At 46.5% G+C, this 136,218-nt stretch overlaps 8 protein-coding genes across 8 annotated transcripts; 4 read left to right on the top strand and 4 right to left on the bottom strand.

Moving 5' to 3' along the window:
* Window positions 1-13,910: 13,910 nt before the first annotated feature.
* SAMD13 (sterile alpha motif domain containing 13) lies at window positions 13,911-24,142 on the top strand. Its single transcript, XM_009961221.2, has 5 exons — window positions 13,911-14,019; window positions 14,218-14,250; window positions 14,716-14,800; window positions 18,967-19,078; window positions 23,999-24,142. Exons 1-5 carry the CDS (start codon window positions 13,911-13,913, stop codon window positions 24,140-24,142), a joined length of 483 nt encoding a protein of 160 aa, XP_009959523.2.
* Window positions 24,143-34,287: 10,145 nt separating this feature from the next.
* LOC104341663 (uricase) lies at window positions 34,288-41,079 on the bottom strand. Its single transcript, XM_009954814.2, is given in 8 exon segments — window positions 34,288-34,425; window positions 35,381-35,464; window positions 35,884-36,007; window positions 36,440-36,626; window positions 39,650-39,728; window positions 39,854-39,967; window positions 40,737-41,000; window positions 41,002-41,079. Coding segments are annotated over 8 exon segments (1,068 nt in total).
* Window positions 41,080-42,937: 1,858 nt separating this feature from the next.
* Window positions 42,938-51,989, top strand: DNASE2B (deoxyribonuclease 2 beta). The gene is made up of 6 exons (XM_086463148.1): window positions 42,938-43,074; window positions 46,602-46,779; window positions 48,062-48,143; window positions 49,127-49,288; window positions 50,778-50,975; window positions 51,541-51,989. The coding sequence occupies exons 1-6, from the start codon at window positions 42,959-42,961 to the stop codon at window positions 51,894-51,896; spliced, it is 1,092 nt and encodes a 363-aa protein (XP_086319274.1). The 5' UTR covers window positions 42,938-42,958; the 3' UTR covers window positions 51,897-51,989.
* Window positions 51,990-73,152: 21,163 nt separating this feature from the next.
* Window positions 73,153-78,915, top strand: RPF1 (ribosome production factor 1 homolog). Its single transcript, XM_086462876.1, has 9 exons — window positions 73,153-73,314; window positions 73,414-73,470; window positions 74,383-74,463; window positions 74,828-74,923; window positions 75,614-75,767; window positions 76,338-76,420; window positions 77,298-77,479; window positions 77,601-77,727; window positions 78,483-78,915. The coding sequence occupies exons 1-9, from the start codon at window positions 73,153-73,155 to the stop codon at window positions 78,522-78,524; spliced, it is 984 nt and encodes a 327-aa protein (XP_086319002.1). The 3' UTR covers window positions 78,525-78,915.
* A 920-nt stretch (window positions 78,916-79,835) lies between these two features.
* Window positions 79,836-83,609, bottom strand: GNG5 (G protein subunit gamma 5). Its single transcript, XM_086462875.1, has 3 exons — window positions 83,506-83,609; window positions 82,267-82,422; window positions 79,836-80,079 (listed from the first exon to the last, which is right to left on the bottom strand). Exons 1-2 carry the CDS (start codon window positions 83,584-83,586, stop codon window positions 82,297-82,299), a joined length of 207 nt encoding a protein of 68 aa, XP_086319001.1. The 5' UTR covers window positions 83,587-83,609; the 3' UTR covers window positions 79,836-80,079; window positions 82,267-82,296.
* A 1,531-nt stretch (window positions 83,610-85,140) lies between these two features.
* On the top strand, window positions 85,141-101,117 carry SPATA1 (spermatogenesis associated 1). The gene is made up of 13 exons (XM_086463067.1): window positions 85,141-85,176; window positions 86,041-86,147; window positions 89,779-89,896; window positions 91,921-91,974; window positions 92,073-92,403; window positions 92,515-92,763; window positions 94,094-94,220; window positions 94,371-94,431; window positions 95,407-95,524; window positions 96,321-96,446; window positions 98,234-98,403; window positions 100,099-100,197; window positions 101,013-101,117. The coding sequence occupies exons 1-13, from the start codon at window positions 85,141-85,143 to the stop codon at window positions 101,115-101,117; spliced, it is 1,701 nt and encodes a 566-aa protein (XP_086319193.1).
* Window positions 101,118-103,859: 2,742 nt separating this feature from the next.
* Window positions 103,860-109,336, bottom strand: CTBS (chitobiase). Its single transcript, XM_086463033.1, has 7 exons — window positions 109,187-109,336; window positions 108,590-108,728; window positions 107,430-107,638; window positions 106,640-106,811; window positions 105,995-106,092; window positions 105,132-105,293; window positions 103,860-104,161 (listed from the first exon to the last, which is right to left on the bottom strand). Exons 1-7 carry the CDS (start codon window positions 109,334-109,336, stop codon window positions 103,976-103,978), a joined length of 1,116 nt encoding a protein of 371 aa, XP_086319159.1. The 3' UTR covers window positions 103,860-103,975.
* Window positions 109,337-109,772: 436 nt separating this feature from the next.
* On the bottom strand, window positions 109,773-132,324 carry LOC104351227 (vitellogenin-2-like). Its single transcript, XM_009957282.2, has 35 exons — window positions 132,285-132,324; window positions 131,900-131,920; window positions 131,572-131,723; window positions 129,580-129,831; window positions 129,266-129,427; window positions 128,998-129,146; window positions 128,442-128,592; window positions 128,195-128,352; window positions 127,947-128,112; window positions 127,321-127,446; window positions 126,061-126,279; window positions 125,423-125,640; window positions 125,203-125,300; window positions 124,666-124,790; window positions 123,939-124,040; window positions 123,230-123,349; window positions 122,912-123,101; window positions 122,490-122,583; window positions 121,539-121,724; window positions 121,189-121,333; window positions 120,178-120,406; window positions 119,916-120,091; window positions 119,343-119,654; window positions 118,929-118,976; window positions 118,681-118,767; window positions 116,990-117,202; window positions 116,745-116,887; window positions 115,686-115,824; window positions 114,834-114,969; window positions 113,492-113,678; window positions 112,114-112,205; window positions 111,531-111,628; window positions 111,289-111,448; window positions 110,031-110,192; window positions 109,773-109,888 (listed from the first exon to the last, which is right to left on the bottom strand). The coding sequence occupies exons 1-35, from the start codon at window positions 132,322-132,324 to the stop codon at window positions 109,773-109,775; spliced, it is 5,172 nt and encodes a 1,723-aa protein (XP_009955584.2).
* Window positions 132,325-136,218: the final 3,894 nt, after the last annotated feature.

The following is a 136,218-nucleotide window of genomic DNA, read 5'->3' as shown; positions in this document are numbered from 1 at the left end:
CTATTTATTAATTTTATGAAAATCCTGTTAGAAAGTAAAATACTTTTCCAATATGGCATAATAGACTTCAGTATGGAAATGAGATTCTCTTTTGGAAAAGGAGGGGAAGTGTGCAATTGCCAAGGCGTTAGTGAGTACATTTGACAATGTGAGTATTCTACAACCCTCTCATTTAAACACAGTCATAAAATATAACTGCAGAATATTATGTTACCTGTATTTAATTTGAAAAATCCTTTTCACGATATGGAAAAATTGTATATCTATGACAGTAGAAGCTTGTTAATTTTACACATTTGAGGAATTAAGTGTTGAACTATATGGTATATTTTAATTGTACTCTAGTTGTATGTAACTTTCATTTCCAACATAAAGGATTGTATCTCATTAAGTAAATTGCTTTTTTATTATCTTGTCAGTTGCATTAAAACCCTTATTTTTAAATCCTTTAAAGTATTTTACTAATTTTTGCAAATAATTAGATGTTTTTAAGTGCTGCAATAGTGTGCAATATAGTAAACATTTATATACAGAAGTGCAAATTAAATTATGTACAACACTCGTGCTGCTTCTTTGTGAATCAGAATGTTGTCTGGCGAGAGAGAGTCGTTGCATCGCCCCACGCACGGCACGCGGGGTTCGAAAGCAGGACGAAAGGTTCCGAAACGCTGCGGGTAGCGGCTGGGAGCCGTTAGCTTTGCACGAAGTAGGGTGTTGGGAGAGGATGGCGTGGAGAGCGCGGGAGGCGCTGTGAGAAGGCAGTGCGCTGGGCTGCTCGGACCCCCGAAGGCGAGCAAGGCGAGGGCTCGCCGCACTATCCTTTGTCTCCGGCTTTTCGTTCAGACTCGACGCTTTTTATGCAAGATAATTGCCCGGTTTTAAACCGCCCGCAGGTCCCGCTGTACGACCGTTGTGCTGGGTGTCGTTGTGCTGTGGAACAACCGGTGGAAGTCAAGACTGTTCATGGTCTTGGCGTTGTCTGTCGTGAGGCTTTTTTCCGCCAGCGGCGTTCGGAGAGGCCCTGGGACCTGCTCGCTGTAACGCGGCTCCTCCTCTCCCCTCAGCGGGGGCTTCGGCCTCTTGCCTTCTGCTGCTACGCCTGCTGACTGTGGGTTTGTGGTCTTGCTTTTTCTAAAGGTGAGCTAAGAAGCTGCAAAAAGATGGTCTTCTGCTTTTGCGACGGCTCCCGTGCGAACTCGGCGTGTCGAGCAGCAGACCTGAAGGTGTCACTCAAATCTGGGGTCCTTCCAGCTTGCCGCGCGTAAGGAGTCACCCCAGAGCAGAATTTGAGAACCGGTCCACAAGAAACTGGGAAAGAGACAGTCGCGTTTGTCCATCTGGGGTGCGTATGGCTGGTCTGGATGTCTTTGACCAAAAAAAAACCCCACTTGTGTGACCACCATCCTTTTACAAGTGTGGGTCTTGCACACATTTGAAACGTGTTTTTGATTGAGAGCTTGAGGAATCAGCTGATTGAAGGCCTCTGGCAGAAGGGGTAAAATACGGGCATCTACTGTCTGGCTGGGCAGCGATCGCCTCCAGTAAAAGGGTTAGAGCTCCGCAGGGATGTTCAGAGGTCTTAGAGAGAGGAAATATTTGTCATCTTGCATCGGAATTCTGTAAAGCGTTGGGTTTTTCAGCAGGGTAAGACCGGGATCTCAGGGTAAGATAGGATCTCGAGATCGCTTCCCTTCCTAACTTTGAGTTTCATGAGGGGATAAAGGTTTGAATTCCATCTGAGGTCTAGTCACGTTCTGGCCTTTTGTTTTTGTGGGTTTCTTTGTGTCCTACAAAAAGGGATGCCTGCCTGAAGGAAACTCGCGTATATTGAAAATGTAGTTTGTTCTTAGAGTTCACTATTACAGAAAGTTCCTGCCTCGGTGGGATAACAGCAGCTTGAGGTTTCCATTAAATCACTGGGCCGAGTTCCCAAGATTTCAAAGCCAGTAAAATTTCCTTCAGAACCCTTACAGCCTGCTTGTCCTGTTCCCTCCCTCAGAAGGTCAAATACAAATGTCTTTTTGTGAAAAATGTGTTTCTGAAACTTGTGTTTACGTGGCGCTCTGCTGTAAGTTTGAAAAGCAACGTGTTTGTGGTGTTCCTTTGCGTCAGCTCCCGGTCGGCGAGGCGTGTAGGAAAGACCCTGCGACAAACTTGCGCGTTCCTTACGAGTGCTGGGCTCGCTCCGCTCGGGCTTTGAGAGACGACCCGGGGGCAGCGGAGTAGCTGAGCGCAAGTTTGCTCGTTGGGCTGCCGAGCAGGCTGCCTGAGGATGGGCCGCCTTTGCTCAGGGCAAGACGGAGAAAACAACTTTGCCCCCACACACGGACGTGGTCGCAGCACAAAAGCTCTGCCGGACGAAGGGGTTGTTTGTAGTTGGAAGGAGTTTGAGGACGGAGGTCAGGGATCTGTTCCCGTACACATGCAACCACAGGAACAGATGTTTTCCTTTGCTGGGACGTAGAGAATTCTTTGCCTTTGCTTCCAAGATGCGGTGGAAGATGGGAAAGGACGCAGCTGTAGGTATTGCGGCTCGAACGGAGCAAGGTCTCAGCAGCCTGACACGTAGCGCTGTGCGTTCTGAGGGCATCCCGTCGGTTACAGGAAGAAATACTGGTCATTGGGGCAATAAAGGGAAAACTGGGGTGTGGGAAAGGCTTGATTAACTTCCTGAAAAAGCACAAAAATCACTTGATTCAATTTAAAAAATAATAATAATCCAACACCACCTCATTTACGTGTAGTGCATCAGTGCTGTGGTCTGCACAGCAGTATCACAGGAGCCGCCTTCTACTAGAAGTGGTGTTCTCTGCTGTGAACCTGCGTTGCTGCTTTGAATGTATATAATAGCTCGACAAATGAGTGCTTGATGGGGATGTCCTTTCCATTTCTTCCATCTTTACCATCCTCTTTGTACTTGATGTTTGCATAAAGTGGGGATCTGGCCTCAGGACCCCATTAATGATAAGTGACACCTTGGGTGAGTGAAACAGTGTAATTCACGTGTCTCATGGGTGTGTTAATTGAGGTTGAGCAATCCATATTTGGCTGTTTCATAAATGCCCAGAGTTTATAAAATAATCTCATTTTCAACTGTCCCCAGTAAATACTTTCTCCTTATTTCCTTTTATCCTCTTCCCGTGCGCGTTGGGAAGTATGGATCTGGCAAGCTTCCTTACCCGTGGGAAATCCAGAGAGGAGCTGAGCAGGTGGCCTTGGTAAGGACACGGTGGCGTAGCAGGAACAGGATCGTGCTGGCAGAATCTAAGGGCTACATGACATGACGTGTGGAATGTCGTGGTACGGTTTGTCACCGGTAGCGCGTTCGTTCGTGCCAGGAGCGCGGTTCTCCTGTAGAAGTGTCTGCTCTGTGGTTTAGGACGTAACCCAGGGACTTGGCTCCGGGAGGACATCCTCGTCCGAGAGCCACCTCCGTGGCCGAAGCGCTCGTGGCTCATTCAATCTGGAAGAGAATTTCATAACGGGACTGGGTTGGCTGGAAGGTACGTTTCCTGCCAAGAGAAATATTGCTGTGGATGCTGGGGGAGAAAATATCTCACTAGTGGCTCATAAATTAGTTGGTCTTTTTGAAAGCCGCTCCAGGAAATTTGGAATAGCATCACAAACGCCTTTTTGCTTGGGATTTGTACAACCCAAAGCTATGCTTTAGGGCATTCCTAGCGTTATGGCTGAAGTTAGTCAACTGGTCTGAATTCTGCAACTACTTACTGCCTGACAGAACTCAACTCTGACTTTCCTTGAGCCTTTTTTTTCCTGTTCCAGGAAAAAAAAAAAAAAAACAACCCTGTAAACTAAAAGGAGCCTTGATCCCACCTTCACCCAGCTTCTCTATAGCAAAGTGCTCCAGTTGCACGCATTTGCCAGGAGATGGCACGTCAGTACGGTGTGGAACAGTGTGTGTGAGAAACGTCAGCCGCAGAGCGTAGTAAGAACAAGAGACTTGGAAAATATTTAAGAGCAGTTGAGAATGAGAAATGTGGACTGTACCAGTCACATGATATGTCAGATAATACATGCAATACCAACCAGGAGTATTTGTTGTTTATGTGTCGGTAATTTTTGCCTTCAAATCCTTTTCATTATTAAGACTCGCAATATTTTTTAACTGACTTTCATATCAGCATCAGCAAAAAAAGAGGTTTTGATGCTAATTTAAACAAAAGCATTTTTTCCATGTGTTCCTGCACAAGCTGTATGAAAATTCCACTGAAAATCCCTGACTGATAAATCCTATTTTTATTAGAGGTTGGAATCGGGGGGGGGGGGAGTGTGGTCTGCTTTAATAGCACACCATCACATCTCTGTGTTATGTGCACTTGAAAGCGCAGAAATACACTGCTTTTAACCCAAGATTGTCACCAACAAAAAGAATTTGAAAAGTGCTTCTAAGCTGGTTCATTAAATATATCGTATTTATAGTAGAGAGGATATACATTTTTTTAGAGTTGGATGCTGATCAAATTTAGATGTATCCCTACTAATTGTAGTTATAATGTTTACAGGAAAAGAAAAAAAAAGATACTTTTCTGAATTATGTGACCACCAGAGCAGTTGGAGAGAAAGTAAAGTTACAGCCAACGTGTTCTTGAGAGTGTCTCTGGTCAGAGCCTCACCAACCCGTGTAGAGCAGAGCAGACCTTCAAAAGGTCCGTTTAACTGTTAAAGCCTTAATGCAGAACGTCTGAAGGTCGTGCCTGGTGAATACCCGTTTGGTTTTGGTCCCCGTCAAAGGAGAGAGCAGAGAGGGGAAGCAGGGTCATCCCCCGCGCGCCTGGAACACTCGCCCCGCCGTGGCAGCGGCTCCTTGCTCGCAGTCAGCGGTGCCCTTTGCCACCACGGTCCACCCGCCAACCCGCACGTCCTTTGGTCTTCCATATTTGCACGTAGGATTCTCGGGATTTCTTTCCGTTTCCTCGCAGTTCAGCGCCTCTGAGGGGACAGAGAACCCATAAGCCCCCACCCTGCTGACCGAGCGCTGCGGAAAACGCCCTTCCCCGGGTCCGTGGTGCTCGTGGTGGGCTTGAGGAGCAGCACCCTCCATGGGTGGGCAACGGAGGAGATGCCGTATTCTGGTCTTCTGTGCCTGATCAGCTCTGGCAGTTCCACCAGAACTGTGACGTGTAAAGACGACGCCAGTATTCAGCAGGACACGGTTGCTTTACCAATCTTCAAAGCCTGGATGTTTCTAAAGCTGCCTGCTGCCGCCCGGCTCTGCCTGCCTCCCGGGTGCCTGGTGGGAAGACTTCACCGCCCCAGGAACTCACTGAATGAGCCGCCCGAACGCCTCTGAAAGATGGTGGTTCCCCAGAACGGCTACGGTTAGCAAAGGTGGGCACCCTTCAAGAGCTTGCCGCTACCCAAGCGTTGCGTAGATCTCTGTGCACGCTCAGAATATTTCTTTAGAAGAAAACCATGAAGGAACAGAGTGGGTCAGCTGGACTCCTGGGACTAAGGTGGGTTTGCGACTCAGCCTCTGCTCCTCTTTGCTTTATTGAGTGTATTCAGTGGACCTGAATCTTGATGACCTTGGCTGCTAAGAAACCCTCTTGATGGGAAGGTGATGTAAGAATGTTAGAAGGGTGCTTTTAAGGGGAAATCCGCAACACCCCAGAAAGTCTGTGTAGGATCGAGCAGAAACCTTCATGGGCAGGTGTGGAGAAAGCTCTCAATGCCCCCCCCCGCTGAAAAGAGAGCTCAGCACAACTGCGGTGGAATGTTTCGATTGCCGCCGTCAGGCGGCTACTGAGGAAACCAGACGTTGGTCTCATCTGCTGTAAAAATAGCGCAGGTTAGGATTGTACAAACGCAGGAGATATTTGGGGTTATCCCTGGAGAAAACATTTTCCAGCTTGTGGACTAGGTGTCTAGGACAGATGTTCCCTCAGTTTGGGTGCGGGTCTTCTCTGTCTCTTGAAAAGGTGTTGAGTGAGAGCTGTGCGGGCTTGTAGGGGCGCTGGCCTCCGCAGGGGTCTGCACTGGGCCCAGTTCCAGGGAAATATGAGCTCCTACGGGAGGCTGGCGAGGTATCGGAAGTCAACACTGGAGCCGGGGCTGCCTTGGTGTCAAGAAGATGGCAGCCTCCCCCCATAAATGCTGTCTGGAGAACGAGGAGGAGGAGGAGCAGAAGTGTACAGCGCCGACCCCGAAACCACTGCAGGGGAAAGGTGCCGGGCAGGAGCCGGGCTCCTGCCTCCCCTGCAGCAAAAGCCCCTGGGAATCGCACTGTCACCTCTGGTCACCACGGGGGTCGCTGGGCCACCAAGGAATCAGCCTTTCGATGGTTTTTCAGTAACAGGCAGGTTCTTCACTCCAGGGGGGAGGGGAGAAACCTTCCCAGCAAAGTGGGAAAACACCTTGCACTGATTTCTTAAGGTAGTGTTTGAAATATAGTTGAGATTTCTGCTTATGTCTTACATATTTCTGCCTACAACTGTATTTTTCCATTCTTTTGTGCATCAGCCTTTGTTGTGCTTTTTCATTTGCCTCACTTCATAGCACCAAATTCAGATTTCCCATAGATTTAACAGCTATTGCAGGCAGATGCCTGAGCCATGTTTCTATAAAGTATTTTTATTAGGCTGGATTCTGTTTTACGACGTTGGTATTTCATATGAATGCTTTTTATAAGCTTCTTGCTGCGTTACCACAAGCTAAGCTAATACGTGGCAGGTACTACTGCTAGTATGGGCAGAATGAGCTGTGTTTTATACAATGATTTCTTTGATATAAAGAATAAGCTTTAAAGTAACGAGCGTTTACGTCTGGAAGTAGCTTTGTTAAATATGAGCAACTACAGGATCAGAAGGAGCACAACAAAATAAGTAGGGCAGGAAATTCTCAGTGAAGTGGATATAATTCACGTGCAGGAAAATTTATTGAAGCAATTCGGTCTTGGAAACGCGAGGAAGGCAAAGCAGAAAGGTACCGCTGGCCCTGCATGGTGGTCAGCTGCTGTGCACGCGCATTTTTAGCCTGATGGGAGGAGGCGGCAACTCTGCTCCTCTTCCTGGGGATTCATACGATTACAAAAAAAAGGTTGGATAATGCTTGTTGCGCAAAAAGGACCTTAGCATGCTGAAGCAAAGATTTAAGGGACAAAACAGAGGGGCTTTGCCATCCCGTTAATTACTGCTGCCTTGTCAGGAGCGCTGAGCAGTCCTCCTCCCTGCCGGGCTCGCAGCGAGGGAGCGCTGTCGCTGATTTGGCACCGTGCACCTGCAGAGCTCTTAACCCGTGAGCTGATCCCGAAACCCAGAGGTTTTACCGAAATTTTTGCACACCTACGGACCCTGGGTTTTACCTTGTAAGAGTGTGCCCAGGAACATACATCGAGGCTGAGCAGCTCTTGTGCTCTGACCTAGTACTTAAACACACACTTAAGTTAACCGCCTTAGAAACGAATGCCAGGTTGGTGCGAAGCCACTCTGCTGTGCTCTCGCCACGGGCTTTCTGCCTTCCTTCCCTCCACGCCTGCTTTACACCAATGCTGTCTTTGGCTTGTCGTCTAGGCTTTATGCAGAACTTCAGAGCAACCTGACAACGCTCAGCCATGCAGAAAACCCTGGCAGGTCAGACTGTGAGGAAGACACACAGCAGGGCTTTTGGATGACCTTCCCGGCCAAGGCAGGGATCGAATAGAGAGGCTTCACTGCTGGACTCCGTGGGCAGACTGGAGTATCTCGTTGGGAACTGTCGCTCGCTCCTCTATGCAGCGCCCAAGCAGGGAAGGGAGAGCAGGACGATGGGTATTGGGCTGTCGATGCTGTGGAGCAAGGTAAGGGGCAAAATTCCATTCAAGCAAACTAGAAAGAACATGGAGCGGGGTGGAAAAGACCTTAACTGAGGAAAGAGAGTTTTCTGCGAGTAGAAAAAAGTGTTGGAAAGGCGCAACCTGTACCAGTAACAGGGATTTCATCTCTTTGTGGGTGTACAGTAATTGCCGGAGACTGTGGAAAAGACCCTGAGGTACCCAGCAATCCTAGGATGAGTAAAATCGTTAGTGCCATGTGGGTGTGATAAAAAAAACCTCCGTAAGCGTAGCAGGGAGCTAGGGGCTATTCAGAGCAAGCGGGGAAGGCAGAAGGTGCTGCTGAGACCCCACTGCACCCCACAGCACAGCTCCAAATGGCTGCTCCTGGAAGACAAAGGTACACGAAGAGTAAAGGGGAACGAGCTCAGGCAACGCAGAGCGAGAGTCTAAAAGGGCTACGGTGATTTGGACGGCTGAGTCTGTAGAAGCAAGTAAATAGCTGAGAGACGGAGAAGTCAACTATTAACGGTATTACTACAGGAACAAATAGGTATAAGCTGCAGAGGCATTTTTCAAGTTGCAAATTAAAAGTTCTTAACCACCAGCGAAGGGGAGCTTGACGCAGGCTTTCTGGCTGGCGGAGTGGGGTGCTCAGAACCAGCGCCGGGTGCGGATGCAAGGGCTCGCCTGGGATGGCTGGAGATCAAGCTCCGTGGCCCGCACGGTCCCTTTTTAGTCCTGTATTGCTGGGAGGGAAGCGATGCAAAAGGGATTTTTAGACTGCTGTTATTAATGGGCTGAAAATAGCTATAAATTAATTCGGTTTGGGCGGCAAGCAGTCATCCTAAACCCGTGTCGCTTCCCCATCTGTGACAAGAATTACCATGAAACAGCCTGTGCCCCTTGTTCGTTTCCCCTGCCCCCAACGCCGCACATTAAGAGGAGTTTGATGGGTTTTGGCCCCTAATCAGGTTTGGGTGAAATCTCTCAGCATTTTTGGCTGACTCTGGTTCACTTTCTTCCTCGCGGGGAGCCGCGTTTCCTATCGGGAGCCCGCAATGTCTCCCTCAACGCCCCGAGGAGAGGCTCAGCACCTTCCAGCCCTTAGCCCGCGCTACGGGTCACCGAGCCACGGCAACCGGCAGCTCTGAAAGCCGCATTCCCGCCTCTTCCCCGAAGGGGAGGCCGGGCCCCTGCGGCGGCCTGAGGGAGCCGCTTTCCCGCCGGGACTCCGGCTCCCAGCAGGCCCCGCGGCTGGCGGCCATGGGCGGGCGGGGCGCGGGCGGCAGCGGGTCCGGGGCGGCCTCTCCCTCCCTCCCCGGAGCCTGTCCCCCCTCCCGGGGCCGGCCCGCCTTTGTGCCCGGGGGTGACCCTGAAACGTTCAGCCGTTGTTGACAAAGAAATATGTATTTTATACACGGCTCCAGTCCATTCTCCTCTGCGGGAGGCTGGTTTACGTAGAGGAGCTTCCCTCGCTTCCCTCAACGTGAAAGCGCAAAAGTCCTTCATTGTTTTCAAAGTCCCCCTCGACTCTGCTCTGGTGAGACCCCCCCCCTGCAGTGCTGCGTCTGCCTCTGGGGCCCCCAGAGCAAGAAAGACATTGACCTCCATGAGGAGGGCCACGAAGGTGCTCAGGGGGCTGGAGCAGCTCCCCTGTGAGGACAGGCTGAGGGAGCTGGGGGTGTTCAGCCTGGAGAAGAGAAGGCTGCGGGGAGACCTTACAGCGGCTTCCAGTGCTGAAAGGGGGCTGCAGGGAAGGTGAGGAGGGACTCCTGATCAGGGGCTGTGGTGATGGGATGAGGGGAAACGGTTTCAAACTGAAAAAGGGGAGATTTAGACGAGATATTAAGAGAAATTCTTCACAGTGAGGGTGGTGAGGCACTGGCAGGGGTTGTCCGGAGCAGCCGTGGCTGCCCCCTCCCTGGCAGTGCTCAAGGCCAGGCTGGATGGGGCTGGGAGCGACCTGGTCTGGTGGGAGGTGTCCCTGCCCATGGCAGGGGGTTGGAACCAAATGATCTTTTAAAGTCCCTTCTGACCCAAACCATTCTGTGACACTACGATTTTTCTCACTTAACTTTCCCCATTAACATGTATAATCACGTTTTCACCCACGATGCTGGACCAAGAAAGGTTTAAAGGGCTTTATTTCGCTCTTGGGGAGCTGAAACTCAGCACCCGCTGCACAGCTCCCAGGGTGGTACGCTCTCCTCTGCCACGCGCCTGATGCGTTTTGCCTTCACGTGCTGCTGTCGCTTCCAAGGACAAAAAAAAATAACAGCTTTTCAGTAGAAAAATGGCATTTTCCAATATCCAGAAAACACGGACAATTGGTGTCAGGTACCTATCCCGACCTCTGTGCATTTCTCCTTGTGTAGCGGCAGCAGTTCAGAATACACAGGGCTGACTCCTTAACCTGGATCTACCCACCCTGGTCTCACTGTCCCCTACGTGGCCTGAAAGTATTTTTTTGCCAGAAGCGGGATGCAAATAGTAAAAAAAAAAAAAAAAAAAAAGCCTAATTCACTTTCCTGCTTTGCCTCCAGACATAATCTTGTTTTAATTAAATTACCTTACCCCGATGAATGAAAACACAAACCACAGATCGTATTCCACATTGAATTTTTCCACAGCCCATTCTCTTAAAATTCCTCTCTCTGCTGTTCAAGGTCTTTTGGACGGAACGCACGCACTGCGTGAGCCTCACTTCGAATGCTCTAAGGATTAATTGAAGAACACGATGGAAGGAAGGGGAGAGTGTGAGTAAAATAGCTGGTTTATATTTGTATCCTCAAATGTCAGTTCATTACCAAAGTTAGAAACCAGCTGATGCAGAAAACTCATTATGGCCTCATTTAGAATGCTTATTTCTTGAGAGACAAAAAAGAACTGCCTTACGTGGCTTGCTTGTCCAACACAAATATGCCACGTTCTACAGTGCGCTTTGGGATGCGAAGTAAGGAGGGTTTTCTTTAGGGTGCGGTATGTTTAATACTCTATTTAACTTGTTTATCTGCGTTTATTTAAAATCCAAAGCGGTGAGGACTCCCACTGCTCTCCGTTCTCAACGCTCCCATCGATACGATGAGGCAGGGTATGTTGGTCGGTTGGTGTTGCTTGCTTGATTTCCCTCGCGCTGGCCGCGTGTCATCCATGTAACGCTTCTATGCCATTAGAAAACATCCCAAACCAATGGAAATTTGGAAGAAGAAATTAAAAATCAGTGTAATAAAGAAAAAAAAAAAAGTGCGGTTGCTGAAGAAAGTTGCCAACATTTGTATTAATCTCTGCGGGTGAGATTTTATTGCCCATGGGCCGGGCTTTGTCACTTGTAGGCACTCTGAGTTGTACCTTACTGAACAGCAAATCCCGTGGGCCTCCTTCTGAAATGAGGTATGGCGCTTACCCAGGTAAGAGGCGTAGCAGTCCCCGGGAACAGCTGCCTCCGTCTCTTCTCTCCCCTGGTCCCGGCGGTGTCACGGTGGTGGTGGTGGCACAGCTGTGCTGTCCTCAGTTGCTCCTCTTTCCCCACGATGCTCCAGTTCCAGAGAAAGCCAAGCGTCCTTCAAGTTCCTGAGGACTCAGGGAAAGCAAATGTCATTCCAGTCTTCAACAAAGGCAAGAAGGAGGACCCAGGTAACTACAGACCAGTCAGCCTCACCTCCATCCCTGGAAAGGTGGTGGAACAACTTATCCTCGCTGCTGTCTCTAGGCATATCAAGGATAAGAGGGTCATTAGGAGCAGTCAGCATGGCTTCACCAAGGGGAAGTCACGTTTGACCAACCTGATAGCCTTTTATGAAGGCATAACCAGGTGGACAGATGATGGTAGTGTAGTGGATGTGGTTTATCTTGATTTCGGTAAAGCATTTGACACTGTCTCCCAGCTAAACTGAGGAAGTGTGGTCTGGATGATGGGGGAACGAGGTGGATTGTGAATTGGTTGAAGGAAAGAAGTCAGAGAGTTGTGGTCAATGGGACAGAGTCTAGTTGGAGGCCTGTATCTAGTGGTGTGTCCCTCAGGGGTCGGTACTGGGACCAGCACTATTCAATATGTTCGTCAGTGACCTGGACGAGGGAACAGAGTGCCCTGTCAGCAAGTTTGCTGGTGACACAAAACTGGGAGGAGTGGCTGACACCCCAGCAGGCTGTGCTGCCATTCAGAGAGACCTGGACAGGCTGGAGAGCTGGGCGGGGAGAAATGTAATGAACTACAACAAAAGCGAGTGTAGAGCCTTGCATCTGGGAAAGAATAACCCCATGTACCAGTATAGATTGGGGACTGAGCTGTTAGAGAGTAGCGTAGGGGAAAGGGACTTGGGGGTCCTGGTGGGCAGCAGGATGACCATGAGCCAGCAATGTGCCCTCATGGCCAAGAAGGCCAATGGCACCCTGGGGTGTATCAGAAGGGGGTGGTCAGTAGGTCGAGAGAGGTTCTCCTGCCCCTCTGCTCTGCCCTGGTGAGACCCCATCTGGAATAGTGTGTCCAGTTCTGGGCATCCCAGTTCAAGATGGACAGGGAGCTGTTGGAAAGAGTCCAGCGCAGAGCCACAAAGGTGATGGACGGGGTGGAACATCTCCCTCATGATGAAAGGCTGAGGGAGCTGGGGCTCTTGAGCCTGGAGAAGAGGAGACTGAGGGGTGACCTCATCGATGGTTATAAATACGTAAAGGGCGAGTGTCAGGAGGATGGAGCCGGGCTCTTCTCGGTGATGGGCAATGACAGGACAAGGGGCAACGGGTGCAAACTGGAGCACAGGAGGTTCCACAGGAACGTAAGGAAAAACTTTTTCACTGTGAGGGTGACAGAGCCCTGGAACAGGCTGCCCAGAGAGGTGGTGGGGTCTCCTTCCCTGGAGACATTCAGAACCCTCCTGGACGCGTTCCTGTGTGACCTGCTCTGGGTGGTCCTGCTCTGGCAGGAGGGTTGGACGAGATGATCTTTTGAGGTCCCTTCCCAACCCGTGATGTTCTGTGAAGTTGACGAACTCATTCGAGAAACGAATTTTCTGTCTCTCTATGTGGCTGTGCCTTGTATCAAACTTCCGCGGGTTGGTACTGCCTCCTTCAAGAAATACCTGCGGATTCTCCCCCCCCCCTTACCCTTACTCCATACACCCCACGGGCTAGGAGGAGTGGAAACCTTTACAAGGAGGTCCCGAAAAACTTGGGTCACCCGTTCAGCACCGAGCACTCCTCCCGGGCCCTCCGCCGCCCGGGGCAGCCGCTCTCCACGCCGACCCGTCCCTGCTCCCGCCGGACCTCCCGGGCTGTGCGGTGGCGGCGATGGGGTTGGGGGTGTCGGGGGGGGGTGAGCGGTGCTGCGGGGCGGCTGCGCCTTTAAAACGTCCGCCATGACGCGGGCGGCGTGTGGCGGCGGCGGCGCCGGGCGGGCCGGGAGCCGGGCGGGGCCGCGGGCCGGTGTGGAGCGGAGCCGCCTCCCAGCGCCCCGCTGCCGGCGGGGGCGGGGGGGGGGGCGGGCGGGCGGGAGGGAGCGAGCCGGGGGGGCTCCGCCGCTCCGCAGCAGCCTGTAGCAATGCTTTGGGTTAGTTGCTCGTAGGTAGGTTTTTATGGCTTACTCCCCCCCCCCCCCTCCTCCCGCGTCCCCCCCGCGCCCCCAGCCGCCAACGTGGTGCCGCGCTGCCCGGGGAACGGCTTTCGGGAACGGCGAACGTGTGTCACACCGTCCTGGGGGGGCAGGGGGGAGCAGTGCGGGGGGGGGGGGGGGGGGGCGTTTTGCGGTGGGCTCCGCGCGGGAGGTGGCCTGTCGCCCAGCCCCGCGGGGTGGCTGCGCGGCCGGGGCGAAGGGGACCCACACCCCACACCCCCTCCCCGTCCCCGGCAGGTGCGGTGGTGGTTGATGCGGTCACCTCGGGTGAACCGCCGAGGGGATGCGTTGAGTTGTCTGGTCAGCGGTGCGGGCATCAGCAGCTCTTCGGGCAGTTTGTCACTGTTTTCTTGGCGCTTTGCGTGCTGCTAGCTGTTAATCAAGGGTCTTTTTTTTTCCTATTTTTTTTTTCCCCAATTTTTGCAACAGCAGCGTTAATTGCTACCCTCTGTTTTCGCAAAGTTTTAGCCGAAGAGCCTGATATCCCTATGCTGTACTTCCCAGAGCTCTGTGACATTTCACTGGCATCCATTAATGCTACAGCAAGAACATCCTGAGTCCGCGGTCGGTTCTTTGGTGCTTTCTGAAATAGGAACGGCTTACTGGAGGACAGAAAGAAAAGGCTCGGGTCGTTTCTGCATGTGCCGTGGAGCGGTGGAAAAAGCTGTGTGGTGAAAGTACTTCCAGCATGCTGCGAGGAGGGAAACAAAGTGGATTTTCTCCTGTGTCCTTCGTATGCTCCTTTCCTTTCCGGAGTTCCGTGTGCCGTACCTGTAGAAGAAGCCGTGCTAGTGCGGGAGGGATGGTCTGACGGATAAGGTGCTGATTTAGGCCTCAGGAGTTTGGTGCTCAGTTATGTGCGAGATGGGTGTAAGTCACTTTGTGGCTCATCTGTTTCCCAGATTCCCTATTTGTAGACCAAGGCTATGGATTTCAAAACCTCCCTCGGGATAAGGTCATACGTTTGGATCCTCTGCGTAGCAGGGTGACTGAAGGCACAGTCAGCTCTCTTGATATCTAGCTATGTATTGCAGGTCACTATGTGTACGAATATATAGTCTGATCACAATTTTATTAGTTTCAAAAAGGATCAGGTGTAACATTACCCTCCTTGATTTTCAGGCATGAAATATTTCTTGTGTTTGAAGGAGAGGTCAACTTTTCCTAGTTCATTAGCTGTTACCAGCTTTGCTTCTGAGGAAAGCAGTCTTTGTCAGCACCTTTGCTCGCAGGTGGAAGCACGGTTGTGTCCCTGTAGAATGCTTGTTTCTGTTACGTTGTGTTGGTCTTCTTGTACTACCAATAATTAAACACAGCTTTTTTCCCCCCTATTGATCAGTTGCTGAAGTAAAAGAAACCTCTATCCTCCCCATGCTAACTGTTGACATGGAAAACAAGGAAAATGGCTCTCTGGATGTCAAAAAGTAAGTGAATCCATAGTGTTCCGTTTATGTAAACAGCACATGGATTTTGGTTGTCGTTTTCCTTTGCCTTACTGCGGTTGGCGATGGTGGGCACCCCCGTCTTTGCTCCTTTCAAACCTTCCTGTTCTTCCTTATTTTTACTGCATTTCAACTTTGAAATAGAAGAGTCTCGGGCACTGAATCGATTAAGAGCAGTACGTGGGAGGACTGTATAGCAATGGAGAGATGTAGAAGGTAGTTACTTAAGTCAGGGGCGCACCTTTCTCCATTGATTTCTCCTCTCAGCCAGAGACTACAGCCAGCGGTAGCGCTGTACCCGCCTCTCTGCCTCTGCTCACCTGTCTGCTAGCGGCCTGTGCAGAACCGGCGCCTGATGGAGAGAAGGGCCCTGTGTGGAGGTCTCCCCTCTGACTGATTCAGAGAGACGTACGCCCTTCTCTGCTGACTGCCGAGCCGCCGAGAGCTGAGAAGCAGCAGCATACGTCTCTGGTGTCCGGTCTCTTCTGGAACAGATGTTTTAAGCTGTTTGCTGGAGAAGCCCTGAACTGCTGGGTTTTTACTTTGGCCCTAGGGTGGGAATAAGGCGGAGACGTGGTGTGCACTGCTCTATAGTTTTTCTTTAGCGTGATAAGACTGCGGGCTGAGGGGTAGGAACTGTTTGGAAGGCATTTCCGTATCCTCAAAGGTCAGCAATTCTTAGATTTGGACTAGCAATTCTGAATGAAGAAGAAGTGAAGTTCTGTGTGGAAAAATTTGGCCTTGCTGCTTTAAGGTTAGAGAAGCTGTGCTGAGATATACAGATCTACAGATATATTAAAAAAAACCCAAAGCACCACAAAGAAAGATACTGGAGAGAGTTCTTAGTCTGTCCTCTCAAACAGCAACACTTTTGCAAAGCTGCACCTCATTCTTCTCCTTCAGGGCTCTTTTCAATAAGCCTTCCAAGAAAACTTGACAATGCTTAGGCTCCCAGGCACTAGAGCAATATTATTATTGTTATTACTAATAACAATTGTAATAGTGATCACTTCAGGATGCTGATAAAATGCCTGATTATGACACAGCATCGAAAGATCCGATGGCAGCCATTAAAATCAGCGCGCTCCCCCTTCCCTGGAGACGCTGGTTACACCACACCGACATCAAACGCGTTCTCCTCTTCAGTCCCCCCGACCAGATGCTGACGGGTATGTCCCTCGGAAGCCACCTTTGGCTGGCAGCCGTGCTTCTGCAGTGAGGGCTCTGTGGTGGGAGGAGAAGGGAGGCAGCCAAAACAAGGACAGTTTACATTTAATCCTTTTCCCCTGAGGCTTAGGCGGTAAAGGCTTGACAACTCGTTGGGAAAGCGGCTTTTTAGAACTGGTGGGGATCGTCATGAAGCCGATGATGATCGGGAGCCGTGGTTTCTAAATGACTGCGTACGGCGTGCACATCGGCAGAGGAAGTGTTTGGCACTTTCTTGAAGTGGTTATAAATAGCTTGGGTAAAATCTGTTCGCAGCTGTATCCTTTCAGGCCTTGCTGCTTCTGCCACATGATGGCAATAAAGGCACGGGGACAGCGGTGAAAAGCAGGCGAGCCTGATCTTTATTCATTAGCGGTGCATCTAGTATCTTGTTACAAAGGCTAAAACACCAGTCCTCTCAAGATTTTACAGCATCCAGGATGTCTGGCATCAGCCTGCATACGGCTAAGCCGTGGCTGCTGTGTATTCCCTGTTCTCATCTAAAGAACAGAGCTGGGAGGAGGCTGTTCAAGTCTAGAAGCCAAATGAGCGTCTGTGTGGGTAGATGGGTTAAAATCCAGCCAGCCTCCAACAGCCTGCCACATGCCTTGGAGTCTTCTGCAGCTGGAGCTGTGGAAATTGGCTCCACTTGACGTCCAGCATGATGCAGTTCCTTGAGGCAGGAACTTGCAATTATTTCCTGTGATTAGTTAATGACTCGGGTAGAGCCCCTGAAGTCATTGCAGTTGAGCCTGGGATGGGGCTGGACCGAGCTGTAGCGGTGAAAGAACTAACACACCTGGGCTGCAAGAGAAAGTTGTTGGAAGGAGGGTTTGGGACCGTATTGACCTTAAAAAAGTGGTTTGAGAAGTCAGCAAAAAATACATTTAGGAGATGTTTTTACAGACTGAATCTTTTATTTCCTCTTTAGGAAGAATTAAATTCGGTATCTTTTAGGATTTGTTATGATTTTTTAAAATATTGAGTTGTTGAGGGTTTTGTTTGTTTGTTTTTAATTTTAAGTAAAAGATGAGTCATTGAAAGTGATAGTCTATGTCTTGGGTGAAATGCAAAGATTTAATGATAATTCTTCAAAAGCTGCTGTTACAAATAGGTGTAGGTTTTGTGTGGTGCTTTTCACTTTTCCTTCTTAAGCCTCAGAATGTGCACAACGCCAAAAATCTTAACTGAAAGGCGTTCTTTGATTAAAAAAAAAAAAAAAAGGAAAGAAAAATAAAACCAGTACAACTCTGGTAAGGCCAGATAGTCTTATTTTCAGTTTTGCTGAGCGTTGCCTTTCTGTGTAATGACAGTCAGTGAAGCGATTCATGAAGTTAAGTCATTCCTTGATGGGCAAAAGTAAGAAACTCTGGCCCTTTGCTCATTGCACCGAGATACGTGCGTATTCCATATGGGAAGTGAAAAAACCCCAGCCCTGCTTTTAGAAGGCCAAGTGCAGCGTGATGCTGAGGTTGCAGTGTCAGTCCCCAGGGCCAGAATTCTGTTGCCGTATTGACAGGTACGTTCCAGGAGTTAAGGGAGAAGCAGAAATCGTTGTGTTCACGAGTCCTCCTGCCCAGGGCTCAGCGAGTTGGAGAGACTGGGAAGCTGTAGAATCGGTGGTGGGAGGCGCTATATGTTTCGCCTCTCTTCACAGCGGGTAGGAAAAACGGTTGGCCCTTGATTCATGCAGTTGTTTTGCTGAACGACGTACAAGTCTAGGCAAGACGGAGGTGGGAACAGCTGGAAAAGAAAAAGTTGAAGGACAGAACAAAAATGCTGTCAGGAGAGTTTAATCCGTGTTTCTTTTCCGGCTGGTGCTGTTGAAAATCAAAGTCCTGCCTCTAAGCTTTGGGGCCTGAGATGGCCAGGATTCTGACATCTGCCCCAATCTGTACATTTTTGATTATTTCTACTTTAGCATTATGGTTAAGCATGAAGAGCAGTGGAAAATGTTTGACGTGAACTTTGGGGCTTCTAGTTGGAGAAACATGTTAAAGAAGTTATTTCTTTTGGTGTCTTGCTCTTCATCCTCCTGAATTGCTGTAGGAAAAGCAATCGAGTTCACAGTGTGTCTTTTTTTACCAAGAACTTGCAGCTACATGAAGGTTATCGGAGATAGGGTGATGGCAGGTTGAGTTTGAGAAATGCAGGGTAAGGATAGTAGTAGGAAAGATTGGTTGGGTTTGCTACTGTAGAAAGCAATTGCCTGAGGTCAGTCACAGAAGGAATTCATTCTAATGGTGTTTGACAAATGCTTTCTCAGATTCATAGCTATGGAAAGAGTCCATAGATTTGTCCAAAGATGAGTCCAAAACCACTTTGGGGAAATTTTCTCTATTGAGTAATCAGTGCACTCATTCGTGCCTCTCTCTTTTTTTTCTGTTTCTTTGTTTTTTCTTGGTTTTTTTTTGTGGGTTTTGTTTTGGGTTTTTTTGGTGTGTGTGTGTTTGTTTGTTTTACAAAGCAGAGGTGGCTTCCAGTAGTTTCTACCCATGTTACAAGGAAGCCCAGTCTCACCTGGGAAAAGAATAATCGACATGCTGCAGTTCTTTTTAAGTACTTGGTAGCTGAAAACAAGCTGCAGTCTTGAAAGACAGGGAGTTGTTACCTGAGTCATGGTAGTCTTTGTTCTCCGAGTGCAAAGGCAGCACACTTGCAGGGAAAGATCCTGACTGATTACCTTGGGCTGACGTGAAGATTCACGTACTTTCTTCTTTTCTGAAGGGAGAGGGACCTCAGGTGTTCTCCAGCGTCAGGTCTTTGAAACGGAGGGGAACAGGAGCGACTGTTGTGGATCAAGGCGGGGGGGGAGGTGTGTCGAAGGAGACTCTTCCCGGAGGAACACGGCAGGAGGGGATGTGTACCTGGGGTGTGCACAAAGCAGGAGCACATGCTCTGCACACGTGTGGTGATTACTTGTCTGGATTTGCACTTTGCAGTTCAGTAGAGAACGGGAGACCTCCGGATCCTGCTGACTGGGCTGTTATCGATGTTGTGAATTATTTCAGGACAGCCGGATTTGAAGAACAAGCCAATGCTTTTCAAGAACAGGTAAATCCGTTAGGAAGCGCCTTTTGGCTGCCACCAGTTTCTCACATTGCACGTTTTTGCCATGGACCTGTTAAATGGGAGTGAAAATCCCATGTTGATCGGGGGGATTTCAGTCTGTTAGTGGGTGAAAATCCATGAGACTGTGATAATACTGTTCAACAAGATGTGGATAATGACTTGGACTTTGTTTAAAACAGTCGTCTGAGAGGTGAGGAATCTAAACAGATATTCCGGCTTGGACTGTACAACCCCCTCAGTTGCACTGTCTTGTAATTTAATATGTAAATGCTAATTCCCTTCTTCCATAGTGTATTGTGCGAATGCAGTCATGAGTATTTATAAAATCCAGGGCTCCTAAGCAGCAGGTTGTTTTGAAGACCTGGGGAGAAGAGGGGGCTGCTGTGTCACACTGAACTTGGCAGTGCAAGTGAACAGGGAAAGGACAAGTTGGTAATAAAGGGGAAGAATCTCTTCAGGCAGAGGAGCAGCATGTTTGTAGGCCTCAGTCTGAGAAAGAGGTTGGGTCTTCATTTTGGGGCCTCGTAACTGCTGATGGTGATGGGTGGCTTCTTTTGGTAGGTTTGATCAGCACAGAGCTTGACAGGCGCGTGGCCCCTCGTGGCTCACCTGCCCGCACGCTGGTAGGGTGTGTTAGTGGGGCAGGACAGGGCAGTTGACTTCCACAGGGAAGGAACTTGCACCTCCAGATCATCAGTTCGGCACCTTCCCTGATCAGTCTCTAGGTTTGCGTGAGACTCCCGGGAAGTTAGTCACCAACGCTTGTGTTTAGTGATCAAAATGGATGGCGTGACCTTCCCCGGCGCTGAGCGAGCGCAAGTTATTGGCAGCTTTGCAGGGAAACTGCATTTGAGGTGAAAGAGCGTTACTGCTGGTCAGGCTGGTCTTGCTGACCTTCAGTGAAATCCTGTCTGGTGGTAAGTGAGGAGTAGAACACAGCATCTAAATTTAGCTCTTTGTTCTCGGGGGGTGAAAAGCCTGATGTTGGGTAGTTCTCCGGCGGGGTGCAGAAGAGGCTCTTTCTGCAGCTGCTGCTCATTTTTCAGAAATTGAAAATGGGTAGAGAGGCAAAAAAATTGTTCAAGTGTATCCATTCCTTAATACTAGCATCCGTGTCTCCTCAACAGCCCTGGAGATGTGGCTTAAGAAACCACACAGGCAAAGTAATTGCGGCCTCTGGGGTTTGTTCCTTATACTGACGGATACCTCTGACTTTCGTCAAATATCTTAACCTCTCTCCCCCTCAGCTGACTTGTCAATAATACTGCAGTAATCACTGCTGATCTTGCAGCAGCAAGGTGACGCTAACCCACGAGTTTTGGCAAAGCGACTTGCAACAGCCTGGTGGCAAACGGCGTAGAAGTCGAGCGTAAAGGTTTTATTACTATTCTGCAGCGAGGGCAAGTGGCTTCAGGAGGATAGCTGAAGTAAGCTGCTTTTTTAGCAGTGTCTTGCCAGGGCTCTGCTAGCATAGCTGTGGGCAGAAGCGTGGCTGTGATTCCGCTGCCAGCTTCGCTTTATGCCGAAGCCTCGGAGAGAGAGGCTGACACCTGCCACCAGGATGTGGCCAGGAGCTGTGGGACGGACGCTCGCAGCCCAAGTCATTGCCGCTTCCTTCCCCGTCCGTTCCCTCAGCAGCACGAGGAGCAGCAAGTGCCTGGTTCTCCGTGCCAGCCCATTCCCTGCCTGCCCCAGGAACAACCCTGTCCCTAACCTCTTACCAGCGGTAGCGTTCTGCTTCCTCTGCAGAGGAGCCGTGGCTTTGCTCGCCACTGACTCTGTGCAGTTGTGGTATTTGTTATCAGCAACTCCCAGGTACGGCAGCGCAGCCAGGTTCACTTTGAACCCGGAGCCATCCTCTGTCTCTGGAGGCACCCGGCATGCTCTGGCCATCTCCGTTGTCTCTGTCATTCGTACTGCAGCAACCTAAATTAATTCCATCTGCTGCTGCCCTGAGTATGTACTGGAAGGGGAATGAGGTTGTAAATGGTAAAGGGAAGTGTTCTGGTTTCACCTACAACACTGGGAAATGGTTTTCCGCTGCACTGCTTCGGTAGGGCTAGCCCAACCGTTTCCTTACCAAACCTCCATTGCCCAGAACGTAATCATGAGATCTATTATTACGTTCAGCTTTTACCCAACAGTCACTGAATCCACGCTTTGAGGCGTCTGAATGCATCTGGACTTACCCAAAGCAAGTGACTCAAGGAATTTTTCAGACCTGAATTTTTCTTACAACAGTTTAAGGAAAACCAGAAGACATTTTAAGGACTGCAGAATGTTTTATTTTAAAACTGTATTGTAAGTGCTGGTAAGCAGTGGTGATTATACATTATTCCTTCTTGGAGTTTCACTGATGTCAGCAAGTCAAAAGAGCTCACTGATGAAAGCAGATTCAACTGAAAGAGGTTGCCCGATAACAAAAACCCGTCAGCGAGCAAATCAGACAGGCCAAGGAGCTGGGGGCGCAGGATAACTAAAGAGAGGGGCAGACCAGATGCAGGATGAGGGTGTGAACACCTGAAGAGCTGCTGCCTGCCGGTGCGTGGCCGAGCTTTCTCTAGGAGCACAGCGGGCTGGGGCTCACTCAAAGACCGAAGCCGTGTCTGGAGACGTGCTAGCCCTGTGCCTGACCTCCGCTATTGCCCGTGTGGTCCTCTGGTTATTTGCCGAAGACAATACGCTATTGCTGCTGAGGTCATCCCGGCACGGGGCGGGGGGATTGCTGTTGGCTGTAGTTGTGCAGAGGGGTGGCCCTGCAGGTGGCACTACAAAGGCATACCGAAAGCTGGCCTTGAACTTGCATCCTGAAAAAAAAAAATCCAGAAAATAGAGACGTAGCAGAGAAGAAGTTCAGAGAAGTCGCCAAAGCATTCAAAGCCTTACCTGGTGCCAAAAAGTGGAATGACTGTGCCAAATCTGCAGAAGCAGGTTTAAGTGGAAAACTGAGAAGTGGAAGAGGTAAAGCTTACAGTACACACAAAGATGTTAAACCGCTTGAATTTTGAATACATAACCACTCCTTTCAACCCAGATATCTTTAGAGAATGAGTTTTCAATGAAAGCCTTAGTACTTACCAACATTTCTAGAATCCACAGGGAACCCTATGGAAGAAGAAGGGGAAGGAATAGATGCTTTCTTCCTATTCTTGGAGTTTCTTCTGTTCCAGGTACGGGATTTGCTTCATTTGGACCCTACCAAGCTGGAGGCTGTTCTTCCTCCATAGCATCACTGAACAGCAGCAGCAAAGGCCACTTCAGATCGGTCATAGCCATGAGCAAAACACTCACTGGTGTCAAAATTCCCATCCGAAAGAATTGTGACGAATGGAAAAGAGGGGGTAGAAACTGGTTTTAACCATTAATGTTCTCCACAGTAATTGACAAGAGGGACCTGCTATATTTGGGTAAAAAGTTAGTGGAAACTTTTTCTTTTAGAAATGCTGTTACATTGTGTTCCTCTGAGGAATTAGCAGCCATATCTGTTGGGGAGATTTTTAAAGAAATTCCACTTTCAGCTCATCTTTGACTATGCTGTGGTTTGTCCATGTATTTTATATTTATAAACTTTATCCAATCAGAAGAGAGATCAGTCGGGACGAATTCATGCTGAACTCTAACACAAGTCTTCCTTTTTTCCACGTTGAGTTGTCATCAAGCATGGGATCTCTGACATTTCCAGGACAACATTTAGTATTTGTAAGGAAGATGCTGCAGTGGGATAAATTGATGGGTGATGTTTATAATATTTATAAAAATGTAACATTTGAGCAATATATTATCGCGAACAACAATAATCTATGCAAGCATTTGAACTGTTTGTTGGCTATTGATACCAAATTCAACATTCAATAGTGGTTTTTTATTAAAAATCAAAAAGAATGCAGCAGCAGAGCCAAGTCCAGTGCAGGAGAATGCCGGGAGGCTGTATTCTCCTTTGGGCTATGATGACCTTGGGAGGTCTGGCTGTGTTGTGAGACACCAGCCAGTGCATCGGCATGGAGCTGTAGCTCCTGTTTCCTGAGGAGTGCAGTGTGGTTGGACTGTAGGGATGTGTAAAGGAAAGGATGGTCCCATGTCTAAAACAGAGGTGGGAGCTGAGTGATGTGGATTCTTTCTCTTCCATTTTGACCTTTGAAAAATCATTTACAGGTCATTTTCAAAAGTACAAGGTTTTGAGGTGGTAAAAACCCCAAAGCCTACGGGATTTCTAATCTAAATAGGTCAGAAAGCCAAGGGTTGAGAAGAAAAAATCCCAACATATCTGTGATTTAACAGTGGACATTTTAAGCAGCAACAAGTAGGGGGTTTTGAGACCGAAGCTAGGGAGTTGCCGCTTTTATCCTCTTCCGTTATAAGTGGAGGAAGAGAAGTTCCCTCCGAGTGTTGAGCTCGACAGTTGGGCCCTTCTAAAATTTCTGATTCCAGGAGTCTTCCCCCACTCCCAGGACGCCTGGGAAGGTTGGCCTTTCCAAAAAGGCACCTGAAGTTATTAGCAGATACTGACTAGTCCAAACTTGCATGTTGCTGTCAAAGGTAATTCTTCTGAAACGCACTTTATAAGCCGCCTTCTGAAGAGCATCCTTCCCTTTGTGGCTGCTAATTAGGCCATCGCACACGTACCTGTTCGTTTGAAGCAGATTTACAAGGAGGGAATTTTGAAATGAGGCTCATTTGGGTTTTGTGCTTGCCTAAGTGGTTATTTATGCCTTAGTCAGCGCGGGCGAGCGCTTGACAAGCAGACGGCAGGCTGTAGCAGCTATAAACATCGTTTCAGGAGAAGAAAGGCTACCATTTCTTTTCTCCTTGGTCCTCTGTAGTAGTCTTCCGTTTGTTGCATGACTGTTCTCATCTGTTAGATTTGTACGTTTGTCTTTATCAACTCTTTAATTCTTCTTATAGGAAATTGATGGCAAATCATTACTGTTGATGACAAGAAATGATGTACTGACTGGACTTTCATTAAAACTGGGGCCTGCGCTGAAAATCTATGAATATCACGTAAAACCTCTACAGACACAACATCTAAAGAACAACTCTTTATAGCGAATTGTCTAATTGGGGTCGTGTTGTGCCTCAAACAGTAAATAAGCAATTTGGTTTCATGTGATGGAACTTTGTAAAGAGAGAATATATCTATTAAGAATTTAAACCAAATTCCGATATATATCCTATTGGATAGAGTTGGCAATATACTACATACTGAGTCTGAGCTGGGAGAGGTGGCGTGTATTTTTTAGGTAGTACATAATGATTTTCTCTTTTAGGAACTGTCAATGAGCATGTTGAGATAGCTACAACACTGTGTCCAGAACAAAAGGGAGGTATGTCGTTCTCATTTTTGAGCCAGACATGTTCTTCATTTCATGAATTTAAATACCAAACGCCCCCCACCCCCCCCCACACACCCCCCCCCCCAAATAAAGTTTACATGCACCTTTGGGAGAGAGGAACCAAGTAAAGTAGGTTTTGGGTTACACTGAAGACCTACTAAAATTATTACTGATAATTTTAGGATGGGGCTGACACTTGCCAACTCACCCTTTTTTGCAGAGGGTCCTATTTTGACCTTATTAAGGTTTACTTGTGGTATGCTGCAATGTTTAAAGCTGTACATACAACTAACATAACCCCTTCGATAGCAGAAGGCGTTGCTGACAGGTGAAACTGGGTTGTGTATTTTTTGCTGTCCTTTAAATTTTCAGCTTGTTTTCACCTGTTTTTAATAGTAGTTCTATGTAAAGTAGAGTTGGTTTTTAAAAGTTTGTGTTGCTTTGCAAAATGAAAAAAAAAGCTTCGTTTTGTTCCTTTTTTAATTTATGATAACTTGTTTTCTAACATTATGCAGAAATTTGTAAAAAGAGTAAAATTCTGCACATTTTTAATATTGTCTGTCATTGGTGTTGTAATGGTTGATTTTATTTTTTTTTTTAACGCTTAACAGTTTGAATACTTGTTTTAAAAACTGAAAGAGGCTGTCTCGTCACCATACATCTCTGTTAAAAGAGAGTCTTGTTCAATCTGTTTGTACCAGTTCCCGATTTGATAGGTTGCTTGCTATTTCCCAATAAAGCATTGCTTATGTTTGGATTCAGTTTACTTTACAGATCCTTTACTTTCTCTGTTTCTTTGTTGTGGTATATCGGAGCTCTTGTTTTTCTTCACTTTCCCATTAAAAAGGTACCAAAACCTACTTAATATTCTATGTTCTTGTGATTACTTTTAACGCTACTTACCAAGATATTGAAAAATGTCCTTATTCTTGCTTTTTCTTATCTAGTGTGGTGTACTGCTGAAGGAGAAGCCCTGATGGCAGCTCACCAGTCACATCTGTGCTTCTCTTGTGCCTTTCTAGAGCTGTCGGTGGTGCAGAGGCGCTGTGCTGGCCCTGGTACAGCAAGAGGGTGATTTACCCCAAAACGCCTGGGCGACAGCCCACGGGTGGTGCTGAGCACTGTCTGGGCTCGCCGTCTTCTCTGGCCCAGAGAGCTTTGTGATGACCCCCGAAATGGGGACGTGGAGTTGGGTCAGTGAGGCCGAGCGAAGGAACCGGGGAGTAGGAAAGGAGCAGGAGAGCGTGGTGAAAGGGGAAGCGGTGCGGGAGGAAACGGCGAGGGGTGCAGCTGAGACGGGAGAAGGTGAGAGAGAGCGGTGCTGTCTGCCAGGTGGGGACAGGATTCGGGGAGAGGAAGGAGAAGCTCCTGTAACCGCCTGCCGAGGTGGTGGCCTTGCCTTTGCTTCTGACTTGGCCAAGGAGAATCTGAATTGGAGAAAACTCAGTAACAACTCGGTGTTATCCAGCAGGGATTCTTTATTGCGGCGCCGGGCAGCATGGGGGATGGCTCCTTCCAGACGTGCGCGCGCAGACGTTAGGATTCTTGCCTTATATTTACAGCTTTCGTGTGTATTCATGACATTTCTAAGGAAAGATTGGGTTATTCTAATCATTTCCAGGAATTCATTAACATAAGTTCCTCCCATAGTCCCGCCTCAGTCCGCCCAAGTTCCGCCTCTGTTGGGGGTCCTTGGTGGTCGTTGGGGATGAAGGTCCGAGTCTTCCTCATGGTTGAACTTTTGAACTTGTCCTGTGGCACATGCCCTGTACCAGCCTGGGGCTTTTCCAGTTCGCAGAACCAGCTCTTGCTCTCTGCCCTCCCTGTCTCCTCTGCTCAGTCCTTTGTGTTCCTTGAGCCCCACGGTTGGATCAGAGGATTCCGCCTGGTGTCCTTCGCTTGGCGGATTCTGCTTCATTCTTATCTTTACAGTGTTAGTCAGCAATGGATCTATGCGTAAGGGTCAGTACAAATCGGCCTCCCTTCCTCTCTCTAAAGGCTGCCCAGCAGCTCTTTTCTAAAAGCCAGTTTCCTAAAGGCTCGTTTTGTAAAGGCTCGTTAGCCGTTCTTTATTACAAACCATAACCAAGCTTATGGTTTCTGGTGTTGAGATTTGAGAAGGAATAAAGCCACGTTAATAGCTATGCTGTAGGGAAAGCTCACAGTATATGGTACAGTCCATAAACTATGTACAGCAGCGTGCTTTCTTGTACACTTTCTAACCTTTACACTGTACAGCGTATTTATTTGGGATTCAAGACACGAGATAGGAGACGGGGAAGCATTCACCATTTCCATCCCTGGTACTGTGCTCACTTCAGGTACCCGTCTGTTAGCGGCAGGTTTGTCAGTCACAGTCTGAATTCTGCTTATGCTTAGTTTGGTAGCATCCAGAGATACTGCTGGGAGTCGGGATCTTCTGGAAGACCAGGTTCAAATCAAGAGCATCGTCCCTGCCCTGGGGAATTTTCAGGTACAGTCTCTATCAGGCTAATTACAGGCTGCAATTGAACAATTATACATGAAACTCCGAAATATTTTAATACAGAGTTAGGTATGTTTATGAAAAGGATTGCGTGAAGCAGCTGCATATGGCACTCTGGAGATGCCTGCCAGCCCTGTAGGTGTGGAATTATTGTTGGAGGAGAATACGTAGCGCTACGTTTCTGAAGGATGCAGTGAACAGTCTCTCTTTCTCCGTTTGCATGTTTGGTGTGGGATTGACACATTTTGTAGCTCTGTGGATGACACAGACCCAACAGTGAAACATACTTATTCCATGGGGGAGTAAAAATCTCACTGCGCAGCCGTGAGGGTGCATTAGGTGATTACCGAGCACTGTTCTTCCTTTCCGTGTGCTTTAATGAGCAGATGAATGGCATTCACAAACATCCAGGTCAGATTCCCCTTTTGACCAGTGCTGCTAACTGGTGGAGACAAGTCGAGGCACAACAGAAAGCTCGCTGCAAGCGTGCAAGGGAATTTGGAGGATGTTGCTTAGAACCGTAACTGATTTTTTTTTTACCCTCCCTGATCTTTTTTGTCGTTTCCTGCTGTTTTCTGAGCTTTCTGATGCTGCTGTTCCCTGAGTGCAGGTGACCGCTCTGGTTTTGTCTGTTAGGTTCTTCTTGCTGTTTCTGGGAGAACAAAAAAACCCCCAATCTTTTAAAAAGAGCTTGGAGGGTTTGAAAGGGGAAGTCAAAGGCAGATTATTTTTAGCTACCATTCCTCTTGCAGAAAACACAGCTGCTGTTGAGATGAGGAAGCGGCCGACGGGCGTTGCTGGACACCGCGGCAATCCTGCAGTTCTGAGAGCCGCAGCGCTGTGCAGGAATCCAGCCTGGAACACGCAGCTGGAAGGATCCCTCTTCCCTGAACTCCCTCCCCGTGCTTTGGGGGTGGTTGAGCTGCCGCGTGTCCGCTACGCTGATACTGGGTGTGAGAATGACGACGATGGTCTCAGTGCTGCAGGTCTCCTTGCTTTCACCAGTAATTTAGAGGGTGGCTTCCTTCTCCTAGAGGCAGCTTTAAGGAGCAGTCAGCTCCCCTGCCCTGCTGCCAGACAGCATAAAAGCGGAGAGACGTGCTGCAGCCAGCGTCCCCCTCTTCGCTCTTCTTCTGTCGGAATCTTTCATAGCACTTTAAACAATCATTTGAAAGATTACAGTAAGCCTTTTTTGGTGTGATGGTTGTGAAATGTATATTGGTGGTGGTGTTCAGCTCTGGTGTTCGCTCTCCTCTCAAGCTGTAGCTCCACGTGCAGAGCATGTTCTCTTTGCGTCCAAATGCAGTGCCAGGTACCGCACGTAAAGCGCATCGAAGGCAACTGTCAGCAAAGTGCGGAGGCTGTGGCTGTGCCCGTCCACCAAGGTCGCTTTCTCAGCCCAGAGGAAGTGGTTCTGTCTGCTTGCTGGCATCTCCCGTCCCTGTGTGTTATTGTTCCCTTTAAAACAGTTTGCTGTAGCGTGCTGCTCTTCATCAAGTCGTAGAAAATTCTTTGCTCTTCTAGGACGGGACTCGGCAGCTGTAGCCAAGGGAGTAGCCGCCCATGCATCACGCCTGGTTAGAAGTGGCCCAGGCAAAACGTCACATTAGGCCCTCTCTGTCAGTGATTATTTGCTAATGAACTCTTTTCTCACTGCTTTTTTCAACGTGTCCCTATTCTACCTAGTCCTTTACCTCTTCCTCTCTTCAAAAATCAGCATTTAATTGGTCTGTTATCTTCAGCAATCCTCTTTCCACTGTCAAGTTACAACCAGTTATTTGAAAAGCAGAGGGTCTGTCTTTCTGTGAGTCTGGGGGGAAGCTGCAAATGTTATTTATTTATTTACTTATTGAGTATGGCAATATCATCTAAAATGTGAAGACTGAGTCTGAGCAGGGCCACAAAAACACTCTCTCACTTTGTCTCCGTTCTGGTTCTTTACTTCCAAGTCAGAACAGCAGCTCCTTCCCTTCCAGGAACAGGGTTTGCCCCAAGAGCTGTGTGGGAAATGAATTGGCTGTCAATGTGCCTGTGAACAGTGCGACTGCCACTGGCTCAGCGGGGCGACTGGAGCGGTGTAGAGAAGGGCCTGCTCTGCCCCCTTGCCTTCACTTCGGGGACCGTTTACACAGGCAATGGATTGGCTCCTGCTTCACCTGACAGAACGAGAGGGCTCGGGGCTTGGGGATGTCAGCCGGCAGGGCCCGTCCGTGTCCTGTTCCAGCACGCCGGAGGCTGCCATCCCCCCGCGTTGCTCAGTTCTGGCAGCAGCTCCCCCCGGGGGCGGTGCAGAGGGCCGGGGCCGTCCTTAGCCCCCCGGCAGCCTGCAAGGGCCGTCTCCACTGGAACGATGGGCAGACTGGTTTCATGAGTAGCTTTCATTCCTGTTGGGAGAGGCTGCGTTCTTTTTAATATGGGAGTGTAACAAGGTCATTCAATTCCTTTTTGCTTAGCCCATATGATGTGGGAATTGTTTGATTTAGTGATGTTCCTTTGGATCCCAGGTGTGTATCCAACTTACTCCCAGAATAACATTAGCTGGTAGATGCTGTCAGTTGCGGGAAGGGAACTGTAACCTCAAACACCGGGAGAGCCCAAGGGGAGCACCGTGAAGACTGTCAGTGTCCCTTGGTCTCCATGTGAGGGTTTCCTTGCTACTGGAGGCGGCTGGTGAGTACTGGAGGCCGCTGTTGTATTTATATGCCGCACTCCTGAGCATCGTTGTTAGAGTCAGCAGTTACAGCTGCCGTATCATCAGCTGATCTGCTGATAAGGCAACAACGAAAGCCTTGGCATCGGCGGGCTTGCAGTCATCTCCAGATGTTCTCTTCCCCTTTTCAGATGATTGCTGTAAGCCAGCTGCCCGGCTCTACACACTGCGGAACTTGCCATGTTGAGGGTGCCCCTGACTTTGGAGCAGCTAAATCTGTTCCCCAAAAAAGAAAAAGGGAGGGAAGGCTCATCGTTTGCACCGATCTCTGATCCAAGAGTAACTTTGCTTTGTCTTGTACTGGCAGATTGTGGCAGGAGGAAGGAAGTAAAGAGTAAGGAACTTGTAGCTGAGTTTGTTTCCCAGCCAAACCACAGGGAGAGGTGTGGAAGCGGCTGTGTGCCTGGGTGTAGCGACCCTGTTTCGCAAGGATACTCCTCTTCTCCTCCTCCTCCTCCTCCCTTCTGTATAAATACCACATGCCAGTTTGCCTGGGCTTCTCTACCTGGAAATACGTGTAATCCAGAAGATTTGGAAACATGGCAGGAGTACAAGGCCATTAAAACTTGAGCTCTTGTCTTTCGCAGTCAGTTGTAGGTGTTAATGTGGGAATTGGTGCCTAATGCCGCTCTCGAGAGGTGGCAGAAGCCCCCCTCAGTACTCAAGCGCTCTGGTTTCTGCTCTTCTGCTTCCCTCAGCACCAAAGGTTTCTCTGCCCCCTTGTTTTTCTAGTTTTGAGTGCCTCCAGTATTGTTTGGGTTGGGTTTTTGTTTTCAGCTCTGAAGTAGCCAAGATAGGAGAGATACTTGTCCTCACTGATTTTTTTTTTTTAATTTATTTTCTGTTCTCTCCCTTCTTTGATTCATCAAGTATTTTTTTACTATCACTGTCTTTCCTCCTCCTCTTCCCTCCCCCCCATCTTTCCTGCTTCTCTCTTGCCTCTGTTACCTTACGTTCCCATTCTAGGCTGGCTCCCCCATGCACCTCCATCTGTCAGGGCCTGGGCTACACATGCCTGTCCCCCAGGGAAGCATCCCCTTGCAGCAATACCTGACCTGCTGTGGTCACCTAACGGGACTGAATGAATCCTAGAATCGTTAGGTTGGAGTAGACCTCTGAGGTCATCAAGCCCAGCCGTTGACGTGCCACCACCATGCCCACCAAACCGTGTCTGCAAGTGAAGTGCTCCTCCAGCTCTCTCTGGCAGGCGGCGGTAGGGTACGTGCCCCTTCCCTGGTTCTCTCCAGGGCTTGTTCTCTTGTGAGCCTGGCAGAGGTGAACGGCTCTCCTGGTGTGTCATCGGGGATGGATCTTCCTGGCAGGCTTCAGCTCGGTGCAGCTGAGAGTCTGCAATAAACCTGTGCCACAGCTGACCCCTGCTCGTGTTGGTTCTCATTCGATTTTCAGAGATCAGTCATACACCAGCTGATTTACTAAGTGCCACTTATGCATGTTTTTTTTAATAGGTATATATATACACTTACGGGAGCGGGTGTGTGCGCCTGCGCTCAGGTACGTGTGTGTCTTGTCTGTCTCAGCCTGCTATGAACGGTAAGGTTCCTTCTCAGAATCAGAAAGTGGTTTATATCCTAATCACAGCTGAGATGGGAGTTGACATTTTTCGATCCTATAACTGGCGACGTTTAATAGGTTTCCTTTCTAGATACAGCTGTGTCCTTCCCAGGAAGGTGGTTGGTTGGCTGTTGTCTGTACACAGCTAGCGGGATTCTGACTTTAAAAGTATTTATATTGAGATTTCTAGCCAGAAAGCGGTTTTTTGGTCACTTTAAGTCAGCTCAGTTCGATTTAGAATCAGGGTTCTGTACTCCTGATAAAAGCAGGATTAAAAAAAAAGAAAGAAAGAAAGAAAAAGACAACTTTAAAGAAGAAAAAAAAAGTAGCTGTAATAATCAAAACTGACAGGTTGAAATGTGTGCTGGAAAGCAGGTAGCCTGAATAGATGTAGACTAACACAGCCGGAGAAGATGGATCGCTTTGTGCTGGCCTGACGGTGACATTCCATCTCTGTTTTAGCTGCTGGCTGATGAGTTCAGCTCGTGCGTTCTGTGAACGTGACGCTGGTTGCGCACGGAGCACGATCAGCAGCCGAGGAGGATTGCGGCTGGCCTGTCCCGGGCAGCTCTCAGGGTCGAACAGAAACAGGGTGCGAAAGACTTGGACGCTAGAACGGCAGGAAGGTGTTTGTGGGCTTGAAATACCCCGTTTCTTGGTGGGAGGCTCCAGGGATATAGCCCAGGGCCGATGTTGCCAGCAAGAAGATGTGTTTTAAATGGCAATTCCCCGCTTTGCTAGCTGCTGCTCGTTTTCATCGAGGGTGATTTCATCAGCAAAGCATCACAGCTGCTTCTGAGTAAAACAGTGAGCTGCCTAAAGAGCTCCTCAGGCCAGGAACTGAAAACCAAAATAAAATCTCTCAATTAAAATAACGCGAGTCCATTGTGGAGACTGAATCTAACGAAGCCAAGGGGAATTTGGTCACGTTTCAGGCCCAAGTCAGTCTGGCTGAGTCCCATTTTCAAGAATGATTTATGCCATTGTTATCTGAATCTAATTGCCATATGGCAAATTTGGGCTTCTTCCAGTCGCCGGAGTACTTTCTCGAGAAGCCGTCTGCCCGCCTGCCTGACTCGGGTTTGCAGGGCTGGACGGAGCTGTGCCCAGAGGCCTTTAAAGACTTGCCGAATGTCTGCCTGCCTGCGGAGGTTTCTAGAAATCACACTGCGTGAGTGTGTGTGTGTGTGTGTGTGTGCGTGCTTGTTGCCACAGGAAAGCCCCGATAAACCACTGCTTGCTGCTTTGTGTCCTCGTTCTGCCGTGAAGGCAGGCCCCTACTACCTTACAAGCCTAAAAATGAAGCACAAATAGGGACGAAGGAAACCTTCCGCCTGATGCAATGAATTTCTCATGAGGTAGAAGGGAAGTGGGTTGTGAAGAGCTGCCTGGTTTAGAAAGAGGAAAACGCTGAAATGTTCAATAAGATCCTTTTTAATCTACTTTTCCACCTATTGGTGGTGACCTGTCATTCGGACCAAGGCTGCTCAGTTCGTGAGGTTAAAATTGGCTGAACTAAAGTGTATTTCTTTCACTTACAATGTTTGCCTTTATAGATAAGTAGTAAATGGTTTCATTTCTTATTTGGTAAATAGTCACATACTAGTTTGGTTTTTGATGTTGCTCTTTATTTGCCCTTAAAAGATACGTTAATAAATTACAAGCACCTAAAAATAGCAGAGATAGCAAGACCTGAGCCCCCAAGCGCAGTACAACACAGTCTAACGAGGTAAAAAAAGAACATCCCCGGCAAAAGCTAAGAGTGTTGTAAATAAAACTTTGGGAATTGGCTCGTGGCCAGAGAACAGTCCGCCTGGGACAGCGTCACTCTGCGGTGTCACTCGTCCTGTTGTTGTTCAGGAGGTATCTCAGGCTTGGCAACAGTGTCTTCCCTTCGCCTCTGCTCCGTCCTGCTCACCGAGGCCAGCTCCTGTCTCGCGGAGCACCTCAGCGTGTCACGCGGTGCAGGACGTGTCCCTCCGTTTGGGTGCCCGTGACTTTAACGGTCAGAGGGATGCTGCAGGTCTGCCAGACCGAGAAGGCACAAAGGCAACAGAACTGCGGTTTTCCGAAGGAACCCTGGGCAGTTCCCGCTGGATTTGCACGCTGTCGCGTGGAGTCTGTGCCCGCGACGCTCGGAGAACACGAGGGGAGCGGTTAGAAGCTGGCAGAAGCTGAGCGGGGTGTTTCCGTTGCAAACATGGCAGCCGCAGTTGGCGAGAGGAGGTTTGTTGGCTGTGTCGTTTTATCGCCGCGTTCAAAGCTATCACCTGGGGTAACTAAAGCAAGATCCGCAGCGTCTGGCTGGCTAGCTTTCCCCCTCCCCCTCCCCAAAGTAACGGGGTCACTTAGGTTGACTCCTGCCTGCTCAGAAGTCATGAGGAGATTATTAGACTAAAGAAAAGTGTTTAATTAAACTTACAGAGTGCGCCCCAAACCTCCAACACCTCAGTGATTAACCTAAAAGTAAGTCTATAGTAACCGTAGTCTGGTGAGTAGCAGCAGCCATGCGGTCAGGATACACGCGGAGGAATGAGTCACACTGCAAAGGAGAGATGAGAGAGACTTTTTTTTCCCCTTTTCTTTTTTCATCTTCTTCACAGAGAAATCAGTGTCTGACTGACTCCCTGTTCAGTTACTGGGTCGGACCTCAGCTCTGTCGATCGCTGTGGCATCCAGGGGTCATGGCAGGTTACATCCGTGAAACCTTTGGTCTCGTGCCTGTATATTCATTTTACTGAAGGAACGTTAATAAACAGAATATAGGGAGCTGCTGATTTTACAAGTCAAAATCATGTTACAGACATGATCAAATTAATTGTTTCGTTAAGAGGTCTGGGAATAGCTGGTTGAAGATTAATTGACTCTAATGTTTCCAGCTGGGATTTTCAAAAGAGCGTAGGGGATTTCAATCTGCAAATCACACTGAGACTCAGGGACAGGCTTTGATTTCTCTGTTCCTGAGGGTCCTTCAGAAATCCCAACCTCAGGAGTTCGTAGAGGGAAAAGCAGTCAGCGATGGAAGAGGCCGGTAAGGACTACATGCTGATAGGAAAGCCGAACTGTTACGTGTATCAGGTAGCCAAGAGGTTCAGTTTTCCTGGGCAGCTGCCAGTCCAAACTGACATTGCCTCTCGTCTTTTAGCACGTGGCTTTGTGCTTCTAGGAACTTCTTCCTGCCGAGCGTGCAGGCGCAGGAGCCGTAGGGAGTTTCCACTGGCACCAGAACCTGAGGGGGACGAGCACAAACATAGAGGTCATTTCTGAGACAGGGATGGGCCGGCACCACCACGGCAGAAACGGCAGCTATTCACCTCCTCGGAAAACCACGCCCGGGCCCTTCCTTCCTCGTGAACATCAGTGGTAGATGTTGCTGTTACCTCAAGTGGAAGTGGAACTATAGTGTCCACCTGGCAGAGGGCAAGGGTGGGATAGGATGGCAGCAGAATCACAAGACTTGAGGAGGGAGACTAAAGTGTAAACAGACTGCAGAGCGTTGGTGCAAAACGGCAATAACCCGTTTGTCACGTGAGGACAACGCAACAGACTTCCAGCTGGACCTGGCTGTCAGCTGGAGCAGCTGTGGAGGGAGCAGCAAGTATATCTCCTCCCCTACATCCCTCACCCTCTGCCTGAGCCCAGGTTTAACACCTTGCCCGCTGTTGGACCAGTCTGCTTTGGCTCCTGATGGCTGCAGAAACATCCCTCCACCTCCCTTAGAGCGCTGGTCTCCCGTCACCGGGGGGTTAGCCGACCGCCCGGCGCGCCTGCGTGCAACCGCGCTGCACCACGGTGCTCCCTGGCCTCGGTGGTGCTGCTGGCGGAGCAGAAAGAAGAGCCGCGGCGGGCTGGCCTCTCGCGCTCCCGGGCTGTGTGGAAGGATGCCGTGACGCCTTCTGCTTGGGTGAAACGGCACGGGTCGGTGTTCGGGAATGATTTGTTGGGGTAGCCTCTGCTACAGACCCCTTTGATCCTCCGAGCGCTCCCTTTAGCTGTTACCAGAGAAGGTGATTATCCTTCTTCTGTAACCAGTGTAAATCTCCTTCAGAGCTAAGGTGGAGCTTTCACTGGGGCTGGGGGAGGTTTGTTCCCTCCCGCTCTGTTCTGTGCAGAACTGCTGCTGCGCTTTAAGGCTGAGGATTTTTAAAGAGCCCAGGCACGTCGTGTTTGGAGCATTTACTTACTTCTTTGTCGTTGGTCAAGCCTAGATTCTTCATGTCTACGACATTATAAAAAGTGTTGTTCAGGACGACTTCTATGACCTGTACCTGAAACCACGACAAGGGATGAGACAGTGAGTTCGGGCACCTTACCAGCCAACAGCCCGGCAGTCTTTTCACTCGCCGTAAAGAAAAGCAATGCCACCCCCCCGTACCCATAGGTGCAGTTGATCAAATGCAACCTATTGGACACAGGGACAACGTTGTAGCCCCCCCTTTCACTTCTACCGGTGTCCTGCCAAGCTCTGGGTGATGTTCTCCCCCACTGCGTTCGCAGCTGGGGAGCAGCATACGACCTTCTCGGTGTGTTCGTGCTGTTCTCAGACCGCCTCGCTGGACCACCGAACAGTTTCCAGCCTTACTTAGTAACGCCCAGAGGAAATAATCGGCTCATTTTGATCTCCTCAGGGGTCCGATTAACATTCACTATGGTTGAAGTAAAACAGCAGCAGGAGGAAAGAAGGTACCTGTGACACTTTGGAAAGGACGAACATCTGGATATTGTTGACAGTTTTCTGGTAAGAGGGCGAATACTCCCCGCAGTCGGGTGGCCCAGAAAAGGCTTCAAGGATACATTCGCGGATTTTGTTCCTAGAAGTAACACAGGTTCTTACAAAACCTTGTATCAGCTGTCTCTGTCTAGATCTGTGCTATTTTACCGTGGGGTTTATGTTTGCATTTTCTGTCTTTTCCCACAAATACAGAGCACATGGGACTTTATGGAAGAGCAATTTATAATATACACATGTTAAATAAGTATTTAACAAACTGGTTGTTAGTTTCTTTTCCTACAGTGTTCTGTACCCAACACTGAACTGGCCACTTAAATACCGTCTGGGGGTGCACCGTCAGAGAGAGGAGCACCCTGCGGCGTGCCCCCCGCCCCCCAACCCAGCAAGGGCTTAGCTGTGAGAGCGGCTGGTGCTCAGCAACTGCAGATCTGGCCCTTACACCCCCTGCATTGTACAGAGGGACTTTGGGATCATCGATTAGGTGATAAATATCATTTGATTTGATGTGTACCATATGCAGTCAAAGTCCAAATCCTTGCACTCGCCGTATGACCACTTGCAGAAGAGCTCTCCGCATAAAATCCTGTCGTGCCTTTCGGGAAGCGTGGTGTATTCGTTCTTAAAGAAGCCTTCAAATCCAGACTGCGTCGTCTTCATAAGTTTCAGATCTTTAATTCCAGCAAAAACAACCAGAGGACCTGCGATCCAAAAACAGGGGACAATATGAGCTCCTCCTCAGGCAGAGAGGAGGAAACCTGTGGGGGTGTACTTGCAGTGACCGCTCCAGAGCCGTGACGTGGTCTCTCCGGGACTCGCTCGTGTGCCTCTGTTGCAGGCCTAGCTACTTTCAAAAACTATCTTCTGTGCGCTGCAGAAAGGCGGGAAATGCGACAGGAAGTACCGAAATCTGAGCTTCATCTAGAAAACAGAGGATCCCATCACGGGGAGCCGAGGACACCCTTTGTCTCGTCTCCCTGGAGCTAGGACGCGCGTGGGGTTGGCCCTCACGGATGTCAGTTCAGGGACTACTCCAGAGGGAAGGGTGCGGAGGAGAGGTGTGGGGAGCCTTTCGGAACAACACAGGCGAGTGTAGAAACTCTCTGTACAAAGACTTGGAGCCTGAGTCAGAAATTTGCTTTACATACCCGGCCTGTTGGGAGTTCTGAGAAGGAAAGGGCGAGGAGCCAACGCAAATCCCCGCAGTTCAGCTAATTAGCAGGAACTGGCACTGCTACAGATGCCGCCCACGGGTTCCAACTGACACTGGTTTTGCTCTTGGCCACTATTTATAAAACGTGCTGTCGTAGATCACGGCTGCATGGGTGGATTCCCATCTCCTAAAGACCAAACAGCTGCATCCTGAACTGTCGTCTTCTGACAAAACCTTTTGGCTAACCGATTTCAAGCGCTCAGTCACTTAGAGCACTCTGAAAACGGAAAATTTCACGGACCAGAGCTGCCGAAAAAGCAGATTCAGAAAAGAGAAATGTTATGGCACGCGGGCTCGCTCAGAGCCCGTACAGACAGCCCATGGCTGAAGCCCCAGCTGCTGTTTCTGTGCTGCTCTCGGGGCTCACACCAGCTAGTTCAAAGTGAATCCTTGACTACATCTGGCGCGTAGCAATCCTGCCTTGGACTGGGAAGACTGACAGACTTTGTCTTTAAACCGTGTCTTTGCAGGAATTTATACTGGAAGTAATTCCACTGCGATGGGTATTTCAAACTGAGATGATTGTTTAGAGGTTTGGCTTTTTTAAAGTGGTGTGTCACTGGAAATGATCAAAACTGCATATTTCTTCTCTTGTTTACATTCACTATTGTTTTTGAATGAGTCCAAGGAGGTGTATCTATAATTTTGGCTACATCCACCCGTTATTTACTAAAGCTTTAAAAAAATAATCTAAAGAAGAGACTGTCCTTAGAGAGGATATTCTGGATTTTGTTCAGGTCTTGAATTCCTCGCTCGGGTATAAGATAACCCACCTGAAACTGGCCCTGAGGAGCAGAATGCCTGGGCACGGTTTTCGAGGTGAACAGCCCATGCTGTGCATTCAGTACGTTTTGTGCTCGTGCTGGCTTCAGTTGTCAGATGTTGACTCTGTTCAGTTACGTACAATGTTTTCAGTTTCCAAAAAAACTCTGAGCCTTTTATCGGCCGATATAATAGCAAAAAGTAAGCCTATAATTCTATTAAGCCTCGCTAGCTTTCTTTTAATGATGAGAAAAGTGTTAAAAAGATAGGATTAACTGAGAAATAAATTTCTGTGTGTGGCTGCTAGGTGCATAGGAAGATGCTAAAGATAGAGAAGGTTCTCTTACAAGAAAAGTAAAAGGGATTTGAAAATCTTCTCTTTGGTTATTGTTCGGCTAGGCAGGGAATCCTAAAGAAACAGCTGAAGGGCTGCAAGGGAGGATGAAGGAGGAAAGGAAGTTTCTTCTGTAACCCTTAAAGCTTTGTGTTTGTGTAGAACCTGAAATTGCCGCATTTCATGCTGAATTTTCAAGGTGATGAAAAATTCAATTCAGTCTGTACATTAACAGCAGCAGCTTTTCAAGACAGCATAACCTCTTGTTCTCTGTTTTTTTGTATTTAGGTTTCTTTCTTACCACTTTCCAGAAACCAAAGTCAATACTATTGAGGCTGCCAAAAATACAGCAGGAGCGACCGTTCCTAGGAACACTAAAAGAGATTAGGCCGAGGGGCGCTGGAGACTTGCGTGGGCTCCCTCTTGTCTTTCGGCGGGGACACGGGGACGATGCTCAAAGGCGCCTGTCGGAACTTGTGTCCTGTCCGCAAGTGACAGTGGTCTTGTCACTGGTCCTAACCCCGACCCGTTAGGAAAACAGGGAGAGAGGGCAGGATGGGAAATAGTTCTCAGCTGCATTAGGGCAGTAACAGATACCAAACTGACGCCTAAAACCCGCTGCGTGAAACGCTGTGGTGGTCTCAGCTCAGCTCCCAGCAGTCTGAGAGGGGTTAAATGAAACACCAACACAGGGAGCTTGAACTCTCCCTCTTGCTGTGAGTCAGGGCAAGAAGAGCTTCACACTCCCTTTGGAATGCCAATTTACACACAGATGTTGAAAGCCTTTGTCTTTTAAGTATCACAGATCTCTTAGTAAAGGCAAAAGAAAAGGTGTTTTGTTTACGCACCGGTGTGCAAAAATAGTAAGCCCACTCTGAGGCATTTCCATGTGAAAAATGGTTTGCACATAGACCCGGAGTGCTCACAACATTCAAGCCAGCCTGGCTTGGAGCAATGAAATTGCATCTTTCTTAGAAATAAGACCAAGGCACGTCGATGGGGTTTTGAAAACGACTGCAAACTAGGAACCGGCCTACAGCAGCGTGGTTTCACGGTACGTTCTCCATAGGGTAATGGTAGTGGTGAGACTGCAGGATATAGCACAGTGTGAAAAAGCAAGCAGACCGTTCCCGGGCGGCTGTTGAACCCCGTGACAACATCCAGCGGTTCTGCTGTTGTAGCCGTTCTGTGTTTAGGATATACCTAACGAACGGGAGCTACGTTAGTTCTCCAGCCATGCCTCAGAGATCAAGGACTGCCAAATCGGACTCTAAAAGTATCCTGGTAGACCTCTGGAGCGGTTTGGCTGCGCTGTAAGCCCCGTAGCACCTTTAGCTGTGTCTAAAGCCATCTTCATCCCTCACCGGCGGAAATATTTACGGAGAAGTAGGGGGAGTTGCAAGTTCTTTGCTCACCGTTTCGGCACTGCTCAGCTTCGCAAAAGCGGATCCCATCAGGAACGCAAATGAATGCGTGGACGTGGGGAACGCCGTTCTGCAACGGAGAGCGGGCATGTAAGTAAAAGCGCAGCAACCACTGTCCGGACTTGAAAAGGGGAGCTGAGAGAGTGACAAACGGCCCCAGCATACCCAAACTGAATGTGTTCGTGTCATACGTACCTCGTGTAGACGTTGCCATGGTACTTCTTGAACGTAGGTTTTGACGTACGCCACTTGGCAAAATGTCATGAAGTATTTGCAGATGTCTATAGCAAATTGTTCTAAAGTTGGGATCTAAGATGGCAAAGAGTATTATTAGAAAGAAGCAATTACCTCACGTACAGAAGTAGATCGTTCTGGTTGCTGTGACTATTTGGGAAGGATCAGCGTGGTTAAAAATACGGATTTCTCTCATTTCTGGTTTTGCACACCGTGCCCACTCGTTTGACCAGCTTTGCAGCACGCGCTGCAAATAGCAGCTACAGAGCCACGTCAGAAATCTCCCATGCGGCGGTGCAGCGAGCTGCAGTCCTTGGTCTGAGGGAGGCTGCTACAGAAGCCTCACGCTCCGAGGATGTAATGCTGAAATAATCATAGTGATATTCTGATTAAGCTTTAGAGGCTAAAAATGGGATTTCATTACCGAGACAGACAATTTACGCTACAGATTGTCATTATGATAGATACAGTTGGGGGAGGTAGGAGCACCGCTAACAGAATTAAGAGGAGCCTCACGTACTTGGAGACCTTCTGTTTAAAAATGCTGTGTAGGAATAATGCAGTATTATGTGCTATTAAAAGCGGAAAAAGATGGATCTTGTATGACAGATCTACAAAAAATACTGCTAGCTCTGTGAGAAAAAAAGGCTCCGGAAAACTAAGGAGGAGTCCGCAGGATAAGCACTGGAGGAGGAAAAATTCTCTCCCGAGTCACCGAAGGTGACTTTAGTGCCAACAGGGGCAGAGATTGTTTTGATGCATTTTAAAAATAAAAAGTCAGCGTAACAAACGCTTCCCAGTGAGGTCACAAGGAACAGCAAGGCTAGGACAAAATCACAAATACCCCATGTTTTTTGGCCAAGGCAAGGACAGTATTCTTTATGGTGTCTGTAGGTATCACAAGAGAGTTGTTTCCATCCAGGTACTCCTGAGCAGAGGTCAGCCGGAGATGCGTGCACACTTCCACTTCTTTCACGAAGTGCTTCTTCCCCTCTCTGTGAAGGCGAAGGAACTTAATGGTGTTCTTGCCGTATTCGCAGTTGAGGACCTCCACGTCCTTGATCTGCAGAGAAAATAGGTGGTCGTTGTAAAGGAACTCAGTGGCACAAAGCCTGAGTCGATGAAATGTGAACAACAGTTATGGCCTTTTTGTCTGTGGTGACCCGTGATAATGGAAACATTTCCATTTTAAATTGCAAAGTCCTGAGGGGAAGGAAAAGCACTTCAGGAAGCCCTTGTTACTAGAAGGATTAGAATTGTAAAATTTGGTGGGGGGCAGATCATACAACATGAGTAACAGTGAACAAGTCTCTCTTGTTTGTCGTCTTTGGAGTAGTCCTGGCTCTTCACCGAGCCTCCCCTCCACCACCCCCTTGTGAACCCAGAGCGCCCCGGTGCATTCGGTCAGGGCAGTGCCTGGTGCAGAGGGCCGGCAGCGCTCCTCCCCACAGCCACCCCACCGGGGCTGGCTCTGCCAGGCTGGGCTGCACCTCTCTCCACACGGCTCCCCATCTGCCCCGGGACCAAGAGCAGACTCTCCCCACCTCCTGCTCCTCCGGCTCCGCGCGTGTGACGCACCGAGCCCTCTCCGTTTCCACGCAGAAGCTGGCAAAGCGCGGTCAGCGTCCTGCACGGCAGAGCCCCCCGCTCAGCAAGCACCCCGTGTTCCCAGGGCTGCCCCCCGTCACGCACGCAGGGGGACTCGCTGCTCCAAGGCGGTGAGTATGGAAGCGGGAAGGGGCGGGAAGGTTGCTCTGTAAGCAGGCAGAAGCCCCAAACAGAAAATGGAAAACGCTGGCACGTTCTCAGCGTGGCGCGTGTTTTATTACCCCCGCTACGCGCATCGCGACTCCCGCGAGCAAGAGGAGAAGACAGACCGAGCTGGGCTGGTTGGAAGTGTTTCCTCACACCTCTGCTACGGTTCTGATCTCCCCCAAAAGGGATCAGAAGCAAGCCTGAGCAGCAAAATTCAGGTCTCGATCCACACCTCCAAAATCCTGTCTTTTGGGGATCGTTGGGCTTGTTTGCGCTGAGCCCCGTTCATTTTATCCTGCTTCTGTCTGCCAGCAGAAGAGGCAGCACAGCACAGCGGCGGAGAGGCTGTGTTAGAAAGGAGGCAAAGTGCTGCGAAGGTTGTGAGGGTTTCCGTTACGCTAAAATATCCAGAGCTCACTGCACTAGACTCTCCCTGAGGCTGGAATATCCCACGCTTGGTGTCAACGTCTTGTAACATAAAGCAGCACCTTTTAGCGTAAGCGTGGTGAGGAGGGAGAAAGGCCAGTTTTACACACCGAAACGCAAATCGAAGCTTTTTACGTGCGAGTTGCTAAAAGATTATCAGATGTGAAGTCGCTGGATTCAGACGTGTTCGTTCCGAAGAGAAATGCTCACGCGCTTAGAAGCTAATTAAAAAACATAGGCACTAATTGTCAGTAAATCACCGTGGCTCAGCGATCAGAGCGTTTGCTCTGACTGACAGTCCCCGCGGGCTCAGCGCCCAGCGCCAGCGCCAGGACCGGGCAGGGCTCAGCGCTTCGCCAGCACCCGCGCTTCGCAAGAGCGGTGCGAAGGTTCTGCGCTCGCTGCCAGGGCCGGGTGGAGAAGTAGCGAGGTGGAAATGATTTCGTTTTGCATGTCTGAACGCTGAGGTTTGGGGGTTTTTTTTCAGACAGTTGTAAAAAAATTCGTGCTTCAGTCATGCAGCACTAAAAACAAAACAAAAAGGGTTTCGGTATCTGCAGCTTTTTTTTTTCCTTAAAGCTGAATACCTTGAATATTCTAAATAATCAAAATATTACCTCCTAGAATGCGAAGGTAGGTTTTCTCAAAAACGTGTGTCATTTTGCCGTTTGCCCAAAGAAACAACGAGCAGTTTCCAGCGGCTCCCGAGAGCCCTGGCCCTGCTGCCGACGGCTGTCCCTGCGGTGGGAACCCGCCGTCCCAGGGTGGCTCTGCCGGCCCGGGCTGTGCTTACTGCGCCCTACAGCAGGAGCTGACACTTAACGCGACACCACTTCTCCTTTTAGAGCCGGCTCGGCGCTCGCCCTGCGCGGCCAGGAAACCAAAATGCCCGCGGGATCTGCGTGGTGTCACCCGGCTTTGGTGCTGCTGCTGCTCTCCTCCGCGCCCCTGCGGGCAGCCGAGATTTCCTGCAGGAATGAAGACGGGGAGGCAGTCGATTGGTAAGTGAATTCCGTGCAGGGGAGAAACGCTGGGGGAGTAGATAACACTCGAGGTTAAACCGCCTGAAGTAGGTGGATGACGGCGAAGTCACGCGTAGCAATCACCGGCCGGATCCTGCTGGCCGGTGAGCGGCAGCTGAATTTTGCATTCGGAAAACCTCGGATGAGTGACCGAAATGCGATTGCGTTTCGCTGAACCACCCGCCCTGCTGCGTTATGACTAACTGCAAAGCAATCACCGCCTTCCGCAGCGCTCGCGTCTCACCATCAAAGGGAGCTCCACCTCTGTTCGGGTGCCAAGGCTGCGCTGGCCGGCGGCAGCCCCGGGGGCGCGCGGCTCGTTGGGCTGAGGGAACCGAGCCGAGCGGGGAAAACGGCCGTATCTCACCCTTGGCCTCGTCGCTCGTACCCTCGGACTTGTCCCCTCGCTGCTGTGGCTGAGGGGGAGCGGAGGCTGAGCCGCCCCCGGGGTGGGAAAGCGCCGTCTGGCTGAGGAGCAGAGGTCGCGTTACTGCTGGTACCATCCCGCTGCCAACAGCGAGCCCGAGTTCGGGTATTAAATGATTAATTGGATTAATGTGCTTTGAAGATGAAAGAGGCAAAGTATAATTACACAATATCCCGCCCGGGCTTAAAAAGTGAAACGAGGGCTCTTAAAAAAGAAGACGGAAGCCTCCCAAAGATAAATATCAACCCATTTCAAAAGAAAAGTGTCTTTCTGGTGGAACAGTGATCAGTTTGGGTACAAGCGATAAAGCAGTAGGTGCTATTCTTGCACACCCCGTCCCTTGCACGCGGAGCTGACTGCAGGGAAGGCGGGAGCTCCGCACGCCACAGGCAGGATGCTCAAGCAGGAGCATAAAGCCGGCTTTGCCCTGGATTGGAGGAACGTCAGCTGTCTGAGGGGCCGGGCCATCCCTGTGACTTGTCACCTTTGCCAAAGCCCTTCTGGGTAGTGTGATTTTTTTTTTCCAGGAATCAGACTCTTAGCTGGTGCAGCTACCCACCAACTTAAAGGTACGAGAACTTGTATTTCTCCGCAAACTGCAATTATTCCTTGCAGAATGAGCCTGTTTGTGCTAAAGCTAAAAAAACCCCAAAAACCCAGAACAAAACCCAACCAATCAAACAAAAAAAACCCCCACAAACCTAAAAGAAAGCAATTACCATCTGTTTCTTAAATGAACACAATTTTTGTATCCAAATTCTCTGAGAAATTCTTTGGAAGCTGTGGCCTGCAGTAATTCACCTGTGCCTTCGTGGGAATGCCAGCGACGTGGGACCCGTTCCCGATGGGACCTGGGGGGTCTGCACAGGCAACACCGTGTTCCCTTGGGCAAATTCAGCAGGAAGGACAGGGGGGATTTCCTTTCCGATGTGCCATGATCAAATGAAAGAGAAACTTGCCTGTCTGCAGGGGTCATTCTGGTGTATTGCCATGAAATAGCTTTTGCCTGGTTCTGGATTTGGCCGCTATGAGGCTGGTAGGAGAAGCAGAACTGAAACCGCTGAGAAAAGCTTCCTCTTAAGCAAAGGATGTCGATGCCCTTTAAACAAACGCAGCGCTGCAGGTTCGATACTCAGTTTAGCAAGAGCTTTATGCGAGTTCCTGCCATGCAGTGGTTTCATCTGGCAGCGTTCCGTAATTACTCGTTATTAGCATTCATGCACCCTTTCGTTTGCCACTAAACCGGAGGAATCGCTCGCCTTACCTGACCTGATCCCCAGCTGAGCCGGCAGCTCCCACCCACCCGCCGTGCCGGCGCTGGCCAAAGCCCCCCCCCGTGTTTTCATTCCGCTCCATCTCATCCCGCCATCTTCTCTGCACCTCGCCCGGGGGCTCCCGGAGCGAATGTCCGGAGGATCAGCTCGCTAAGGAGGGCAGAGAGGCTTTCCTTTCTTCTTCCAAAGTCACGGTATTCCGTGGGAAGCTTTTCATGCAAATGAAAGCCAAAACTCTGCTTTCTGAGAAGTGCTGAGGCAAGGACTGAAGCCATGGGCGCATGTTGTTTGGATTTGGTTTTGTTTTATCAGGGACCCGGGGAGGAGAAGTGAAGATGTGATTAAGAAGCAAAGATTATTTGCAGTAAGTCAGCGTTCGGTCACAAGCAAACAACGTGATGGGGCGAAGCGGGTAGAAGCGGATTTGCTTTTCCTTGGGTCTCAGGAAAGCAACTTCCACTCTGCTCCCACAAATGTCCAAGCTCTTGAGAAACTTCCTGTGCACCGTGAAGACTTTTATACAACTTTAACTGCTAAGACACTCAGCTGGCTTTCCGGAAAGGGCCAGAACATGTATCCACTGGGAGCTGGCAGGCAGTTCCCCGATAGCTCCACTACTGGCGTTTCCGTAAGCATACCTGTGGATGTATGGGCTGCAAGGCTGTGAATGCCCCGGGAGCAGAAATCTTCCACTGCGCTTCCAAGCAGTTTGGAAAGGTTCCGTATACTAATTCCTGGATCAGCTCGTACTACTGCAACCACTGCTGTTCCTCTCCTTTCCGAATCTTCCTTTCAAATAAGGGGACTGTTGTGACTCCTCGCGCAAGGACGGCTCTGCCCACCCTTGCTACGTAGCTCACTTTCTTCTCTTCTCTGGGATCTACCAGCAGCAACAATTTCTCCGGAGGTATTTAAGGAACGTCACTCAGTCAGTCAGCAAGTGGATTACCAGGATCACCAGTGGTGTGGGTTTCTCTTCAGCCTGTACATCTGTTTCCCATGGATTAAATGTTCTGCTAGCAAAATGCTTTCCCAACACTTCTTACCTGCGTTTGGAGATGCCTTTTTTGGACCAACTTGAGCCTGTAAATCACCTGGGCAAGGCTTGCTCCTCCTGGTGTGCTCGAAGGGCTAAGCACAGTCAGGCGGCGTTTTTGGTAAATAGCACAGGATTGAAAATAACACCCCTCGGTCCTTCTGTTGACACAAATAACGAATCACTCCAGTACGGCGCTCAAAGAAAGTGGCTCAATTCATTGTATTGCAATGAATCCCTTGGACTTGTGCTCTGGGAAAACCTGTTTACTTCATCAGGGACGTTAATATGAGCTGAGCCATTTACTGACAATATCGAGTACTCTACAATTTTGAAAAGATTGTTGCTTCTGGCTAATGGTTTGCAAATACCCTGTCGGCAACAGTTCAGCAGAGTGCGAGTCTGTTATGAAAAGTAGGATTGGAACCACCTTATCACATGGCTTTATACTTGTTTTGTGGTTTTAATGTGCATAAATATAACATGCATTTTTGTAACTTTACTATGTAACTTTATTTCACATGAAGTTATATTTAGATGGCATAGAAATGTATCGGTAAGAGGTGTCCAGGTTTACCATGAGAATGTCAGGCTGAGTCTGGGACCTGAGGTTCTCCACCAGAACCAGGAGCAAAGGGCTCTGGTGGCTAAACGGGACTCCAAACCAGGGCTACCTCAAATTCTTTGGGGCTACCAAGAGCAGGAGATTCTGATTTACATGTTCAAAGAGGGCGGCTGTAAAAAAGACAACTGCTCTTCCCCCTTGCAGGTTTGCTCTTTACAAGCTGCCGAAACATGCCAAAGGCGAGATTCCCATGCTGGGGCTGGAATATATGTACATGGATGCCCTGGCTCCGCAGTGGCAGCTCGGTAAATACCTCATCAACACGACACAGAGTGCTCTGGGACAGACACTGAAGCAGCTGTACGAGACGTACGAATCCGAGGTAAGTGAGGTTTAATTATCCTTTCGTTAGTGCCCTCACTTGATATTACATGCCAATGAGATGAAACCAGCCCAAATCGGCACGTAGGGGTATGGCCGGACCTGACCGACTAGATCCACCAAAGCACATCAAGGGGAGCGTCTTGACAGCCGGGCTGATTATTTGCAGTTTTGGCTACAATTAGAAATTATCCTCCAACTTCTGATTTCTAGTCACGCCTTTCATACGCTTAAAGTATTGCCCGTCTCAAAGTCCCTACGTCTGCACGCAGTCCCTTTGGCTTCCCCTCTGCAATCCGCGGTGAGCGACGCCTGAAGCGGTGAACTGGCTGTGGACTCGCACCAGGGCCAGTGGCGACTGTTAGGGACACTTGTCCTAAGCCCTCCCGTGTGCGTGGGTTCCACGCTCTGGCTCAAATCAAATCTGGGCTTTGCTCTGTCCCCTGAAATTGCCGAGATTGCTTCAGCAGTGATATGCTGCTTGTTAGGCCTTCCCCCCCCGCCCACCCCCCAGTCAGGCACCTCATTTATATTTGTGTGAAGCGACGACAAAATACCACCAGACCTTCCTATGGTTATTTTTTTACCATCCAGATAGTATTCTCGGGAGTCTGGGTGTGTCTTTGCCTTTCTGCGCTGGGTTAGGGATAGGCTGGCAGTAATTGCTCCGTAGAAAAGGTTCCCAGAAGTCAGTCAGATATTGGCATTTTGGCCCCCTGTCCTCTTCCAGGTCTTGCTGTAATTGTATTTACAAACACGAGGTGCCTCAGGAGGGCAAGCATGTCCCAGCTCCTTTGAAGTTCTCTATTCAGGGGGAATAAGGTGCAGCCATAGGCAAATATTTTGACCAAAAAAAAAAAGCATGAATTGCTTCTCCTTCACAAGAACACTTGGCATGCCTGTTTTTCCTCAGCAAACATTTTCACTGGATCTGGTTGCTAAATCAGAGAGAGGCACAAAAAAAAAGAGGAGGAAGCTTCTTTGCAAGCGAGTCCCCAACAAACCCATGTAAATCGTCTCAGGGAGCACGGTTGGCCTCCTGAGGAAGGGCTGCTGCAAGGACTGACAGAACTCCCACTTCATATTAACCGGGACCCTCGTGCAGAGCCTTCAGGTTTATTTTACTGTAACTTCTGTGGAGGCTGAACTGGGAGAAGGATCAGGCTCGTGATGCTCACACAGAGCGGTCCTGAATTCTCTCTTCTGCCCCCAGCAGAAGGCGTTAGCTTAAACGCCTGCCTCTTACTGAACGTCGTGTTTCAGAAATGTGTGTTTTCCTGCAGAAGAACAACGTTGCGTACGCGATATACAACGATGAGGTCCCTGAATCAGACTCCGACGGGTGGAAAAGAGGACACACCAAAGGTAGGGGGAAGAGGCCCAAGCTGCTCTTTTCTCCTTTCTGGAGCTGTGGATGGCATCTGCTCATCTGTGTGTCTATCTGCATACCTAGAATTCCTGCCCAAAGCAAAACTGGACCATGATTTGCCTGATGTGAGGTTTGTTGTATAGTTATAGATGCTGCAGCTTCTGGTTTGGTTTTGCTACGCCTGTGCTGGGTTGAAGAACTTCTTGGAGCTTATGGACCCTCTGTTTCCCAGAGTTGAAACTCCTGTAGCTCCCTTCAGCGAGCACAGACCACATCGTCCTGAGCCTCATGGCCACAGCAGGACAAGAGGTGAAGGGAAAGGCACCCCCTAAACACAAACCCCTCCAAACTCTCTCTCTCTGGGGCAAGAAACAGCTGCTAAGATCATGGAAGCGCTAACGTATGCCGTTAAAGTAAAGCGAGACTTTAAATAGGCGGAAACCTCAGCGGAGGTCTGAGTGTTCCCTTGGGGGAGCAGGTGGGGTTCGCCCGGCCACTGCTGGGCACTGCTCCCCGGAGCACCCTGCTGCGGGGGGAGACGTGGCCCCGCTCTGCTGCTTCCCCGGGGAGGAGAGCTTGCTCTGGGGAGAAGACATGGCATTGATGGAGCCCGTTTCCCCTCACGCAGTGACTATATGAAGGGAAGGACAATGAGCAGTAGAGAGAGGGTCTCAGCCACTAAATCACGAGGCTTTTTGAAGACAAGATTTGAGCAGAGAAAGGTTTAGAAAAGATAATTTTTTCAAAAGAAACACAGTGACAGTTTGAGGTAGGCTACTCAGGAGAGAATTACTGCCATTTTAATACAACATTGGTGTCTCCCATAATCCATGAATCCACTCCAGAGCCAGTTTGCTGTCGACACTAACACATTGAAGTGTGGTGTCTGCAGCAGCAAACCCAAAGTAGGACACGGCTCTATCATCTCGGGGCTTTTTCCTCCTTAATTCATTTGCAATAACTTTTTTTTTTGAGACAGGGTTTCTGCTCTTGGACAAATCGCAAGGCTTCTGGGTGATTCACAGCGTGCCCCTGTTCCCTCCCATCCCTGAGGATGGTTATGGGTATCCAGCTACCGGGGAGTCCTACGGACAGACGGCCATCTGTATAACCTTCAAATATGACCAGTTCACAGAAATAGGTATGAAAAGCTTCTCCCTAAGAAAGCCTTTGCCCCACCGCCCCTCTCTGACTGCTTTCCTTCAGGCTTTGCCTCAAAAATTGCTTGTTCTTGTCCTTCATTGTCAGGTTGGGGCCTGGAAACAACGTTCTTGGCTTCAGTTGTGTTTACCCAACAGTTTCCTGCGTGAATGTGGGAAATTCACTCTTCTGCTCTCTCCATCTCCCCATGGGGACTACTGGGATAATAATAGTCACGAGTCCATATCGAGGGTAAACTCGGCCCATGCGCACAAAATGCTTTGGAAATATAAAGCAGGATGACTAATTATTTTTAACACTAATAGCTCGTTCAGCTGCAATCATCTGCAGCTCTAAAGATGTAAAAGGCAACCACTGCTTGAGCTGGAGTAGTAGCCTTGACTCAGCAGAAATACAAAGTATGGTATAAATACCAGCCAGAATTTCCCCAGGTACTTTTTGCCACATAAAATACCCATACTAAAAATAAACCCACCCCAAATCTACCCCTGTAAGATTAGGAACAATCTGACAGTGATACCTGGTACTGGAATTCTGAAACGGGGCTATTGAAAGGTGTCACAAGAAGTCATACTGGCACGCTCCTTAACGCTTTGCACACTGGTTTTCACTCTTTTCTTGGTTACAAACCTCAAATGATATTAATGAAACACACACGCTGTGCAAATGGCCAGGCTGGCCACCCCCCAGAGCTCTCTAAACCCGGTTCCTGTTTGTGGAAGCGCATCTATCCATGGGTTTAGGGAAAAAGGGCAAGAAAATGAGACACATACACTCATGCTTTTCCTGCTCCATCCTCCCAGCTTCTGGTAAGCTGCGGTTCAGGGACTTCCTGAGCCGGAAAGACTGGAAAGTTCCTGATGGACTGGTCTTCCATGAGCTCAACTAATGACCCCATTTGCTCCCTTGCTCTTTACGATAGCCAGGGCAAGGACTTCTCCAGTTAAGCTGCGCACCGTACAGAAAAGTCAACTTCTCCTGCAGATTCAGCCCAGACTCTGAAAGTCAAGCTCTGTTCTCCCTAAAACCAGCCTAGACCCTTTGGCAGCTCCTCTGTTTGCATTTGGCTTGGCAACTGTAACTAGACTGGAAACTATCCCTGTAACTAGGGCCAGGCTGGGATTTCCACACGCCGCCTGAGCGCTGTGTGACTGCTCGGAGGCTTGACGACGAGCACGGGTGGAAGTGGCGGTGGACCGACACCACCGGTTCACAGTGCTGCTAAGAATCACCAGGTGTAATTGGAAGAACCGGAGCGTGCTCCCCCAGCCGGTCTACGCGCCGCACGGCCAGTCGGAATTAAACACGGTTTTGGGTGATAAGATACTTTGACACTGAACTCCTGCAGGAGACTGTGAAGATTAAGAAGGATTTCGGTTTCCTTTCCCAGGCAGAACTTTACTCTCTTGATTGCTTCGCTTTAACCCATTTTAATTCTGCACGTCTTCGTTTCTTTGGGTTTTTCTCAGACCAACAGATGCTGAGCTATAATCCAGGGGTCTACAGCTGTTCCATCCCCACCGTCTTCCAAGCTGATCTCCCGAATTTGCAGAAGCTCTGTGCAGGGTCCAGGCTGCCCTCGGCCCCCTTGCACCACCTCTCCAAGCTCCAGTCAGCTCACGGGGAAACCTTTCTCCACTTTGCCAAGTCACACTTGTTCATAGATGGTAAGAGAACGTGTTGCTCTATCCATCACACATCCTCAGGCAAGAAATAAGCAATTAATATTTTCTTTAACAATTAGTACTTTCTTTGAGGGGAAAAAAAGAAGTTCAGCTTCAGAAATAAATGTAGCAGAGGGCAAGGAATGGTGTCCTGTCATAACATTCTCTCAGCCCCACAAAGGAAAAAGCTGTCTGGTCCTTCCAATGCCTTAAGGTGTTCAACAATGGGATTTTCAGAGACTTTATTTCATCTTATTCAACAGTCACCACAAAGAACAAAAATAGGGGTTGACTCATCTGCTTTTTTTTTTATTATGAAGAATGTTTGAATTTTTTTTTCCCCCTTTCCTTTTTTTCCTGCTGACTGTTTGTAACAGGTTTTCCAAGAGAAGGAGGAAAAGTAGAAATGAACTGAAACAAAAGTCAAAATACAGGCAGAGGGCAAAACTCCCCCTGGCTCACTTTATGCGTGGAACGAAACGAGCCCAGTTTAGGTGATGCTTTTCAGTCCCCTCTTAAATGAAGGAACAGGAAAGACTAATTTTCCACACCCTCTGTTATTCCACAGATATCTACGTGGCCTGGATGGCTCAGGAACTGAGGACCGATTTGTTGGCTGAATCCTGGCAGCATTCCGGCCAAAAACTTCCCTCCAATTGCTCTCTCGACTACCACGTCTACAACATAAACCTGATCGGGATGCCGTTGAATTCCACCTTCTACTCCATCAATGACCATTCCAAATGGGCTGTCTCAAGGGAGACCAAAGACCAGTGGACCTGCATCGGAGACTTAAACCGCGCTGCCGAGCAAGCTTGGAGAAGCGGCGGGTTCGTTTGTACCCAGAATGAACACATCTATGGAGCCTTCAGGCACTTGATAATCCACTACGAAAGCTGCGCTGATGCTTCCACACTGATGTAACGAATGGTTCCTCCCAACGGCACAGCCCCTCGTTATATAGAAGGTGTAGGAAACGTCTCCCTTAAACTACATGAACTCTGAAAAAGGGCCCTGCGGGGTGTGTCAGACCTTCACCTCGCCAGCCACGAGAGCAGGAGGTTCGCAGGTAAACGATGACTGGTTTTTCTCGGGATGCGGGACCTGCGGGTGCTCCGCTCTCTCCCCGGCTCCTCTCGCCGTCAGCGCCGGGCCGGCGCGGCGCACGGCTGCACCGAAGCACAGTGAGCAACCGTGCGTGGTCATCCCCGGGGGAGCTTGTGGGTGGCGCTGGACACGGGCTGGGAGGAACAACAGAAACCCATCTCGTTAGCCAGGCTGTTGGGGCTGGGCTGTTGGCAAGAGAGAAGTACCCCAAAATGCTTCAAAACCGCCCCGTCTTCCAGGCGCTGTCGAGATCAATCGCAGCATTTCTGCTCAGTTTGGGCTGAATCTCTTAAAAAGCTGACGTAATTGGATACAGACAGGGAGACGAGTAGATTTGTGGACAGGAAGGCTTCATTTTTACGTGATTGATTTTTAGAGAAGAAATGAGCTTTAAATCATTTGTAACCAATAGCTTGGGAGTATTTCTAGTGCTTTTATTTGTGTAGAGCAATCATAAACAAATAAACACATAAAAATATGAATAAGCAAAATAAATTGAGCGATAATGGTCTGTTTACAGTCTCCCTCTTCCATCTCTATAGTTATTTGTTGGTTACAATGTTTTATAGCTGCCAAAGGAAAAATGGAGACAATCAGGAAAAAATTTACGAAGAAAAGAGAAGAAAATATTGGAAGGAAGATGTTACTTCACTTGCACCTTCGCACTACAACAAACGTGGCTGTTAATTTTTAGTGCCTCCAGTTTCGGGCCTAGGACCTGAAGTTTGCATGGACTTGCCATAAAGACAAAGCTACTTGAAAATCCTGATACACTCCTGGGTTCAGATTTCAAGTGTATCTGTATTTAATATGTTCCTAAACTTATTTACAGGGTTATATCTCACTTGTATTTTTTTCCCCTGCATTGCTAATATAAACTCCAGTCCAAAGAACCGTCTGTCCCACTAATATTTCTGTTTTGCTGTGCACACAGTCCACACCGCTCCACAGCAGAGTCTTAAAAGGAAGCAGCTATAAAGAAATGCCCCACGCAAAGTTTTCGCAGATTTCCTTCCCCTTTTTCACCCCAAAAATCAACCAAACAACAAAGCGTATGAATTACCAAATGAATGAATTTCAGAAAACATTTGTGCATGCTTCTTGGTAAAAATCATGCATCTGGCCTGCTTGATGGGGGGAATTGTGCAGGAATAGGCCTCATATTTCATTGAAGGCAAACTCGAGTCTCGTAGCTCAGTGGGAATAATGTAGATAGCTTTGATGTTCTGCATGGAATAGATCTTTTTCCTTTCCTAAATAACATTTGATAATTTACTCGATAATGTTTTTTTTCTCTGAGGCTTGTCCAGTTGTTTTACATATATCCTTTTCGTGGTGTTACTAGCTGTGGTCAAGCAACACCTACTTGTGTCAGTGAAAATTGCCCATGACACAGAACGCTGAGCAGTGGGATGGTGGGGCATCGCTCAGATAGGCCAAGATAAAATTCCCTTCTCTTGCCCACCTTTTCGTGGCAGACACTAACCTACCCTACCTGTCTGGACTCTTACATCTTGCCCAGAGCTTTGCATGCCCATGACCTCAGCGGGCAGGAACGGTGAGAACTCCTTTGCTGGAGACCGTGCTGGTGAGGTTCCCCGTGGTGCAGCAGAGGGCACCCGGACCTAGGACACAACCGGGATTTCTTACGGCAGGTGCTCAGCCACAGCAGTCGGGTCACACAGGGCCATGGCAAAGAGTCTCCAGCCGCCGGCTGGCACAACAGCGTTGCTCAGCTCCCCGGGCCAGAAGTCAACAGCCCATCGCTTGACTTCAAGCGCTGATTGCTATTCTTAATTATTTGAGCAATTGATAGCTGCCATAAAGCTTCATAAAACTACTTGCAACATTCCTCTTTCATTATACCCAAGACTGGCAGTCTCCATTTTAGCTGTCACCAGGGAGGCATAAACAGCAGTGGGAGGTTGGAGAGAAACAGTTGTCCCATACAACACGACGAGCGCCCAAACAGCCGGGTTGCGCGCACACTCATTTCAGTGGTGTGGCAATAAAAAGGCTGCAGTTCTGGTTCTCTCATTTTTTGACTGTAAACAGCTTTAATTCAGTTTTGCTTTTGTTGTGTAACTTCCATGTTTGCATATCCTGGTATTTCTGCTACACGCATTATGAAACACGGGCAGACTCTTTGTTTCCCAAAAGAGACTGATGATCAACAAGATAAACCATGCAGATTTCTAAAGGGTTTGTAACTCTCAGGCTTCCTGTGCAAAGGCAAGACCATACGCCACTTACTCAACCTCATATGCCCTCACAGCGTGCCCTGCGATCCATCGTTGGTGTGAAACATTTATTTTTGCGTATTTTATATACATATGCAGGGAGTTTTTCATTTCAAAATGTGCTGTTCTTCTTTTTCCAAGTCCCAAACGCTCCACAAACAGCTGCCTGTCCCAGTGACTCTGCGCTGCCCTTGCTGCCCTCTGCGACCCTTTCGACTGGACAGACCCTCTCCTGCGGCAGGGGACACCTGGCTCTGCCCCCTCTGCGCTTTCAGGGGGATCCTGCCCAGCAAAGCTGATCCTGCAAAAGGACAGAAGTCTTGGACCCCGGCATGGAGAGGGGAGAAACTGGTCTGTCATCTGGAAACCCCCCCAGTCTCTTCTCCTCAGCGTGCAGCTGTGGCTATTCTGACCCTTGGGCTCTGTTCTAGTTAGACTAAATGAGAATGTTTATTATACATGAAAATTGTTTGCCGAGGGAGTAGGAGAGGCCAAAAGCAGACATTATTAATCCACTAACCAGCGCTGTACTGCAGCCAAGTTTGTAACAAACACAATAGTGGGGATTGTTGTTTGGTATAAATTGCCTTGTAATCAGCTCCACAAGCCGAGACTGGGTCCCAGCACGCCTGACGAGCTTGCAAGGGGCCGGCAACGCGCGTACAGCCTCGCAAAATGTGCGCCTGCCGCTTGCTCGCCCACCAGCACGTCTCCTGCCCTCACCACGGCCGCTGCCATCCCAGAGCAAGGGCAGCAGTCTGCCTCCCTGTCACTGCTCCAAAAGAAAAAAACAAAACCAAAATCCTGATGATTTTTCTGTAAACTATATCCCTGAGGATGCTTCTATAACACCGGTAAGTGTGGATCGTTAGGGCAGTGGTTTGCTGCGTTGGCAGGGTGCAATTTTATACACACTTAATGCAAGAAGTCAAAGGATTAGACATCAGCCTCACTAGAAGAAAAGCTAAAAAAAAATGTTAAAAATCAAAGGCACAACAACTGAAACTGTAAGTTTAACTCCAGCTGGGCCATTACAACAGCGGAAAAGAGGCGCAGGCACTGCAGCCTGAGCCTGCTTCGCAGGGCAGCCTTTACGGTGAGCTGGCTTCTGGTGTCTCCACAACAACTGAAAATATACTGAGCCCTCGTGACGGGAGCGATGAGCAAGTACTGGAGGATTTCCCAAGGACACCTGGGGCTCCATGCCAGCTGTCTGCCAGCAAGTCAAGGGAAGCTTTGGGAGAAAGTTCTCTGATGGAGCTGGGAACCTTCCCTTCTCCGAGGTACGCCACCTCAGCCTGGCGCCCGCGCTCCTCCGCCGGCGCCACAGCAAAGTCTGCGTCCAAGCAGACCGCGCTTCTTTCAAAGAACCAAAGTCCTGCAAGGCCCAGGAGGGTTTGAGCGTTTCGGTGTCGGTGCTGCCCATTCTCCCAGCTATCCTTGCAAACCACACGCTCTGCTCCCCTCTCAGCACGCTTTGGGTAGTATTCTGCTCTCAAAACGGGGAGTTGGCAGTAAACACATCTAACCTAAGCGCCTGTGTCAAACCGGGTGCCTGCGGCATGAAGGGAGAGGGTTATTTTTGTGAAGGTACGCAGGCCTCTCTCATCCCTCCCTCCTGTTTAAATATATCCACTCCTGACAGTAAGGAAATGCTCGAGAACGTCGTGAGAATTTGGTTTAATGTATCAAAGCATCCTTGGCATTATTAGCATAGTCACGTAATTATCCCCAGAGAAACTTACACCCATACGTTAACGCCCATAAACTATTGTGTGGCCCTCTTTTATACCTTTATTTTCAGTTTCTGGGAAAGATACCTCACTGGGTGCTTACTATAGTAATTGCTTCAGAACATGTAAACTGCCCATGCCCTGGGTAAAACACTCGGGAGAGTGGTGCTGGCAGTGTCTTCTGAAAGCTCGGCGTAAGCCAAAGCCTAACTGTGCTCTGAATGTGATGCAAGAAGATGATGCGCCTCTTCAGTTTCACAAGAGATTTCTTAAAAAGACAGGAATTTAAAAACGAGAATGGAGATGAGTAGAAATTGATGTTAGTGTGGAAAAAAAAAACCTCGTAGCAGGGAATAAATGCCTCATAGCGCAAGGCAGAGAGCCTGACCTGAGATTTCAAGCTAGGCTAGCCACACGGGTGTTTGCTGCTATCCTGAGTGGCTTGGCCATCGCTGACGCTTCCCTGTTTAGATTGGGGATACCCCATTACAGGCCTCATCTGCTGAATTTTCTCGTAATCCTTATGAACTCGGCATGAATGCGGTAAAAGAAGCTGCCTACGAACTCAGCAATCAGTTGTAGCACTTTCAGATCTTGGCCTCAGACAGGAGCCAGCTCATAACAGAAGGTTTTAATGGAGGCCCGTTGTATGCTTATCTTTATGGGTTTTAACTGATTTATCCCCGTATTAAGAGTACGCTCTTCTATGCATATTTGATACGTGCATGTCACTCAAACTGTTAAAACATTAGGACTTGAAAAAATACATCTTGCTTTTTTATAAAGAGCTGTGTCACACTTTTGCTCAAGTGGTTTTAGTAAATCCTCTTGATTTTATTTTTTTCAGTTGTTTGACATTTCTGCACAAGGTGTCTGGTGACTCCTCCGATTCCCCTGTGAGAGGGATAAAAGTAAGGAACATCCTTCCCCTCCTTTGATCACTTTGCAGCTTGGCAACTGCCAGCTGATATTCAAATATTCGAAGCTTTACCGGAGCAGAGCACAGTATTCAAAGTTGCCTGCTAGAGCGCTGGCAGTTGCGACAAGTGGTTCGCACTTGTACTAGCATCGCCTAATTTATTAACCATCGAAATTTTGCATGCAAATTAGCCACACAGTTGTGCAGCAGAACACAGTAACCCAAAAATCTGTCTTCACGTGTATTTATGCAGGCAAATAAGCATGTTGCATTACAGCAGTACATGGTTTCCCCACTACATTCCAAAACCTTCCCTAAAAGCCACACCACCAAGTGTTTTCCTTTTGTTCTGTAATTCTGACTTTCTAAGGTGTGAGAGCATTTAACTCTAAGGCTTTTTTTGTGCCGGTCTTTTTTCAGGTTTCCTTTTTTGGGCTAAGATTCTCCCAGCCAAGAAGCAGTATTTCTCTTGCTATAGAGCAGTTTTAAAGATGTGGGTTTACACTGGTATGAGTATGCTCAGCACCGCTGGCCACCACTTCATGCTGAGGACTGAGGACAGCTCAGCACACACGTCAGGAACTGTTTCCCTCCCTGCTCTGAAAGCTGCTCCATTTCACACGCTGACCTTGTAACTCCCAGGCATTGTGCAGAGGAAATCTGCATCTTTCCTCTCCTGCTTTCTTACTCCAAATATTTCTTTTGTGAAAGTCGAGGTGAGAATGAGGGAACTGACAATTTTCCATGGGACATTTTGCAAAGAAAGCCCACGGAAGAAACGCCGCGCAGCAACTGGGGACGACTAGTGCCGTTGAGTTGCCAGCCGCCTCCTCGTTGCTGCCGAAAGACGTGAAGAGCTGGAGAAATGGGCAGGAGAGCTTGCGGGAGAAACGGAGAAGAGGGAACGAGATCACTGAAGGTAAGAGAGAAAAAGCAAGGGAAGAGCAGAAGGAACATTAGGATGGGTGACACCAGGGAGGTCAGAGACCTTGAGTTTGGTGACGGAGAACCATTAGGAGTTAGCTGTGCAGAAATCCAGGCTGTTTCCTTTACTTAACATTTATCCATTTTACAGACACAGTCTCCATAGGCTATGCCACAGGGAGATCAAAATGAAAGGCACAACCTGAAGTGACTTTTAGCCAAGTATTAAAAAAAAAAACACAACCCAACAAACCAACACCCAGAGAAAGTCGCTACATGTCTGTTACCAAAACTAGAAAAGGTGGGGCAAGGCAAAGTCAGAAGCATTAAATATGTAAAAGTGGGAGGGAGAAATCCATAAGCTGAGCTAAACAGTCTGAACCACACATATCTGAACAACCATATTTTTCAAAAGAAGGCAGCTACTATTAAAGCCAATACAAAAACGCAATGAAAACAAGAGATGCAAAACATTCACAAGAGTAACTGCAGAGCTCTTCACCACGCGTCGTGACGCTACAGCTACCTTCATTCATTCTTGTGGCACTGAGAACTGCAGGCAAAAAAGTCAATACCAATACAAAGGAGCATAAACAGAACATAAATAAGCAAACTGATGCCTTTAACACTTCGCTCTGGAGATTATTATTACAGATATAGCGACAACATATGGTCTCAGGTGAAAATCAAGCTTAGTTTAGAATCCTCCTCAGTTTTATATTTTCTTTGGTTTCATCTCTGATCCTATGCTGCTCTCCAGCACTCAACAAACCACCACCGCTCTAATAGAGTTGTTTCTCACTGCACTGAGTCAAAATCTGCAAGCGTTCCTGGTTATCACTTACTGTCACTTGGCTCATGGTGGCCGGCTCTTTTGTCACCTCCTGGTCTCGGATCCAGCGGAGGAATAATGGCAGTATGGAAGCTGTAGCTCTATAAAAAGTGTCATCTTAATATCAGAGGAGGAGCTAGGCACAAGGCGTTGGCTTCACGAATGTAAATATTTCATAATTTATTTAGTAACAGGGCTTTTCTTTTCCCCCCAGGCAAAAGCTTTAATAAAGGAAAAGGTCTACTGCAACAAAGGGAACAACAGCAAAAAGAGAGACGAGGACATATCCTAACCCCACTAATATCGGTGGGGATTTGCCTTCATCCTCAGTGGGAGCAGAACTTCAAAGACACGGGAATCCCCCAAAAAACCTGAAGGATAAAAATCTGAACCTTTCGTGGTCTATGACACATCTGTGTTTAGAGGATGCTGGTGTAGTCCTGCCACGGTGGAAATGTCCCCAGCAGGAGCTTCACACTCTTGGCTTGACCACAGCCTTGGCCCCGGCGCTGCCGGGGTGGCTGTAGGGACAGACGTCAGAGAGGCCACGTGCATGGGCAGTTGCTTTGGCAGAAGAACCTCTCTGAGGCAGGACCATGCAGGAGCTGGGCAGAGAGGAACCTCCTCCTGGGGAGCACTGGCTCTCTTGCTGTTCGTGGCTTTACTTGCAGTGCCCGGATCAGGAAGAAGTGATATCCCCACTGTTACAGGTATTTTTTTTTTTTACATCTCAGTAATTGAAGATATTCTTTCAAAGCCTGCCTCTGGCAGAATGAAGACTGAAAGGTGGATCTCCTCCCTGGCGTTGTTAGCAGTGAGGAAGATGAGCGGCATGGGTAGAAGGAATCTTTTCCTCTCCAGGGAGATTCAAGATCCCGTCAAGGACTAAGAACACATCCTGGGTACACCCTGCCTGCTAAATGCTGTGAAAAACCAATGTGGGAAAGCCAAGATAAGGGAGCTCGTTCCCAAGCATCTCTGCAGGTCTTGTTTTGGTAATGGCACCACGCAGCAAAGTAGAAATTAAAAGAACAGAGGTACCATTCTCCTGCTAACAGCAGAGTTAGTTCCCCTTCCGTTCCCGGGGTTGCATAATAAGACACAGTATCAAGTCACTGGATGATAATGTGTGTAATGTACAACCTGGAGAGGCTGTTACGCTCTTGATGGGCGAGTTCAACTGCCCCACAAACGCACAGCTCCTTGTAGTCCTATTTTAGCTCTTTAGGAAAAAGTGTCCCTCTGTCCTCCATTATTGGCCACCAAAACAAGCCTGATGACATAGAACCTCTCAAATAATCCAAATTCCAAAGAATGGCAGGTGCTTCAGGAAAACGTTCCCTGGGAGTGCATACCCTGACTAAGGCCTCTTCATTAATTTCAGATTATATTTCACATGGGATCTGCACCACCAGCCCATTGCAGGCCATATAAAGAAAAAAATGACCAACATTTTCAGAAAAAACCCTTTAAGAGAAATGTATTTACCACATGGTAATATGTCTGTGCACTATACGGCAATGATTTCAGTCCCTGGGTAGAGAGAGGTCAATGGACAACCTTTAAGAAAGCCACAAATATGACTACAAAATACAAGTTCACACATATTTTCCATACATTAAATTTCTTAAGGAAGCCTGTGCCTTTCCTGGAAAACTACAGGGAAATTTCAAAACCTGTGCTTTTTGCAGATCAGACCTATATTGTACGTCAAAATATACAGCTGGAGTTTTGGGGGGGGAGTGGGTTGGGAGAGAGAGCATTGCTCAGGATCCTGCAGGAACAGAGAACTTAGGGTTTCAGTATTTTTTTCAGTAAAATGTAGTATTTCCTGAATGCTAAATTCCTTTGGCTTCCAACACCCTTATGTTTAGGGGCATTGGAATCAGCATGTACACAACCAGCAGGTACACAGTCAGTCCAAGAAACAAGGAACAAAGCATGTGGTTTGGCTGCTTTGAAAATCATATAATAATGCTATTTCAGCTTGTGGGCTTAGCTCGGTAGTGCAACTGAAATGCTAGCTAGACAGCTAGTGCAGAAAGGTGAAACACGGTCCTGCAGATAAGAAACTAATCTTAATTTCATGGTCCCCGTCTTCGCTGGGTGTATGAGCCCGGCCCTTTGTGGGATCAAGTGACACTCTTAAACATAACGCTGTGGAGCACAACCAATTTGATTAGATTAGTTAAACCAGTATGGTGAAGGCAAAGTGAAACTCAGCAGCTCCACGGCCCTCGCCACGGACACCATAAGCACGGTATCTTCCTCAAGCAAGGGGAATCTCAAGGGCTAACAGCATTTCAAGTGAGTAGTGTCATTGGAATGTAGTACTGTATGAAGCGTGACAATAAGATCAACTGAGTAAAAAACTAGAAGGGCTAAACTCTGGACCAATTTATGAATGCACAGCACAAATTAATAGGTATTTGTGCAAAATATTCAGGAGAAATCTGCTGCTTCTAAGAGGATGTAGGTGTGGCTACTACCGTGTCCCAAAGAGATTAAAAAAAAATAAAAAACCCTCCTGTTGATGCTGTGTTCTTGTGTTTGAAGTAATAATTAGAGCCTGGCGTCAAGTTTGAATGATAACTATTACTTTCTTCTCACAGATTTTCTAAGCTTGAGAGACCAGTTTTCAAAAGCTCTCTAGCAAAGCCATTATGTTACCAGTATTACTTCATCAGAAGAAACTGTCAAAGGATAATCAGAAATACTGAGGGTGAGTCCTGCTTTTCCAGTATCTTCTCAGGATTGAGCTTCAAAAATGAACGTCAGCTTTTCTGACAGTAATCTCTCATAATTACAACTGAAAATGATGCAATTGGCAAATTCTCAACAGCCTTGGAAATTGGACCTAATACAGTCAAAGGCGTAAGGCTTCCAAGTATTTCACACATAGACACTTTCTGCCAACAGTCTCAACTAGAACTCGTGTTTTTGCGCTTAAAGAAGGCAAAGCCCCACGCGATTTCTTTCACTGCTGCTACAGTATCTGGTAGTGCTTTGAATTTGCTGGTTTGGATGCTCCCAGAAGGAGGCTGTCACTGCAGACGCCCCAGACTCTGCCAAGTGACTGTCCTTCTGTGCAGCTCAGCCACGTCCCTCCATTGCAGGTATGAGCTGCCCCAGCTTACTTCACCGTAACTCCAATTTCTGGTTTTTTCCTTCTTCTTTAGACTTATTCTTGGACTGAGACGAAAGCACTGTTACCAGAATTGAGGTCTGGATTCCTTTTACTCCAAACTCCCATAGCACCGTGTCCCAGATGGCGTAACACCGAAAAGGATTCCAGCAAGTCTTGTAGATGGATGAATGAATGTACTATAGCTGAAGAGAACCTCACAGCTGAAGAGCTCTAATATTGTAAGACAAAAAAAAAGTGAGGAAATACAGAACTACCTTTGCCTGTGCAACTTGGATTTGGCCTGTGCCCAGCTGTCCTTTACAACGGACCATCTTCTGTTCCGTGTACAAGATCTACAGCTTTCTCAGATAACGGGCAGGGGGTTTGCTAGGATTTAATCCTGGGTATTAAGAGTCTTCGGGTATTATGGATTGCTCATGAGCCAGCTCTGTCCCAGAACCTAATTCTGCCACGGGAGTTTTAGATGTTTAGCTGCCTGAAGTATTATGGTTCTCACGCTTGGTCTAGGATGCGGAGCAGCGGTACGAGGAAGATGTATGCCTATGGGTGGAGGGATACAGAGTATTAACAGACTCAAACCGTTCATTTCCTTCCTTCTGTGGTTTCCCTTCCGGAACGCCGTAGCAAGTTCTGCTCTTAAACAGTTTTTCTGGGTTTAATATATTATTAGTCACAAGATTATCCTGGCTTCACGTTCAGCCTTTACCTAGCAACAAAGCTTTTCTTAAAACCCGCTGAAACACTTCTCACCCTCAGTCCATAGTTTGGTTTCTGCCACACAGCCCTCTGCTAGTCCTGTACACGTGTACTGTCTTTTCCCAATCACAGTAGGGGGAAGCCTGGTCTGAGAACATGCTGGAGCAGACAGTAGCATTGCAGTTTTAGGTAACGACTGCTCAAAATTCTTGGAAATGTAAGAAGTACTTAAAGGCCAGATGGTTCCGGAAGCTAAGGGGAGATTAAGGGGCACCAAAACAAGGGACAACAAAAGGAGTGAAGAGGGTTATCTGCCGCAGCTTGCTTTTTGAAATGAGAAAAATGGAAACCATTTACGAATGCAAACATGGAGGGGACAGCACTTTTCAGAGCTTTGAGCTGCAGAGAGCTGGGGACTGCCCACCTCTTCCTAAGGCAGGATAAAGCCTAGAAATACAGCCAGCAGGGGAGGGTACCAGGCTGACAGCTCACCTCAAACAACAACATCCCCTTATTTAATTTCTGCCAACAGGCATAAGGGAATGGAGGACCTTGAGCCCAGAGGGAAGTGAATAATTCTGTTCCCCAAAAGATGGGCTGCTCCTCACGAGATGGTGTGAAGGGCAGGCTGCTCTCCACAAAAAGCTGGAGGGGTGCCCAGAGAAACAGCAGCGTGGCCAATGGATGGGGTTCGTCCTTGTCAGGGTAGCAGTCTGCTCCCAGGACTACCACGCAAAACACAGCTGAATGAATAAGTGAGGATGAAATTTTAAATATCAGCCTCAGCCTGGATAAAAGCCTGGAAAATTATACATTTAGTTGTACAAAAATCTAGAATGACGTGCTAAAAATCCTCAACAGAGGCCTGCAAAGACACTACAATCATCTGAGCAGCATATTCTATTTAAGTTTTTAAAAAGTACAACAGAACTTGGTCTTGATAAATAACTTGTGTGCAGGATCTCGAGCAGGTGGTTGGGATCTCCAGCAATGCCACCACTCTACCTCTCAAGGCCTTGGTGGTTGGCGTCGTATCAACAATATCAGCCCTGCAGGTTGTGTAAGAAGATAATGACATAACCCTTAGGGATGAAGGTGGAGGTGCTGGTAGGATGACAAAGTCCCACCACTGACATACGGTAAGAAATAATTGAGATCAGGTGAGGCTGCAGTCAAACATGAAACATTAAAAATACTGTTTATTAACAATCACAGAACCAATTAAACTAAACTCATATAAACTAATTAACAGATTAGAAAGCCTGAAGTCACCTCTGTGATCTTCTAGTCTGACTTCTTGTATAATGGAGAGCAGATTTCTCTGAACTAGCTCCCGTCTGAACTAGATTGTATCATTTTAAGGGGGAAACATCACATCTTGATATAAATATCAACAGAAAAGTTACCATAATTCTTGGTAACCCTCTCAACAGTTAATTATGGGTAACTAGAAATTAAGATCACAGGTCTTGGATCTTTGTCTGCTAGAGCTAAGCCATGTATTTCTAAATGGATATTTACTACATCGAAAGGTACGTAAAGGGCCCCCATTAACTTCCTCTTTGATAAGCTAAATAGGTGGAACTCCTTGAGCACCACATTAGGAGAGCATCCTAACCCTCTAATCATGTCTCATGTCTATTCTAGGAAATCTCTAATTTTTCATTGCTCTTTTCAAGTTTAGGACACAAACCCTACACACCACACTCCAGTTTGCCTTACATCAGTGCCAGATACAGAGGAAGCGTAAACCTCTCTATTCTTTCTCAATATTTACTTGCGTGGGAGACCAAGAGTTGGATTCCTCTTCTAGTCACCATGTCAGAGAAGCAGCAATTGTGGCCTATTAGTCTCCAACTCCTTTCCAGTGACTCTGCTTCCCAGGAGAGGACTCCCTACGAGATTTGCTGGGCCCTCGTTCTTCTTTCTAGAATCTATGTTATGCTTATTTATCCTTACAAGGCAAAATTCTTTCACGCTAATTTCGTAGAAGAATAAGGCACAAAGGGACTTCCCAGAGCTTACCACGAAGTACTTGTGAAGAAGGAAACCGAGGACAGGACAGGTCTCCTGAATCTCATTTACATTTGAAGCTGAACTGCAGAGGCCATGCCCGGATGCACTGTCAGCTGACGGATACAGTCCTGCCATCGGACTGAATGCTGTCATTGCTTTCCAGATGTGTTTAAAACTCACCTGGTGAAATAAAAAATTAGGGCTTGAACCACTGAGCCTAACTCTGTCCAGCCAAAGGTAACCACGTTGTACCCTCTCTTTCAGAAATAATCCCACATAAACTTAGGAAATAAAATCTTTTCCGAAGGAAAATATGATCAAATTGCAAATAGAGACAATGAAAAAATATCATCTCAGCTAATCCTTCCTTGTCGCCTTGTATGGTAACATTTACTGAAATGGTGCTTTTGATTCTCTCGCTGCAGGGGAGCAGAGATGGTCCTCAGCATCGGTCCGTGTTGGGTAGAGCACCAAACGTGCTGAACCACATAGACCAAGCAACAGAGCTGCTGTAACAGAAGGTCTAACTTAAGACCAGCTTTCATGATGAGTTTAATTTCTTCGTTCAGCCAAACCCTGTGCACCAGACAGGACTGGCTCTGGCAATCTGCTCCTGTAAAATGCTATCAAAGGGGCTGAAATCTAGGCCAGAGCTAGGGATAGTTCTTGGGAAGCTCTCTGGATTTCCTGGAGGGCAAGGCGTGGCTCTGTACGTGGGAGGTACACGCCAGTGATTTTCTGTTACTAGTAATTAGGTGCGGCTTGAGCTTCATTAATACGAGCTACATATGCATACTGGAAAAAAGAGTTTATCTGACTCTGGGCTTATTATATGTTGCCGGCTGAATGTCTTACAATGTTCATTACCTTTGTTATTTTGTGATTAGCATTTACAAACATCCGAAAGCACGTTCATATTTTATCAACACATAAGAAAAAAGTTCTGCCACTGAGAGTTTATAATAGAAAAGAGAAGAAAATCTCCTGGTAAATCTCCAAATGATCCCACCGGCCTGTCTAATATTTTGGAACTACTTCTTGCATTAGCATTTGTTTTTATTAGCTTTAGACACTTTGCTTTTGATGTCATTTATGATCACTACCAAACACAGAAACATGCTTTCCAGAAAGTTATCCTGAGGTGAACGCCCAGCATGGAAATACCAGTCTTAAAAGATCTGATAAACCAATAAAGAAAGGAAACAGAATCTTATCAGGGGAAAGGGGCTGGGTACCCTTAAATAAAAGAGATACTGCAATTCTAATGACTGTTCATCAAAATTTAGCATTCCAAACAGGAGAAAAGCCTCTGTAATATACTAAAAACGTTTGTTAATTTAGATTCTTTTAAAAATCTACCCATTGCAGTCTCTACTCATGTACTATCTCAATGTTATGGCAGATATTCTAAAATTCTTATCAGACATTTTAAAGGGTTTTTTTTCCTCCATTTTGATATTTCATAGCATCACGGGTTTCCTGGCCAGAAGCAAGCCCCGGGATTCTCCAGCCTGACCTTTTGCACAGTGCAGGTGACAGTTAGATCAAGTGATGTCCATGTAATTTCTGGTGGAACTAGAACATTTCCATTTGAAAAAAATCCACCTTGTTGATTTAGAGATTTCAGGCGACAAGGAATACTTCACAGGCCTATCTAAACGTTTTCACCGAGGCTTAGTCTAAGGGGTTTTGGTTTGGTTTGGTTTTAAGAAAAAAAGTCTCCTGGCTCAGCTTTCAAACACTACATCTTTTAAAAGATTTGTCTCCTAAACAGAACATTTCTATGATTACAATGACTCTCTTTATTTATGTAATTCCAGGTGAGTTAGCTCTTACGTGATTCGCCGATGGGCTAAAGAGATTAAGGTTTTTCAGCCTCTTCTGTAAGAAGCGTTTCTAGCTCCCAAATCAACCACACAGTTCTGCTCAACCAGTTTGTCTCAGACTCAGGCCAGGGCATCCTGCTCCACCAACGAAACCCCTCTGGCTACAGTGTGCCCCCCCATTTATCCACGAGGACAGCATTTCTGTGTGCCCTTGCTTTTCTGTGCCGCTACTTTTCATACTGCAGTCCTCCAGCAGATAACTCATCAACGTCTTTCTGTCCTAGGAATATGAGCCTGCACTTCACTATATCAAAATGCACGTTGGTCCAAGTTAGCTCGTCCTTCCAAAGATTCCGGTAACACTGGGCAAGAAATCCTTACCACGTATCACTTCACAACTTCTGTTTCTTGTGCAAATACTATCTTATAAATTTGTAAACTAACTAATAGGTGTTACTAGCCATTTAGAAATACTTCTGACTTATTAATAATAAAGTAGAAAATCACCCTGACTACTTTTTCCCAATTTAAAATGTAAAGTACCTACTAAAAGCTAAGGAGTAATATAGCCAGACACTGAAATGTATTAAAATAGAAGAATATTTAAGCAATACACTTGATAACACAGAGTCAAGAGTGATCTGCAAGGGGAACCACAGTTTTACTTGAAGTATTTTACTCTGTAACAAAATAGTTTCCTTACCTGATTTCTACAGCAACACCTACTAATTATGTTGCAATAATTCTGAGCAAGAGGAAAATTCTTAGATTATCTGTGGGCAACTTGCAAGCTATACCAAGATGTGTTTATTACAGAGAAATCATTCCACCACAGCACAAACCCGCCTTAATATAAAATAAGAGGAAGTCAATAAATGTGAAAACACCAGGTAGCATATTCTGAAAAACACCTGGCTAGAAATGAGTCATACTCTAATGCTGGAGCAACTCTTTCTTCTCCAGTACGTGTGAAGGAACGTTTTGTGAAGGTAGCCCAAGCTATGTGTAATGGCCACCAGCCTTACTTCCTACCAAGAGGACTATACCCACAAAGCTGATGAAATGTCGCCCTTGGCTACCTGCCTTTTTCCTTTAGAAAAGGAGAGTGAACTCCAGAAGCAGCAAAACAAATTCAGCAAAATACCAGGCTGGCAACAGTAGGTGCTTCTTCAGTACTTTGCCAGGGGTGGCTATTGGATAAACTTCTCAAAAAGCCTAAATGTATCGAATCACAATTTTGTATATTTATAGAACTTCTATTTGGGGAAGTATTCTGGCTTCCTGCATTAGGCGCTTGAAGCTCCAGCATACTCCCTCACCTTTTTTTTTTTTTTTTTCTTGATTACATACAATTAACGCATTATCTAGTAGTTTTAATCTACTAACTAACCAGAAGCGCTGACAGACTTGTCGTAACACCCCGTATTCATCGGGCTGATCTGCCCAGATTAAGATAATGGCCAGCTATGCCACCTGATAGGTCCTGTGGGAAGGAATTACTGTCATGTCGGTTATAACGACATCTTTAAGATTGTGTTAACATCCGTACATAAAGCAGCTGTAAAGCAATTTTTTTAAAACCCTAATGTGCTTTGAAACTGGACGCTCACATGCAGCAGACTATGGAATTTCCGTCATTTTTATTCTTGCAAGTTTTTTTTGCAAATATACCACATAAAATACCTTCTTTTTCAAATGCCTTCCTTTGCTTCATTTTTCCTTAGATTATTTAAGTTTTGCCCTCTGAGGCTTCCAAGAGCTTCGCTGCTTTTTCTTTCTCACATGCACACAAGACGTTCTGAGATGCGCATCAGTAACCACCGCTCTTCGCGGGGACTAGCAAGAGGGTTACATGAAGCTGAACTGCTGCAACTTCAAGAAGGGCAGGGTGGAAGAGGCAGGGAACTACAGGTCTGCCTCACCTCCGTCCCCAGGATGATTGTGGAGCCAGTACTCCTGGAAGACGTTTCCAAGCACCCGAGGGACACAAAGGTGACTGAGAAGAGCTGGTGTAATGCGGCTTTACCGCGGGCAAACCTCCGATGGGAAGATTGGCTCGGCAGAGGAGGGAGAGCAGCACGTGCTGTTCCCCTCGGCTTTAGGCAGGCCTCCGACGGAGCCTCCTATAGTACCCTCACAGTCAAACTGGTGAAACAGGGAATGGAAAAACGTAGCACCAGGTGGATGGGTAATCAGCTGGGTGGAGCACGGCGGGGGTTGGCCAGCAGCGCGAGGTCCACCAAAAAGGTGGCTGGTTACTCGTGGCATTCCTCAGGGACCCAGACAGGGGCCAAAACTCTTTCACGTCCTTATTAATGGCCTAGAGAAGGTAACACAAGCGCACCCTCAGCAGGTTCTGGTGTGATACCTATTGGGGGCAGGGGTGTCAATACTCTGGAAGATAAAGCTGCTATTCGGGGGGGGGGGCTTCACTTTTTGTTTATCGCTGTTTGCTTTCTTAAACCTAGGACTTTTTATACAAAAGCTATAAAAAGCACCAAGATTGTCAAGAAACTCTCGAAAGAGAACGACGGAGACAATTTCATTTGGTCTCCTTACACACCCGTAGCATAACATCTTTTTAACTGAGGAAAGAGTCGAACACGGGCCCGCCACAATATGCTGTCGCGCGCAAGGTGGACATCCATAGCACCGCTTTTTGAGAGAAGGCCTGCGCTGCATTTTGTGGAGAGCCGAGGCCCGTGATGCTCGTTGCGTGCTGTTGTACCGAGCCGCCTGGCATCTCTGCCTCTCGTTCATCCAGCTAGGCGTAAGCACGAAATAAATGCTAAACTGCTCAGCTCTTTCCAGACTGTTCCCAGACTTGGGCATACCCAGAGCTGTTTCTCCAGGGGAGCATCACGCAGGGGAGCAAAGTAAAATTACAAGGTACCTGTGCAGGAACTGCGTGGGTAGCTTTCAAGATCACCTGTTTGGGACTTACAGGCTTGCATTCCTTAGTGGATCTTGTTTTACAGTCTTTTATCCCAGGATTTTCAGTCACCTAGGGCAATCGCTCTAATGGATCAAATGGGGATCATGCTCAATAGAGCCGGGTATTGTTTAGTCTTTCAGGAAGAGAGTGCCCCCGCCACCAGCTCTTTGGTCCAGCGTTTTCTGCAGGCAGCAATAGCTTCAGCTGGAAGCAGGAAGGCAGTTCTCGCCTCTGAAAAACCTGCAGGCTTGCGGTTTGATTGCTCCATTGAAAGGAAAGATGTTATCCTCCGTCTCCAGAGGCTGGAAAGTCCTGTCTTCTGTATCAAATATGAATACTTTAACTGTTGAATGACCAGTTAAGGACAGCTGCTGTCAGACAGTCCCCGAGAACACCTACCAGAGATGGGCTGCAAGCAAGAGTGTGAAGAACGTCTATTTTGAGGGGCCTGGTAACGCTCAGACGGGACCAAAGCTGTACTAACTGCTCCACAGTCTCAAGGCTGAGGTGCTTACAGGCGTAACAAAACCCAGACCTTTGGGACACAACTTCATCAGCCACCCGGCACCATGAGGGGATGGGAGAACTAGCTTTGAAGGCAGGGGTAAGAAGAGTACCCTTGGCTCGGTTCAGCAGTCTGCTCCTGCCAGTCGGCCCTCCCGGGCGGCCGAACAAACCACGCTTGCTGCAACAGCGCCCAACCGCGCTGCAAGGCCCCACCTCGTGCTTCTGCGCCGCGTTGCCTCATGCTGTTCAAATGTGTGAGCCTCTCTGACCCAGCTGAGGTACCGGCATGTCACATTAACCAGTTTAGATGTATTCTTCACCGCCAGCAGAGAGTTCGGAGGGCCTAGGGATCCTGGAGGAGGTTCTGAGGGCCAGAAATGTGGACCTCAGCAAAGCCGACCCTTGAGGGAACCTTCTGCCACCTCACTTCTTACTCATGTCTTGTTGTGACCTCGTGTTCCTCCTATTTCACCAGCTTTACATCCACAGCAATACTGCTTCCAACTGTGTAACCTGGGGGATTTTGTTCTAGAGGAAAATCAGCCACTTCTCCCTCGTCCCCTACTAACACACCAAGAATCCTTAGAAATGAGACGTTACTTTACAGAAGCTGCGCTCCCGAGTCTTGTGATCTTCAAATCGCTCTTACTCATCGGTGGTTAACTGTTTGAACAACGACCACAAAGAACTCTGGCACATTGGTTTTGAGGGGAATTGCTTTGCCGTATTAACAAGGCAACGCAACCGCAGTCAAAATGAATCCATTTCAAGAACATGTACAGCAGCTTTTTGGTTTGTTTTTCAAGTGAAAAACCAGTATTCTGTAGGAAGAAAGAAAGAAAGAAGCCTGTAGGGGGTATTTCTCTTCCAACATAGACAATGGTTTGTTTGGTTTGGAGCAGTGCATTTTCTGGGGCATTCTGTTCACTGTAACGAATCTGGAAGAGAAGCAGGATGTCCTCTCAACCCTCAGGCAATGAAATTAAGAAAAGCAAAATGGCAAAATAGAAAAATGTTATTACATATTTTTTTTAAAGAAAACATTCCCTTTCTAATAAATTCTTGAATCCAGAGGCGCCTTACCCTCTTTTCTCATCTCCTTCCATAAATGTTTTCTAACTTTATTTCCTTTCCCCAGATGAATTTTTGTCCTGTCAACTTAATCACAAAATTTTTCAATTGTTTAAAATGACAGAACAGCAAAAAAAACCCCAGTGCTCTATTGATACAACTCAAAATGATGCTTCCATTACTGCAGCCGGGCCAGTGGTAATTCACAGAAATGTTTCCTCCAAAATTCCTTAGTGCTGACATGGAATAAATGTCTTCATTCATCACTCTCCACTGGAGAAATTACTTGTTGATTCACACAAATCAAAGCCACTGGTGGTTTCTGTCTGGTTGTTGTTGTTTTGCTTTGCTTTGTTTTGTTTTGAACCAAGCAGCTTCTTTTAAAAGATGTTTTCCTGGCAATGCTACATTAGTTGTTTAAAAAAAAAAAAAAAAAAAAAAAAAAAAAAGAGTATCCTGTTTAAAATATTATTTGCACAGAACAGAGCTCACAGCTAAAACAACCAAAAAGACCCTGGAACCTTCTTTATGAAGAAATTAATACTCTGCATGGATTTATTAGTTGAGCCTTCTATTGAAGTTATAATTGTACCTTATTAGTGGTCTTATTTTTACCAAGTCCACAATGTGTTTGTGGTGTCTTTTTATTGTCCCTCCCCTGCCCTAGGAAGTTCTTGTATTATTGTGTATCATTATTTTGTTCCTGGGAATCCTCAGAAGAAAAGTCTTTGAATAATATGAGGAGGTTGTCTTCCCTCTTGCTGGGAGGGAGAAAGATAATGTGTTGTTTCCACGCATAAGCGCTCGGCGAGCTTCACACAATTATGCCGCACACCAGTTTGCAAAGATCTCAGCGAAAAACCACTGCAAACTGGAACTACAAATAAGTTAGAACTCCCTACCAGCTCTGCTAACAGCGGTGGTGCGAATCTCTGCTAATGACTTTTAGAGACACCCTTGCAATCGCAGATATTTGAGTCAGCCGGTGAGAAAAAGCTACAGAAAGGCCTTGGTTAAAATATTCTCAACTAAATCCCCGAAACCTTAACTACCATGGAAAGTACTTATCCTCAGGGCACTAAGGACAGCTGAAATATTTTCTCTTGACAAAAATGGGAGTGAGGCCAGAAAAAATATGTGACTGTGAATAATGAAGCCTTTCATCTTTCCTGTACTTCTGTGTTAAGTAGAAATAACCTCAGCGAAGCAAGTTGAGTTACAGTTAAATTTGTTTATAGGACAGAAGTAGGTTTGAGACATTGTCTAATTCATTTCTAGATCTTTTTCCATTACCTTTATGCGTTTATGTTAACAGATTTCTTTTTTACTGTTCCAGTAAGACAAACCTAGTAATGCAAAACCGTATTTGTATATAAAATTAGTAGATCTATTCCAAGCATTGAGACAATCCTCGGGACAAGTCGCACCAACCACTCCCACTGAGGCTCAGAATTTTGCAGTCTGAGATTGCAAATCCCTCTGATTTAGCCCAGACCCCCCCCCAAGCCCTCAGTACACAACTTCTACACCACAGAGCACGGCCTTCACTGTGCAGCAACGCACGCACGCCTCTACGCTGGGAACATCAGCTTATTTCTAGCTTCACATGAATTAAATCTCTTTAATTAGTTGTAGGGGTTCTCTTTTCATTTTAATCTGAGTTCTAAGAGGTTTTTAATGGAATAATTTCCAGGAACATCATCCTCTGGGTCCTTTGAGGTGACGCTCCCCACAGCTGAACTCGCTGTGCGCCAACGTCCGAAACGCCATCACACGGGCGAATGCTACCGGATCACGGCGTTACTCGCATTTGTGTAAACCCATCGGTGCGACACGTTTGTGCAAACCCCGACACCGTCCACGCCGTAAGTCGCACTGCACCGCTAACTCGCCCTAAACACCCTCATCTCCAGGTGTGCTGCCTGCGGAGCAGCGAGCTTCCCCGTCCTGCTCAGGCCCAGCCGCCTCACGGCGGCACTCGGCTGAAAACGCGCCCTTGCTCCCAAAGGCCCAACGGGAGCCGCCATCTCCCCTCAGCCCGCGGCCGCTCCCCTCAGCGCCGCGTCCCGCCCGTCGTTCGACCACCCCCCCTCCGCGCAGGCGCGGCGGGAGCCCGCCTTTCCGCCCGGCAGCCCCCTCCCGCGCAGGCGCGGCGCACGCTCTCCCGGCGGTCGCGGGTAGAGGTCAAGGGTGAGGGGTTAGTTCCTGCCCGGCGGCGGCGGCAGCATGGCCGGTGGTGGCAGCGGCCCGGTGGGCTCTGCGGTCGAGGATGGGGGCCCGCCGGCCCCGGAGCGGGTTCTCTTCCCGCCGACCTTCAGCGTGTCCGAGATCAAGAACAAGCAGCGGCGGCACTTCATGTTCCTGCGCTGGAAGCAGCAGCAGAGGAAGGTGGGAGAGGGCCCGGCGCGGCCGCCGTTACCGGAGGGCGAGGGAGGCCGCGGCCGGGAGGCGGCTCTGGCTAACGGATCGCTCTTCCTCTCCCTCTAGGAGAAACTGGCCGCCAAGAAGAAGCGGAGGAAGGAGCGAGAAGCCCTCGGAGACAAAGTAAGGGCTCCCGTGGGGTGGGGAGGCCGGCCCCGCTGCAGGGAGGGGGTGCTCCGCCGCGGACCGGGGAGAGCTCGCCTTGGCGAGAGTTCCTCAGTTTTGTCCGGTGGAGCAGTGACCTCGGTGCTGGGTGGCCGGGGCGGCCTCCAGAGAGGCTGGGGTGTGTAGTGGAGGTGTCGGACAGCCGGGCTTAGGAACGTTGTGGGTGCCGCCCTAAACGGAGCTGTAGTCGGGCAGCGCGAGTTTTAAGCTAATGATGGTATAAAAACAGGCGCTTCCTGAAAAGTCATCTCTGTCCCATGTCATTGTGTTGATGTTACTAGAAATTATACTCTGAATTTCTGTATAAATTAAAACAATCGGGTCTGACCAAACCCTGCCCAGACCAGTTGTCTGCTTGTTTCCAAGCCTAGCCACGAGCGAGGTTTCCCTTCTTTTCCTGAGCTCCTTCAAAAGCACATGGACAGTTGAAAGCGGTCAGGTGTGAATTCCTGCATTATCAGAATCTCACAAGAGTAAGCAAACAGGGTAAACGTTATAGGCTGTCCGTCGTCAGACTGTAGATATCAAGGTTAAACTGTGTTGCTGTTGAAAGTGGAGGTTTTTTTCTTCCATGGAAGAGAAAAAAGAGTGGATAGAAAGTTCCTCTTGTTTTGGAACTCCGTTTCTTCATTAGACTGGAATTAAGCAGGTCGCTGTTCGAGTGATGCTTCTCCTCCATGGGATGCTCTCTGGTGTCCCAATACCTGTCCATGTTTTTAATCAAGGTGATGTAACTGCTTTTGTAAAAGCTGGCATAAAATAAATAGTGCTTCTAATTCTGTGCAGAAACAGACAGAACATCATGGCAGTACGAGTGTGTAGCGCAAAACCTACATGACTGGGTTATGTTAATGAACTTACTTATTTTAGGCACCTCCAAAAGCCGTACCGAAGACTATTGAAAATCAGAGAGTGTACGACGAAACAACCGTAGATCCCAATGATGAAGAGGTAACTGCTTCATTTCCGCGTGTGCTATTATGTTCACCTTTTTTTTTTTTTGAAGTTTAACGTTCACCACTTTCCTGTTGAGGTGTGGGCGAACTACTTTTTGCACGTGATGGGTTCGCTGAGAGGTGGTGTCATTCATTCACCATCTCCATTAGATAATTGCCTTTTGCAATTGTAAAACCTGCCAATGTTCATCACACTAGATTCTTAAAACCATAAAAACACATGCCTTGTGATTAATTATGGGATGCATCTTATGAATTGAAATTTTTCCTACTAAATTCATCAGCATTTTGATCAGATTGAACGATTGTTCTCTGATTATTTCATATATGGTGGGTTAACAAGACTGGTGCTTTTCCAGGTTGCTTTTGATGAAGCAACAGATGAATTTGCACCCTACTTCAACAGACAGACGGTTCCCAAGATTCTTATCACAACGTCCGACAGGCCTCGTGGGGTACGTGTGTTTTATGGGGGGCGTTCCGAGCGAGGTACCAAGGTTTTCATACGGTGATTGGCGCGTGAAGGCTGAAAGTAACAGCTTTCACACGGATTGTTCTCTGGTGGTGCCTTTAGTGACTGTCAGCAGCCTTGTATGTAATCTGTTCAGTTTCCCTAGCACTGTTTGTTTCCTTCCTAACAAAAAACCACCTCGTGCGTATGGTCTTGTATGCAAATGAGCTGCATTACCTAATTGGGGAGATTACTGACGTTTGTGAAAACCGTAAAAGAAGTGGTTTTAGAAGCAGGAAGAAGTACACTTCAGTTTATCTGGAAGCTCAGACATTAGTACCTGAAGTCATAGTTCTATTGTATTTTGAAATGTTACGAACTTTTTTTTAACCAACGCCCTCAATAAATAGTCAGTGTGGAGGTTATGGGTTTGGAATTTTCTGGCTTTTCTATGATTGAGGGAGGGAAAAAAAAAAATCCTTTTTAAAAAAACATAGTCCCTGGCATGCAGCAGTCTTTGCTGCAAACAAAACTTTTCTCCACGGACTGAAGTCATTGAACAGCTTGTCTTCAGATGCTTGTAGAGATGCTGGAAGTGACGTATCATCAGGGAGGGCCGCTGGAACGAGCAACCCGACCGTTTGAATCTGGCGCTGTGTGTTCCACGTTGCAGTTTAACTCGCCTGTTTTGCAGAGAACAGTGAGGTTCTGTGAACAACTGTCGACTGTTATACCGAACTCACACGTCTTCTACCGAAGAGGACTGGCTTTGAAAAGAATTATTCCACAGTGCATTGCAAGGGACTTCACGGATTTAATCGTCATTAATGAAGATCGCAATATACCAAGTATCCTTTTGGGTATTTATTAAGACAGAAATACGAGCTCAGGGCCTGTTAGGGAAAGAAAAAATAATCCTGTAGTGTGCAACAAAGATCTGCTTGTGTCTGGATTTTTGCTCTTCACTGCGCAGCTTGCAGTGTAACTACAAATCACTGTGCCAGCCTGAATATCTGATGGCTCATGGAATTATTAAAGAAAGTGTGTTGGCTTCTTTTTTTAGTTGTAATGCGTGGATAAACATTGTTATTTCGGTAAATTTAACGGTTTGATTAATTAAGTTTTTCTGACCCTGAAAGTTCCCTTTAGTTTTGCTGACTAGATAAAACTTCCCTGATGAACAAGTGAGAAAGCGCTAGAAGGTAACTGGTGAGCTGTACAAACGGAGTTTAATGGACATACTTCAGAACACCAGTTAACCAGTTCATGAATGGATGTTAGAAAACGTAAATCAGGCATCGATTATGGATAAAACACTCTAATGTAATGCTGCATCTCACAGGAAATGTTCCTCTGTAAATGACGTGTTGCACTTTCCCAGCCTTTGTGGGTTGTTTTTTTTTTAACTCGGTGAACAGATGGTCTTGTTTTAAGTCACCTGCCCGATGGTCCAACTGCTCACTTTAGAATGAGTAGTGTCCGTTTGCGTAAAGAAATAAAGGTGAGACGCCCAACGAAACGTAACGAAGTGGTCGCCTGCTGTTTAATGACTAACACGTTCAGGCTGCTTGAACTGTCAAAACTGGCTGCGCTTTCGTACGGTTCAGCTGATCTTGTAAAGGTGTTTTTTTCAGAGGCCAAGGACTCATATATTCTACTTCCATAAGCAGCGTATTTCCATTTTCATAGTTATTTGCTGAATTTCCTCAGCCGTCTGCCAAGTATTTTTATAGTCGTGCCAATAAATAGCAGCTGGTAACTACAGGAGTGGGGAATACCCAGTGTGTAGCATACACTCGGTAGGGTGTATAAAAATCAGCAGTGTAAAAGGTTTCAATAGATGTACTTCCTTCTCTTGAATAAAACCTAGTTTTCCTTAGTCTTGCAGCCCTGTCACCTCTTCTGTAACAAGTATTGCTTGCTTAGCCCTAAATAATTTGCAGTTGAATGGTGGTTTTTTTCCTCTTTTGCTATAAGATCCATCTGTTCTTGTTAAAGAAGAATCCTGTACACTCTTAGTCCCACATGTTCCCGGGATTAATACAGAGAGGAGAGCCCTGGGATAGCTAGACTGCATTATTTGCTATAACAGGTGCTGCCAGGAGTGGTGCAGGAGAGGAAACATGAAATCATTGTGCTTTTTCACTCAATTTATATTGTTGAAGCAAAGCCCCTTACGTGACCAGCTGCTCCTTTACTTGTACACGAACTTAGGTTGCGTTTGAAAAAACGGTTAGGGCACGTTATCGGCCCTGTTATGAGAAGTTGGCCCTGCTTCTCTTCCCCCTGTTTTACCTCAGACTCTTCTTTGATAACAGATTTAAATCCTTTTGCATTCGATCTGTTCTTTGCATTCCTATGTACTCCTTTCATTTCAGCGAAAAGGGAAGGAGCCCACCGAACACGCCCCTGAAGTAATCCTCAACAATTTTACGACACGACTGGGCCATTCTATTGGTCGCATGTTTGCTTCTCTTTTCCCACACGATCCTCAGTTCATTGGAAGGCAAGTGGCTACGTTCCACAACCAGCGAGACTACATCTTCTTCAGATTCCACAGGTGATGTTCTCCACAAAACTCACAAACGAGAGAGAACCTTCTTGTAACTTCCTAATTTTATTTTTTTTTTCTTCTGTTCTTTGTGACTTACTTCCTAATTCTTAATTCGTTCTTCCCCAAGATACATCTTCAAGAGTGAAAAGAAAGTGGGAATTCAAGAACTTGGGCCACGTTTTACATTAAAGCTGAGGTCTCTTCAGAAAGGAACCTTTGATTCCAAATTTGGAGAATACGAATGGATTCACAAGGTATGTTTAAGTAACAGTAATAGTTCTGCTCGGGAAGGGGGACTAAATCTGATGTGAAATGTAACCACAAAGCTTGGCCTAAAAAAAGCAGTATAAATGCAGTTCTCAATACAGAAGTGTTTAACTGAAATATTTAGAGGTGTATTTTGAGAAATATGCGAAGTAGGAGCATTCTGCTATATTGCAAGTCCAAACTAAAAACAGGATGAGGAATATCGATATACCACGGCTACTTATTTGCAGAATATCATTTCTTTAACATATACAGACAGCAGCAAACGTGGAAAACGCTCCCCTGGTATAAGCTATTACTGGAAGCCCAGTAAACTGACTAGAGACATTTTTGTGCAAGGCGACTGCGTGAACCATAATGTAAAGATGATTAAGCTATTTATGTTAGTTCTTAACAGTGCAGGGGAAGTAGCACTGACCTCTGCACATCAAGTGGAATGGAAGTTCTACTCTAGGCAATGATAAATTACTTTTCCAGTCATTGCTACCGTGGGATTGCGGTTGGTTGGCAAAACCTGGGAGTGAGAATCCAAGCTGTACTGGAGGGAAAATTCTAATACTCTGGGATTAGTGCAGCACACAATGGATAACCTTGTTTGTTTTGAAGACACTTTGTCTGCCGTCAGTAGCCAGAGAACTGCTACGTGTTCTTTGGTTCTACATCACTGATCTCTAGGTCTTCTCCCTTCTTAGTCTCCTGCTGCATGCATTTGGCGATTAATAAATTTTCTTTTAAATTTCAGCGCCGAGAAATGGACACAAGTAGAAGAAAATTTCACTTGTGAGGGACAGCTCTCTGCCAGCTGCTGCTGACCAGAAATACCACCACTGCGTTGACCTATGGATTATCTCAGACTCCTAACTAACGACAGTGGTACTGAACAGTATCTGTCTGCAGAAAGACAAACTGCAAACATTAAAACTTTGTACGGGAGCAGATCGAGCAGGATGCATCTTCCTTCCTAGGCTTGTAGTTAAATCCAATGTGACGAAGACAGTGACTCTTTTTCCAGTTTAGCAGGAAAAACTCCTGCAATGTCAGAGCAGCCTGTCATTTGCCTGTCACTGAAGATTTGCCATGAATGCTGCTGTAGAGAGACATTATTACACTTTGCAGCATCAAAGATGGTAAAAATTTTGGTTAGAGATGTTCTCAAAATAAAGTATTTCTAGTTATACAGGGTTTTTTTCTGCTAAGCAGCTAAACCCAGGCATCTTCTATTAATCAGGCAGGAAATAAATATTTTAAACCTCTTTCTAACTTAGAGTTGCTGCTCCCTGACAGTATGGTGATAGTTTTCCAAAAACGGTCTCCTATGTATGCAGTCCAGGAAGTCTGTGGAATTTTATTTCATTAACAGATTGGATAAAATAGCCACTTTGCTGAAGTTACAAAAATAATATGCTTGACTCTTACAGGTATCTCTTCTGTAAATGTCATAGTTAAAGAGATATATACCCCAAAGCAGTTGATGTTCTTGTATATGAAAACACCGATGGGAAAGAATGTGTAAGGCCAGCTTACAGGAAGTACATAAAGCTACATCATCTAAAAACGCTGCTCCATTGGACACATGGTCTCCAGGCAGGGTTTTTCCCATTAAAATCTCGAGTTGGTATTGCCTGCAGAATAAACTACTGTTCTGCCTTCAGTTTGCACGTTCACTGGCAGCTAAAAAGCTCAGTTTTCTTTGAACTCAGATTCAGCTATAATGAGTAAGTGCTTTTTCATGTTTACCTAAAGAGTAAGATGGCTTATAGAGGAAGTCTACGAGGGTAGAATACCACTTTAACATAATGAAGTTTTACTCTTTGTCTTTATTTGATATCTATGATACAGGACAGCTGTGCAGTTGAATTATAAACTATCAGCCAAAAAAATCTTTCTCTGTTCCATTCCTATGATGCTTTCAAGTGTTGTACTGACAAAGCCTCACTGTTCTGTAAGGCAGTCAACCCCAGGCAAGCTTGCAGCAGCACAGAGTATTTAGAGACAGACTTCTGTATCTGCTCTGCAGTGATGCACCAGAGAAACTGGTGAGGTGTCAGCACAGCCACAAGTTAATCAACTTGTTACAGTAATTTCAAGACCAGACTAAGTCAAGACACTTTTATTTTTTGCTTGGCATATAAAACTGGTTCCCTTATGAAACAGAAGTATTGTAACTAGCATACAGTTCATTTGGAGAGGTAGATGGTAAGAGGTTTGACGACAGTAGCAATTTTACAGTTAGATTTGGCACGTTAAAGCTAAGCTTTTGTACAGACTTCAAACCAGGCCACTCCTTGAGGCACTCTGCCCATACACACATCAGCAGCTAGGAAAAGATGCTAAAAGATCTGCAAAACAAAACCAAAATGTGGTTAGAAAATGAAATTAGAAAATGAAACAACTCTTAGATCTAAGAACATGCGCCTTCAGACTATGCCACAGCCAGCCATTTAGAAAAATAACAAAACTTTTTTTCCACAGCTGTTTCATAAAACTACCAGTTTATAAAATAAAGTTTTAAAACCATGAAGCTGTCCCCAAGGGTACAAAGAGGTAAGCAAAGCTGTTGCAAATGAACTGAAGCTTAGTGTCTCCTGGAAGCCCAATTGCTAAGTGGAAGGACAGAAAAAGTTGCTCCCAGTCACTTGGTGGCTACAGAAATACCAGGCAACTGCTTTGCCCTCGAAAAGGGGAGGGAGTCTGTGTAACTAACGAGTTACGCTTCCTCTTCACACCACAGAGGTGCTGCTGACTGTGCAAACACGAACTCTATTGGCTCATTGTGAAAACACCAGGATTACAACTAAGAAATTGCCTATTTTAAGGAAGTGCAAGAGCTACAGTGAAGGAAAGAAATTTTCCATGTAGGTAGTAAACTAAAACTGCCGTTCTAATGACTTTTGCCTGTGAGATCCGCGGAAACAAGTGCTCTGTTCCAAAATCGGAACGGGGGAAGAGAAGGGCTGTGATTAAGAAAGAAAACATTAAGCCTTTTATGCTCTTGTGTATGCACCCGTGTGTGTGAGACAAAGGAAACATTATTTCCTGACATCCACACCCAGGAATTACCAGACCTTGGCAGAGCTCAGTGGGAAACTGCATGTGTTGCTGATTTAAGTACAGTTTATTTGGCTTTTTATAGGTTATCAGTCTATAATGCTTACAGGTGATTCAGTTTCTTCTTTAAATGATGGCTTAAAGCTGAAGCTACAGTAGTGTGAACACAAGTCAGTGTCCAAGAATAATATATTTTAAATAGTTGATAAAATTCACAATAGAAATAACTGTAAAAGCTGCAAGAACTCTAAAGCCCGTTTCAGTTACACTGCTGTAAGTCACCGCTCAGAACAATGGGGCAAGTGTTTTTCTTGTTTGTTAAATAGTTAAGCATCAACCTCTCTTACTACTCTAGTCTTTGCTAGCATGAGCCACCTTGTTCATACACAAACTTTCTGGAACCTTTCTACAGTTTGCTTGAGGGGACAATTTTAAAGAACAATTTTAACAACTCAGTCTGACTGTGGTCACCTTTCTGTAAAGCTGCCTAAATAACACAACTTAAATCTGGCAAACTACAATTCTTTGGGTGATGGAAGTCGGCTACAAAACCAGAATTCTTCAAGGTTAAGACTTGATTTCTCAGGATTGTGAACTATGGTTATCTGCGTATCAGGTGCTTCGAAATAACTTATATGCTCTGACCCCCAACAGATCCAAGTCAAGGGGCACTGGGGAAGAGGGACACGGTAAAATTATCATGTGTTTACTGTGGGCAAAATATCGAATTACTGTGACTCTCAAGAGTCTTGGTGGGACTTCTGTGATCTAAAACTCACTTTTCTAAACAGGTTAGTCTAAAATCTAATCACCAGAATTTTCAAGGAATGCCAGATTAGTAGTGCTAATAGCGACAGCAGTAGTGCTAACGAACCTATACAGGTTTTGGAATGAAAATCCAAATGAGTATTCAACTCTTTCTGCTTATTTAAACTGCTACCCATGTCAGAGCTTATCTGGGTGGAGTATGGGCCTCGATACAATTCTTGGACTACATCCTTTTTTCGTTTGGCTTGGAGGGCGTGTCCCAGAGGGGACAGTGCTCTTCTTGGAGACCACCACCAACCTATCTTTGGAAATGCTCTTTAAAAGTTTTAAGAACTAAGGACTGCTTTATCTGCCACAATCAGGATTCACTAGGTATGCTGTCAGGTGAGTAATCCTATGTGAGAAAAGGGAAATAATACCCTTTTATACAGAAGGAAGATACAGCAGAATTAAAGTAGGTTAGTCCAAAACTGGCCCCACTACTAGTTTGCTGTAACAACAGAAAGTGGCAGAAGCTCCGATGAACAGCACGTGCCCAGGACAAAGCCTCACCCAGAACAGGGGAGGAGGGGCCCAAAACGGGAATCTAGACCAACACCAGCTGCAGAAGTCAGATGTCTCTTCTGAATGCTTTTAATACAGGCAGTCTCATTTACAGCCAACTATTTTTAATGACACGAGAGTTTATGAACCATAATTCAAGAACTTACCACTGAAAGATACCGAAGGAGTTCATGTAATTACAAAAATGAACAAACTTTCTGGGGTCTGAATGGATTTGTACTCGATGATACTCCTGTCAGTAGGGGATCATGTTGTGCATTCTGCAGGCAGAATTGCTTCAAGTCTGCTGCAGCCTGAGAAACCTAGTCATAATAAAAGCTGGCATTAGAATTCACTGAACGCTCGTTACTGAGGCTGTAACTACATCAAAAAGTATACAGAACACTGCTAAATGATTCTGCAATACAGCTTGCATAGATTTTATACAACAGTTTCATCGTAATTTTTTTGTTTCTTAAAGACACGGCGCTGCGCAATATTAGAGTAAGAATTTGGAAAATTTTCTTGCTGAACTTTTGAGCCTGAAGGGTGAAAGATGAGCAACATCTTTGAGATGGCTTTGTTAAGTATATGCAGAACCTTGTTCTACCATAAATTGTTTTAAAATACAGCCTATATTTTTAAGATGCTCCACTTGACTGAGCTGGCGCTTGGAAAGCCATCCTTATGATGAGGTGGTGTATGTTTTTTTTGGTAGGGTGGACCTACCTAAAAACAGAACAGCGAAAAAAACCTCTTTGCCTGGTTTGTGTTTGCTGTAACTCTGAACTCATTAAAAAAAGAGTGATCAAAGTTTCAGAAAGTAGCATCTTCACCGGTATCTTGTATTTGCAGCTTGCCCAGAGTTCCTCTCATCTGACAGGGCCCAGTCTCACCCCGAAAATGCCCAAGTTAAGTGCACTTAGTACAAGTCTTGCAGCCAAGTCTCCATTTTATACCGTCAGGGCCAGCCCAGCCAAGGCAACCTGTTGAACCCCCGGCTCCAGCTGCCCTTTCCACCGGAGTGACGGAAGACGACGCTCCTCAGGACAAGGTAACGAAACGAGAGAGCGGGGCGCGTCCATCCCCCCCCCCCCCCCCCGCCACACCCGGGGAGCGCCTCGGCCGGAGAGCAGCCCCGGGGGGGATCCCCGAGAGGCTGCAGGAAGCGAGAAGGCCCGGGGCGGCGGCGGGAAGGGAGACAGCTCCGCAACCGGCCCGGGGCTCGCCTCGGCCGGGGAGGCCCGACGGAAAGCGGCGGCTGAAACCCGGGAGTTGGGCACCGCCGCCGCCCAGGCCGGAGCTGGCTGCCCCGGCCCCTGCCCCGCCGGCAGCTTCCGCGGGGCGGTGTAATGGCGGCTGGTCCGCCCCGTCCCGTCCCATCCCGTCCCGTCCCCGCTTCTCACCTTCACGCGAGTCACGCTGGCCTCCAGGCGCAGCTGCTGCACCACTTTCTTCATGGCTGCCACGTTGGAGGAGCCCGACATGGCGGGAGCGGCGGCGGGCAGCGGCGGCGGGCACGGCAGCGGCGGCGGCGGCGGCGGCACACCCAGCCCCAACTTCCCGGCGCGTCCCAAACTCGCCGGACCCGCGGCGCCTGCGCAACCGGGGACGGGGCCGCCGCCGCGGGGGGCGCTGCGGGGCCGCGGGCGGGACGGGCCCGGGTTCGGGCCCGGGTTCAGGCCCGGCGGGAGGCCGCTGGCCCGGTGTCTCGTTAGCGCTTGAGGTACGTGGCTGCTGGCCTGGGAAAGGGGGGATCTGGCGGGAAACGCAGAAACAAGAGCCCGCCGCCCCCCATTTATGTATAAAGTGCGTTAAAAAGGAAGGCAATATTGAGGCCAAGGTGTCAAATCTTGGTGGTAATACCCAACGAGTTACTAGTTTGGAGCTTACTTTGAGATGTCCTGAATGAAGGTACTAACTTTGCCCTCACCAGCGCGTTTGGGTGTTGGTTAGAGTCTGGAGGAGATGGGCGTTCGCTGAGGGAGGCGTCCAGGAATGGCCATGAATAGTGGCACAGGACGACAAGGAATGTGAAGTGCAACATCTTGTGGGCACTAATGTTCGGCAGAACCTGTGGTGTAACCTGCTGCGTCTTCGGCTGGGGATAATTGGAGAAGCGGTGGGGTGTTACAGGCAGGTGGTTTGTGAGAGCTCGTTGCGGTGTAACTGTGAGGAGGCAAGTTAAGGCAAGGCCCTTCTAAGTAGGGGATTCCTGCTGACATGAGGAAATCTTAATTCCACCGCGCTGGAAGGTGTGGGCACTGGTGCTCAAGAAAAGGTGAATTAGATGAAGCAGGGGTAGGAGGGAGAGCTGCTAAGGTGATCAGGGGAACAACCAGGGCGTTCAGCAGTCTGAAAATCAGGAGGTTCGTAACCTCTGAGGTGGTGGAAGAGCCTTCAAAGTGAAGCTCTGAGGAAAGGCATAACAAGGTTAGGGCAGAAACGTGGTTTACAGTTGATGAAGGTTTTTTTCTGACGTGGTTGCCTGGCACAGTCAGGTTTCCTTGGAATACTGTGTCTGGCCGGTGCAATGGGCCGTGCGTGGGGCTTGGCCGCAGCTCACAGTAATTGTCCCTTTACCAGAGGTAAACCCAGACCCTGGAGGAATCCCATTTGGGGGGGGATTTAGGTCTGTGCCTTTAGGAAAACAGTATAATTGTGTAGCAAACTAGATACAACCAAAGTATTTTTATGAAAGGGGATAAAATGTTAAGAGGAAATACTCCAGGGCAGATCTCTCAGAGCTGCAGGGCTGTGATTTAGCCATTCCCCCAGTTACTTAGGTGATACTCCCTTGTGTAGAAGGTGTGGTTGAGTGTGTTTGTCCGCAGTTCGCTGGAAGCTTTCTGCCTCAGCGCAGAAACAACTTTTCCATTTTTGTAAATGGAAGGAAGAGCAATATGTGAAAATAAAGGATATTAATGGAGTACCTTCTCTCATAACAGATTATCATGAAACTCATCCTTAAAGAATGTTCCAATCAAAAAGAAAATTAGAAAGCCCCCCGGCGTTCGCGGTGATCAAGTACAGGGACCAACATGTCGTTCAGTCAAACGAGACCTCAGACATCACAGGTGAGAGTGTTTGTGCTTTTCCATAAAGATTTTTTAGATTTTCTAAATAAAAAATACTAAAATAAGTGACACTGCACCATTTCTAGGAGACCTGAAAGTAAAAAAAATGTGCTTTTAACATACTACGTATAGGAAGCATTCTTGTCTAGTTTGTATGTAGTAACTCAACAATTGCAGAAGTATTAAATATAGCTTATTTGCATGGCTTCTAGTTATAGGGAAGTGTATCGTCCTTGTCAATACTCACTAAAAATATCAAGACCTAGACATTAACAGTCCCACAGCTACCACAGGTATGAAGACAATCTAACTGAACCTTCCTCAGAGCAGGCTTAGTTATTCTTTTTGCAGATATCATGAGGAGCATTTCTGTGCTTCCAAGGTAGCTTGTATTATTAACAACTGTCAGAAATATTTTCATTTTTCTTGCTGGTGAGGTCAAGTTGTGGTGCTGTTTGGATCGAGCTTTCAGGGCTTTGCATTTTTTATGAGATGAATAAAGGCAGGATTTCAGCTGAAGTATTCTTGTAACCGTGACACGCTCCAGAGTATCAGCCGGTTTTGGTAAGCTCTGTCCTCTGCTGTCAGAGTGACGTACGGCAGTAGCACAGGCTCTCTTTTCTCTGCTTTCCATTGTTGAGCTTGTTCTAATGTGACTTATTTTTATGCCGTCAGCTGGCAGTCGATCACAAATTACTCGTCACTAATGTCACTATTGTCAGATAGAGCCTCACTCTTCCAGTCCATGTGCAAACATCAAAGAAACCATTCCTGCCTCCAGACATTGAAAGTCCACCTAAGCAAAAGTGTATAGGAAGAGGGTTATAATATATCTACAGTTACAATCATCTGTTCTTTATTTAGCTGGTGGAGCTCCATGTTTTTTATGTCCCAGAAGAAGTGTGGAACTTCAAGCTGAATACAGTTCCTGTAGCTCTTAGTAGCAAATTCATCTCGGCCGGATTTATAAGGTGAGGATAGTCTGAGGCTTCATGTACATGGCAGGTCCTTTACATTGTCCTTCAGTCACGTAGTCCAGCCGTTGCTCTGTAGAGCAGATTTACATGTATCAGACACGACTTGTTCTCTAATGAATTTCTGGAGGGTAAGTGGTACCTGTGACTGGCGTTATGGTTATTTGGACTGTATCAGCCTTAGCTCCATTGCAGCCCTTGGTGATCATGGAAACGCTCTTCCAGAGCAGTGCTAGTGTTTCTGCAGAATAATTTATGTTGTAAAAGCACAGTCTTATATTCTTTCTGTCTTCTTGAGCCTGATTATCAAAACCTTGAATTCTTTTCAGCGACGGGCCAGCTTCAAGACAGCTTCAAGCTCGATGAAGGTGGGATAGCCTGTCAGTTCCCAGGAACAGGGATATGATGATCTGGGCTCTTTCTGTCCAAAGAAAGCACTTAAGCCCTGTTTCTCAAGGGGAAGTGTTACAGGTCATGCAACCACCAGCATATCTTCTTTCTTCTTCGGTTGTATTTCTGAAAGGTGGTGCACAACACCATGTGCTCTCAGGTAGCTGTTTAGAGGGCATAGTGAAAGAATACCCTGGTTCCGAGTCCTAGGCCCAAATCTGGCAGAGAGTTGCAGTTTTAATCTTTCATAACATTGAAAGGTTGCTTTGTACTCCTAAACACTTTGCTCTCAAGATCTGTATGTATGTAGTGTGCTAAGAAGTTGTAGAGAAAGCAAATAATGTAAAGATGTGTATTGAAGCAGAGCTTTTACATGCACCCTGTCTGCTCCTGTGCAAAACCTGTCAATTTAGCTTAAACTGCAGGGAATGTGGGTTTTAAGTAATTTAAATTTAGGCCTATATTGTCCTCTTAAGACAAATGTAGCTAAAAAGATTGACAGCAGTCAGGTATGAGCATGTAGGGCAGAATGTATTCATTCTCACAGCTTCTTTTGTTCAAGGGCTGCTCAAAACCTGAGGAAATAAGCGCGTGTGTCCGTTTTGTTCACTGTTCAAGTCTCCAGCAGGGGTGCAAAATACACGGCTGGAGGGGTAACTTCAGATCATTTCATGTGACTGGACATCTGTCACTGCCCTCTGTTCTCTGCTGTAAATTTATTTCACTAGGGCTCAATTCTGAGGCATCAATTCAAATTGGGATTCTCCTTGATTTCAGTGGGTTTATATCTGCCTGGGTATTTGTTGCTTGCTAATGAGTCTTAAATAATTGCTAATTAATTATTCTGTGGGCACTCTGCAATGCTGCAGTGCATTAGCAATAACTAGCACCTGGCCAGTGTGCCACTGTCTTTAAAAACAAAAAAATATTTTAAAAAACCTTCCCTTATTATAATCTGGGAGATGGAACAGCAGCCTTGCTGGTACTAATGCTGTTTGGCTGTTGTTGGTAGCACTGTCCAGTCGGCTCGACAATCCTAGTACTGTCTGAGTCAGCTTAACAAAGGATACTTAGGTCTAAGTACAGGCATTAATCATGAAATTAGAGGAGAATATCAAGTGTGTAATTGTCTGTGGCCTTGAGTTCTTGTTCCCATGGACTTGATTTCTCAGCCTCTGTGATCTTTTATTTATTCCTCATTCCTCATCACAGAAGCCATGCTTTTGTTATTTCTAGATGAGATGGCTGCAATGAACTCAAATTTGCATTGCTTTGTAAAGGAACACCCTGAAGCAAATGACTCGGATGTGACTAGTGCTAGCCAGTGGCAGCAAGTAGGAAATATATTATTATATGCTCTTAGCAGCTGCCCTGGCAAACAATTTTCAGATAAATTTCTGCCCTATATCTCAGGTTCTGTATGCCTAGATAATTTTCTCCCACGATACACTGTGGTTACTTAGCTGTTTTCCCTCCTGTTCATAGAATCACAGAATGATTTGGATCGGAAGGGACCTTAAAGATCGTTTGGTTCCAACCCCCCTGCCATGGGCAGGGACACCTCCCACCAGACCAGGTCGCTCCCAGCCCCATCCAGCCTGGCCTTGAGCACTGCCAGGGAGGGGGCAGCCACGGCTGCTCTGGGCAACCCCTGCCAGTGTCTCACCACCCTCATAAATGCCTTAGATGTAGATTTCCATGCTGGTTTGGACAGGCATTGTCAGTGAAGGATGTGCAGTGTTAGAATTGCCTCTCTCAGAGCTTGCATTTCAGAAGACCATTCAAGGGGCATATCTTCTCTGAGATATCAGCTTGAAGGGTTGATAGTGAATGATATTTGAATTATAGATTATCTCTGTGCTCCCATAAGACCTTGTAAGGGTGTGTATTGAATTTTGTATCCATCTTTCACGTATTTCTCTATACATTTGAAAGAAATGGCGTTAGGGCTAGTATCTGCAGCAAGTGTGGGCAAAAAATGGCTGGGGAAGAACTGAACAGGAGCTAAATGTACAGAGACCAAGCAGCGTGGCCTAGATATGTCCACTCTGCAGCCTTTGGTCTCCTCTGCTGCATACCTGTGCTCCAAGGCAGGTTTATGATCTTGAGGAGGGTCCTCTAAGTCCAGGGCGTTTGAAATGATGCAAGGGAAGCGTTGTAGCCCACTGAAGTATTGGATTTATGGGATGAAACTGAGGGGGATTTTACATACCTAGGGTGTGATATGAAGGTATATAGGGCTGTTTGAAAGTGCAAACAGGCTCTTGACAGGTTAATGTTGAAGAATCTGTCCGAGTCGAAGGGATGGCATTTCTTGTCTGTGCTGTCTACTGAGAATGGCATGTGCTGTCCCCCAAGCTATGTCTGTGCCTTGCTTGAAGACTGATAGCTGCCTGGGCTGAAGCCGTGCTAGGTAGTATACTAACACTTAATCAGCACGAATGATTAACAGCCTCAGGCCTGAATTAATTCCCTGGCTTATTTTGCATCGGAGCAATTAGAATTGCTTACGTTGTGCTGCAGAGCTTGTGCGTGCCTCTTGCACATTTGGTGTTATTCTGTGGAGATGCTTTTTATTCTGTCGTGATTTTGATACTGAGCTCATTACTTTAATATTTGCATGGTTCCCAGTAGTACATTAAATGATGCAATTCATATTTGCATCAGCTCCCTATGGTGGAAATGTTCACGCTGCAGTGTTTGGTTTTCATTTAAAAGACATTTGCATGTACACATGCACACACCCAACTGCAAATTTGTGTTGGGGAAGACAGAATCAAAGGAATGGGCCTGCTGCTTAAAGTGATGAAGTCTTCTCTAGCCCTTAGTGCTTGAAGGGGTATGTTCTACAGTCCTGAACTGTGAAACTTTGTCACCTACGTGGAATGACTGTATGTTTTTATTATTCATCTGCAGGTGAGCAAGAGCGTTCTGAAGGAGCCGTTTTCAAATTTCACCTGCTTCCATATTCTCCCCTTGTATGGGGTTCCTAAAATACGAATATTGCTAGTTAATGTTATGACAGGCCTTGTGTTACAGCCGGCCGTAACGTGATATGATGTTCTGACTCTGCCACACCAAGACTCTCTGGCCTACGTGGGATTAGGTTCAGCTCTAGGGCACGCTTCCCATTCCTGGTCATGCAAGCCAGCATGTGTGTAGCATTTCGTTCCCCCTCTTACTAACTAGCCATCATTATTTGATCTTACAGATGTATTAATGAGTAACAACATTCTAGGGTGTCTCCTCACATCACACTAAGGGTGCTACGGGAGAAGCTTGGAGAGTACCTGGGTGGAGTTGCAGTTGCAGATAAATTCAAATTCTTAAAATGCATTGGGAAAAAACTGGCAGTGGTAAGTTCATATTTTATTTTTTCTTTAGTGCTTTTCTGCTTTATGATACAAACTCCAGATTTTGTTCCTGCAGATTAGATAGTATCACAAGAAAATAAGAGATAACTTTAGGAGCGCTGTTAGCATTTGTTTTTAAATGTGCTGGAGCCTAAGCTTCTGTCAGAGCACATCTGCTTCCCCAAATACAAAGGCAGAGCTGGACAGGTATATTAGAAACATCCTTTGAAGCATCAGATGTAATTAGTTGCCATCCAGTGAAAAGATGCTACTTTTGACAAGCCAGTGGATCAAACATGACAAATCTGTTTGCGCTGACCTGTCCAAAAGCCTTTAAAAGATCAGTCTCTGAATGAAAACTTTTCTGGATGTACATTCGTGTTCCACTAGTTAGTCCAGTAATACAGCCTGAGATGTATGTAATCAAAAACCTACATCTCTGAATCGTAACTCTTCCTCACATTGATTCTCTCTCTATTTGTATCTTGGAAACTATAGCTAAAGAGTAAATAGACTTGAAAATCAGTCCAACTGAAAGTTTGTTCTTGTAATACACAAAGACGTAAGTCACGTACAGAGGTACAGAATACTTTTTTCACCTCTCATTTCACCTGTTTCTCACAGATTTGGAAATTAATTACAAGCTGGAAATTTGATGCCATTCTTTATTTGTAGTTGAGTTATCACTGAAATCACTCACACGGGAGACTAGAATAAATACCAAGTAATATGCAAAAACTAGGTGGAAAAACATGAAGAGAAACTTAAAGACTGTGACCCAATCTAAATCTGAAAATGTGCATATGTCTTCAAAGATTTCAGGTCTTTTTAACTGGATGATAATAAGTAAGATGTTATGTTTTCTTCCCCACAGGTAGTTCTGAGATAAATGGAGAAATTTTCCAGCTTCCTTTAGAAGGAGAGGAAATTAATAAAATATTTTACTTTTAATAGGGTAGATACAAGTGAAGATTGTTGGCGAAAAATTAAAGATATAATTTTGATTTGGGGTATTTACTGTTGCTTGATGTTTAACTTTATAACAACATGTAAAGCAATAAACCAACTAGCTGGTTTATTTGTTGTTTAGGGTCATGGTAACCTCATTGAATTACGTCTCCATGATCAAATATTTGTGGAGTGGTTGTTTTTTCCCCCCCAGTCTTCTCTTTCACAACAGGAACAATGTAAGCAGTACTAAGAGCTGTACCCTTCTGGCGAGTGAGGGTCTTTAAAGGAAAAATAAACATGAACCGAAATCATGTTTGTTTGCTCTTCCTTTTCTTGCATATAGCCCGTGTCTCTAACAGTGCGCCAGTGGCATTGTCTGGCCATTACTGAGGACAGAGTTTGGCCCCATGTTGAGTTCAATTTCATTATTTAAATGTAAGCTCAGATTTTTTTTTTTTTTTTTTTTTGTGATGGAGCACATCTTTCAAATACACATTGATTATCTTAGACTTTGGTTTTGGGACGACTGTTGAAATCTGAAAGTGTGTATCACACAAAGAACATCAAGACAATAAATACAAGGAGACATAGGACAGCAATAGAATTTTTTGTTTAATATATATATGTACACTTTAAATATTTTGCAGTATTGTATCAGGTGACTAGAGAGAGTTATGTCAGACTCAGCATTTCTGTTCAGATTCAGCTTGAAGCAATTTTTGGTAAAGTCAAAGACTTTCTTCTGCTGTGACTGTTGGATCAGGTCCTTTGAACCATGAGAGGAAGTGCAAAAGGTAAAAAAAAAAAAAAAAAAAAATTTATTCAGTACGTCCATGTACTCTGGTGGGGCGGATTGAGATCTTGAAAAACTGACAAAATAACATTTCAGTACCGTGTCAGAAAATGGAACACTAGCCTGTGTCCCTTCTTCCCCGTGAGGCCGTTACAGAAGATAGTGCTGGCTATGGAAAAATGTAGTATGAAAAGATGATGGTAGAACACAGAAATTAAGTGATATGCAACATTATTGATAAAAAGTATTTTATTGGTTAGGCCTCCGTTCTTTATCTTCCAAGGTGAAAGCAAAGCAAGAAACAGAACTGGAACTGAAGTCATTTGCTCCTCCTTACGTATGTATTGAGTGGCTTTTAAAGTATAATTTTCAGAATTTATTTACATTGTACATTTCTTCTTTTGTCCTGTCTGATGAATGTACTGTATATTTTAGGCACTTTACCCTGAATTATATTTATTACCTGGAGTGGAATACTTTGAAGATGTTTATCCATTACCATCATCAACTCAACAAAGACACCACTTTAATACAGAAGCGAATAGGTTTGGTCGTGGATCAAGATTATCCAGCCTTCCCCCACAAAAAACTGAGAAAAGCGAACAGTTTTTGGAAAGCATACAAAGCAGTCATCAGCTGGAAAGTCAGCAAGTGCACGGGCCTGTGGAATGGGGCGAGAAAGAACCCGTTCCAGTTTTGCACACAGAAGGTGAGCAAGACCGTGACAACAGGACTCAAGATAAACAGATACAGTTTCGAGAAAAAGGTAAATTTAACCAATGTAGTGAAGGAGGATGATGAAAGAGGCGGAGAATAAATATTATTAACATTGACAATAACATCATACTTCTGTTTTCTAATATCAATGATTATGCAGATCAAAATGGATCCAGTGGATCTCTCTTCCCACCAAGTCATTCAAATCCTGCAGATCGGGAGTCTAGCAAGAGTGATCTGGTATTACAGAACTCTCGGCAAAATCGCTTCGTCCAAGATCAAAAAGAGCTTAACGCTCCTAAGTGGAATGGCAAAGCCAAAGGAACTGCTCTCACTCGTCATGTAGACCACAGTGATGAACAAGGCCAGAATAACCAAACACCCCAAAATCACGTGAAATATCGAAAGGGTACCACTGCTCCTTGTCCTCCTTTTGCTAAAGCACGCGTTTTGGAAAGTTGGCAGAGTAAAGCTAAGTTGTAAGAAATCTGTAGCTCAGGCATGAGTTGGAATATTGCTATCAGACCAGTATTCTGATTTTTTTAAATAATGATAATGTCTTTCAAAGAGCTGTAGCTTTACTTTGGATGAGTCCTTTATCACTGTGTACTGATACAGGGAAACACTTCACTATAGTTAAAGCATTTTTCTAATCTTATTTATATGAAATGTCTTATGGATGCTGAGGACCATTAAGTCCCTGAATGGTTATATAATGTTGTTAATATTCCTAAATTTCTAGTGATTACCAAGAAAGAAATGACTGACACATTTAACTTGGATTTGAATGGCTACTGTTGTATTAGCATCAAAATTATAACATCGATTGGTTTTGAGGAAACACTGTTGAAAGACAAGTCTTAATATTTGAGTAGAATTTCACAGTTAATGTAAAAAAGGTGACCTTTGTTCTGTTGCAAATTTTTAATGAGTAATTATTGAATGAGGCAATATTCAATTTGTCATGGGTATGGGCACCTTATAGATTTCAGTTAGAATGATTTTCGGGATGTCCAGCACTTTGAGTAAGAAAACAAAAACTTGGCTATTGTATTCTTTGAGATGTGGCTGGAGAGTGTTTTAGAAAAGGCTTTCATGGGTGGCTTTTCAGTAATTTCATTTTCCAGTCATAATCTGTCAAAACCAGCTTTGTCCCTCCATCATCACATTAACTGATACTAAGTATGAGACGGCTTAATATACAGATACAGATATAGATGTATAGGTAAATGCATAACTGAAAAGTTTTCCATATATTTTGAATGATGAAGGATGTAGGCTTTTGGAGTAGTAAAGGTAAAGGCTGTCAGCAATTTTCTTTTGAAATATTTATTGTATCTATTTTAAGCAGACAACATTTATTCATTACCATTTGAATGCAAAACATTTTGCTCTCCCTTTCTTTGCTGGCTCCGGTTTGTAAGGGATCTTCAGTCTCTGAAAGGCAGAAAGTGTCAGATACAGAAGGAGTTTAGGGAAGGAAGGTGAAATGATTAAGTGGTTTCCTTATCTGTGATAATGTTACTAGTCAGCAGAATTAGTTAAACACGAATTCTTAAAACAAAAATATCTTTTTCTTTCTTTCTTCTGTTATTCACACAAGATTTCCGAACCCCAGAGATAACATTATTTATTGGAGTGATTCACGGAATTTCTAATACAGGTTGGAAAGTCCAGGCATTGACAGTCAAAAGAGCTTGAATTTTGTGAGTGTAATCTGTATCACTATCCTGTCACAGAACTAACAAACGTGGAAAATAACGACCACCAAAAAGATACCAAACTAAGAAGAGACAGAACGCAGGATGCTGGAATTGTTAAAATAATGGAAGACCAAACCACAGAATATGTATGCAAGAAACAAAGGTTAGTAAATAATGATTCTGCTAAAATAATGGATAGTATTAATTCATAGCTAGAAACGTATTTTACCGACTTCAAATAATGAAAGAAAATGGGGGAAAACCCTATTTCATTATATGAGTTTTCACTTGCTGCTTTGATTTTTATCTTTAGCTTGCAGCAATGCAGGACTAGCAAGTCTGTAGCCGATCCTGGTGAAAAACTGGATTATCAGGTGTGTTTTTCAAGGTAACATATTATTAGTAGTCTTAAGCAATAAATATATCCTCCGCCTAGAACCAGTCTGATTTTATAAGATGGGTAACTCATTAGAAATATGAAATACTCAAATGTAGATTTGAGAGTAATTGAGAAAATTTAATCCATGCACTGCCACTTAGCAGATTTGCTGATGAAAAATCAACTATATTTCTAAACAGTGAAATCATCAGAAGTTATACCTACATGTGCGATAACTATCTCAGTCTTATTGGTGTTAGCTGATTTTTTGTGTTGCTGTTTCTTGACAGTAACATTTCATTGTTTTTATCGGTGTCATTTTCATAATTTTGTATTTCCCATGGGACAAATTTGTCTTCTCTCAAGCCAAGCAAAACTTCTGATAAAAACTATAAAATCCTCTAAAACATACATACGATATAGTCATAGTAACAGAATAAGGACATGTTTAGGAAGACTCAGCACCCACACGCAATCATAGAGCCTAACAGCCGCCCCTGTTAACTGTTGCCTGTGAGCTCTTGTGCAGAAGTGATTGTAGTGGAGTGTTACGAAAATAATAATGCAGTTGAAAGTCTGCTATTATAAATTTTAGCGTAGAAATTGGCAGTCCAGACTTCGTGAGCAATGAGCCAGACAGCACTTTCAAGGCCCATTATTCCTGGTTTTGCATGGGAGTGTCAGTACCTGGTGGGGTTATGGCCGCGGACAAGACCAATTAGCAAGACTCTATGGTTTTGTCTGTGTTTTCTCTGCGAGGTAAAAGTGTTCAGTGTTCTGATTTTAGTTGCAGAGGTCCAGGTATTCATAATTTAGTAATCATTGGTAGTGGTAACGGAACAAAAAAAGCTTATATGCAGAATTCAAATTCAGCCTCCCATTCTCTCCAGCCACTTTCAGGGCACATGTCTGATGTAACTGCTCAGGATTATGAGTTATGCACTTACAGTTGTGTCTTTTGTCTCTATAGGCAGATGGAAACAAGCAAAATCATCGTACTTGTCCAAAAGAATATATTTCGCCTCCTAGTCCACCTTTTCTGGCACTTTCTGTAAATCCAGCTCGAGTTCCTGCAATGCAGGCAGCGAGTGAGTACGTGGTTCCAAGAAATTGCAGGGCAGTGAACATTCGGTCAAGACTGAATAGTTAATGAAGACAGAAATACCTACTTTGTGGTTGAATTTGTACATACATTCATTCACGGTATTGTTACAAATTTTAATGTGTGGTTGGAAGATTCCAGGCATTTATAATTGCATGGGCTGTTCGTAGAGCGTGGCAGGTTCCCAGCTTGTGGACTTGGGGATGGAAGGAGAAAAGGAAGGAAGGAGATCGGATGAAATACTGCTGGCTCAAGGGAGGACGTAGCAAAGAAAACCACTAATAGTATTGCTGAGGATCCTCTGCTACAGTGGAGGAGGAGGATAGTGAGAAGATGAGTGACTGACCTGTTGTTGCAGACTAGTCACAGTCCAAGGGACTGTCCTGCCTGTGACCAGCTGGAGTTTTAAGGCAAAATTTCGCTACAGTTTATATCGTGAAGTGTTTTGAGCAAGAAATAGTCTTTTGGAGGCTTTTTTGGCTTCATGTGGCAAGAGTTTTCAATGTATGCAGTGTGTATATATATCCTGAATATATAGTTCTAGTGATACATTGTCTATAAAAAGGTGTTTATTTGTTTGTGTATGTGTGTGAATGCCTGGATGCATGCTGGACTTCTCATTTTTTTCTAATTTCAAGTCAGAGATCATTTATTAAAATAAAATATTTCCTACTGCCTGTTCTGACAGAGCTTTTGGCATGATTTATGATGGGTGAATTACAAAATCTTGATTGATCCTTCTTACTTATCCAGATACTTGATAAATATAATTATATCTTTAGAAAACAAGATGGTAGAACAGTTGCAACAAATGAAGACAGACAGAAGGCACATGGAGAAAACAAGAGAAGAACTGATCAAAAAAGCAAAAGGGCTGCTGGAACAAAACAAGCTGAGGAGATACCATGGTACACTTCTAATTTATTTTGGAATTTGGAGTGATTGAGAAATGACACTGAAACCAATGTGAAAATGTTTGTCTCCTTGTCAGTGAGCTTAATTACAGAGAGAGGAGTTCGCTAACCAACGGCTCCGAGAAGGCTCATTTGTGTGACAGCATGCTGGAAAGATTCGAGGTTGCAGTGTTTCCTTCTACTTTTTTGGGGCAGTCTTACAAATCTAAAAATGTCCTGGCTTTTAGAAACCATTCAGGTTTGTCCCGTGTACGTGCAGTGCCCAGAGAGCTACCGGAGGCCTCATGGCGGTTTGAGGCCCAGGACATCTTCCAAACCTGCCTTTAGCTGGTGCTTACAGAGGTTTTTCATGTGTTGACAGGGCTTCTAGTTAAATTGCCAGCATAATGCTTCTTGTTCCTCCTATCTAATGGTATTCAGCTTATGGCATGGAAGGTATAAGCCTGTCATGACAAGCTTGACAGACCTTGTTTTTTCACAAGGTAAAATCTCATTGAAATCCCACCCAAATTGTCTTTGTAAAATTATTTTTAAGTTTATACTTAAACTATCCTCCCTAAGTCACATTCCAGTTAAACGGAGATGAGGTTTAATCACTTTGATGTTTTGAGAACATTCTCTTTGTACTTAAACGCAGCTCAATCACTGGGAGACTCAACTATTAGTTGTAGCTCTGTTGAAAGGAGAAGGCAAGCCCATTCTTCCAGTTATTCTCTAAGGGCATGGCCACACTGCACTCTGCAGCATGGTGAAGTTGTATTTAAAAAAAACCCAACAAACTTGAGTACTTGAAGCAGCGAATGTGTAGTAGCACGGAGCTGCAAGGCAAGCTAATTTACCCTGCTAAGCCCTAAATGGCTCCTGCGTTGTCCTAAATTGTGTTAGGTAAAATAAAGGTTATTTCACAGGGATTCCAACAGCTTCTGCACGTTCTTTAAGAAGCGTCTCTCCCACTGAATTGTTTTTATCAGACCTGTAAGGTTTCCTAAAGGTGTTGTGAAGGGAAGAGCATGTTCTGTAGGAACAGGGATCCAGTCTGCAGGCAATGGCCTCCTAAGAGTGCTGGGCTGACAGTCCCTCTCTGTGACATACCATATAGTCCTCCGACAGCAGGGTTCTTTTTGGTAAGCTTCTGAGAAGCAGTTGTCCTGATTCCCTAAAATATGCCTTGAAAGAAGGAATCTTTTCAGACACTTTGCAGACTAGTGGATGTGAGACTGCCACCCCAGATACAGGGGGGGTTTATGTGCCAGCTGTTGGTACCACGTGAACAACACAGGAGGAATCATGGTGAAGCGTAAAGGTAAATGTTTCCCATGATCTTGGGACTTCTGTGTAAAACTAAGCTGTTCTCTGACCCCGCAGAGCTCAAATTTTGCATAAATGTACAGTGCTAAATCATTCTGCTGCAGTAAAGCGGTGGGCTTCAGACTGTGGTGGCCGTACCAGTCTTCACAGGGCTGGAGCACTTACTGGGCAGCTGAAACCTGCAGAACAGCCAGGCTGAATGAAATTTTGGGTTTGGACCTTGGGTTATATCTCGGGGGACAGATAGAGCCTGTTGTTGCAGGTGATTGTGTGAAAATTCAGTTGCATTTATAGTGAATGTCATTTTAATGAAGATTTTTCACTAGTTGCTTTTTCTTGAAGAAACCTACTGCTTCGTTTTAATGTGTGCAGTGGCCAGCTGAATGTTGTGAGACCAGTTGGTCATTACTGTCTTCAACAGACCTTATGATAAGGTGAACAAGACCAAACAGTATTACTGTTTTCCTCTGTAGTTCGTGAGGAATGGAAAAAGAAGTACTTTGAAGCTAAGAAAGCTACCGTTTCGCTGGAGGACGCTTTAAACAAACTGCGACAAGAGTTAGAGCTTTACCACCAGAAATTACTCTTGCAATTGGAAGCCAGAGCTGGCCGAAAGCGACCAAACAATACGACAAACTCCAAGGTATTTGCTTTTATCGTTTAATCTCTCTTGTGTTGTTCAGTTCTATATTGTTCTCATCATCCCAAATTTCACGTACAGAGGTAATGAATTCTCGTTTGGAGGACACGAAATGTGTCTGAGGCTTTTGGAGTGGTTGCACCTGAACTATTGTGCAACCGTGAGTCTCATGTGAGGTGGTTGGTGTCAAATCATGGGAAGTTCAGAGAGGAATTAAAAATGAAAAGATAAAAGAGGGAAACACCCTTCCCAATAGTTGTTTCTGCCAATTTTCTAAATGCCTTAATGGAAGCAAGTCTGGTGGCAAATCTGAAGCTAGACTGGGGAAAAATAAATGTCCTTTTCTTGTATCTGAAAGGAGGGCGAGTGGATGTACCATCTACGAGTGTTTGTTATGTACAAATGTGTATTATTTGAGCTATCTTAATATAAATATCTACAATATAAACTTATTAATAGCATTGATATTGCATTGTATTACTAGCTATGCTCAGATATGTTATTGCTCCTTTGGGGGGGATATCGGGGTTTTTTTAGGTCCCTGTGGCTAGGCACAACTTAACACACATACATCAGTAATTTATTGTCTGGCTCCCACAGAAGATAGCCAGGATTTAATGAGCCGTTAGGCTAAGCTCAGGTATGCTCCCCACCCTTCGTAGGCTACGTGCTGGCCGGGCAGGCAGCTGTCAGGATCCAGGGAGCTGAGCCTGCTGTTGCTGGTTTCCCCTCTTCCACCAGCTTTGTCCTCACTGGTGATTCAACCCAACGGCACGGCGATGCCTCAGTAGCCCCCAACGACAAGTCTGACGGCCCTGCGTGGTTCTTTCCTGCGTGACTGAGTACCTTTTGTGCTTTCTCAGCGGTCCGAGCCAGGGTGACGGAGCTGTGCGGTGTCACGAGCTGGGACTTGGGCCCTTGTACGCAGGCAGCTACACCCCTGGGTGGGAGAAGCTTACAGCAGGAGCTCAGAGATGAGAGGCTACAGATACCACTTAATGACTCCTTGTATGGGCAACTTGATCGCATCGTTTGCTTCAGCTGGCACTTTAATCGCATTTTTAAAGGCTTGGAACAGCAAGAGATTACCACATACACCCCCCCCCCCACCCCTCAGGGTTACTGACTTCAAGGGACCACGGTTGACTTACATGAGCCGAGTATCAGAATCTACATTTTGAAAAGGTGAATTTTAGTTTTGCAGGTTCATTCAAAGATAGGCCCACCACAGCTACTGCTGAAATGACCTGCTGTATAACCACGAGTTTATCTGCACGAGTGTAGCATCTCATCAATAAGTGTACTGTGACAGAGTGATGCTAAGCCTGTGAGAGGGAAAAAAATGGGATTTGAAGCATGATTTTTTTATTAAATGGGGAGCAGCCATAAGAGATAATTGCAAAACAATGTGCTGTTACTCAGGAGATCTGATCTGCGTCTTAGCTTCCCAAAGCGCTAGGGAGTGGAAGAATCTCTGCACCCAGCTGAAGGGCTGGCAGCAGAGGGGAGCTGCCCTCTCTTGGAGAGCAGACTGCTTACAGACCAGAGACAGCCCAGCACGTGTTAAGGCCCAGCAGAAAGCAGAGGGGTTGGGAAGAGTTCAGAGTATTGTTTCCGAGTGGTGAAGTAACGCCCAGTGAACAAAGAGATGCTCTAATGTGGCACTTAAAGTGGTGGTGGTGTTGTTGTTTCATTTAGAATTACACAATCATCCGGATTACTACAGTGCAGCATGAACTTGATCAACTGAGGAGGAAGCTGGATGATACAAAAATGAAACTCATAATAGAAATTAAGGTACTCTGCCTTTTAACTGAAACAGTCAAAATGTTACTAAAAAAACAAAGATCTTCTCAAACATTAGATGATGTAAGTATTTGCTAAACAGTTCTTGTTTTAAGCTGTTTAGTTTTATGGTGTTAGTTGTTGTAACTTTATCACTTGAGCCAAATTACTCCAAGTTATTAGATGATTTTGAATGCATGGCATTCAAGCAACTTTGATTTTCAAGGTGCTATGCAAGCTAAGCTTCACAATCTCCTTCGTAAAAATTCCCATTTCACTCAAAAGGTAATAGAAGGAACATCCTTGGTGAGGCACTGATCCCTAGTAAAAAAACTCCTGGTATAAAGAAAAAAAAAAGAGAATGGCTCTCTGGGCAGATGGCAGTCCTCTTCATCTGCTTTATTCCACACCAGTGCTGCCTATGGCTCCCTTTGGAAGGAAGATGATGGTATAGGCCTTCATACTGGATAGGTTTTCAGCTCTGAACGCTTGAAATAGGAGTCCTCTACCCCACAGAGATCACCCCTGCCCCTGGTTACTGGGTAATCTGGGGTGGATGTACTCGTTATGCCTCCTCCATTATATAACAAGGAGTGGAAAGAACGACTTTCACAGTTGTCTCTTAAAAACACCGAGGCAAAGTACAGAAGAAAGCAGTGCTAGAACTAGGCTATCTCATTAGACATGTACAATTTTAAAGATGAAAGATGTATCCTGTGTTCAGCTACCCTGTGTAAAATTCAGTCTTACTTATATAAGCCCATGTGCATGTCAACTCCAAAAAGTTCCTTAAATTGCAGCGCCTTAAATTACTGCTTCTTCTGCAGATGAGAAAGCAGGCAGCGTCTGATTTACGAGCGCTGAGAGCGGAACTGACACAGAAGAAGATTCATTCAGCTTTAATTCTCCAGTCCAGAAAATCAGGAATTTAAGAAGGTGACAAGACTTTAACATCTGTAAAGTCTACAGAAGCTCTGCAAGGTATACAGAAGCTCAGAATTTCAAAGCATTTCTTTGTACATTCTTGAAGTTCCCTTGTAAAAATCAACTACATAAGTGTTGTGGAGTTTGTATACTAGGCTACTGAAGTACTGCAGCTCCCTTTTGAAATCTCACTCTTACTGTAAGATGAGTCAGCTACTTGTAGTTAAACCTAGTCTAAAACAAAGCCAGGTTATTTAAAAGTGCAAATTAGTGAACAGTGTAACATCAACCACATTGGCACGCTGATGATCCTTCATTAACAAAATACCTGCTAAGCACATAAACCTATAATCTATACCCTCCTGTTCTTATTTCCAGGCATGCACATTAAATTGCCTTTTAGGCCTAAATGATTAACACACATCTTCTGTAGAGCTACAGCAACAGTAATCCTTTAGTTAGCTATTTACTGAACTCTATTTCTGTCGTTAGGCCTATCTATAAATTACCGATGTATTATTACCATATTATTACACAGTATGGACAAAATTTCAGATAATTGCACCTTATTTCATATCTAGCTGGTTTTGGTCTCTCTCATCTTAGGAAAGCCGCATGGACATTAACCTTCTTCTGTAGTTGGAGGAAGAGGCATGCTTTGTCTTGGACAAACTGTAACGATGATCCTGGTCCAACTTACAATATTGAGTACTCTGTGTTTCTTTAAACTCACACATGTGCTTAGATAACAATTCTCTGAAAGAATAATCAGAAACCTCTTTGTGATAGTGACTTTTTTCTAGCTCTGCTGTTTGCCTCTTTGCGGTACCAGATGTTACTACGTTAAGCAGAACAATAACATGCCAGGAATTAATGTCAGCTAAAAAGCTGACAAGGATGTGTGTATTACTGGAAGTGAAACACTCATGGGAAATCAGTAATACGAGAAGAAAATTAGGCAACTCTCAAAAGGACTCACTTCCAAATGTCTTGAGTCAAACCACCCATTATCCGGTTTATTTTCTTAAAGATAGGATTTAAGGAAGATTTTAAGCGCTGAAGTATTAAATTAGTGGTTAAAACTACACCCACTTTTGCTCAATCCTGGATTGAATCCTACATGCTGTGTTTCAGAATTGTGTCTTAGTTAAGACACAAGAGCAGGCACCTAGCTATGGGAAACTCTGAACCTCAATTAAAAATAAAAAATCTCAACTCATGATTCTTGACTGCTATAGGAAAGAGTTCTATTATAAAGTCATCTGGCCTTCTGTTAGGATTTTGTGGGCCAGATCATCTGCTCCAGAAGACCTCTCAATTTCTCAAATACCTGTCTCACAGTATTCCAGCATGTGAATATAAATAGCAATACAAATTCTGAAGTGTCTATATGTTAAATAAATCGATCAGTTTCTCCTAAAACCTACAGACTGGCGTTCTGGTGAAGAGCCCTCTGATTCTCCAAGGGTTTTTTTTTCTTTATGTGAGACTTCACCTTGTGCTTTCCATCGCCTGTAGGATCAAGCAGGCAGACACTCATAAAGTCTCCTCATCTTCTCCTCAGTAGCCCTTACGGTAGTTCTGCTATTCCATGGTGTTTTCCCAGTAACTATTTAGCAAGGAAAAGAAACCAAACCAAACAACAACAAAAAAACCCCGCAACTGACTACGTGTATCTCATTAAATAAACTGTTTAATTAGTGGAGTCACTTAAGCAGGGCGCCATTGCGCTTTAATCTGGTTGTGAAACAGTTCTGAGCAGCAGTGTGGGCTGTAAGCTGTGGAACAAGTAAAGCGTAAACAGACCACACTGTTTACCAGCCTGTGTGAAGACAACAGCATTTGATTTAACAAAAAAAAAATGCTGTAAACACCAGTCAATCTTTCCATCACTACAGATACTTTAAAAAGTTACACAACTTCTCTGGACAAATTACTTTATGAAAAATAGGAACTAGAAAGAAAATATAACCTCACATTATCTCAGAGGCAACAGCGCATAAAACCAAACAACAGGCTACTGGATGAATCTTAAAAGTGTGTGGAAAAATACCTATGCAGTTCCTTAAACAGGTTTCTGAGTTTTAGTTCTCAGGAAGTAAAGACGTTTGAAATGGAGGAAAGCCTCATCCAAGCCCTTTCCATATTAATGTTCCCTCTTCAAGGTAAGGTCTAAGATTTTTGGCTTTCGAAACTAAGGATTTTACGTGATACGTAACACAGTGAAACTGGAGTTTATTGAGTATTCCTTTCTGTCAACAACAAGTCTGATAAAAATCGTAATGACAACAACTACTTCATGTTACATAATTTCTTTGGTCTATAAAATATTTTAATCTCTAGAAGAGTAACCAAATACAAGCCCAAGTTTCACCAAGCTGCACGTAAGCAACAATCTGTCTCTCCAGCATTCTGCGCTTCATCTGATTCAAGAGTGACTTAGCTAAAAAACAGGTTGGGGTGGGAAGGAAGCTGAGCCTGCACCCCTGACCCCAGCAGGAATACGTACTGCACCAGGCAGCCTGAGCAAAGGACCATGAGGAGATCGTCCCTGTAAAGCACCACTGGGTATTGCTAGTTACCAGATACACACTGGGTTCGAGCTTTAACCAACTTAGAGCAGTTGTGAAAAATGAGAAAGATGAGCAGTCTTTTAAAAAATGAACCAAAACGCTGCTAAAGCAACATTGGAACTTTTTGAAGAAGGAAAATACGGCTTTGCGTGCAAAATAACACGGTGGATTTGGCGAGTTCTCAAAGTTTTTGTAATCATGGTATATTCCTATAAAGTCAACGTCTAGGATAGTGTAAGCCATAATAAAAACGACCAATTTTCATCATTCTAAATCAAGGGTTCACGTGGTTCTTACGGTGTCAGGGCTTGCCACATTGCTTCAGTTTGTTGTTTCGCTGCAGCTTCTGGGGAATAGTCAAGACTATTTCCGTTCCACATGCCGATGCCCCTTAAACCTCGATTCTTCACGTACGCTGCTTTCAGAGCGATGCTGCGAGGGTCGTCGTACCACACTTGGTGGAAGTGACCAAGAGAATCCTAGAAAAAACAGTTAAAACACTAGTGTCAGTATCTACCTAAACGTGATACGTTAAAGTTCATTTGAGTTTTGGTTCCATTTTTCTGTTGAATGCAGAGAAAAGCACAATTAAAGACGGAGATATACAAGCTATTGTAGATTTACATAGCGATACTTTCCTGATTTACAAATTATTTTTCACACAGGACAATTAAAAATTTTAAGTCAAATACGTGGCTATTTTTTTACTTGAAGAAGCTAAGTTATAAAACAGGGACACATTTTAACTGAAGTTAGGTGACTTAGCTAATTTGTATTTTAATATTTTTTTTTAATACAGCTAAAATCTCAGAGTATCTATCTAATGTAACAGGTGAATTTAGTTATAGATTAAGTCCTTTTTTTCAGCAATAAACAGTTCTAGAGGAGGCTGTAAAATTTTGTCAAAGTTATGTTGCTTTGGCCTCGTCCTTGCCTACACCACCTTTTAATCATCTAGTCCAAAGCAGTAAGACGAAGCGCATCATACACTGCGTTGTTCATGTCAGCAGAGTCATTCATGGACTCTTTCACTTATGTCTGTCTAGAACCCAAATGCAGAAGAGGAGACGCATGCAAGCCACTGGGTTAGAACAACTTAAGAGCATCTCAGATTCTCTTTTAGTTTAAATCAGTCATCAACTCATCACAGAAAGTGTAACAGTGAAGGGTGGAGCTGTAGGATTTCTTTGCGCCGAAACGTCCTTTCTGACATGATACAACCTCTCGAGGAAACTGCAAAGTAAAGATCTTTATTACTCCTGTAGTCTTCAGTCACTGCATCCCTCTTTCAGACTAGAAATTAAAGATATGGAAATCCAGCCAACCTTTGCTACATGAAAAAAAAGAAGTAGAAAACACTTAGTAGAATTTAATCCTGGAAACTTTATAATCAAGTAACGTTGATGAACATTTACTCCACAACGTGGTGTCTTGTAAAGAGACACTTACCTCGTACTCATAAAATGGAGACTTCTGTACCTCATCCCACAGCACGCCTGAAAGAGAACTGTTCACCTGCTTCATGAGGGCGCTGTAGGGCACCTGACGCCCTGCGGCATCGCTGCAAGGAGCCCCACGGAAAGGTACTTTGGAAAGGGAACAAACATGATCCTGGGGAAAAAAGCAGAAGGCATGAGTTTCATGTTACAGAGATTCATTGAACTCCAAAAGAGCAGTGCAGCCAAGACCAGAGTCACAAATGGCACTGGGGGGGTCTCAAAAATCCCCAGTCTTCAAGTACCTGTGGCAGACATACTATTTGTAGACAGAAGTAAAATAAATCAGTTAAATTTTGTCTACTCTGTAGTAATACAAGATTGGATGGACGTCATTCAATTACACAGTTATCTTTTCCACTTTAATTCACTCTTTCATTTTTCTTAAGCATAACGTTGTTTGAGACTCCACGTTCTATCCAAAAACTGCCGTACTTTAACCCTCATAGGTTTGTTGCACCTAATCTTTACGCTGTGAGCTTAGTGACTGCGTTGAGAAGGCGGATAGAAGCGTTGTAGGGCCTTTGGACATCATCTCTTCTCGTACAGATAACATCTATAGCTCCTTAGTCAAACATGGCACTTGGGTATCGTGGGGTTCAAGTTGCCGAGGGAGAGGTCAAAGGCCTTGTTTGGTAACACACTGCTCATCAGTTACCAGCCAAGCAAAAGTCTCTGTCTGGAGTCCCGGCTTTATGCTCTTCTCCATCAGACCACAGTATTTCCTAAGCCCAAAAGAGGATCACCAAAATCTAGCTGCCTCTTTCCAAGGAAAAAATTAACAGTATGATTGCAAATGTGTAATCTTCACCTTACCTTCGATAGGTTTTGGCAGACATAGTCATAGCCGTACCAGGGGACGCCCATCACAAGCTTCTTAGGATCAATGCCCATAGTAAGGTACTCTTCATATCCTAGTGTTGAAGGAAATAAAAATTAAGGTGTGTTACTGCGTTTTCCCATGCTTTTCCTTCTTACAACCAGAGCCGACATAGGACTTGCACGATCCCCGGACAGAGGCCAAGGTGCAAGCTCTTCCTCACCTCCCACCCGCACGCTCCTGGACGTGCTCTGTTCAGACCCTGGTAACTGCTCGAGCTGCTCACGCTTAAAACCAGCTGCTCCCAGCAGCAGTTCACGAGGATGACAGAAATATTACAGGTTCTTTGCCAGCCCAGGCACACACCGTTGCTTTGGCCGTCGTTTGTCGTTCTAAAAGTGTTCTTCACAATCGTGAGGGCTGGGCAATGGCACGTGAGAACACCCAACTGCTAAAGGTCTACCTGCGGTGTCCTAAGGATCTGAGATACTGTTTTCACATTAGGACGACAGGTATTTGAGCACACTCGAAAAGCCTTCATACAACCAAAAAACTTGTCTAAGACAAGACAATCTTTTCTTTGTCTACTCCTGTGAACAAACGGAAATGTTCTGACTCCTGGGGAGGCGTTTTGTCCTCACCGACTAAAGTCTGCAGGTAAGGAGCATTGGCTTTTGCAATACAGTCTGTCCAGATCTGGCTCTGTTCATCATAAGACATGACAAATAAGAAGTCACAGGCAGCTGCAATCCCCGTGTAGTTGTAGCACCTTTTATCTACGCATGCTGGAGACCAAGCCACATCAAACGTTACCTGAAGGAAAAATGCACAAGTCAGTATCATATATAGCACTCAGGTGCTCTTGTTTTCTCTTTAAAAAAAGGGCTGTTACCTTTCCAAGACAGTATTTCCCAAGCGTTGCACATTAGTGATACTGATGAACTATGGGAGAAGCTGCTCAGCTAGATAATAAACAATGAGCACCCCTCTTGGTGAACTCAAAACACCAAAGAAATCAAAATACAACATGAAACCCATCTGATCAAAAATACGAAGCTTGAAGCAAACCCTTAAAACTTCAGTGATGGGTTTACCAAAACATTGCCAAGCTTTTGCACCGGCAGCCTGTAGTTGCCCTACTTCCTAAGATTCATTAAGCCATACTAATGACTGCCAGCTCACACAAGGCCGTGACACCGTATCTACAAATCTCAGTGAAACCCATCTTCCATTTAAATGCATACAGGTCAAAAAGAGTGACTCTTGTGATTAGCACATCATAGCTAACATTCATCATTAACCATTCGTGAGAATATCGTGCTTTAATCTGCATAATTTTTTTTTCATATTCATATGCCAGACAGCACGCTCAAAACTCCTTGCATTTCGTCAAGTTAAACTTAATGTTTGTATAAAGTGCAGTGTGGTTACCTGTGATCCTGGTATTTCTCTGTGAAAAGCATCGGTAGTTTCTTTAACAAGCTCTGTTAATGCATAATACTCAGGGGAGGTTTCATTAACTTCTTGCTCTATATCTATGTTAATGCCATCCATATACTGGTTTTTTGCAAGGTCCACCTGTTGGGATATCCACGCCGCTCTTTTAGCGGGATCAACCATTTCCTTAAGAGGCACATCACCTAGGCAAGAGGTCTTCAAGAGTTATCACATATTTGCACCACAGCAATAGTAAGGAGGAAAGGTTTGTCTTTGCTAAACCAATAAACATAACCCCAAAATAACAAATCCCCACACCCATACTGGTAAAATACAAAGGAGTGAACTTTTTTTCCCAAGCATAATTTTGAGAACCCACCCCAGAAGAGATTACCAAGCTTCTTTGAGACAGCAGTGTTTAAGTTCCCTTTGGATTTTTTTCTATAATCTCCTTATTTCTGCTTAATATTCTTTTAGCCACTGTAAACTACTTTTCTTGAAATCAATAGACTTTCAGTATTTCCACGGAGCCAGAGGGACTGTGCCTGACTGTTTAGATAAGCATACTTTTATGTTTAACCTTTGTTGCTTTCCACAGAGCCAAAACTTGATTACATCACATAAGCTGTAATGGACTTTGTCTTTCTAATCAGCATTTGTACCTGCACAGAGTTCCCAAGTATTTGTGTTTTAAAACTCAACTACTTCCCAATAGAGAGATTGATTTAAGTGAAAACTACTGAAAACTACTTAAAATCCCTTCCCTTACCCTGTCGTTTGGGTACTGTGCATAACATCCAGAATACAGACCCAAATAAGTATCTTCTACAGGCTTTTCCTTTCCTCCCTTCCTCCCTGTTCCTCCACAGCGGTGATGTTCCCCATTAGGGAACTTCTATTTAGATGTCACTGGAACGGTTTTGTTATTACTGTGGCAGAAGCCACCGCAGGTTTTAATACCCTGCATAACAGCATGTGCAAAATGTCAAGGTATTAGAGTCCTGTGTGCATCATCCTCTTATTAATTAATCCTCTTACTGATTTTATACTCTCTATACGAGTGAGTATGAAATGTCAAGGTCTCACAGCCCTATGTGCGTTATGTTCTTATTCGTGTATCACCGAAATAGCCACATTTTTGCCACGTCACCAACCTTTCAGTACTATCCTGGAGCCTCTAGAGTGAGCATAGCACATGAGCTCGGGATCATATTTTCCAAAAGCTGCCACTGTTGTAATTTTGGACCAGTTGTAGGATTTCCAGGCTTCCTTTCCCACATCGAACACAAAGACCTGGAAAAGGGGTTAAAAAAAAAAAAAAAAAAAAGGCACTTTCATTAGCGCTGAACACTTTCATTAGCTCCGAACACTTCTCAGCAGGACAATTACTGTCCACATGCCTCTTAAATAGGAAGGTAGCTGACTTGTGTCTCTGGAAACCAGCTCGCATGGTGGCTCCTCACCCTCTGCCAGCTCGCACCCCCCCGCCCTGCCCAGGCGGTCTGACCTGCAGCGGGGCCAGCACGCTGCAAACCCCGCAGCTCCCCGCAAACCCCGAAGCTCCCCGCAGCTCTTATTTCCCTGCCAATCGCACGCCCCTCTTTTTTACAAATCTTTTCGATGCAGGCAATTAAAACCAGGCAGGCAATTAAAACCAGGCAGCCTCTCCCGGGCCGCTCTCCCCAGCCCTCGCCCTGCCCCACCGCCGCCGGGCCGGGCTGCGTGGCCCCAAACCGCCGGGGGACCCGCACCTCGAAGCCGCCGGTGCCCGTGACGGGCTGGCAGAGCCGCGGGTCGTGGCAGGGGCAGGCCCCGGCGGCGGGGCGGCCCAGCAGCTGCAGGAGGCCGAGCGGCGGCAGCAGCAGCAGCCGCAGCAGCCACGGCCCGCACGGCCGCCCCATGGCGGGTGCCCGGTTCCTCCTGGCGGCCCGGCCCCGCAGCTCCGCCCCGCGGCCCGCGGAGAGGGGAAGCGCCCCGGGGAGACGTCTTCCCCCCCCCCCCCCCCACCGGGGGCGGGGAGCCCGGGGCGGCCTCCCGGCGGGAGGGCCGGGCCGGGGCCTTGCCGTGGTGCGGCCGCGGGAGGCAGGCGGCAGGCCGGGCAGGGCCCACCTTCAGCGAAGCGCTGGTTCGGAGAGAAATGATCTTGACTGACCGCTTTTCCAGAGCAACGGTTTATTAAAAGATCAAACCCGGGCGTCGGGAATTATTTTCAAGATCTCTAGAAGAAGAACGGTCTCCTGAAGGGGACAGGGCCTTATCCTTGCTGGCCAAAGCAGCCCGCGGGGTCGCAGGCCGTAGGGGCCGGCACCGACACCCACAAGTGTGTGAAGCGGGGCGTCACGCCGGGCACGGCTGCCGCTGGCAGGAACACGCCGTGTGTGCCGAAACCATGCTCACGACGTCCTCGGGTTTCTGGTCCAGCCTGCTCTGGCCTTCCAGGTCGAGAGCGGAGTCTGCAAATGAGGAGAAAGAGGTCGTGTGAGGTGTTTCATACACGTCGAGGTACTCGGGTGTGTTAATACAGTCAGCCTCACGGTTTGTCACAGCCGGGCGTGCTGGTTGTGTTGTGCCCCAGTACCCGTTCTGCAGCCTCACCAGCTGGGACGCAGTGGAAGCCCACGGAGACGGGAACGGTCCTGGTTGCTGAACAGCCTTCGGCGCAGCGTAGAACAGGCTCCACGGAGAAGCATTTTGCTGCCACCTTGTCAAATGCAACTGGCTTCTCGATTCTGACAAATTTGCGCTGCAGCTTACAAGCTATAAAACAGGAATTCTGTTCAAGCACCTACAGAATTTATATAAATAACTGTTCGGACTTAATAAGCCCCAACTAAGGCCAATGGATGAATCAAGCTACATGAAACTAATCTGACTGAAGTGAGTCAGTTTTCAGTCAATAGCTGAGGCTGTGAGAAAATCAGGCATGTGGGGCACAGTCCCAGGGACAGAAGCCTGCCAGATAGCATCTGGGTAGGACATGGGTGTCCAAATCCAAAAAAAAGATACATGTGAAAACCTTGGCCAAGTGACACTCAACTTTACCCAAACTGTGACAGCACTTCATCGTGGGGCAGTAGTGGCCGCCAGACATTCGTAGATCAGCTTCTGCACTGTGCCTAGCATCACACCTGCCTTGCCATGGCTGAGTAGCTTAGTCCTTAAGCCTCTGTGATCCAGGCTTTCCTGGAACCAGGCCTCCCAGGGGAGCTTGATCTAAGGATATATTCCAAAAATGCCACCACGTGCCTAGAGGGTCGGGTTCCACACAAAATGCAGTGCACCCTGCTGTTACAAATACGTTCATGTTTTTGTATAGGACCTGGATGGTGAGAACAGTCATTCCTGGGCTGAAGTTTCAGACTAAGTTCATCTTCAGCCTGGGGAAATTAAAACAGGTATTTCCCACCTCAAATGCCCTCTAGTTTGATAGCCAGGGCTCAATTCTATATTTTTTTTTTTTTTTCTGGGAAAGTAAAAGCTGGGAAATAACAGAATGGAAATAAAGAATGAATCTACTAAGACATAAAATGTTTTCTGTCATCAGTCGAACTACCTGCTTTTCATGCTAACTTACCATCTTAGAGAGTTTTAAGTTTATAATTTTATGTGGAGCACACAAACTTCAGGTAACTACCTAGTGCAAAAGAAGTTGATATAAAAATGTGACAAAACCAGTGAACTACCAAACTCGGGAAAAACAGATTTTTTTTTTTTTTTTTTAACTCTATGGTCATGAATCACAAAAATAGTGAAAAATAAGGTGATCGTGCTACAATTCATATAAATAATCAGTTCATGTGATTGATTAATTAGTCAACGGCAATGACATTAATAGACGTTAGAATCTTAGTACCTGCAGCACAGGGGTCTTCTGAGATGATCCAGGACTGACCAAAACTCACTGCATCTTTAGCTAAATATCCGCTGGGCATTTGATATTCCCTTTCCTTCTCAGCATCGTATTTTCCACAAATACCACATGTTTTTCCAGCCATCCAGAAAGCAACCTGGATCTTTGTGGAAATAAAGAAAAGATGCACTTCACATGTTTTTCTTCTAAAAATAAACCCACTGAAAATAATTTTAGAAAAATACCTCGAGTCTCTGCCCATCGTAATAGAGTTTATCTATGCCGTAATCCGGGGCTTTTAGTGACAGGCCATCCTTTTCGCTGCTGATCAGCATGCTGGCATCTGCAACACAAAAAGCAAAAAGAAGTTTCTTTCAAAAGGAAGTTATTGTTTTAGGGTCCAACCTGAATCAGGTGTTAAATGCCTGGGGACTTAGTGCAGGCTCTCACGTGTCTTGAAAGAGATGGGGGAAACGAGAAAGAGACCGTACCGCTCCCTGCCCTGGAACAAGCTGAAGGCCTGTGACAAGGGTGGCCGTGGCCAGGGGACATCTAGATGCTTGTTCCGTGGGTCTCTGGGATCCGCACAAGGTACCACAGCCCTGCAGTGTTTGGTTTGTGCAAAGTCGCACAGGATCAGCATCGCCGCCTTTGCCCCATCTTCCTTGCCGCCCCCTATGCAAGCTAGCACGGAGGTGTGTTAAAATCACCTAATTGTGCCCCAGATTAGGGCGATCGTTATCTTAGGAGGTGTTTGCGGGATCATCTCCTCTCCTTCTTCAAAAGATCAGAAATGATTAAACAGAATAATAAAGGTGAGTCTCTTACCAGAATTAGATGTGTAGGGAACATCTGTTGGGAACTGAACACCATTAATCTTCAACTGGATGAGTCCATTGGAAACATACATGTCAACCTCACTTTAAATAAAGGAAATGAGTATAAACAAATGCTTCTCCTTCGCCCTACTCAGCTCCCAGTTCCTGGTGTGGGATGCTCCTATCATTCTGGTGTGAATCACCTGCTACCCTTTGGGAGGAAGACTGGGAGAGAGCCCAGGAGAGCGTGCCAGGAGGAGAGCTCGCAATGCACCTTGCCCTGGCTTTACTCATCCCTGCATGTCTGCTCGGGACCGAGGTTCAGGCGGGAAGACACCAGGGACCCTCGTTGAGGAACGATGTAATTGCTGTTCCGTTCGCATCAGGTGAAGGTGCTTTGCATTTCAAAGGAAGATTGGATTCCCTAAGGCAGGTTCTCTTACAGCCTGAATAGTCTGAGGATCGTAGTATTTCCTTCAGGGCAGTGTTTGCTCTAATGAAGAAATACGAAGCTGAAGCACATCAAAAGCTCATCCCTACAGTTGTATGAAACGGTCGGGAATGACACAGCGCTGAGGAATGTCTTTATCACAAAAGATACAGGCTATAAAACAAGCATCCTTCTGTTCTTCCATGGAACAGGTGCCCGGAATACCAGTTTCTCTCTGTTTCTCTAACATTATGGCACAGTTAGCCGCACAATATTCAGGGACAAATAATTACTTGTAATGAAACCTTACAGATCAAAGCCTATTTATGGGCTTTGAGGAATACTCCCTACAATGGTTTTGGTGTGCATAATCCCATACAACTTGGAGTATCAGACTGTGCTTTTAAAGAAGAAGCAATGATGGCAGAGGCGATTGCTCCAAGATGAAACAAAGTGTGTCTTAATTTCAAATAGATTAGAGAACATTATGCACCAGCTAAGGGATGACCTAAGAGAGGGCCTCTAATCTGGGATAAGTAATTCCCTTTTTAGCTATGTCCACTTCTCAACATCTCTGCTGAGATGATTGTGGGTGCTAATTAGTTCTAATTATTAGCTTAGTGTAGGAGGCCAGACTGAATGATTACAATAGTCCCTTCTGGATTTATAGTTTATGTGCCTACCTAATTACTAAGAACTGAAATGAGGTGGTTAAATGCTAACCAATTAATGAAGAATTTGGGGCAGTGAAGTTACTGTGGACCTCAGATATGTTTCAGAAGCACTTCTGAAAGACAAAGTCCCAAATCCCACTGACACTCCTAGAAATCTTTCCATTGACATCAGTAGTTTTCGCATGAGTCTTATGCTCCCACCGATCTGCCCCTACAATCTGGCCTTCACCTCTACAGCATATTCAGCTTGACGTCTACCCGTCATTAAGTTTGCAGATACTTACTGGCTGGCGAGTCTGACATTTATTGCTGTAAGGTCAGCGGACTCTTCAGGTCTTTTAATCATCACCAGGAATTTCAGTTCTGGACTACAGTCCTGCACCAAGACATGGTAGCAACGTGCAGGCATTGAATAGTTAAATTGAACACCATTGAAGGTTGTGATGGTATTTCGGAACACTGAACAACGAGCTGAAAAGAAAAATCAGTCAAAAGGAAGCTTTTTATACTTTGTGTGAGACAGTTATTCTGTTCCAGATTTGTAATGGAAAAAAAAAACCAACCCAAAAGACCATTTTCTGGTTTTACCTATTCCCACAGAAAAGCAAAATGATTCTTTCAGATGAAATCTTGGATTTGTAGTAATACGAAAGGAAAACTTTGCCAGTCCCCAGACAGCAGTGCAACCCTCTCATGATTCGATCCTTGTGTGAGAGAAATTCTGCTCGCAGCTGGTGCGGGTGCAGCTCTCTGTTTGTGGCCTTTGGGCTTTTGTAACGCTGTGGCAGTCAAAAGAATTTCTCCGATGTCGCTAACAATTGGCATTAAAAGGGGAGGAAATTCACTAAAATGCTGCTACCTTTACTGAGTCTTAACCAGCGATAGAAATAGTTGGAAGATGGGGAGGAAAAAAACCCACGCTAAAGCAAACGTCTCCCTTTCCCACCATAATGGTATTTTGTTGGAAATCCCACCAGCTCTGATTAGAAATTATTTTACAGCAATTTTAATTAATGTGGGCTAGTTTTGGTGTTTACCAAAGAACTATGCAGAGGTATGATATTAGCCCACTGATTTCAAGCAAAATGTGACTCCTTATCCCAAGATTACATCAAGCTTTTCCACTTAAAATTTACCCAAAGTAAGCATAATGTGATTAGCTCCTAATACAGCATTAATGAAACAGTAATCCCTTCAAAATCTGGTGCAGGAGGTGAAATTAATGGGTATGCCTTTGAAGCTGGTTTAGCTTCTACATAAGAGCGCTAATCCAGCAGAGCACCCCAAATCTGAGGTCGCTTAGATGTCCCTCTCATCAACGTTGTGGTGTTTTCTTCTTCACGAGCAATCTCTGCAGTGAAGCTGAAAGGGATGCACTTGGGAATGGATCCATCTGGAACCACTCTTTGGCGTGGAACGGAATATTTGATCTTACTAATATAAGTCTCCTTTTCTTTGCATCGTTGCAGCCTCACAGATTTTCATACAGATGGGGTCATTCCTATTTAAAATCTGTCTGCTTTTTAAAGTGAATGTAAAATAATGTCAAGTTATGTCAAAAGTATAAATCGTATCTACGAAATCTACACAGTCAGTCAATGGTTGTGCAGATGGTTAATTGCTGACCTTTAAGGTTTTCAAGGATTGAAAGTGCTGCTTGGGAAAAGACATTCCGGTCGGAGGACGGTCGTGTTGGAATCGGTGTACCTGGACTGGAAGGGAGCGGCAGGGGAAGCCTGATGGCTCTGTCGTAAATGGTGAGCTGGAAATCAGTCAGAAAGCAAACAGGAATGTAGATGCAAAATACAGCGTCGAGATGAGAGAGCGTTTTCCTGTAACATTCAAAGAGGACTGTGCTGACTGAAATCTCAATTAGAATCTAGATTTAGGTCAGAGCTGAAAAGAAATCGAATCCTCTGTCTACAGCGTGAAATAGCTCTACAGTTTGACACATCTGCCACCTATAGAATAGCAGGGCTATAAATAAAGTTTGATTTTCACCAGTCTGCAGCGTTTTGGGGAGCTGTGCATCGCATTTGCTCGCAGTCTGAACAGTTTGCTTACCCGAGGTGCACACCCTCTCCTTGCCTATACGTTGAGGGCTGCTGTTTGGCCCTCTTGCTTCTCTACAGCCGGGTCTTACTATCTTTTCCAGGACCCAGGAAAACCTGTCACCTTCCTGAAGATTTGGGGAGAAGTGGTCTTTTTAATAAGTTACTGTTAATGTGCTATCAATCAAGATGGTTGTTATGTGACCTATTTGTTATTTCCTGTGTTTGCATGCTACATGAGAAAGAGAAATGTGTTATAAGATATTTTTGTCACGGAACCAACTGTGTGAATACAATATCCTCGTGCTGGGAGCTTCTTTATAGTTTGATACATTGAAAAAAAAAAGTCAGTGGGTTAAAAAAGCTATTAACCAATGATTTCATAAGCATTGAACACCCCAGCATAAAGGATAGTGGAAATAGTTACCTCAGGTAGCTTGAGGACAACATCACAGGTTCTTGGCGATGTCAGGGCCATGACCAAGGTTGCCCGGTGAGAGGGACCACGCTGTTGCCTTTGGGAATATCCAAGCACATACGCAGCTCCTGGAAGAAATGAGTAGAACCTGGAAAAGGAAACGAGCGATTAAAATGATCTGTCTTTGAAAAAATTGGTTATTATTTGTTCAGATTAAAGTACCTCCATAACACAACCTGCATTCTGTGTTAGGCACGTTTTGTATCAGGGTTTGGTAGGAGCTGGTGGTGTGGGTGGGAGGAGGGACAGGCAGGTTTGAACTGCTGGTGGTTACAGTCTTCAAGAGACTGGATGGCAGAGCAATGTGAGAAGAAAAGTACAGCCAACTTGTTTTAAACACATTTGGAGTTAAAAATAGGGACCGATTGCATAAAACCTAAAATACTAACATGCTAAAAAATAGGTGACCTCGTATGAGCGTGTCAGTCCTGCAGTGGTAACTTTTAGCATGAGGATCCTTTGCTCACTGAGATTGTCAATGTGTTGACAGAGGGATCTCTCTGATTGGGTTCCTTTACAGGCTTGGGACCCAAATAGAGACATACAGAAAATATTCCTTTAAAAAAAAAAGGCACAGTCTCAGTGCAGAAGACAGCTGAGTTCTGTGGCTTTGCTCCAGGATAGTCAAATGGATAGTTTCATCCCCTCTGACAAGTAAGTAAGTAACAGACGCGCTCGGAGAACCAAGGTTAGGCTTCTGCTCTGAGCCTCCATCAATTAGGAGGCATCAGGAGACCAATTTCCTAATTCAAGCACTTTAAATTAAAAGTCTGCTAGAGACTGGGTGAATCCCATCATCCTCTTTGTTTCAAGCGGTTTTCCTGCAAGCTGAAATGCACTGTGCTCAGAGGGAATGAATACACAGAAAAAACCCAGACGTGGGTAATCTGATTTTATCATATCATACTGATTAAGGGGAATTTTTCCACCTCAGAAAATGCAGAGAATCTGTAATTATCTGGAGCTTTGACACAGCTGAATTTTGAAAAAACTAGCGTCAAATCTCACCATCTTGCAGTTGTTCGGACTGTTGAAGATACTTTTCGCCACTCCAGCTTCACCTGCATAGCTGGGTAAGCAGCAAATTGCCCTGTTGCAATCTCAGTAGCAATCTGGTAGTCCTGGCAATCTTTACCCCATTTAAGAGAACCCTAATAGAGGGGAATATATATATATATATATATGTTTGTATAAAACAGAGTAAGATCATTGTATTCTATTTACATTTTAGCCGATTGTTATTTCGAACCTACCGATACTTTATGGGAATTTGTTACCGAACCGTCAGCACAGAGTTTCCATCTACTTGATCCTGTAATACTTGAACCAAACACCTGTATCCTCGACCTCATGGGTTGTGTATCAGTGTACAGTACCAGCTGCAATCCCGTCGGCTGCTCGTTTCTGTGGATGGCACGAAGGACTGCAGCCAGTATTGGTGGCTTGCTGTCTCCCAAGAATTTAGGCTTCAGTCAGTAGAGAGGAAAGAGAGACCAAAGACATAAAGAAAGCATTAAAATTACTATAGTAAAACTGCAGATAAAAAGTAAAGGAAAAGTTTCATTCAACAAGTCTTTCTATCTGAAGTATGGGACAGGATCGTAGATCGTTGCTCGATCTATTCAGTTCATGTGGGGATTTGCCTCAAGGGAGAGCTGTGGCCACCCATGTAAGTGAAACAGCAGTGTTGTGGGGAAGCTTTTGGTAAAGTAATTTCAGGATAGCAGAAGGAAGAAGGGAGTAGGACCCTCCTGTATAAAGAACCAGTGTTACCCAGCGCAGCACTGCTCTCTCACCAACTCTAGTAGTTTAGCTAATAGCCTTTTTGATAAAATTCATTTAAGCTGTTTAAAACCACGATAATTTTGTGTTGACAGAGGGATCTGATCAGTGCAGTCCAAAGTGTGGGATGTGCACGTGGCCCTGTTCAAAGTCAGAGCCTTGTGCCAGGCAGCATCCTCCCCTCTGGCCGTCGCTGCCCTACCTGAGCGGTGGGGCAGGGGAGAGACCCACGGGAGGGTTAGGTGAGACAGAGCTGGCGAGGGCTTAGGGGGAAGTGAGGAAAGAGCGAGGCTGTGGCTGAGGAAGAAGGTGGATGCGGTGAGAGCACTGGGGAAGACTGGGAAGAGTTCAGGGAAGCAGTAATGTGGTGAAAAGATGGACAATAGAGGTGAATTCAAGTTACACGAAGGTGGGTGAGGGAGAAGGTTGATCTGGTTTCCTTTTTTCCACAAGCTGCTTGCACTAACAGCTGGGAGCTGCTGGTGCAGAGGGGGTGCCTCAGCAAAGCAAGGTTTACTATTTTGTGAGCACGTAGGTCATTGTCTGAAAAGTGTGAAATTTTCCTGTGATGAAATCTGCTGCTCCGGATTCCATCAGTTCTTACAATAGTTCTTACGGAAGGACTGGGTACCATTAACCATATACCATGCCGTCATTCCCGAATAAACACCTGGATTGCTCTCCAGGTTGGAGCATTACTGCAAAATCAAGGTCTTTTGAAAGGCCTTGTGTGGTCCTGCTGTGCATGAACAGAAGTACTTGGCATGAAGTCCTAAGGAGCGAAAGAGTGGCAAAATCCCGAGCTTTTGCAGAGAGCTATGCAACCCGAAATATACCTGAAACCAGTTCCTGATCAAGCAGGTCAGCACTTCTGAAGTGTTTTCATTTTTGTAGCAGATTATTTACTGAGCAGCACAAATTCCAACATACACAGCAACACATTCCAGTTTCATTAAAAAATGTTGCCTGTATTGGGTCAATATTGAAAAACATTCAATGGCTGCCCAATGTGCTTGCCTTTCTAAACCAGGAAACAATTCATTTTCTTTCTATGCATTATCAAATATGCTAAATCACCATATTTTTCCTTTTCTGTTATAAACATGCAGTAACTGGAAATCCAAAGTAAATGCTTCTATTTCTTGTAGGTTAAGACACTCACCTGAGATGTGGCGCTAGAGATGCCTTCGTCACTGGCTGAAGGAGAGGAGGAGCTGATGCTGCTGTTCAGGACTTCCCTTCCTGGGTGCTGCAAAACCAGAGAATCACCTTGAAGCAAGCTGTTTACCATTGGAATTTGTGGCGGAAATAGTGTTTCGTATTTTTATTCTCAGAGAACTAAGCTCTAATTGCAGCAAAGCTGGTGAGGGCAGTTGTAGGCCCCACTCACAGTATAAGCGGTAAATGTACCTGTTCGTCCGCTGGCTTGAACCAAAGCTGATAAACAGGTAGATTTGCCTGTGAAAATAGACAGAATGTAAGAAGATCTAAGAGATCTTCTAAGATCTAACTGTTGACAAATGCATTAAAAAGTTCGGTATTGAGTATGGAAAAAAGGCAAAACAAAGTTACATTTTTTAAACATATTTATACTGAAATCTTCCGAAACGGGAAACTTCTGAACTGAAATGCTTCAGAGAACCAGAGAGGTTAAAAAGGGGAAAAAGCTCTGCTAGGTGGTGACCTTGTCCACCCTGCAGCACACGGCCACCCTCAACAGTCTGTTTTCTCTTTCTTTGGTCCATGCTCTACGGGCACAATTTCCTGATGTACAAAAAACATTCACAACAAGACATATAAAAAGGCCCAGCCTGGTTGAATTACCTGTCGGTTGGAATAGTCACTGTCCCCACTGCAGTGCCTGTCTCCAGAATGGTCTTCTCCACTGCTGCTGCAGATTTTACTGCTAGCAGAGCTGACACTGCTGCTGCTCTTGCTGCTGCTGCCACCACGCTTCTTCCTAGATTGCCTTATTTCACCTTCCTTGTGCCCATTTCCAGGCTCTTCACCATCCGCCGCGGAAGAAGAGGATGAACTGGAGAGAGGGGTTGCGCGGGGCTCTGCCCAGAGGTCTGTAACTGCAGGCTTTTCTGTTCTGTGAACTCGTCTCTTACGGTGCCGTGTTTGATTTGCGACCTCCAAAAAACAGTTCAAAGCGTTACGAACCTGTAGTTCGTTCTGTAACGTTTCTCTGGGTGTCAGACGAGCTGCTCACCACAGGCTTTCAAGGAAGCACAAGTTCCTGGCCCCACACACTGCAGAAGCTGCACCAGAACTGACCTAGACCCATTCCTCCCAGCTGAAATCCTTGCTTTCCCATGCCAGTTTTCCACCCTGGAAACCCTCGGCTTCATTTATAGGAAAGTATTTCCCTCTCTGATGCTCAAAGTCTCTTACCTTGAACACATTTTCGATGCCTAGAATCTTCTTCAGTTTAGCTTGAATGTCCTTGTATGGAGATATCTCCTCCTCTTCCTTAGGCCCTGAGCTTGCCACATCAAGTATTTTGGAAGCTGCTTTGGATCCTGCCTGAATCTCCAGCTGAATTTTCTCAATATCAGCATCTGTAGGAACTAAAGTCAAGACACTTAAATTCCGGGGTTGTTCTGCTTGAGCAGCATTCACAGACTGACAGAAAAGCTTGCTGTCATGACTGTACCTGGCTTCAAAACTATTTTGCCTTCAAGTTCTCCAACTAATTCATGCAGATAGGTATTTCTTAAGAAAGCAGAATTTCGTGACTTTAGGCTGAGACAAGCAGAACATCCCAAGCTCTCAATTTTTTTGCAGAAGGTGTGCGCGTAAAATCTTCCTCCTACGCCGTGGTGATGTGCCTCTTCTGAACCTTGCTGGTATCCTTTGGATATCACGCCAGGAATATTGCTTTGCTGCATTAAACAAAAATATGGCAAATAAAGATATTTTCCACAAAAAAGTTGTCACAGCTCCTAAAATCTTTCATCGTATTAATGAAGTGAATGACGACAGTCCGGCCTAAGTCAGGAAGCGCTGCTTAAAGTCAGAGATCCAAGCACTGGAAGCAGTGGGGTTTCCTCCAGAGTGCTCCGTGGAAGAGGCCAGCTCTCCTGCCCAGCCTTTCCCAGGCAGTGTTTCACAATCACGTTCCCAAGAGAACCTGAACCTTCAGGGCTCTTCGGAGGGGCTATTCCTCTGCATCAGTGGTGGGCTACTAGCCCTCCTGTTGCAAGTCAACCTATCCTTCCCACACCAGCCTCAGGAGCTGGAAAGCAAGCAAGAGAACGGGCTTCTGCAATCCACTGCAGGGATCACCTCAGGATTTGGGAAGAAGAATGTCCATCCTGCCCAAGAGCCAACTTTTCCACATTGCTTTGGCTCGGAAAAAGAAAAAAGGGATGTTGTACAAAGGGTATCGATTTCACACACCCTCCCCGTGGCTGTAAAGAAATAGTAAGGCATGTTGTCAAAGCAACCCTACCTGGGTGAGCTGATGAGAGCGAGCAGAGTGTGAATGACCATGTCTTGAACCCCCTGGGACTCGTGTTAGGCTCGGTTTGGGGTATGTCAGGCACCTGTTGACTCTCACAGTTCCTGTGTGGGTGATCTGGGTAGCCAGCTGCTGTGTCCTCCCCTCTGAGGAGCTGCCTGTTCTCTACCCGTCTGCCATACCGATGCTGAGAGGCCTCCTTACCTTCCAGCTGCCAGGTCTTGAAGATCTTTCTGAGGACTGAAATGGCTGGTCGGAGGTACTTGGTACATCTCCTTCGGGGAGAAGCTGGGATTTCTTTTCAGAAGTGACTTCTTCCATGTTCCTTGAAACAGCATAAACTTCGCTCCTGTGGAGGTGAGACATGGCACACAAGTAACAGCTTCTGATTTTGCTTCCCTGTCGTTGCTGGCACAAAAAAAGACAACGCTAAGCTTTACGTGGCTGCCAAGCTACGGCAGAGCCTAACGAGGAGTTGTGCGCTCATGATTTTACGACCGGGAGATCACAGCCGGGAACACACAACACCCAAAAGGCAACAAGCTCTTCTGTACCTCACGGCTGCGAGCTCAACCTCCTGATGGCAGGGAGGGGTTTCAATCTTCAGATTTTTCTCCTTCATATTTATCCTGGCATCAAATTTCGTTGTAGCGTTGGCGCTGAATTCTGCGTGAAATTCAAGACCGCTCTGAAAGTATTGTGTATTAATCCCCATCATTGCAATCATGTGAATGTACGTCCTGAAAGAGTGGAAGTAAAAACGTGCATGATTACAGATTAATATGTGCATATTTAACTTTGGAATGCAAAATTGCTGTTGTGTTTAAGGTGAGAGCCACTACTGATGGATGAAGAGATGTATTGTAACAGGATAAACAAAAAGCTGAAGTGCCCCTGGAAAAGGTGAAGGGATTTATCGGGTGAACAAAGCCAACACAGCCCCTCTCGCTGCTTTGTCACCGACACATTGCTTGAGGACAAGCAAATGCAGAATCTTCTAGCTTCAGATTGTGCCTAGTTTATTATTATTATCACTATTACTATTATCATTAGTACTATTATCGTTATTAGTACTGTTGCTTTTGGGCTTTGTGGATCCAGAAGCATTTCCCTTTTCCCCCTGAAATCCAACACCCCCCCCCCCCCGCAGCTTGTGCCAGGCGTTGATGCCATCCTCTGTTGGACTTGTGAAAACCTGTTCATATGTAAGGAACTACATCTTCACAGCTTAGTATCTTCAGTCGCTGAGCAGGCACAAACGTGAGCATTTTTGGGAGAAGAGCGCAGCATCCTGAGGGATACAGGGCACGTTGCTACGTTTGCAGGGTCGTAAAGCGTCAGGTGATTGTGTTGCTTTCGTGCAACTTCACACCTCTGGACTGGCACAGCCGTCCCAAATCTGGGGCAAGTAAGACCCCTACATAACAACATGCCATCACCTATGTATTTCAAATAGAAGTATAAATGCTTGCGTGTGTATATGTGAAAATAGATGTCATTTTTACTTTGGCTTGACGTCAGCATGAATATCCATGTTGGTTTCCAACAACTGCGAAGGTTTGAAGCTGTCAGATAATGGTGGTGATATCTGTACATCCACTGCAAAAGACAGAGAGGAATTATATGAGCAGAGAAACAATAAATGCTGGAGAGACAGTTCTCAGTAAGCACAGTAGTTTACACATGGGCGGTGCTTTTACATTTTGAAATACTCTATGTGATTATTTCAAGATTGCTACTCCAAACCGTAGTTACACAAATATGTCCCAGGTGAAACATGCTAGTGGCTTCTCAAACCCGGTGGAGGTAGCTGAACACTAGTGTTTCCACATGACAAGTGTATTTTCCAAGATTACAGAGGAATTTAATTTCAGCAGAGGGATTGGACCCACAATGATTGTGGGGAAACTGCTCGCTTTGGCCTCACCGTCGGCCGCAGCCTGGGCTAGCGCGGCACCGCACAGGCTGAGCTCCAGCGGCACGCCGACCACCGTGGGGACGATGTGCCGCAGCTCGCCCACCATCGCTGGCAGGGTCCATCGGCCTGAAATGCCTCGCTGGACCTCTTCCGCCACTTTTTTCACCACCGGCTGCCAGTTTGATGATCCAGTTAGACTCTGAAAACAGAGAAATAGGTTAGGGAACTGAAAACAGAGAAACAGGTTAGGGAACTAGGTAAGAAGAGACAGGGGAAGGGAAATTAATTTCGCATCACGGACAAAAAGGGCAACAGCCTTGTCGGTACCGTCATGATCTGCTGAATGGTGTCTTTATCAACGTCAATGAAAGCGATCTCTTGGCCCAATACTTTGACATAAGCGGACACCAGAGGGTCTTCGGGAGGCAGTTCTTTCCATCCCTGAAGCTGCCGTGTCAAGGAGAGATGGGGAGAAAGGGAAGAAGCAGGTAATGTCAGTTGAAATACAGTAATGTGTGAGATCCCATCTGAAGGATGCTGACTGTGGTTCCTCAGCCGGAAAACTAATAGACATCTTACAGGTCTGAACCAATGTGGCCTTTCTTATGTTGCATAACTGACTTTGGTGGGAGTTTCCCCGTGTAAGGATGAGGTAAGGACTTGGTAATTTCTGCTGCTGTAAGTATTGGGTGACACCCAAGGACTCATGAACAAAAGTCTTATTCAATAATCATTTTAAAAGAGAAGAGCAACCACTTACTGTGTTTTAACATACACTTTAAAACATATGAATTTTGGCTGCCAGCATCATCATCATCATCTTTTGTAGTGTACATTAAGGGCTGACACGTTGAGTGAAAAGGTGGCATCTGTTGACAGCTTAAGTACCATGTAAGTACACCTTTCCGTGACCAAACAGGATGACTGACTCCTTCCTCACTGAAACATCAAAGGGACGGCTCCGTGGGTGGGTGGGTGGGTGATGCAACCCCGGCGCTGGCGGGATGAGATGAGAAGGGTGCGCGCGGAGACGTACCGTTTTACCGAGTTCCTTCAGCGTCTTGTACGTATCATACTCGGCAAAGGGAATGTTCTGCTTCCTGATAAACTTGGTTAGGCTTTGGGACCGGAGAGCCACCTGTAGGAAACAGAGCCAGGCGTGGCAGCCCCAGCGGAGAGAAGCCCAGGAGAACCTTTGTACCTAGTATTTCGCTCGCCGAGGCCGCTCTAAATACCTACTTCATGAAGCCATGAGGCTGGGTCTGCCTGGCACATGACTGCGGGCTATGGCCGTGGACGTGCTGAGCCAGCTTTGAATTAGTCAGCAGGGATAATTTTAGGGCAGCGCAGAGTTCAGCCCAGGCTGCAAAGCTTGCCTAAGAAGCTGAGTTAATGCCTGCGTGCTGTTACATGGAGCTTCATGCTGCCCTGGCCGCGCTGCTGGCTGAAATTTAATTTCTGATGCTACTTCCCTGTACTTATGCAAAATACCGTAGATGCCACGTGACTTTGGGTAGGCAGACGGATGTTCTGCTGCTTAAGCTTTCCTCCGCTCTCCTAGATTTCCCTGCCTATACTGAACGTGTTCATTGCTGAATGTATGTGTCAAGAAGCCCAAATAAAAGAAGCCTAAGTAAAATTGTAATCATTATCTAAATTTCCTCTTCCACAACAACCAGAGATGGAGTTAAACGCTACATCACAGTCCAAATGGCTTAACAAGCAATACTGGCTGTAGCTGGCTGTTTTAATGAAATACTTACCTCAATAATATCTGTTGCAGTATTTGCATAATATCCTCTTACTTTTGTGATTATATCGGATGGAAACATGGTGCTGGGACTGTTCATTAGATAGACCCTCCAAATGGCACCAGCCTGATATTCAGCTGTCACAGGAATAAAAAGCAGCAAAGGTTTCGGTTAGGGTCTCCGAGGTGGCTGGTGAGTGTAAGCCACCTCAGGCACATGCTGTAGCAGAGCACAAGGGGTTCTGCCAGGTTTCAGTCCCACAGGTCCTCAAGTTTGCAACCTGAAGAGGAGAAGTTTGTTCTAGGGCAGGGTCAACACAACCACAGTGGCTGAAGAAGGAGGCCTAAATCCATGTGCAGGCACCACTTTCCCTAGCAGGTACCCAGCAGAGCAGGGGAATTTGCATGTTAGGAGGCTCTTGTGCTTTTCCTGTTTCAAGAGCACGCTAAACTCACAGCCCCTGGTTGGATTTTGGATGAAAATCAGGGACCACAATAAAGGCATTTTGCTACGTAAGCTGAAACGGTGAACAGGGCTCCTGGTACTCACAGGAATAATCGCCGACATGAATGACCTTGCTGTAACGATAGCTCAGCCTGTCAGGTCTGGAGCTCAGGAGTTTAAGGGCAATGTTGCAAGCAGCAGATCTGAGTAATAAAGAGACAAAATCGTCCGCAGATAGTCAACCGTGACCAAATTCCTAGAAAACTGCAAGAAAAGAAATAAATCACCATTTGCTACTAAAAAATGTACTTCTCCCTCTACTTACAGATTATAGAGCTGCGGGATCCTGCCTGCTGCCAAAGCCTTCATGTGTGAATAGGTGAAACTGGCTACTTGCAAGCTGGGCTCCGTCAGCAGCGAGCTGGCCACAGCTATCACAGTCGGAAGAGCAGGCTTAGTTTCAAAGAGGACAACACAAGCCACCATTCGGACGTTAGGAGCAAGAGTGTTGTCCATAAAGACCTGGAGGGAGATGTCCCTTACCTAGAGGAGGAAGACACAACCTGTGAGTACCTCGTAACGTCTCAGTGAGACGAGGTTCCTCGACCGTGCACGCGTGGTCTGCAGTGAAGGGAGAACAAAACCCTAAACAAGAGACGTGAGCATGGGACCTGTCACTGGAAATGAAGATACTGCTGGGTGGACGGTGCACACAGGGCTGGAAGAAGGAGCCATGAGTAATGGCCCCAGTGTTACAGTGACTAAAGCACCCTCTTTCCCAGGACTTTAGCAAGAACGGGATGATGTCAGGAATTTGCAGGGTGGGCAAGGGGAAGACCAGTGACTGAGAAATCTGCCCAGAGTTGCTAACACTACCTGATGGCTTTATTATTTCTCGATCACTAAGTCGACCCAAATCGTATCCTCTAAGACATTTGTTAAAATAATAATAATTTCAGTTACTTTTGCAGGGTCTTTTCTGGCAATTTTCCTCAAGGCCAGCACGGCATCCTCATGAATTCTGTTTGGTAACGAAGCTGCGGACGGGGAAAACGTTGGCAAAAACTTCAGGATGCGTTTGATACTGGCCGGCTCTCCTGCATTGCCGATGGCTTTCAGGGCCAAGGCCATGCCTTTGGCATCACCTTTGCTGGTGGCTTCCGTAGCAAGGTCGTGGAGTGGCTGGAAACAGAGCAGACTGGGTTAATCCCGTCAGGTAACGATCTTGTAATAATGCATAAAAATATGCATCGCGAGCAAAACAACCGCTGGTGCAAAGCCCAGAATAAAGCTGCTCAGATTTTTCTCCTAGGAAGAAAAATAATCTCACCAGCACTATCAGGATGCCAAACGTGGAACGTACAAGCACGCTTGGTTTCCTCCCTACACCGTGTTGTCCCTGATTTTAACGCCTGGGTGTAGGAGATAATCCTAGGTGGATGCCTGCACCAGAAAGCCTGTTGGAAGTTCAAGGGCAGCCCAAGCTGACACCGGCTTCGGTCGTTCCCTGGGGCACCTCCACCAGCCCTGCCAGCCTGTAGCCCCCAGGCTCTGCTCAGCCACAGGATGCCACGTGCGTATTTTTCACTTCCTATAGCCATAGCTCTAAGTTTTGGTGTTCTCGGAAGACACATTACCCTTCTGGTGGCTTGGCTTTGTTTCACTCTTTTTTTGGGAAGATTTAAACCCATGTCAAACACCAGCAGGCCATCTCGGCGCTGTGGTCCTCCTGAGTAAGGAGCCAGAGCTGCGTAGTCCGAGGACAATGTCCTGGGTGTTTCTGACAGTGATATGTAATTATCTAGCAGGGCCTCTTTGGAAGCCCTAACCTATGGCATATCTTATATTCACACTCCAGGGCTTTTTTAATAGGTTTTTTTTAAAGTGCACTCTACCTAATGTAGAAGTAGAGAGAAGAATTGTAATTATTTTGCTTAAATCTTAAATTTGCCATACCAAAACTCAGTTTCAGGTTCTTCACGGGATCCATTATCCCCACGGACTTCTACCACTTACATTGGAAATTCTGAGCTGTTCAGACCAGATTTTTTCAAAGGTATCAGCTCGGTGTTTCATTCTGTCCTTGCAATTTTGCAGGCAATCACAGCTAAGAGTGAGGCCTGTGAACAGCGAGGTACCTAATTGCCAGCATTGTGAGGGCTAAATTAGAGGCATTCTTAAAATTTCTTCACCCCTTATGAATAAGAAAGGAGAGTCACCTACCTGAAGAAGTTCATTTGGACAAAGTGAAGTCTGAGCACAGTGTTTATTTACCATGCTCCCATATCCCAGGTAAACAATTATTCGATGCATTTGGGCTTTCTGGATTTGGGGACAGGTCAGAAAAGTCTGCCGAAGAAAGCAGCAGTCTTTAATGTTTTTAGTAAATAGAGCTGGTATTTAGTGAAAAATACATTTGAGAAATTAGATAGATAAAATGGCTTTGGATTTTTCCTAAACAGTTGGAGAAGTTAAATCAAATGCTAGTCACTCAGCTGCAATAAAAGTAAATAGACTCGCTCCAGTTATACTGTAGGTACTTTGGATTATGTCACACACTATTACTTTCTTGAGTTTGTCTGAGTTTTAAAGCAATTTTGTTTTGGCAAAAAGAAATCAACAGCGATTTTTTCTTAGGATCTGTGGGTTCTAACATCAAATATCAAAGCTGTTAAAAATTTCAGCAACAAGTGTTTGGAGACGTTTTCTAAAGCATTCCCCATTTTTGTTAATACCTTGCAATCTGCAAAGTTAGAAAGAAATATGTTGCATCTCTCACTGGTAATCCTGTGAATTCACCTTTGAAAAGGAGTGAGAAGGAACTAGAAGGCAGAACGATCTGTACTCACTGAGGCAACTTGTAGGGTTTGCTTGTTGGGTGTAACGAAGTGGAAGGCGAGGGGGAGAGTCGCAGCTGCTTCCCAGATGTTCAGCTTCTCATCGTGAATTTTTTGCTTCAGGAATCTGAAGGTGTCAGTGGCTCCAGCAGCACAGATGGCGCTCAGGAACCAGTGCCTGCCAGGGAGAGGAGGGTCCGTTACCCCCATTGCCCAGCGCGCCTCTGACTGGAAATCCTGGCTGAAGGCAATACGGTTACCTGTAGGGAAGGTCTTTGGCAAACTGCACCCACAAAGCCTCAATTTGATCAAGGGTCACTATGCGAAGAAGCTGGACCATTTGTAAGAACTTGGCTGAAGCTTCTTTGGTGGCTCCTTCCTCGTTATTCTGTACTAATTGCATCAGCGTGTCTGTTAACTATGGGGAAAAACAGAGAGTTGGAAGGAACCACGTCTAAAATAATTCTGTGATGACCTTATAAATAATGAAAAGTAAGTCTCTAATACCTGTAAATCTGGATTTTTAATCCTCATTAGAGGAATTGGCATCTGGAGTAGCTCTCCTGAGAAATGATAACGAAGACCCCCCTGGTTTCGCAGCTGAGTTTTTGGTGCACGGATGGGACTCCTTTTAATGTCGACCAAAGACAGTTCTTGACTTCAAGGGAAAGAAGGAAATGCATGAGGAGCCTTCAACCATGTTGTGTGTGTGTGTGTGGAGGACATGTGCAGCGGTTGGAGCAGACCGAGGGGTGCCCAGCAGGACCGTTGCATTGACCGCAGACGGATCCCGCCCTCCCCCTTTATGCATTGTTCAGGATTATCTGGAAATGTCGTAGCACTGGCGAGGGCTTTCATTAGAGTTTCCCAAAGTCTCTGAGAGGCTGGACAACCGTTTCACGTGGCCCACCAAGCCCATCCCACACAGGGACGTTGCGGTGCCTTGGCCCTCTGCAGCCCACAGGCCAGATGCTTGTTGTTAACTCACAAATCAACAGCAAATACGTTTTAGGCACCTCCTCCTGGCTCTGATGATCCCAGCTACGTTAAGAACGGTGCCTACCTTGCCTCCATGACCGCCGCCCCGTTGGGTTCATTGAAGGGAGAGATCTGGTACACCTGCTTGGACGTGGCAGACGTCATCAAGGTCCCGCTGCCGTCATACTTCATCTTGTAAGTCAACGTCACCGTGCCCTTCATGTTTCTGCCTTTCTAGAAGGGCAAAGAGACCCACTCAGAGATACAAACGGGTGGTAGTTAATTAGCACAGACGAGCCAAACTCCCCACCAACGTCAGTGAGTGCTGGGCAGCGGCTCCGTGCTGCTCGTACCCGGGGGCAGGTGGGGCAGGGGCGGATGTACGCCATTCCCACGCTCTTCACTGCTTTCTCCTGGCAGTCCGTTAGGTCCTTGCTTTTGGAGATGGTGGCGCGGTTATTCTTGCTGTCGTCCTGGATAACGTATCTGGTTTGGCAGATGCCTTCAATCCCAGCCTGTGAGTATTGATGAAACACAATGAACTTTCCGCTTGAAACAGCGATAAATAGGTCAACGAAAATTGCCTGGGAAGTGTTTATGTGCAGGCAAGTTACTCTATAACAGTAATAGGAGAATAAAAGTAAAATCAGAATGGAAAAAAACAAACCTCTTGTAGCTCATACACATTTTGTGACTTTTTGATGGTTATCTGCATCATGTTCAGAATCCCTCTCACTAGGTTGATGCACAAGATGGGACAGTCCTCAGGGGCAAAAATGCTTCCAACCCTTCCCTCAGTGTATTCAAACTTAAAGGCTTGGCTGAAGCATGCAACAAGGGTCTCTGTGAGCCTCGACGATGGAGTGAAGGGGTCCGTGGGCCAGAAGCCGTTGTATTCCTCCAGCTTTGGTGACTGAATCTGTGAATAAAATTAGGAAAACATTCATCCTGTTCCCCATCAGTTTGAAACAGTGCAAAACCAGGGAAACTGGGCACTTCCAATCCATGGCCAAACACAAGCCGCTTGTCCAACACCGCAGGAAACGCTTTCCTCATTGGACTCTTGTGCTGGGCCTAGGAAGCATCCTTGAGAACGCCATTCCCATGAAGGATTTCTGCCAGAAAAATGAGATCGTGCAAGCAGCGTTCAGAACTTCAGCAAGTCTGGCAAAGCTTGCTGGGTGAGTGAAATACCGTCTGCCAGCAATCCGTACAGAAAGGCTACTCGCCCTTTTTCCACAGATGTCCGGTGAGATCTCCCTTCAGTCTGTAAGGCAGCCAAGCCATAGCTCAAGCTGCCTGCCTAAACACACGGGGACTATTTTGGCTGCTGCCCCAGGTCCGGCACGTCCCAGAGCGCCAAAACCGCAGCACAGCTGATGGGAAGGCAGGGATGACCGCAGGACCTCGCCGGGGAGGTGGCCCAGCGGGAGCTGACGTCTTCCTTTGGAAGTGGCTGTCATGGTTTTGAGCTTATCGAGCTGTAAAGCTTGCACACAAGTCCTTGACTGCTACCTAGTGGGAAACGCGTGCCTGCATGCGTGTCTGGTCACACACACGCGTGCCTTCCACCTTTGTACACAAAGCACGTGCTCCTGCGCAGAGGGAAACGGTGCGGCTTTAGTGCTCTGCTTCATTTGAGGCATTTGTCATCAGTGCTGCACGGGCAGCTTGCCTCTTGTCACGTTTCCTCAAAGCAGATCCTGCTCGGGACTGTTGTCTGCAGTTGCTGAAGGTACAGCAACTCTAGTGAGGTTACACAGAGCCTGTGATTGCAGCAGTGTGCAATGTTCAATAATAGGTGTTCCTCCACGCTGTTTCAGTAATATATGCCCAGGATTACAGACTGAGCAAACTCCTAGGGTGAACATTAAGTGCCCTTTTACAGCTTTCTCCCCACGTGGTGTCTTCTAGATCCCTTTTCTGTGATCTTTCATTCCAAGGCAGTATTTTAAGCTGTTTGGTTTAATCTTTTCGATGAGTAGCAGCTTTTCCAGATCTGATATCATTACAACGAGCACAAGCATTACCATTAGAATTCTTCACATTTGAATTAATGCCTAGGTGAAGGCTATCAAAAGGAAGATAATGGAGACAGGCAGGACTTTCTCATGTGGTATCTGAGTTCTGGTGCCAAGCTTTTCTCAGGCTATGGACCAGGCAGAAAACCATGGATATTTCATGCCTGAATTCTCATTTTCACTCTCAAGCTTAGCGTTGCCTTAGTAAAACTAGCTTAAGGGCATTTCTTTAAAGGAGCTGCCTGCCGTATTTCTGCACGGAGATGAACTCAAGGCAGCTTTAGTCAAGGGGGCTGAGGTACCGATGGCAGCAGAGCTGGAGCAGCTCTGGCTCCCTCCTGCAGAGGGATGGGCTGTGAGGAAGCCCGTGGCACTGTCTGTAGGTCACGACCGGGTACCCCAAGCAGTTTGGCTACAGCTGCAGACACTCCAGCCGTGCCCTCGGCTCTCCCCCAGCGCTGCTCGGGGAAATCATCGCTGCTCGGTCTGTCATTGGGCTTACAGGGTCATCTCAGCACCGGGAAGGGCCCTGAGCTTTTGTGTGAGCTCTGCATCTTTTCGTGGTTCGCTTTGCCAGCCCGGAGGTATAAACCAGATGTCTGTGATGTGGGTGGGTTCCCACGCCCGCAGTGATGTACCTGGAGAAGGTGGTCGCTGCGAGACACGTGGCTGATCTCCAGCTTGCAGGTCAGCCTCATCCCCGCCATCGCCAGGCCTCTGCCGGGCAGCCCGTGCAGGACGACGCCCTCGTAGCCATACAGGTAGACCTTGCCGCTATGAAAAACGGGCTCTACTGAAAAAAAAGAAAAAAAAAAAAAAAACAAAAGCAGAAACACCTCCTTTGCTATGGCTGTTGTGGTGTTACTCGCAAGAACCATCCCAGCAAAGAAGGGCGAGGCCGCTACTGCCAAAAAACAGGTGGGCAAGGCACGGCCGTAGGGGAGGGCAGCGTGGGAGCGCACTTACCGAGGTCTTTCTTCTGGGCCCCTGTGTGGGAGGAGAGAGAAGGCTGTGTGAGTAACCCCCATCTCTGCCGATCCTTTCATTTATTATTCATTTACTCAGCGTGCTAATGGTTGGCAAACAACCAGTAATGGGCTCCCAGGGTGCACCCCACACCCCTGGGGACACCAAGCCCATGCCAGCCCCACTCACTAGCTGCTGCTTGCTCAGCTTTTCCCCTGCTGCTAAGCTTAGGCTTAGCAGAAATCTAAGAGTTTACAGCCAAAGTCATAGAAGGGCTTCAGCAGATTAAGCTGTAAATATCCCTGAAAGGCCCCGAGGAGATGCAGTTTGCCCAGGACCGCAGTGGCCATCATGGCTCAGCAGTGCTGGTAAAGCTTCAACTTACCCACGAGGGCGAGCAGCAGGGCCAGGATGAGTCCCTTCATGCTAAAAGCGACTGAAGACTGCAGGGGAAAACGTGCGGCTTTTATAGAAGAATTATTAACAGGCACGGTGAATTTTGTTGAGTTATCAACTTTTTATCAACCACTCAAAGCCTTTGAGGGAGAGGGGGTCGGGGACGAGGCGCCGGCTGTTACTGCTGAGCCAAAACCCATCACAAGCACTTTTGTTCTCACGTCACCAACTGCAGGCGCTGAAGGTACCTTTAGAAACAAGTGCTTAAAAGAATTAAAATATAGTTCAAGCCAAAATGTTTATTGTGTAAGAAAAATTATAAATTATCCTTATTCACTGGAAGCACCCGGTGTGGTTGCAGCCCGTGCTGACTTTGCCCGGGTTATCCTGACCTGACTGCGAGGCACACGGCTTATCTAACTGATAGCGCCCCAGCAGGATTGTGCAAAATCCCCTGGCACCCTCCTGCGACACCCACCCTGCTGCGAGCGGGACAGGCCGTCACCCACAGCGCTGCTCTCCGGGGCTGGGGACTTCACCCAGTGACACAACCCTCCCGTCGTTGTCACCAAGGCCACGGCTAAGCGCCGCTGGCGTTCGGGCTTCCCTCACGTGCCTTCTCCTGCAGGGCTCACACGGCAGCCCCCTTCACCGGCACGGTGAGCCGCGGCAGGGGGTTGGATGGGTTGACCCTGTGAGGCGGAACGAGGCTGACAGGCGTGAGGGACGCCAACCTCTGGGTTTACAAAGGCGTACAAAGCGTGGGTCACCCAAACTCACGTCACGTCGCGTAACGAGGGTCGGCACCATCACCCCACGGGGGCGCCCCCTTCTCCCGTCGGCAGGCGGTTTCCCTGTCCCTTTGGAGGCAGCCCCGCGGGTCACAGAATCACAGAACGTCAGGGGTTGGAAGGGACCTTGAAAGTCCATCTCATCCAACCCCACCCTGCCAGAGCAGGACCACTTAGAGCAGGTCCCTCTGGCTGCTCTTGGCTCCAGGATTTGGCCTGATCTTTGGGACCCCTGGTCAGCTGGTCCCTGGGTCCCCTGATCCCTGGGTCCACCACCGCCAGGCCATGGAGCCTGCACAGGTTACGGCGGCCCCGGGCCTGAGAGGTTCATGTGGGTGCTGCGCAGCCCATCAACCTTCTTCTCTGCCGGTGGGGAACCAAAGCTCGCTGTGGGAAGGGACTGGATTCAGTTTCTCATCGACAGATCAGTGGCTCCTAGCCAAGACAGCTTAGTTTTCATAATGCTCTTCAGCTGTTGGGGTTTTTTTTGTTTATAATTGGCAGTTGGGATATAATTTATAGTGTCTGACAAACTGTGGATTTTGTTCCTAGATCCAAGATTGTATCTGTAGAGTAAAAAAAAAATTAAAAAAAATATATATAATTTTGAAGCAGGCCAAATACTTCACCCTGTTTTTACCAGCACTGTATTCTGGTCCTGTTTGTTTTAACCCCTTCACTTGTAAAACTGATAGCACTTGACAGAAAAGCCGAGCCCTTCACTAGGGAGTTGTGTCATGTCTTTGGGGATTCGGTAAATGCAGCTGAAGGATTTGAGTGCTCAGCTACTGGTGCTGGAGGCTCAAAAGCTCATAGGGCATCACTACGTGCAGCTGCAGGCAGCGAGGACTCGAGGTCGGTGGCAGTGCAAGCAGAAGAGCGCTGCTGTGGTGGCAGATTAAAGGCAACAACGCTTGCATTCGGTGTCTCAAAATTACAACACGGTATCGCTAAAACACCACGAACTGTAACACGCCTCAAAATAAGGGTCTTTACGGGCTGTGCCTGGCTGCAAGGGCAGGTTCTCCTCAAAACCCCCAGCCTGGGGCTTGCAGACTCTCACCCCCATCCTACCCCACCCGCTGCTTTGGGCGATAAACGCCACATCCCCGCTCACCCCGGCCGTGCTGCTGCCGCGGGGCAAGATCATCCACGCTTCTGCTCCAGGCGTGGGGAAAACCTGCTGGTGAGAGCTTCTTTAGAGAACTGAACCCTCTTGTTTTCTAGATCATTTCTGCAGTACGTCAAGAACGATTTCCACTCCCAGCCTGTCCCCCCCTTGTACTCTCACAGCCCTTTCACGCTTCATATTTCTCCGAAGGATATAACCTGAATTAAAAAGGCAAAAAAAACACCCCTAAGAAAATGGTGAGGGTGATGAACAACTTTGCTGGGCCCAGGACCTGCCCAGGACAGCATTTCCTCCGAGCTGTGCTCGGCTCTCTCCGCAATGGCATGGGGGGGAGGGGCAGCGGCTGCCTGATTCCTCCTCACAGCCCTTCATGGGCTGGACACCCCCAGCCCGCATCCCCCCCACGCAGTCCCATGGGCGCTCCAGCTGCCATGGTACCCACGGGCCTCCTGCCAGGGCGTTACTGCTCATCGCACCCCTTGCGCCCGAGCACGGGGGCTGGAAGAGGAGAGTGTGCCCCCCCCCCCCCCCAAACCGTGCTCCAGCCTCGGCAGGCTGAGAAGAGAGGAGCCCCATGGGCTGCTCCCACCGGAGCTGGGAGCTCCGAGGGTCATGCTAAGCCCCAGCTTCTGCTGGATTTGGCCTCAGAGGTTACTGGGGAAGTCTGCTTCCCGTCCCTGCTCCGAGTGACTTCCAGGCCAGCAGCAAAACCCACCAGCTTTACTGGTGCTGCCGGGTAGCGCCCAAAAGCTGCCTGCTGCCAGCTCCCCGTCACTTGGCAGCACAAGGTACCGTGGCAGCCTTTAAACTGCCTATAACTGTGTATTTATGCCCGTCTTTCAAACATACTCCTTTTGGTACTGAGGACATTACCTTTCCAAACAATAAAGCTCACATCCAAACAATAAAACTCACACATGTGCATTCATTGAAGCTGCCGGGGAAAGCAAACCCAATGTCATTTCTACAGAAGGTCCTCAAGCTTTTTCAAAAGCTAACCAGCGATCACCTCTCCACTCCACACCGTCATGGTAAGCGCCCTTTTTCTGCACTGATTTCTACTGATTTTAAGAATCAAATAACTCGCTTCTCTCAATTAATTTACCCAAGATCTACAGTTTTAACAACTCGATACTATCAAATTCTGCTTTGCATTAACAAAGTTCCATAGGAGAAAATGAACGCGTGTTCAGCCAGCAATAAAAACGGCTGGATGTGGGTGTGTTAATTGCGAGAACACTGATGAGTTAAGGCAGACATAAACTTAAGAAGGCACGATACCGTTTCCACTGAAATCCGTGCAAAACCCCTGGTGGCTTCAGCTGCCAACAGTCTCATCGACATCGATGGTTATGTCCACACCAGCTCCTAAGGCAATTCTCCGAGAACCAGATTCACACGTACTCAACCTGCGAGCGCAGCCTTAGGGGCAGCCAGAAAACATCTTCCAGATCCACTGGAACCCTTTGGGTTCCAGCGCTGGTGGCAGATGAGTGCGTCCCCTCACCGTGCCCACGCAGACCTGCAGCGGGTGGCAGGAGGCAGAGCCCACCCGCTGATGGGGGCCGCAGCGAGGGCTCCCTGGGGCGTCTCACCCAAAGGGCAAAGGTCCGGCTCCGCTTCGGACCCTTCGGCGCCCTGTTCAAAGACCCCCTGATCCTCACGAGCTTCTGCACGCGGTGCATCAGGAACATAACGCGCTCTTGACTCCCTCAGAGGAGCCTTGGGGTGAGATTCAGGCTTATTCCCCGGTCCGGCCCTTCCCCAGGGCAGCACTGGCGCATCACGCGGCCATTGCAGAGCCCCACGGCTGCGGGGATGCTGCGGCAGGCAGAGCGGGTCGGCTCCTGCTCCGGGTGCACAGGATCCCAGCGCCAGGGAGGGAAACAAGCGGGAACCTTGGTGCCGCAGCTACCCAACCCCTACCCCCCGGTGGGGCCTGACGGGGACACGTGCCTGGTGCACCGAAGGCCGTCACAGACTGCAGAAGTCTGTGAAAT

This window comes from Leptosomus discolor, chromosome 3, assembly GCF_034619465.1.
Source record: "Leptosomus discolor isolate bLepDis1 chromosome 3, bLepDis1.hap2, whole genome shotgun sequence".
NCBI classification, from domain to species: Eukaryota; Metazoa; Chordata; class Aves; order Leptosomiformes; family Leptosomidae; genus Leptosomus; species Leptosomus discolor.
The sequence above is the reverse complement of the archived record's forward strand: the minus strand, read 5'-3'. Positions and strand labels throughout refer to the sequence as shown.

Bases quoted from the DNA above. Each gene is read 5' to 3' on its own strand.
- GNG5 (XM_086462875.1), bottom strand. From the start codon at position 83,586: ATGTCGGGCTCCTCCAACGTGGCAGCCATGAAGAAAGTGGTGCAGCAG. The intron at 82,423-83,505 runs GTGAGAAGCGGG...TATTATGACTAG, and splicing joins CCAGCGTGACTCGCGTGAAG to GTTTCTCAGGCTGCAGCAGA.
- CTBS (XM_086463033.1), bottom strand. From the start codon at position 109,336: ATGGGGCGGCCGTGCGGGCCGTGGCTGCTGCGGCTGCTGCTGCTGCCG. The intron at 106,093-106,639 runs GTGAGGACAAAA...CTTCAACACTAG, and splicing joins TTACCTGCAGACTTTAGTCG to GATATGAAGAGTACCTTACT. The intron at 104,162-105,131 runs GTAAGTGTCTCT...TGTTTTTTCTAG, and splicing joins CTCCATTTTATGAGTACGAG to GATTCTCTTGGTCACTTCCA.
- SAMD13 (XM_009961221.2), top strand. From the start codon at position 13,911: ATGCTACAGCAAGAACATCCTGAGTCCGCGGTCGGTTCTTTGGTGCTT. The intron at 14,020-14,217 runs GCCGTGGAGCGG...AGGCCTCAGGAG, and splicing joins CTCGGGTCGTTTCTGCATGT to TTTGGTGCTCAGTTATGTGC. The intron at 14,251-14,715 runs GTCACTTTGTGG...CCTATTGATCAG, and splicing joins TATGTGCGAGATGGGTGTAA to TTGCTGAAGTAAAAGAAACC.
- DNASE2B (XM_086463148.1), top strand. From the start codon at position 42,959: ATGCCCGCGGGATCTGCGTGGTGTCACCCGGCTTTGGTGCTGCTGCTG. The intron at 48,144-49,126 runs GTAGGGGGAAGA...TTTTTGAGACAG, and splicing joins GAAAAGAGGACACACCAAAG to GGTTTCTGCTCTTGGACAAA. The intron at 49,289-50,777 runs GTATGAAAAGCT...GGTTTTTCTCAG, and splicing joins TGACCAGTTCACAGAAATAG to ACCAACAGATGCTGAGCTAT.
- SPATA1 (XM_086463067.1), top strand. From the start codon at position 85,141: ATGTCGTTCAGTCAAACGAGACCTCAGACATCACAG. The intron at 91,975-92,072 runs GTATGTATTGAG...TGTATATTTTAG, and splicing joins AGTCATTTGCTCCTCCTTAC to GCACTTTACCCTGAATTATA. The intron at 100,198-101,012 runs GTACTCTGCCTT...CTTCTTCTGCAG, and splicing joins AACTCATAATAGAAATTAAG to ATGAGAAAGCAGGCAGCGTC.
- LOC104351227 (XM_009957282.2), bottom strand. From the start codon at position 132,324: ATGAAGGGACTCATCCTGGCCCTGCTGCTCGCCCTCGTGG. The intron at 124,791-125,202 runs GTGAGTACCAGG...TTCCTGTGACAG, and splicing joins TCATGTCGGCGATTATTCCT to CTGAATATCAGGCTGGTGCC. The intron at 124,041-124,665 runs GTAAGTATTTCA...TGTTTCCTACAG, and splicing joins CTGCAACAGATATTATTGAG to GTGGCTCTCCGGTCCCAAAG.
- RPF1 (XM_086462876.1), top strand. From the start codon at position 73,153: ATGGCCGGTGGTGGCAGCGGCCCGGTGGGCTCTGCGGTCGAGGATGGG. The intron at 74,924-75,613 runs GTACGTGTGTTT...CCTGTTTTGCAG, and splicing joins CGTCCGACAGGCCTCGTGGG to AGAACAGTGAGGTTCTGTGA. The intron at 76,421-77,297 runs GTGAGACGCCCA...CTTTCATTTCAG, and splicing joins GTTTGCGTAAAGAAATAAAG to CGAAAAGGGAAGGAGCCCAC.